Source organism: Neoarius graeffei, chromosome 4 (assembly GCF_027579695.1).
Source record: "Neoarius graeffei isolate fNeoGra1 chromosome 4, fNeoGra1.pri, whole genome shotgun sequence".
Classification (NCBI taxonomy): domain Eukaryota; kingdom Metazoa; phylum Chordata; class Actinopteri; order Siluriformes; family Ariidae; genus Neoarius; species Neoarius graeffei.
This window is the reverse complement of record NC_083572.1, coordinates 82322112-82466290: the sequence shown is the minus strand read 5'-3', so window position 1 is coordinate 82466290 and position 144179 is coordinate 82322112. Positions and strand designations below refer to the sequence as shown.

Genomic DNA, 144179 nt, shown 5'->3' with positions numbered 1-144179 from the left:
TATGTCTGGAATATGTCGATATAACCTTGAGGAAAACTCCAGTCATGTGCAATGAGTGCACAGGCAGAGTGCGTGTAGGTAGACAGGATTTATTTTTTATTTTTTTTATTGTCCGAGCATTTGATTTATTCACCGCTGTTAGGATGTAAACAGAATTTCAAGAAATATAACAAAAAGATACTTCTTAAAAAATGACCTACTCTAGTTTAAGTATTTAAAAAGGATGATCAGGAGAAGTACTTTGTGAATATGAATCCTTGGATGAGCACAGGACAGTATTTCTGATTATAGCAACAGTTCTTCGGGGCAAATCTACAGTATCCAGGTCCGTTTATCCACTGAAGCAAATGTAAGACTTGGGCAGTCCAGTACAACCACTGAATGTGTAACTGTTCATTCACAATCACACGTACATCTCCCACTCTGAAAAATCTTTGTATATTTATACAGATGTCAGAAGTTGTGGCTGTGGTGTGCACCGGACCCACCTGAGTACGCTGACACACGGACAATACACGCAGTACATTCTGACACACGTTGTCCACGTCACTGTTTCCAAAGCAGCAGGTGATGCCCAGGATCTTCACACTGGATGAGGCGAGAGCCAACATTATAGCCTGGGCATCGTCTATGCCGCAGTCAGTGTCGATAATCATCAGCTTCTGACTCATCTTGATTACCTGGAGACCACATCATTCACTTATGAGCATCATGAGATTCAGTGATGATCACTGACTTTGATTCCCATCTTAAAAAACAACCACAAAACAAATACTGAGTCACGTTTGGAAATACACAGATATACCTGTCAAATTCCTGACACATTGAGCTGGAAGGCAGAAGAACTGCTCTGTTGAGCTACAGATGCAAATGTCAGTTAATGATTCATTTATAATATACACTAATTATTAACTTGGGTTTTCTTCATGACAGTCTGCTTTCTTCCTTCACTGCTTGAAAGGTATTCACACATTCAGGACATTCTGTGTGCAGCTGGATACTAGGTGCTTAAAAATAAAACTTGACCATAGCATTGGTGGGCTAAATTGTCATGTCTTTGCAAGGGGGCAACGTTTCCCCAGTCAGTTCCGTCTTTCTCTTGCATAGCAGTGTTGCCAACTTGGAGACTTGTTAGACCCCTTTAATTGAAAAGTCAACAAACCTAGTGACTTTTTCAGCATGTCTTAACCTTGATACAGCTCTCCAGCTCACATCTTCTTTAGTGTTCTGCCTTGATGGCAGGTTCGAGTTTCTAGGGAAGAATTACAGTAGTGGTTTACTGTTGCCTTCTACTGGATTATTAGAGAGGTTTTCTCTTCTCAACAATTCACACATCTGGGTAATTTAGAGTAGCCAGGTAACCTAACTGCATGTCTTTGGACAATGGGGGAAACTGGAGCACCCAGAGGAAACCAGAGCACCCAGAGGAAACCCACACAGACACTGGGAGAACCTGCAAACTCTACACAGAAAGGCCCTTGTCAGCCACTAGGTTTGAACCCAGAACCTTCTTGCTGTGAGGCAACAATGCTAACCACTACCCCATCATACCACCCAAGCTCACATCACAGCAGCTGTTATGTGCGTTTAGAAAGCAGGTTTGCTGGTTCGGTGTGTAACGCCTGACTTTGGTCGCAAGTGTGACAATCACTGATAACCAAAGTCCCCTTATAACCAATCACTGATCACCACTGTTTGTCCCACCCTCTCACCACTTTGTTTTTGGAGATATTACGTTTTACAAGAACCAAATGAGGCAGCACGGTGGTGTAGTGGTTAGCACTGTCGCCTCACAGCAAGAAGGTCCTGGGTTCGAGCCTAGAGGCTGGCGAGGGCCTTTCTGTGTGGAGTTTGCATGTTCTCCCCATGTCTGTGTGGGTTTCCTCTGGGTGCTCCGGTTTCCCCCACAGTCCAAAGACGTGCAGGTTAGGTTAATTAGACGTGCAGCCTATCCCAGCTGACTATGGGTGAAAGGCGGGGTACACCCTGGACAAGTCACCAGGTCATCGCAGGGCTGACACACAGAGACAAACAACCATTCACACTCACACCTACGGTCAATTTAGAGCCTCCAATTAACCTCTTTGGTCTGTGGGGGAAACCGAAGCACCCGGAGGAAACCCACACAGACCAAATGCAAACTCCACACAGAAAGGCCCTCGCCGGCCACTGGGCTCAAACCCAGGACCTTCTTGCTGTGAGGCGACAGTGCTAACCACTACACCACCGTGCCACCCCATGTTATCGCTATCTATGCTGTAAAATTAATGCTATTATACTGAGAAATGCGAAAATAAATGTTGACAAAAAATTGCTACTATATTTGTTGTTGTGAACGAGCGAGTCACCAAAGGTCTGTAACCGGGGTCCAGATCGTAGGATTCTGGACCGCTCGCGAGCCAATCAGAGTGAACAATTTCATGGAAACCGGACCGCGAAAAAAACAACGTACTTTATTTTCTGAGTGTGTATAAGAAATAAATTACATTATTTTTTTCGCCGTGCGGTTTCCATCAAATCCTGCGTTCTGATTGGCTGGCGAGTGGGTCTGTATCCTACGATACGGACACCAGTTACAGACCTCTGGTGACTCGCTCGTTCACAACAACAAACATAGTAGAATTTGTCAACATTTATCTTTTTTTTCTAAGATTTATTTATAAGTATCAAAAATCTTATAAATTTTTGCCAGCATTTCTCAGGAGACTAGCATTAATTTTACAGCATGGATAGCGATAACGACAGTCTTCACAGCAAAAGCGAGTTTTACTACCCTGAGGAAGAAGAAGAAATCAAATAAAACATTTCAGGAGAAAGCTAAAAACCTCTAACTGTTGCTAACGCCGAGCAACAACATGGCTGAATCCTGAATGACTCCTATTTGTATAAATAGAGGACTACATAGGCGGCAAAATGTAGTTTTTTTTTCCTGCCATGGAAGTGCACTTGTATACTGAGGAGGAAGCAATTTGCATTATAGCTGTGAATGAGGATTCAAAATGGCGGCTCGGCTCAGTTGTCCCTTTTGGGCGCTCTCGTTTTCTGTTAGAATTTGGTAAAGAAAAAAATAAATATATTATTTACCAGCTGAAGGTCGGTCCGTATGGTGAAATACCATGACCTCGGCCTTGAATACTGACCTCGGCCCAGAGGGCCTCGCTCAGTACTTTCAAGACCTCGGTCACGGTATTTCATGATACGGACCGACCTTAAGCTGGTAAATAACATACTAGTGCATCTCAAAAAATTAGAATTTTGTGAAAAAGTTCAATATTTTCCATCAGTTATTTAAGAAAGTGAAAACGTTATATATTATAGACTCATTAAACAAACTAAAAGGTTTCAAGCATTTTTCTATTTTAATCAGTATGACATACAGTGGGCGGCACGGTGGTGTAGTGGTTAGCGCTGTCGCCTCACAGCAAGAAGGTCCTGGGTTCGAGCCCCGGGGCCGGCGAGGGCCTTTCTGTGTGGAGTTTGCATGTTCTCCCCGTGTCCGCGTGGGTTTCCTCCGGGTGCTCCGGTTTCACCCACAGTCCAAAGACATGCAGGTTAGGTTAACTGGTGACTCTAAATTGACCGTAGGTGTGAATGTGAGTGTGAATGGTTGTCTGTGTCTATGTGTCAGCCCTGTGATGACCTGGCGACTTGTCCAGGGTGTACCCCGCCTCTCGCCCATAGTCAGCTGGGATAGGCTCCAGCTTGCCTGCGACCCTGTAGAAGGATAAAGCGGCTAGAGATAATGAGATGAGATGACATACAGTACAAAAACAAAAAAAATCTCAAAATATTAGAATATTTCATTTCGAGTTTGAGTAAAACAGCATGAACACAGTGTATCTCTCGGTCTAGTTCAGTACACACAACCACAATCATGGGGAAGACTGCTGACTTGACTGTTGTCCAGAAGATGATCACTGATGCCCTCCACAAGGAGGGTAAGCCACAAAAGGTCATTGCTGAAAAGGGTGGCTGGAAAAGGTGCACAAGCAACAGGGATGGCCGCAGTCTTGAGAGGATTGTTAAGAAAAGTCGATTCAAGAACTTGGGAGGGCTTCACAAGGAGTGGACTGAGGCTGGTGTCAGTGTATCAAGACCCATCACGAACAGACATCTTCAAGAAAGGGGATACAACTTTCGCATTCCTAATATCAAGCTACTCCTGAGCCAGAGACAATGTCAGAAGTATCTTATCTGGGCTAAGGAGAGAAAGAAATGGACTGTTGCTCAGTGGTCCAAAGTCCTCTTTTCAGATCAAAGTAAATTTTGCATTTAACTTGGAAATCATGGTTCTAGAGTCTGGAGGAAGAGTGGAGAGGCACAGAATCCAAGGTGTTTGAAGCCCAGTGTGAAGTTTCCACAGTCTGTGATGATTTGGGGTGCCATGTCATCTGCTGGTGTTGGTCCACTGTATTTTATCGAGTCCAAAGTCAACACCGCCATCTACCAGGAGATTTTAGAGCACTTCATGCTTCCATCTGCTGACAAGCTTTTTGGAGATGATGATTTCCTTTTCCAGCAGGACTTAGCACCTGCCCACAGTGCCAAAACTATTACCAAATGGTTTGCTGACCATGATATTACTGTGTTTGATTGGCCAGCCAACTTGCCTGACCTGAACCCCATAGAGAATCTATGGGGTATTGTCAAGAGGAAGATGAGAAACACCCGACCCAAAAATACAGATACGCTGAAGGCCACTATCAAAGCAACCTGGGCTTCAATAACGCCTCAGCAGTGCCACAGACTGATCACCTCCATGCCACACCGCATTGATACAATAATTCACGGTAAAGGAGCCCCAACCAAGTATTGAGTGTATAAATGAATATACTTTTCAGAAGTTGGACATTTCTGTATTGTAAATCCTTTTTTTGATTGATCTTAGGGAATATTCTAATAATTTGAGATACTGGATTTCTGATTTTCATGAGCTATAAGCCATAATCATCAAAATTAAAACAAAAAAGGCTTTAAATATTTCACTTTACATGTAATGAATATAGAATATATGAAAGTTTACCTTTTTGAATTAAATTATGAAAAAAAGGAACTTTTTCATGGTATTCTAATTTTTTGAGATGCACTAGTATAGATCTTATTTTCTATTCAGATAAACCTCTATTCTATTATATTCAAAATGAACATCTTACTACTTCTTGCACCCTTATTTGCAATTTGATAAGCCATTGATAAGAATGAATAGTACGCAAATGAGTCTCCTAATGACGTCACACGGCGACTTTTTGAGCTTGCTTTAGCTAGTTTCCCCCTGAAAAGAGTTGGCAACAATGTTGTAGAGAAATGCTCAGGTGGAAATCAGCTCCTTATGCTGATCTGCTGCTGGTTTAACAGGTGAGCAGCTGATCAATGTCCTTTTGGACAGTAAACCTGAAGGTAATGCCAGTGAAGCTGTTCTGAACGGAGTTAGAATAACGAAGGAATCAACGAGTTTGAGGACAATGATTAAAGCGCGTTATATACAATTCACAACAGGGCAATTGAGTTTTAAGATTTATTAAACAAACAGACCTAAATGAGCAGATTAGAGCGGTGATTTTGGTGCAGCAGATCTCAGTCAACAGCTCCACGAGCGACCTTTAGCAAAGCAACCCGAGCAAAACTACTCGATAAAGGAATTCATGAATAATTAATAAGCGCGCGCATGACTGTGACCTATCCCTGAGCGCCTGTGACAGTTTAACCGGTCGCGTCCCAAATCGCACACTAGGTCCTATAGTCCACTTCTTCTTCTTCTTCTTAGGGTTTTATGGCGGTTGGCAACCAGCTTTGTTGGTGCATTACCGCCACCTCTGGACTGGAGTGTGGAACAAGAATATCTACCACCCACAATTCTTAACAAAAAAAGAAAAGAAAAAAAAATGTATAAAAGGAAGAGAAATCACTCAGATTTCCAGCTACATTTTGTTAATTAGGCCTGTGTTTTTTAAAAACCTACATAGGTGGTTGAAACACACCTCTCCTGTGCTTAACTGCAGCATGTTCTGGACATTAAACACCACTTTTTCCCTCTGTAGGTGCCTTATAAGCACCTCCCTGTCAGCACTGTATTTTGGACAGTATACAAGAACATGTTCTATGGTCTCCTGGCTGTCACTGCACTCACAGGTTCCATCATCATGTTTCTTAATCCTGTATAGTGTGCTGTTAAGTGCTGTGTGTCCAAAACGCATTCTGGAGAACACATCCTCCACCTTTTTCTCCCTGCTTGTGCTCCTGGCTCTTCCCACTTGGTTTTGAATGGCATAGTACTGCCTTCCAGTGTCCCCAGCATTCCACATGCTCTGCCACTTACTTCTTGTCCTGGCCTTGACAATACTTTTAACCTCAGCCTTACTATATAACACTTCAATGTCAGTTTCTTCCTTTTTTAAGGCCTCCTTGGCAAGTGTGTCAGCCAACTCATTTCCTTTGACACCTATGTGTGCTGGTACCCATAGAAATGTGATTTCAACCCCAGCCTTCCTCAAGTTATTTCCCATATGTACAATTTCAAAAATGATGTCTTGCCTTGACTCAGACTGTACATTTTTTAAGCTCGTGAGTGCTGAGCTTGAGTCAGACGCAATCACAACCCAATGTGGCCTGTTATCCTCCACCCACTGTAGCGCCAACCATATTGCCATCAATTCAGCTGTATACACTGCCAAGCTGTTACTGATTCTTTTTGCCACATCCACTTTTTCCCTTGGGATGGCATAGGCCACCCCCACCTTTTCATCCTTCTTTGATGCATCAGTGTAGATTTGTAGTGACTCTGTGTATGTTTCCCTCATGTACCACATAACTATGCTGCTATCTATTTCATCCTCTTGTCTCTTCTCAAGCAACCATAGGTCTACCTTAAGGTCATCATACATCCATGGTGGTACTGCAGGGAGCACCACTATGGGGGATACGCAAACTGTGCTGAGCTCCATCTCGTCCACCTTTTGCCCAATGGTCCATCCAAAGCTCTTAGCCTCTCTCTCCCTTTCTTGGCTATGCATCAACACTGATTGTGCCATGTGTGTTTCACTATGCCCCCTCAAATTTGCCCAGTACACCAGTGCTAGTTGGTCTCTCCTCAGATGGAGGGGCATCTCCCCCATCTCAACTTGTAGCGCGGCTACTGGTGTTGTCTTTTTCACCCCACAGCAAATCCTAAGGGCTTGGTTGTGGACGACATCTAATCGCCTAAGCGATGTCTTCGCAGCTGACTCATACGCCATGCAGCCATAATCAAACACTGATCTTATCAGTCCTGTGTAAATGCTGCTTAGCGCTGCTCTGGATGCTCCCCAGTCCACTCCACACAGGCACCTCATTACATTGAGCACCCTTTTGCATTTGTCCACCATCTTGTCAATGTGAATATTCCACGTAAGTTGCCGGTCATACCACAGCCCCAGGTATTTGAAGGCTTCAACCTTTTCCACATCTTTGCCAGCCAGCCTCAACTTAAATTCCCCACTTGTCCTCTTTTTTGTAAATAATATGGATTTTGTTTTGTCCTCTGAAATCCTAAAGCCCCATTTGATTGCCCACTCCTGCACTATATCAAGTGCCTGTTGCATTTTCTTAGTTATATACTGTATATTCCTTTCTCTTTTCCAGATTGCCCCATCATCAGCAAACAACACAACACCTGCTAGGTTTTTTATGTCCTTGAACATGCTATTAATCATGATAGAAAACAATAACGGGCTAATTATGCTACCCTGCGGTGTTCCATTTTCCACAGGGTAACACTCACTCAGGTTTCCATTTATCCTCACAGCTATGGACCTTTCTGAGAGAAATGATTTCACCCATTGAAACATTTGCCCCTTGATCCCCATCTGGTTTAACTGTATCAGCAACCCCTCCTTCCAAAGCATGTCATAAGCCTTCTCTATGTCCAAAAACACTGCAGCTACAGACTCCTTCTTGATCTGTGCCTTCCTTATTTCATCTTCCAGACATAACACTGGGTCCATTGTCCCTCTTCCTTTTCTGAACCCACTTTGGTAGCTTTCTAGCCTTCCCTTGGTCTCCACCCAGTAGCTGAGTCTAACGTTTACCATTCTCTCCATGGTTTTACCCATATGTGACGTCAGAGCTATGGGCCTATAGCTTGTAGGCTGCTTGGGATCTTTTCCTGGTTTTTTAATTGGAATGATCACAGCCTTCTTCCACTCGGTTGGGATCTTCCCTGCTTCCCACACTTTATTGAACAACTTTAGAAGTACCCCTTGTCCTTTTTCTGATAAGTTTTTGAGCATGCTGTAGCAGATTTGGTCTTTGCCTGGTGCCGTTTTCCCTAGTTTCCTCAAGGCACTATTAAGCTCAGGTCTTGAGAAAGCTCTGTTTAGCACTTCCTCCTCTTCACCTGCCTGTGTGTCAAACTCATTGTCTGAGAGTTTCTTCTCTACTTCTTTTCTCTTCTTGTCTTAGGTTGTCTGTGCTGTGCACTTTCACCAACGTCTTTGCCATAACTTCTGCCTTCTCCTTACTGTCATTTATGGTCCTCTCACCATCAGTCAACACTGGGTACTCATACGCCCTTCCATTTCCTTTCATCTTTTTGATCATACCCCATACTCTCTCTACTGGGGTAGTCCTTCCAATAGAATTGCAAAATTTCCTCCAGTTTTCCTTACTACAGCTAGCTGCCGCTTGTAGTCAATAAGGTTCTGATAGTTATGCGTTCTCTTAAGGAGTCTAAACGCTCTGTTTCTGTCTTTTATGGCTTCTCTACACTCCTCATTCCACCATGGTACAATTCTCATGGGAGCCTTAGGTTTTGATTTTGGTATTGCAACCCCAGCAGCACAGACTATGCTGCAGCTGACCTCTGTACTAAAACTCTCCACATTTAGATTTACATCAACCCTTAGTAGTAGCTCCTCGCTACTCTGTCTAAACTTATCCCAATCCGCCTTTTCTAAAATCCATCTCTCCTCTCTTACCTCCTGTTCTTTCCCTACTCCCACCCCCACCTGGGTTGTGATTGGGTAATGGTCACTTCCCACTGTCTCATCTCTCCTTGCTTCCCACTCACACCTGTCTGCTATATCCGTAGTTACAAAGGTGAGATCAATGGCTGATTCCGTCCCTCTTGCTACATCCACCCTTGTGCCTAATCCATCATTCAAACAAACCAACTCCTTTTCCTCAATAAATTCTTCTATCACCCTTCCGTTCCCATCCTCTCCGTCCCCCCATAGCGTACTGTGAGCATTAAAATCGCCACACCACACTCTGTCTTCCCACTAAGATCCTTCCACATCTCTTCTAACTGTTCCATCTGCAATGCCCTGCATGGGTTGTAAAAGTTGATAATATTCATCTTTCCCTCTCTTAACCATATTTCCACTGTTACATATTCTAGCTCTTCACCTCTCCTTACTTCTCTGTACTGAATCCCCTTTTCTATAAAGGTAACAACCCCCCCACCTTTGCCTACTTCCCTGTCCATCCTTACAGCATTGTACCCTTTAATTACAAAATCCAAGCTTGGTAATAGCCATGATTCTTGAATGCAGATTACATTGGGCTTACTATCTAGGTTTTCAATGTATCCCTTAAATTCCTGCCCATTTGCTAGTAAGCTCCTGGCGTTCCACTGCAGAATTATTAACACCATTATGTATCGGCACTCCATTCTTGAGACTGAGATCGCTCAATATCTTTTAAACCTTGAATTACTGCTTCCCAGCGCAGCCCTACTATCCCCAAATATTTCTCAGCTGCTTCAACAATTATTTGGATTTTCTTGGTACGACTATCAGTCTGTGCTGAGCAATTGATCACATCCGCCATGAAAAATACAAAGTCACTTTTACTCACAATTAGAGTCTCATCTCATCTCATTATCTCTAGCCGCTTTATCCTGTTCTACAGGGTCGCAGGCAAGCTGGAGCCTATCCCAGCTGACTATGGGTGAAAGGCGGGGTACACCCTGGACAAGTCGCCAGGTCATCACAGGGCTGACACATATGCCGCTTTTCCACTACAAACGCGGCTGAGCCGTGCCGTGCTGAGTTGGGCTGAGTCGAGCTGAGTGGGGCTGTTGGAGCTGCATTTCGACTACAACCGCGCTGAACCGTGCTGGCTGGAAGTGGGTGGACACATTGGGTGGAGTTAGCGAAAGTGGGTGGACGTCAGGTGATGTCGTTAAGCAGCGCAAACAGTGACATCAGTGAGCTTTTAAGCGGTAGTCTCACGACCCGAATAGTAAACAATAAACATGGAGGACATGGAGTCGTTAGTGTTGCTGGTCTTGGTGCTGTGGCTTGTTGTCACCGACAACGCGAACAGATACTGGCAAGAGCGTATAGATGAGGCAAGGCGCATAAGGCTTCAGAAATTCTCGTAATTCTTCTTCTTCCGGGTTTGCGGTGTTTACAGATCCCAGCGTGCTCGCGGGGCGTGTGTGGGCATGTGAGGACACTCCTCCTCACCAATCAGTGCACAGGGGAGTGTCTGCTCACGCCCCCAGCCTCACTCGGCTCGCTTTGGCTCGCTTCAGCCCCACTCCAAAACGGTGCGAGTTTTAGGGGCTAAGCAGGGCTGAAGCGAGCTGAGTCGTGCTGGTTTTTGGTAGTCGAAACGCGAGCCGTGTCGGGCTGAAGTGAGCTGAAGCGAGCTGAAAAAGGGTAGTGGAAAAGGGCCATTAGACACAGACAACCATTCACACTCACATTCACACCTACGGTCAATTTAGAGTCACCAGTTAACCTAACCTGCATGTCTTTGGACTGTGGGGGAAACCGGAGCACCCGGAGGAAACCCACGCGGACACGGGGAGAACATGCAAACTCCGCACAGAAAGGCCCTCGCCGGCCACAGGGCTCGAACCCAGGACCTTCTTGCTGTGAGGCGACAGCGCTAACCACTACACCACCGTGCCGCCCCCACAATTAGAGTATTTTCCTTAATTTTCTCACACTTCTTACAATCATTCTCTTTCGTTTTTCTTTCATTTCGATATACTTGTTCTGGTGGCACTGCCCTCACTCCCCTTGGAGGTGGTACTTTCTTCGCTGCCTGCGCATATGACATGCCTTCTGTCACTCTAATCCGCTGTACCTCTTGCATTCTCTTGCTTACCTCACATCCTCGATACGCTGAACTGTGCTCGCCTCCGCAGTTACTACATTTAAGTTTGGCGTCTTTATCACATTGGCCATACTCATGCTCCCCACTGCATTTGCTGCACCTCAGCTTCCCTTTACAAACCGCTGCAACTTAATTAAAACATCTGAGCGGTGGGGGGATATACCTACATCCTCACATCATAGCACATATATCCAATAAACACCTTCTCCGGTAGCTTGATTTCATCAAACGTCAACAGAATTGAAAGACTATCTGTCAACACACCATCCCTTTTAGTCTTCAACCGCTTCGCCTCTTTCACCTTAACATTACGTATGCCTTCTATCACATCGGCTATGGATTACGTCAGCGGTATACCTGATACGACCCCTCTGATAAGTCTTTTGTCAAACACCATTGCACACTTCACCTTCTTACCATTTAGCTTACTGACTGCTTTCTTCTGCTGTTCTTCATCCTTACACACAACAATCAAACCCCCACTCGCTGTCTTTTTAGCACTCCTTACCTCTCCAAACTCCTTATGCAATGCCTTAGTGAGATGGGTCGGACTCCACTCCTCAAAAGTCGCTCCTTCCTGCTCCAACCTGACCAACACTTTATATTCCAGCCTTCTTTCGATATCATCACCAGAAGTCAGCTCATCAGTATCAGATCTGTTATCCTTTTCACGTTTGTACCTGTTGCTAGCATTTGCTGTCCGTCTTTCCAATCTCCCGCGTTCCCTGTCAACAAACTCACTTCCTGGCCCGTCACTTCCCTCTCCCCATTCCTGTCCAGTCACAGTCCAGTTGTTGCCAACCGCCCCCACGACACTTCCTCCACTCGTCTCAGCCATTCCCTCTACCTCCTATAGTCCACTAGGTGAATAAAGCCTTAAAATGTAATTCTCTCACTGTCCTGTAAAATCGTATCTATTGCAAATGTATTTGCATTTACATCGGAATCTTTTCCCACAAACACTAGCTTTGATCGATCCTTAATTAATCCTTGACTATTTTTATTTCAAAAGTAATCCAACACAACATCTGAGTATAAAAATAGCTAAATATAAACATTAAAAATATATATACCAACATAGCTCATCATTATTTATTTTTCATATTAAAAAAAAAAAGCAGCGGCGTGATATTTTTATTACCTACTCAGTTCTGTACAAGTATCCGGATATGATCTGCGCAACTGGAGCGCAGCCTTCACCCGAAAAAGATTCCCGACTCGGTTTTGCTTCTTCACCTGTTAAAGGGAACCGCAGAAAAAAGGGGAGGGGGAGCGTTTTATCATCACCTTTCTCAGGCTTTTAGTAAACACGTGCCTCGTAATAATGACGAATTTCTGGTTTTAGTACCATTATACAAGCTTTACATCAAATTTCAAGTTAGAATTGCTCGTCTCCGGCATCGCAAATTTGTCATATATATTTGAACACCCCTCTTTTATTTTCCGTTTGGAATCAACCAGTAACTGAGCCCCTTTAACAGAAGGCCAGTGTATTATTAAGGAATCGCGTTGTTATTATTTTTAAATCGTTTGTTGATGCGGTATTTATTACGTGAAGGTATGTGTGCATATCCTGTTTTTATTGAGGACTGGATGAGTGTATGTGTTGTATTTGTGGGCATTTTGACAGTATCCTGGCCGAACATCAGCAGGTCGCCCCTGATAGGGTGGTTATTATTTAACCGTTGTGTTGTGATGATACATTTCAGCTTAAAATAATAATAACAGCAATAATAATAATAATAAATAAAAAGCTTAATGTCAGTCTGAAATGAATGAATGAATCTTTATTCAGGGTTTGTACAAAACTATCTGATGGGAGTAGGTTTTATTGTTGTGGTTGTTTATTATAAGGATGCCGTGAGAGAACACGAAAAGGGATGCGATTTTGTAGACGCAGGCGTTTTCTCTACTGGTGTTTATATCGTAGTCTGTGATTTTATTATAATAAATATTCATTGTATTATTCCGATTATTATAGTGGCACTGTGAGGCCTGACTGTTTGACTGTGAGTGGCTCAAATACAACACACAACAGCATGCAAGTCTATAATCATACTGTAGTAATAATAATAATAATAATAATAATTTCCATACCTTCATCTTTTTGTTTGAGATGGTTTGAGGAGTTCTTCACTCAACTGGCAGTACGTCTTCTTGATCACGTGACTGTTTATTACAGTATATCCACTGCTGGCAATTAAATACAGTCCTGTGCAAAAGTCTTAGGCACCCTAATATTTTTTTCCTTCATACAAACTTTATGGGTTGTTTTACAATCAGGGTACGCAAGCTAAAAATCACATTTAACACTTATTATCTTCAATATCAAAAGGCTTGACTAAATAAACTTGGTTGTTTATTGTAGCCCTGTGATAGCTCTATTTACCATGCAAAAAAAATTTGGTGATAACGTTATTTTTGGTGAATGTATGGCAATATATGTCATATTTAGCAAAATTACTCGTGTCATTTAGAAAAAGTGCTTTTTTGACCACAGGTAGCTCCAAAAGGGATGCACTTAAATCATTCTTTATACCATAAAACACATATTTGGTTCCATATCATTGGAAACATAGTTAAGTTTTAATGTTGGATGCCAGTAAGTTTTCAGACTATTTTGATCAAATTAGTATGCAATTGTGTCAAAAAAGTCCTCTCCGAGACAGCTAATTTTTCAATATAAAATAACATATCTAAAGTGATTATTTTCATCCTAAAATGTGGTCAAGATATCGGGACATAAATATTAGAGACAACTAACACAAAGCTTACAGCCTTATATTTAAAAGCACTATGGAAGTAGTGGATTCTGAATTGTCAAAAAAAAAAAAAAGTCCTCTCCGAGAATCACTTCATTTGTTTTTCCCAGCCCTGCTTAAAGCTACACTTAATCTTCTTTATCTTATAGCAGATTACACAAAACTACCATACACACGCGTCAAAAAATTACCTGAAATCTGTTCTTTAACTTGTCCTTCACTTAAAAACTGGTACAAGAACCAGTTTGAATCAATTTGAATTTTGGACCCCTGTGACACAAACTTTGTACCCTGATTGTAAAACAACCCTTATAGCTTTCTATTTTATGACTTCGACATTATCGAGTCAGTACAAAAACATATTTTAGATTGAACTTTATTGATCCCTTTGGGAGGGTTCCCTCAGGGAAATTAAAATTCCAGTAGCATCATTATAAGATAAACAGAGAATAGAATAGAAAAAAAGAGAGAACTTCTAGATAAATTAAGTCTTTAGAAAACTTCTAGATAAAGTAAGTATTTACATGTATATAACTATATTAAAAAGATATGAAAAAAGTCCAGCAGGAGAGGTATTGCACAGTGTCCAGTATTGCTTTTTTGTCAGGCTAGGCTATTAGAGTCCAAACGTTCATTTTCCAGCACAAAAGTAAATGTTACAGAACCCCTCCCCCCCAAAAAAAGCAGCATATTACATAAGAGACCACCTTCTTCTTCTGGCTGCTCCCGATTAGGGGTCGCCACAGCGGATCTTTCGTCTCCATTGCTCCCTGTCTTCCGCATCCTTCTCTACCACGCCTGCAACTTTCATGTCCTCTCTCACCACATCCATGTATCTCCTCTTTGGCCTTCCTCGTTTTCGTTTGCCTGGCAGCTCCATCCTCAACATTCTCCTTCCAACATGCTCTGCATCTCTTCTCAGGATGTGCCCGTACCATCTCAGTCTCATCTCTCTTAGCTTAATTCCCAAGCTCTCCACATGTGCTGTCCCTCTGATGTGCTCGTTCCTTATCCTGTCCAACCTTCTCACTCCCATCGCAAACCTTAACATCCTCAACTCTGCCACCTCCAACTTTGCCTCCTGTCTCTTCGTTAAGGGTACAGTCTCCAATCCATACATCATTATTACATAAGAGACCACTTTTCAGATTAAAAAAGAAAACAGAAGAAGAACGGCTTTATTTATCACATGTACGCTTAACACGGTGAAATTCCTCTCTGCGTTTAACCCATCTGAAGCAGTGAACACATACCCAGAGCAGTGTGCAGCCATGCTACAGCACCCGGGGTTAGGTGCCTCGCTCAAGGCCTTCAGTCCATGGCCACTCAATGTAAACCTGACCGCATGTCTTTGGACTGTGGGGGGAAACTGGAGCAACCGGAGGAAACCCACGCAGACACGGGGAGAACATGTAAACTCCACACAAAGGCCCCCGTTGGCCACTGAGCTCGAACCCAGAACCTTCTTGCTGTGAGGCGACGGTGCTAACTACGGCACCATAATGAAGGCTGCTGGGTTTTGCTGCAGAATTAAGAAGCAAGTGTGACAAAGTGTCCAGAAGAACTGTGGCTGGTTTTGCAAGATGCTCAGTAAAACCTACAGCTCATTTCCTTATAAAACTACACTCCTTGTACCTGAGACTTTTTTTTTTTTTTAAACAAAGGGTTGTCTCACACCAAATATTGACTTTGTCTCATTTATTATGGCTTACTGCTGTTTTATAATTTTTTTTTTTCAATATTGAAACATTTAATTTTATTATTTTTAAGCCATTTTTGGTCGACAGCATTTCTTTATATGTGCCTAAGACTTTTGCACAGCACTGTACATACATACATACATACATACAGTGGACATTATCAAGTCTCATCTCATTATCTCTAGCCGCTTTATCCTTCTACAGGGTCGCAGGCAAGCTGGAGCCTATCCCAGCTGACTATGGGCGAAAGGCGGGGTACACCCTGGATAAGTCGCCAGGTCATCACAGGGCTGACACATAGACACAGACAACCATTCACACTCACACTCACACCTACGGTCAATTTAGAGTCACCAGTTAACCTAACCTGCATGTCTTTGGACTGTGGGGGAAACCGGAGCACCCGGAGGAAACCCACGCGGACATGGGGAGAACATGCAAACTCCGCACAGAAAGGCCCTCGCCGGCCCCGGGGCTCGAACCCAGGACCTTCTTGCTGTGAGGTGACAGCGCTAACCACTACACCACCGTGCCGCCCCGACATTATCAAGTGTTAAGAAAAAAATATATGGTTTGCTATTCAGGTTGTCAGATCTAGATTTTTCTCAAATATATTTAGCTCTAGGGTTTTTTTCCCCAATAAAATAGTCATACATATTTTTCAGTTCATTTACACTTATTTCATTCTTCAGTCAAAACTTTTATCCGGGTCAGGGTTGCCAATCTCAGGAACACGAAGCATGAGGAAAAATACCCTGGATGGGACACCAGTTCATTGCAGGGCTTCATACACACACACACACACACACACTTACTTGCCTACCTTCTTGCAAAAGGCAATCAATCTACCAACATGTTTTTAGGAGGAAAACCGAGAACCTGGAAGAAGCCAATATGAACACGAGCATTACACGCACAGAAAATCCACAGAGACCATAATCTGAGCAAACGGGCATCCCTGGATAATCTATAGTAATTCTAGAGTATTCAACTTGAACCTATTTCTTGAAGGCTAACTATGTGGACACCTGACCATCACACCCATATGTGGTTCTTCCCCATGTGGTTGTTTCCACAAAGTTTGAAGCACACAATTGTATTGTATGCTGTAGCATTACAGTTTCCCTTCACTGGAACTAAGAGGCCCAAACATGTTCCAGCACAAGAGTGCCACTGTACACATGCATAAGTAATCTCAAATTGCAGTCAGTCAAGATTTTGTTCCGACCACATTTCTTCTGCAAAGTTGACGGTTCACCACAATCCTTCCAGGTTTAAAATAATGCGTTGGACAGTTCTTAACTCAATTCCAGTAATTAGCTATCAATTAATAGTTAATACATGTTAATGTTAATTTTTGCATGTCACTGCATTGGCTTTGATTTCTTGGTTAATTCTGCTCAACCAAGTTGTTGTCCTTATTCACGTTCACTTGTCTCTTTTAAAATAGGGCCAAGCAGTCACGTCAGACCAAAACGGACCAACAGGCAATCTTCTTGTCATCCAAGTGTTCAATGCCTAACACTGCAGAAAGTGAAGGCGGTAACGTATCTGGTGCCAAGGATCCGGCGCCTCCATCAAGGTTGCCGGGCCAAGACAATGAGCACGGCTTCTTGAACCCTTTCAGCCGTGATTCGCTACGCACCAGACGGGCCTCCAGTGCCGAGCTGCAGCTCCCATGGACATGCCCGGTCACACATTCCCGGGAGAAATTCTACACAGTGTGTTCTGATTATGCACTGCTCAATCAAGCCCGGCCAGTCCTCACCCCGAGAGATGTTCCCCAGTCCTGCCATGACGGCAGTACACTACTGAGTCAATCAAACACCATCACTTTCTCCCAGGGTCAGGCTGGAGGAATCCATACACCTTCACGTGATGCCGGTGATCTAGAAGAGACACTGTCCAGCAATTCCAAGCCCATTTTAGCCTGGGAGATTGACACCACCGACTTTGATGCCGTTTTAACCCGAAAAACCAGGACAGGTAAAATTTATTAATAACTGCTTTGTACATGCTGTTTCTTAAAAATGACAATTGAATACTGGTTTAGATCAGCTACCTTCTGCATGTGTGAATCTATTTGAAACTGTACACTTGCCGCAAATTAATTGTCCTACAGGCCATCTGTTAATGTTGCTTATGTAAGCTTGAGTCATGTTTCAGTGATGTAAATTGTGGGCCATCCATCTCCATGCTTCCAGTGTACAGAGACTGTATTAAATCTAATGTAATCAACCAAACTACCCAAATTGAAAGAAGACAAGTAAATCAACAGAGACCCCACAGAGCAGGATAATCAGCATTAGTCTGGGATTAGCATTTTTGACCATTGTGGTAATTTGCATCAATTACCCAATTATCTCTCCTGTGCTAATGATTGCCATTTCTCACCTGCCTATTCCATCTGTGAAGAAACCACAATTCAAATGTAGGTTTTAAAACCACTGTCTAAGGCAAACTATATCGTTTTTGACTGATCCCATGTTCTCACCCCATGTTTTCCTGCTTTCTTCCAGAAGTCTGTCTTGTTTAAATAAAATGTGACAAGACAATGAACATTCCTAGTTTCTTTTGTTGAGGAGAACATGAATTGTTTTACTGCTGAGTTTCAGACCATATAGCAAATTCTGAGATTACTTATACTATCAGAAACTGGTACAGTAGGATTCCATTTCTGTCCCCTAAGGTACAGTCGACACTAATGTACCCCTTAGGGCTCGTTATTGGACCTCAAGGTAACTATGTGTACCTTTTTAGGGCCAAAAGGGTACATATATGTTCCCGCGCAGTATTTAAAGGGTACAAATAAGTACCTTAGATCAGTGGTTCTTAACTGGTCTGGCCTTGGGACCCACAATTCCCTATGGTCATTAGGTCGCGACCCACTTTTTTTTACATTCAAGTTTACCACCTCTCTGACCATATCAATAGCTGCAGGTAAGATGAGGTTCTCTGCTATGTATGTTGTGGGGCTTTTTGGTCTTTGCTATGCGGTGGGCAACGTAGTACAACGCACGGAGTGCCTGTACCTGTGTGGAGCATGCTGAAGTTAGACGCATTTGCGAAGTCCTTAATTTCTGGCGTTGCCTCTCAAAATACTCACCTGGGCTATCTTTGACAGTCAGGTGTTTTGTCTCCAAGTGACATCTCAGTTTCGAGGGTTTCATGCTCTCGTGCCAGCAATTCACTGCACACCACACATTGGGGTTTCTGGATGCCTTTGTCCTCAACATAGCTAAATCCATATTTCAAACACTCGGGGTCGTATTTTCGTTTTGCCATGACAGCTCGCTAACGTTTTGCCGCTCAAATGATTGATACATGTCACAAAATATTCTGTTTCCATGGCAACAACAGGCATGGGCCTGACATCAAAATAAAGGTTTTGGGTCAACTAATAGTCCTAGGTAGCCTATCTCTATGGCTCTGGGGTCAACGTTAAGTGGTTGCATGAAAAGAATAGGTTTTTTTTTTTTTGACACCATCCCTCCGCGACCCACCCAGGACATCTGCGGGACCCACCAGTTAAGAAATACTGCCTTAGAGGGTCCTGCCCCAGTGACAGGCCATTGTACCCCTAAAGGTACAACAACGTACTTTTATCTTCTGAGAGTGTAGTTCCCCAAAATTTTAAATACCTTATCTCTGGGTTTTTTTTTTTTTTTTAAATTTAAGTATCTTTCGCTATGATTAAATCTTACAAGCCAGACAAACTCCTCTGCAATTTATGGAATCTGTAGCTTTAAAAAAACCCCAAACATTTCTCTTCACTCTACAGCATACAGAGGGGTCGTATTTTTGTTTTGCCATGACAGCTCGCTAACGTTTTACCGCTCAAATGATTGATACATGTCACAAAATGCTAATTTGAACATACATACCACCCACGTAACATTTCTCACTTATTTACAGGTAATATAAAGAAATTTGCCTTGAAGAAAATGAAGTCATCTGACCGATCAAGCAGAAACGTGCTGGATCTTCCACCACAGGCATCTCTGGAAGAAATCAAGCAAAGAAAAGTCCTGGACTTGCGCAGATGGTACAAGTGCAGCCCTTCCTCTTTTACCCACTAGTCTTATAAAATAACAAACAACAAAACACTTTGTTTTTGTTCCTCTTTTCACCTGTGTAGGTACTGCATCAGCCGCCCTCAGTATAAAACATCATGTGGTATTTCTTCACTCATCTCTTGCTGGAACTTTCTGTACAGTACCCTCGGAGCTGGAAGGTACATAACTGATTCAAGCATGAATGGACTAACACGCTGTAGAGTTCATTCTAGATGTATCGTTTTAATTCAGTAAGTTCTTTTTCAGTTGCCTCTCATTGTGGGGGGAAGCATTAATGGCAGGCTGTCATCAGACAGAAAAATTAGAATTGGCCAAAATAGGTTTGTTTGTTTTTTGTATCATACTTTCTTAACTCAACCTGAAGAAACCTTAAATATATTTCAAGAAAAGAAGGCAGAATTTGGGTCAGAATTGATTTGGCACAAACAGCGTGAATCTGTGGACACAACCTACCTTGTATCAACAGTCCAGGTTAGTGGGGGCGGTGTAATGGTGTGGGGAATGGTGGGTTTTTTTTTTTCTTCCCCCTTCTTGGCACACTTTAGGCCTGTTTAATACCAATCAAAAATGAATGTGCTTGAATGTCACGGCCTATATGAGTATTGTTGCTGATGTGCATCCCTTCATGACCACAATTTTCCCATCTTTTAATGGCTACTTCCAGCATGATAATGCACCATGTCACAAAGCAAAAGTCTTCTTAGACTGGTTTCATGAACGTAACGATGAGTTCAGTGTTCTTCAGTGGCCTTCCGAGTCACCGGATCTGTATCCAACCGAACACCTTTGGGATGTGGTAGAACAGGCAATTCATAGCATGAAAGTGCACCTGAAAAATGTGTGTGACAGAATTGCGTGATGCAGTCATGTCAACATGGACCAGAAAATCTCAAAGGAATCCATGCCACAAAGAATTGAGGCTGTTTTGAGAGCAAAGGAAAGCCCTACCAAGGATTAGTGGTGTTCCTAATAATATGCTCAGTGAGTGTGTGTTAACCAGGGTTACTGATTTAGCAGTCATTGTAGTATTTGAAATGGTAAATACCAAATCACTGGTCTATCTGTATCCTTGACTTGCAAGTGACGTCAAAGCAAAATAGAAACCCAGATGTCGGCCATGTTGGTGGAGATACAAATACAGGGTCAAGCGACATTCCATACAAAACAGTCATGCGTGCCTGACTCACTCTGTTTTGCCACTGTTTTAAGCGTTCTTTTAGCTATGCCATATCTTTGTGCTGCATATGGTTGTGGTCACAACAGTACACATGACCGTGGCACGTTCCGATTTTTTATAATTCCATCCGTGATTCGGAAAGAGGAAACTCTGAGGCTTAGTACGGAGAGGATACGAGGAGATCAGGACTCTGTCCAATAGTTAAGACAGTGCATATGAAAAAGGCTTTGGATGGAATATCAATTATTTTATATTTCAAGAATTCCTGTGTTTGCGAATGAAAGCCCCGTGAGAGCGCTGCTCCGCGCCTAAAGATTTAACATGATCCAGCCAACTTTAAAAATTAATAACTCAGCCAACGGAGCTCGCAGTGAAGCCAAATTTGACAGGCACCTCCCTCTAAGCCTCCCCCTTGGAAAGAGCACAGTCTTGGGTCAGTAGAACTGCACCTCAGCCCGGGATTCGCGAACAAAGCCCCAGTGAGAGCGCTGCTCGGTGCCTAAACATTTAACGTGATCCGTACTACGGCAGTCATTTGCTTTACAAAAACGTGTTTTGCTTCGGTCAAATTCCATTGAGAATTCCTCCTTTTTTCGAACAAACAAATACCTGAAATATAAAATGATGGGGCGGCACGGTGGTGTAGTGGTTAGTGCTGTCGCCTCACAGCAAGAAGGTCCGGGTTCGAGCCCCGGGGCCGGCGAGGGCCTTTCTGTGCGGAGTTTGCATGTTCTCCCCGTGTCCATGTGGGTTTCCTCCGGGTGCTCCGGTTTCCCCCACAGTCCAAAGACATGCAGGTTAGGTTAACTGGTGACTCTAAATTGACTGTAGGTGTGAATGTGAGTGTGAATGGTTGTCTGTGTCTATGTGTCAGCCCTGTGATGACCTGGTGACTTGTCCAGAGTGTACCCCGCCTTTCGCCCGTAGTCAGCTGGGATAGGCTCCAGCTTGCCTGCAACCCTGTAGAACAGGATAAAGCGGCTAGAGATAATGAGATGAGATAAAATGATGGTGCATATGAAAAAGGCTTTGGACGAAGTGGTCATGGGATGAAATTACCTGTATTTGTATTCAATAGAAGCGTCTTATCTTCAGAAAAGCCTGACCTTTTTTTAAATAATACAGGTCAAAACCACACGTCTTCACTTGATCGTTCAAATCGTGGTAATACTGAGAAAATTCAGCATTGTTTACAGACACGCTTTCAGCAGCTGCCGTCCTAGTTGCTTTGTATATCCACTGTCATGGCGGACGCTCATGACATAGCACGTTTTGATCACATGGTTGCAAGTAATCTACAGCGCTCCAAATACAGAGGGTATGGCCTAAATGTAGCCTTGTGTTGTGTGTGTTTTTTTTTTAAAGGAACCCTGTAGAAATATGTTTGCCCTATTGTTGGGAGATTGTGGGTTCAAATTACAGCCTTCCATGGGCAGGAGCTAAGGGATCAAAAATATTGTCCTTGGGAATGGGAGGAACGGTATATACTCTCTCCTGTCTGTCACAGCTACACTAGTCAATCAGGGCTGTTTGTGAGCTTGTGTATGTGCGAGTGGGCAAGCAGAGTCTGTTATCACTGCCACGATGCAAGAGTTTGAAACTATGCAGTTGGCTAGCTTCTTGTGTTTCAAAGGACACGTTAGGCCTCACCACCCCAGTTGTTAGCAGTCACAGGACCAAATTGAGAAGATGGGAAACATGCTTTGAGTTCATAATTGGTCTCAACTAGATGCATGCCCACAATGTTTTCTAAGGAATATTATTGGTTCTCTTTCTGTTTAAATTGGGCTACAAAGTAGTTGCCCAGTTTAAAAATCACTGAAATCCTGACCAGGCAGTTGCTATGTAAATGCACTGCCCATTTACACTGTGTTAATAAAAACACATTCATGTTAATAAAAGTGGCCTTTCTTTATCCTGCAAGCTTCATTTCTGACCCACCTGCACCCAAATGAAAGGAGAAAGCTATCATTTTTTGTGACTTTTTTTTTTTTTTGCATCTCTAGTTTCAACCTGATGCCCTGTAAACCTTTCAAGCACATTTTATTTAAGGGAAAAGAAATGTACTTCCTTCTTTTAATCTGTTCCATCTGAATAATTTGTATTTGGTTCACACCCTAATGAATGACAACTCCTAATTTTTTTTGTGTCAGCCTTCCACCCATTTCCCAGGAGGAGGCCTTACATATTCTTGGTTTCCAGCCTCCATTTGAAGAGATCAAGTTTGGACCATTTACTGGGAACGCCACTTTAATGAGGTACGAGTTGTTCTGCTTACCCCATTGGAAAGTTTCATGTCTTTTTGAGGTATCTGATAGTTATATTTTTACCGCCTCTGTTCTTGTTTTGGTACAGATGGTTCAGACAGATCAATGACCATTTCCGTGTTCGAGGATGCTCTTATATTCTATATAAACCCCATGGGAAGCACAAGACTGCAGGAGAGACGGGTGAGTTAAATATTAATTACTTTAAAAATGATTCACATATCATGAACTTTTAAAACCGTGTTTGACGTCATTTAGGGGAAAGAAGTCCTAAGATGACATAAAAAGCATTGATCTAGAAACACACTGTAATTTAAAAAAAAAAAAGTAAAACACTGTATAAAGACATCAGAATTGGAGATATTCAGATCAGAAGTATTCTGAAATCCATGTGCTTTTGTATATTTGTCACCCTTTCCCATCAACTCAAGATGTTGGGGTTTTTTTAAACCACTTTTTCTCCCATATTAACAGAGGGCATAGTCCCAGTTTCATGGTCTATGACTTTCTCAGGCTAATTTGTAGACCTTGGGTATTGCTAGGAAAAAGAGGGTCACATAATTTGTGTCATCATTATATTATGAAGTACGAAACCAGAACGTCAAGGACGGAGTAGCTCATCTGGCCTGCCATCAAAACAACCATGACGACCAAAACATCAAACAGAAGTGGAATGTGACAATGTGAGAGAGGACCAACCTCCATGACAAATTGTTTACAACAGGAACATCAACAAAGGACTAAATTTTGTTCCCCAAGGAACAAAATCAGAACTGAATTTGCGTCCTAAAAAAAAAAAAAAAAAAAAAAAAAAAAAAGAGGCGATACAATTCTTATCAGAAGAAAATTTAAGTTGACCTAATTACTAATTTGTTCGCAAAAAAAAATTGACAATGCAATGACCAAGTTTTGTACAGAAGGACTAATTCTTTCAAATAAAACAATCAGAACTGAAATCCATTGAGAACTGAAGGAGACACGATTTAACTGAAAACAAAAGTTGTAAACAGATTGTTGATTTTCCTCTTGTAAACAACCAAGTTTTGTTCCTCAAGGGAAGATCTACCCAAAACATTGATCAGAACTGAAATCAGATGAGAAATGAGATACAATTCTAGCAAGAGGCCTGGAAAATTCGTTAATTTGGCCTAATTACTAACTTGTTAGCAAAAAAAATGACCAAACAATGACCAAGTTGTGTGTGTGTGTAGTGATGTTCTTTCAAACAAAACAATTGGAATGGAAATCTGTGGAGAACTGACGGAGGAGATATGATTTAACTTGATTGTGGATGATGGACGGACACGACGGCAACAGCTCATTGGCCTTATGGCCAGATGAGCTCATCACTGTAATTTGTGTTTTGTCATCAAATTGTTTTCGTGGCTTATCGTCATGGATTCAGTCAAAACATTTTGATAGACCTAATTCAATATTTTTATATTAAGACATTTCATGTCTTAAATAGTTGAGCGGTTCTTGACATATGGATTACTACAGTTGTGGAATAGAGCTATTTACTGTATTACTTTGATCTCAAACACATTAAGAAGGCAAGAAATTGCACTAATTAAGTTGACGACATCTGTTAATTGAAAAGCATTCCAGGTGACAACCTCATGAAGCTGGTTAAGATAATGACAGTGTGCAAAGTGTCATCAAGGCAGATTCTACTTTGAAGAATCTAAAATATCAAACATTTTATTTAACTTTTTTTTTAACACCATGTTCCATATATGTTCTACAACCCTGATTCCAAAAAAGTTGGGACAAAGTACAAATTGTAAATAAAAACGGAATGCAATAATTTACAAATCTCAAACTGATATTGTAGTCACAATAGAACATAGACAACATATCAAATGTCGAAAGTGAGACATTTTGAAATTTCATGCCAAATATTGGCTCATTTGAAATTTCATGACAGCAACACATCTCAAAAAAGTTGGGACAGGGGCAATAAGAGGCTGGAAAAGTTAAAGGTACAAAAAAGGAACGGCTGGAGGACCAAATTGCAACTCATTAGGTCAATTAGCAATAGGTCATTAACATGACTGGGTATAAAGAGAGCATCTTGGAGTGGCAGCGGCTCTCAGAAGTAAAGATGGGAAGAGGATCGCCAATCCCCCTAATTCTGTGCCGACAAATAGTGGAGCAATATCAGAAAGGAGTTCGACAGTGTAAAATTGCAAATAGTTTGAACAGATTATCATCTACAGTGCATAATATCATCAAAAGATTCAGAGAATCTGGAAGAATCTCTGTGCGTAAGGGTCAAGGCCGGAAAACCATACTGGGTGCCCGTGATGTTCAGGCCCTTAGACGGCACTGCATCACATACAGGCATGCTTCTGTATCGGAAAATCACAAAATGGGCTCAGGAATATTTCCAGAGAACATTATCTGTGAACACAATTCACCGTGCCATCCGCCGTTGCCAGCTAAAACTCTATAGTTCAAAGAAGCTGTATCTAAACATGATCCAGAAGCGCAGACGTCTTCTCTGGGCCAAGGCTCATTTAAAATGGACTGTGGCAAAGTGGAAAACTGTTCTGTGGTCAGACAAATCAAAATTTGAAGTTCTTTATGGAAATCAGGGACGCCATGTCATTCAGACTCAAGAGGAGAAGGACGACCCAAGTTGTTATCGGTGCTCAGTTCAGAAGCCTGCATCTCTGATGGTCTGGGGTTGCATTAGTGCGTGTGGGATGGGCAGCTTACACATCTGGAAAGACACCATCAATGCTGAAAGGTATATCCAGGTTCTAGAGCAACATGTGCTCCCATCCAGACGACGTCTCTTTCAGGGAAGACCTTGCATTTTCCAACATGACAATGCCAAACCACGTACTGCATCAATTACAGCATCATGGCTGAGTAGAAGAAGGGTCCGGGTACTGAACTGGCCAGCCTGCAGTCCAGATCTTTCACCCATAGAAAACATTTGGCGCATCATAAAACGGAAGATACGACAAAAAAGACCTAAGACAGTTGAGCAACTAGAATCCTACATTAGACAAGAATGGGTTAACATTCCTATCCCTAAACTTGAGTAACTTGTCTTCTCAGTCCCCAGACGTTTACAGACAGTTGTAAAGAGAAAAGGGGATGTCTCACAGTGGTAAACATGGCCTTGTCCCAACTTTGAGATGTGGTGTCGTCATGAAATTTTAAAATCACCTAATTTCTTTTTAAATGATACATTTTCTCAGTTTAACATTTGATATGTCATATATGTTCTATTCTGAATAAAATATGGAATTTTGAAACTTCCACATCATTGCATTCCGTTTTTATTTACAATTTGTACTTTGTCCCAACTTTTTTGGAATCGGGGTTGTATGTTATTTCATAGTTTGTCTTCAATATTGTTTTACAATGTTGAAAGTGGTCAAAAATACAGAACAGATGACTGAGTAGGTGACCAAACTTTTGACTGGTACTGTATTACTGAATAGTTCTAAAAATGACAGTTTTGCACATGGAACATTTCATTAATATGTTCAATTTGTGACTATCCCTCCCTTAACTAGCTGAAGGTGCTTTGCTTAAGCTGACCCAGGGATTGAGAGATGAATCTATGGCCTATATTTATCACTGTCAGAACCACTACTTCTGTCCTGTAGGCTTCGAAGCTACACCTTTAAAAGCAGCTAAAGCTTACAGGTACACTGCATAACTAATTGCTTTCTTCCTTTATTTGTTCATTCTTGGTTGCACTTAAAATTCTCCCAGCAGGGTCCTTTTATGATAAACACTGAAACTGTACGCACCTTCTAATCAATTAGAATAGCATTCCATGTTTACGGAGTTGGATTTTTTAATTTTTTTTAAACCACAGAGGACCACTTGCTCTGAATGAAATGGAGCATTGGATTCTTATTGGGGAACCAAGCAGGAAACATCCTGCCATCCACTGTAAAAAGTAAGATTTTTCCTATTATTATTCAACTACATCTGATGATTAGTGGGCAATACTGTGATGTAGTCGGATCTAAGTGTGGGTTACTCTGTCTCAGTATGTTCTCCCCGCATCTGTATGGGTTTCCTCCTAAGAAACTTACAAAAAAAGAAAAATCATCCTGGTAGGTAGATTGGCTTTGTTAAACTGCTCCCAAGTGTGAATGTGTGTGTGATGGACTGGTGTCCCATCCAGGGTTCCTAGGATAGGCTTTGGATCTACTGCTACCCTGACCATGATCAAACAATTACTGAAGAGGGCTAAATTAATGAATGATTTGTATTGTAATGTTTAAAAAAAATAATTCAGGTCAGGAAATCTAGTGGTTATACAGTATTGTGCAAAAATCTTAGGCACATGTAAAGAACTGCTACAGACCAAAAAATGGCTTTAAAAAAAAAAATCCCCCACGCAGCAGTAAGCCATAATAAATGAAAGTCAATATTTGCCACGAGATGACCCTTTACTTAAAAATAAATAAAAATGGTAGTCTCCGGTACAATGAGTGCAGTTTTATAAGGAAATGAGCTGTAGGTTTTACTGAGCATCTTGCAGAACCAGCCACAATTCTTATGGACATTTTGCCACACTTGCTTCTTAAATTTTGCAGTAAAACCCAGCAGCCTTCATTATGATTTTTTTTTTTTTTAAATACGCTGAAAAGTGGTCTCTTGTGTAATATGCTGCTCAGATACAAACTTTTCTAGCACAAAGTCAAATGGTACAGGAAAAAAACACGCGTTCAGACTCAAATGTTTTTGTACTGACTTGGTAATGTAGAAGTTATAAAATAGAAATCAAAGTTTGTAGGGGGAAAAAAAAAAAAAGTGCCCAAGACTTTTGCGCAGTACTGTAGATATAGGCACACAAGATGATGTGAATTGTAGTTGAAGTCTCTAAAAGCTGCTATAGTTGATTGTCATTAGTTGTATTCTCCAAAACCTGATGCCGTTGTATACGATGTAGGTGGGCAGATATTGTGACTGACCTCAACACACAGAATCCAGAATACTTGGACATTCGCCATACAGAAAGAGGCATTCAGTTTCGCAAAACCAAAAAGGTGAGTGACTTAGGATTTCCAACATGTCTAATATTATAAAAACGCGTACATCGGATATGTTTACTTGATTATTAATGAAATAACGCTTCATTTCCTCTTGCTTTTAGGTGGGAGGCAACCTACACTGTCTCATGGCCTTCCAGAGGGTGAACTGGCAGAAAATTGGACCTTGGGCACTAAACCTGGAGAACCTGAGGCACGATAACCACCAACAGGGAGCAGATCAGAGGAGCCAGACTTCAGCAAGGGAGGCTGTAGACGATAGCGAGGGCAAACATGGGCACCTGGGCCGCTCTCACAGCACAGGGAATCAGAAATCTGAGCAAACGTGGAAACGGATCTCCAATACTGCAGAGTATAGCCACAGAGGATGCCCTGACAGCGACCTGGACGAGGACATCGCTGACTGAAAATGAAGTAATTATTTCTCCATTGGGATTTCTACATACTCGTTCAAGCCAGTTAATATTTGAGGTACATTGGAATTGGGGGGAAAAGGGGGAGAAATAACTTCTTCCTTCTGACCAATGCAGAGACTTCTCTAGAAATCGGATTGGTAAAAATGGGCAGGTCAAACAAAAACATGCAGCTGTCTATAAACCCAAATATTAAGTGAGGTAGTCTTTGTGCGTGACACATTCCATTAGTGTCATTTCAGTAAATGTGTTTCAAAAAAGGACTTGTTCATAAACACCTGAAGCACAGAACGGGTTAACTTAGTGAGTAAATCACATTAGTTTAATCATAACTTACGTTATATGTATAATGTTCACTGACATCAGTAGAAGCCATGAGAAAATAGAACGACCACACTGACACAGGACGACTGTTTGATCGGGACAGTGGTGATCTCTCTCTCTCCTCGTTTAAAGGGGGTGTAATCGCATAGGGGATAACTGTGAAATGAAACATCAGTGACACTTCTATTATTGTGTATGGTGTCTATCAGTTCTTTGTGAAAAGCTGTAAAAGAACATGGTGGCTTTCAAATTATGTGAACCGTGGTGTCCATTGTTATGTTTGCCTCAGCAGCATCTTGAGTGTATATTATGACGAGTGTCTACATTAACCTGAAGTCCCACAAACAGTGTGAATTGGAAACAAGTGGTTGGTTTTATTTCTTAATATTTATACAATTTCTTGTATTAAAAAAACAAAAAAGTAGTCCAGTGATCAGTATGATTGTGTGTTTAACTTCCTGCCTTTTTGTGTCTCGGTTAATCGACCTTTTAACTGTGCAATGTCAGCAGGACTGATACCGCAGCAGCCTCCTGTTAAAAGAGCAAAAAGCAGTTTTACTCAGATTTAGACTGGAGAATAAGTCAGGACATTTTGTTTTCCTATTTTTATATAAGATCTAAAAATAGGTTTGGCTCACCAATCCATAAAGCCCCTCGTTCTTTCCATTCAACACTTAGGTCTGTAAATGGAATCCCTTTTTCTGTTCCCCATCTGCAAATAAGATTGGTCAGAAATCATATTGTTCTAATGTTATTGTTTCTATGGTAACAATTCATGGACTTGTGTGGTAGACACTCTGCGTAATCTAATCTAAATTACACTTTTTTAATTGATCATTGATTTGGTGAAACTTTGTCTGGAGACATTTATTTAACCTTTAGAGAAAGAGCCGAGAATCAGGACTTGGTAATGGTCAGTAAGATTTCTGCTGAGGGAGAGTCTTCAGGATTGGACTTTTGCACTTTCTGGTTTCTCATCAACATGACCGGCTGCATTTTTGTCTTACTAACTTGAAGAGAAAGAGTCTGGTGAGAGAATGACTGTTTAACTGTTATAACATCAGTGATAAGAACTAACTTGGCTCATGGATGTTCCACAGCTATAAATGTCACTACAAATACATAACTATGATGATGTTTAATACATTCTAAATTTTAATCATGGGAAATCACTGGAATAAAACACGGAGATGTGATGTTTTAGGAAAACATTTTCCATGGGCTGCATCACACCACCCTGTTGTGGATTCTTTTCATATAACCGCACACTTTAAATTAAAAAAAAAAAAAAATCCCTTTCTTGGTTCAATACTCATACAGAAGCTTTAAGGTTTGATCATGGCTAAGACATTTAGAAGTTTAACACTAGTGATACACTCACCCTGTGCTGGGATCGCAGCCTTCCCCACTGTTCGGATAGACCACCCAACTCATGTTGGCTGCCTTGCATGACTCTGCTGAATCAAGAAGAGGTCCTACTAGAGTAGGATGACAACAGTTCACCCCAACAGCAACCAGCTGAGGGGATTTATTGGCCACCTGAACAGCTTTTGCAAACTTGTTGCCATCTGAAATACTCTGGGTGTCCTGAAACACAGATGTTACTGTCTTTTATATACCTTCTGTACTTGGGGCTATATTTTGATGTGTATCTGAAAATTCAAAAGTTTTTCACGAAAACCTTGCGACAGACTCAAAATGCTAGATTGGCATTGGATCAGCATTGGGTATTATCTGAGATCTGCTGTTATCAAGGTCATATCAGAAGTTTTACAAAGTAGGATCAGTGCACTATGGTTGTACATTTACTGTAAAGTATCAATTTTATTCAGGAAAGCCTCAACTACTCACTATGCTGCTGAAGATGCATTTCTAATACACATCTAAATATCTTATTAGTTAACATAAATCATATGTACTTGTTGAACATCTCATTTCAGGTCTGTGAAGGTTCTCAGTCATCCAGGTCATAGTAAACTGTAGGTGCTTTAAAAAAGTCAACTGGACTTGCTTGAAGACGTTTCACCTCTCATCCAAAGGTTTCTTCAGTTCTGTCTGACTAGTGGGGAGTTTGAGGTATTTATCCTCTAGTGGACCAAAAGCAACCCTAAGGAGAGTCATTGAGGTCAACCGGGGTTTGAGTCATCCTGTAGGTGCAGGTCACTGGGAGCCGGGTGTGAACGGTGTTAGCAGCCTAGAGTGTCATTAGGGTGATCTGTGGGTCGTTGGCGCTCTCTGTCATCATGTGAGGCTACATCCACACGACAACGGCAACGAGATGTTATTAAAAAAAATATATCGCGTCCACATGGGCAACGGATCAGTAAAATATCAGGTACATATGGCAATACAACGCTTGCTGAAAATGATGCAATACACATGCCATACCTCTAGGGGCGCTGTAAGACGGTCCCATCGGAGACACCAGGACAATAGAAGTAAGGACGCATGCGCATAAACTATTATGCGCAAGACTTCATATTAGCCACAAAGTCAGGAAAATCTGTTCGTAAAGTTGCGTTACAATGACCAAATACAATGAAAAGTATTTTTCCAGTCTCACCTGTGAAAGGTAATCCCATGTGATCTCGTTTGGACAGTAAACCTGTTGGTACAGTTAAACGCAGCACATGAATGAGGCATCTTTATTCTCCGCTTTGCCCCATCCAATATGGCGGCGAGGATGACGTATGATTCTACGCGGAAGGCGGCGTCTTTAATGGTCCGGAATAAATTGAATGCTACACGTTGATGGATTAATTTGTTCTTCTACGCCCTTTTTGAGGAATGTATTGTAGGACTTAAACCAACATCTGAAGAGGTGAGATCGCTCCTTTTTTTTCCCCTATTTTTGCTGGCGGGATTGACTCTGCCCTAAGGGCAGAGTCTCTCATTCTCTCTCACTTTGCACCATTACACAAATATTCACAGTGAAAATATTTTGTAAGCACGTTTCATGAACCAAGTTATAGGATTTGTTGACAACTCTCATCGAGTTCGTTACACTTCTACCCGGTGTGAAGCACTGACAGTCATGTGGTTGTGACGTCATCGTAAACAAATCCGTTCTACTCATCCAGACGACTTCGCAACAGCGCCGTTGCCAGATTTTTCCACTCTGGAACCCGTTCTCAAAAGATTTCATTTTGGGGCACCCAAAACGCCGGTGCCATGTGGACGCCAGGCCGAAACGATAAACAATTTTATCAGAGTCACTGAAGTCAGCTGAGTTTTGGTGTGGATGTGTATTCAGTTTTCTGGGAAGTGTCAAGGACTGCATTGTAGGTGACTGATAAGTGGTGTCTCAGACCACCTCCTCTGTTCAGTAATGGTTGTTCCAGGCTGACGAAGATGGCTTCTTTAACTCCTCTTTCAAACCACTGGTCTTCTCTGGCTAGAATGTGTACATTGCAGTTCTGAAAGGAGTGTCCTTTGTTATCGAGATGAAGATAAGACTGCAGAGTCCTGGCCTGAGGAACTGGCTCGCCTGTGTTGAGTCATGTGCGTGTGAAGTGGTTATTTCGTTTCCCCAACGTACAGGTACGTGCATTCCTCACTACATTGTCCTGTTTGTGTCTGGGTATTCTGTCCTTAGGGTGGACGAATTTCTACCTCAGTGTATGGGTCTGAAATGAACAGGAATGTTGTGTTTGTAGAAGATCCTCCTAAGTTTTTCAGATAGTCCAGAAATGTCAGGAATGACAATGTTCTTTCCAGGGTTTGTCCCACCTTTGCTGTTATAACAGTCACTCTTTTGGAAAAGCTTTAATGTATATTTTGGAGCATTATTGTGGGGATTTATGTTAATTCAGCCACAAGAGCATTACTGAGGTCAGGTACTGATGTCATGTGAGGAGGTCTGGGGGTTCAGTCAGTGTCCCATGTCATCCCAAAGGTGTTCAGTCTTGTTGAGGTTAGGGCTCTATGCAGGCCAGTAGAGTTCTTCCAAACCACATCTTCATGGACCTTGCAAAAGACATTCTAGAAAAATTGTGTGCTTCCAACTTTGTGGCAACAGTTTCGGGAACAGCCATACATGGTTATGAAGGTCATGTGTCCACATTATTTTTGGCCATATAGGCACAGAAAAGTGCCTTTGGTGGCAGGTTCAGTGGGACCTTTTGAGGCTTTTTTTACATGATGGTACACGAGTCTATGCAAGCAGCATGAATGTAGAGATACGGTGGAACTTAACACTTTTAGGTTCAAGGACCCCAAACTACATCTTGGGATAGTGAAGTACAGGACTGGGAAACATTGCTACATACAAACCATACAACTTAAATCAAGGTTCCATTAACTGTTACCTTGCAGGAAAAGGATAGCCAGGCTTTAGCATCAGGAAACTCCCGCAGCAGCTCCACCAAGGCCTCTGCTTCTTTAAGACTTGGTATGGTCTCCAGTGCAAGTAGATCAACTCCTGCAGCCACTAAACAGCGAACCTGTAGCCGATGCCAATTCTTCAGCTCCTGAGGCCAAGTATAGTAGATGTTTTACACATGGTATAATATGTTCTGCAATAATAGGGATGACAAAGTGTGTTAGGTTCCACCATACCTCTACACTCATGCTGCTTGCGTAGACTCCTGTGTACTCTGAACCATCATGTAAAAAAGCCCCGAAAGGTCCCACTGAACCTGCCACCAAAGGCACTTTTCTGTCTGTAAAAAACAAACTTTTCACTATTAATGATTTAGTAAAATATCATGAAACCTTCTTTACCCTCTTAGACTCTCAGCCTTGAACTAAGAGATTACAGGAATCATGCAGAGACACACCTGCTGTTAAACAGCTGCCCATGAAGTCTGCTACTGAATCTTTAGCTAGTCGGACCCCTGATGCCAGTAAATCCTCAGCATCCTCAGGTTTAAGGCCAAGATACTTGGTGAATCCCTCAATACTGGCCTGGTACGTGACTGTTGTGATAACATCAGATCCACACTGAAGAAATCTAGACAGACAGACAGATTTCTCAATTGTTTTGACTTATTATTGATATTAACTCATACAAGTTTAATTATAAGCTTTTGAATTACCTGTAATGTGCGTCCTTAACAGCATTTGGGTTTGTATACAAAATTCTCGCACTCCACAAAGGATCTCCCTGCAACAAGAGTCAAATCTATTATTATTACTACAACAACCCCAATTCGAAAAAGTTGGGACAGTGTAGTGCACATGACATGGGTAGCTTGTACATCTGGGAAGGCCTCATTAATGCTGAATGATATATACACATATTTCAGAGCAATAGAGGGCTACCGCGTGACGTCACCGTACCGCGAGATTTTGTTAGGGCACCATATTGGAAGACCTCAAGTACATACATGCATGCATACATACCTCACAATATAAAACAAACTACGAACGAGAGTGAAGTGACACGATGGCTAATAATTCTGGTTATGTGAGTACATTACCAGCTGCAGAAAGGGCACGGTATGTGGAGAAACTGGCTGTGATTGATGGGTTTGACCCATATAAGACTCGGGGCAAGGGAGAATGGAAACATAAGGAGGACCCGACACCAATTCTGCCATCTGTTTGCTACCCAGACATTGTAAACTATTTGTTGTTTACACCCAGTGCCTACACTGCTGATGACTTGAAGGCCTACAAAGGGCTACAGGCTTACAATTATGTTGTTAGTGGCTTGGTTCGTGATATTACAGCTGTTGTTAAGAATAGACCAGTTCACAAATACGGCAAACCGCAAGGAGTTGTGGGAAAGGTCAAAGGTTAAGGCCTCATAAACGAGCGGAAGTAGAGCATGTCAACAATGGCAGAGGCTACAGGCTCGCTGTGGGGGCACTGTTGTGTTGTCGATTGCTACAAAGGACGTCCACTGCTTGAACAGTGGATGCGAGAAGACTGTAGTGTACATTTGAGTGTATACAGAAAAAATTATGTGAATCCAAGCACACAGTTTAACGCAAAAGTTCGTTTATATCCCGACCTTGTCAGCTGTCAGATTTATGTTAATGGACCCGGTAAGCTGGTAAATAATATTTATTTTTTTTCTTTACCAAATTCTAACAGAAAACGAGAGCGCCCGAAAGGGAAAACCGAGCCGAGCCGCCTCACGGCTGTAATGCAAATTGCTTTCCTCCTCCGTATACAAGTGCGCTTCCATGGCAGGGAAAAAGAAACTACATTTTGGCGCCTATGTAGCTAGTCCCCTATTTAAACAAATAGGAGTCATTCAGGATTCAGCCATGTTTTTGCTCCGTGTTTTTACTCGACCAAAGTTATACAGTATTATGAGCTTTAAATTGCATAAATAAAACCATTTGGTGAAACTTTTGAAGAAGAGATTGTACTGGTTTAAAGTTTTTACCTAACGTTTTCATGTCGACTCCAATTAATACACTAATAGAATCGATGACTAGTTTAGGAGGCCAAAACTTTTCAATTTTTGACTGTACCAGCCTGAAAAAACTTGCGACAGTCAAATGGAAAAAAAGCAAGCTGGTCATGTTGTACTGGACTAATCTATGACCGAGTATAGTAAGTGATGCTAGTACTGATACAATAAAACAGACGACTGTAATCTGGTAGGCAGCACGATTTATATTATTTCTCCGTGTCAGATGTTGACCTGTCAAAAACTGCAGTGGGCGTGGCAGTATCACCGGGTACATACCTCGATTTTTCTTCGTCTTCCTTGGACGGTACAGGCTGGATTTTCAAAATATCTGTGACATATGCAAGCGCCCTTAACTCTTCTACCCCCATGGTAGTTGGCAATCCCCGTTCTCTCATATCCATAAGGCGTATTTACTAAGGTTTGGCTTGTTTGCCGCTATGTTTTCATCTCCGATGAGGCCTCGACCTTTGACCCTGCGCGGCAATATCTGTGAACTGGTCTATAACCTACACATAGTTATGGCCAAGGTAATCTTGTTGATATATTTTAATAATATATCTTTTCAGTTGAAAAATTAATACTTTTTGTTACTATTAAGGTATCCATAATTTAGGTTAATTTATCCAAAATTATACATATGTATTTATGATATGCCTACACAACAACTATGCTTTATTTATATAATAGGAGGGAGAGCAAGCCCCAAACCATCCTAAATTATTATTAAATTGTAGAAGTCTGGGAGGCTTGCTCCTCATACAGTTATCAACTTGGGGCCAATTTAGCATGTTTTAAATCTGAATTTCTTGCGTTTGCTTACCTCAGTGTCCACAGATCATGCACAGACTTATCCATTATATCCAGTTTTTTGCCAAGTCTCACACAGGTTTCTTTCAAGTCTACTGTTGGGCAAATAAATCATAAATAAAACAGCTCAGATTTGTTTAAGTCGTTTGCCACTCCACTTTATTCTCGTGGGTTCACATACCGCTGCCGTTATTTCCCCCTAATCGCGAGTCTGTTGGTCTTCCAATATGGCGCAGGGTCTGTTTACTTCCGGTTTCGGGTGAGATGATGCCAAACTGCTTTCCGCACAGATTAAAACTGCATGGCTCCGCAGTAAGAGAGTCTGGGGCTATGTTTACATTAGACCGTATCTGTCTCGTTTTCTTCGCGGATGCACTGTCCATTTACATTAAACCACCTGGAAAAGTCGGGAAACGGGAATCCGCCAGCGTCCACGTATTCAATCTAGATCGTATCTGGTCCGGTGCTGTGTAAACATTGAGATACGCAAATTAGTGGTGTGTCGTTCACGAACGAACCGTTCTTTTTGAACAAGTCTTCGAAGTGAACGACTAGAACTAGTTCGCGCTGCCTCTCGTTCTCGGTCGTTCGCGAATCAGCAGTCTCTGCTCGCTGGCAGCAGGGCGGTCGCTGAATCTCGGTCGTTGGCGAATCAGCAGGATCTGTTCAGTAGCAGAAGGGCGTCCAACTTGCATTTTGATCTGTGCAGAGCAGGGCCACTTTACTTCTTTAAGGGCTATCTGAGCCCTATTATCAGAGCGTTGACACATGCCAGGTCTTTAGTTTACAATTTAGAGCTCTCACTCAGCAATACATTTCAGTTCACAGCGAACGAGCTCAGCAGTTCGCGAACGAACGAACAGCCAGCAGCCAGCCTGCCTGCTGCCATACTGGGCTGGGCGCATAGCAACGGTTTCCATGACTGTGATAAACAATGAAGAACGTGGCTCTGGAGATCGCGGCATACTGTGTTCGTTTTTTTAATGTTAATGCAATTTGTAATAAAGTGGTTTGTTCTTTGTAATGACCGTTGCTGTTGAATATGAGCAAAATGGGTGTTACTTAATGGGTTTGAACAACTGCATGAAAGGAGGTCTCTTGCTCGAACAGCTGGAAAAGGTCTCGCTAGACGTGACGTCAATCGAATGTTCGTGCATAACAACCGTTTCCATGTCCATGACCAGGCCAAACAATGAATGATCATGAATGCAGCAGAGAGACATCGCAGGCTACTGTTCGCTGAATACGATGACTTGTAAAGTTGTTTATTCTCTGAAATGAGTGTTGCTGTTAAATAAGCAATTTTTTTTTTTTTTGCTTAATGGGTTTGAGAGAACAACTGCATAGCCGGCAGACCATGGCTCTACTAAAATAAATATAATAAATATAAAAACAGCTTTATTCTCATCTACATTTAATTAACTTTCAGAGCTTTGTTTATGTAGTCTTTTTCAGATAATGCTAGGATAATGTTTTTCTTCCATCTTTTTCTCAAGCACATTGTAATGTATGAAAATCTATTGTGGATGGCACCTCTGCCGCCTCTCGTTCACTCAAGATGAACTAAACTTCGGACGACAGCCATTGTTGTGCCGCTTTGGTGTGACGTCATCAAAATGAACGAGTGAACGAACGAATTTCTTTGCTGAACTGACCGACATGAACGAACTGGCGGAAATGAATCGCCATGTCCCGCCAATAACGCGGATACGCTGTGCTGAGCTCTAGCTGGCGTCTCATTGGACAACGTCACTGTGACATCCACCTTCCTGATTCGCTGGCGTTGGTCATGTGACGCGACTACTGAAAAACGGTGCGGACTTCCGCCTTGTATCACCTTTCATTAAAGAGTATAAAAGTATGAAAATACTGCAAATACTGCCCATTGTGTAGTTATGATTGTCTTTAGGCTTGCCATCCTTCCACTTGCAAGTGGTAAGTGATGTGCGCTGGGGTCACACACACAGCGGCTCAGTCCCGAATCGTGGCTTGTGCACTTCACTCGCGCGCTGTGTGAGCTGCGCAGGGCCGGAGTGCGCACCCTCCAGAGGGCACTCGCTGTTCAGGGCGGAGTGATTTGGAGCGCAGGATGCCTGCGGAGTCGAGCGTATCCGTGTATTGGTATTGCTGTGTGCACGGCTAACGGTTTTAGTGTAAACGCGAATCGTTTTAAGAACATTAATCTGATGATCCGCTGATTCGACGTAATGTAAACGTAGCCTGGGTGCTAAACTGGCTTGCCTGTAGTCCAGACCTATCTCCCATTTAAAACATTTGGCGCATTATGAAGCGCAAAATACTATAAAAGGAAACCCTGAACTGTTGAGCAACTGAAATTGAATATCAGGCAAGAATGGGACAACATTTCTCTTTCAAAACTACAGCAATTGTTCTCAGTTCCCAAACGTTTAGAACGTTATTAAAAGTAACACAGTGGTAAACATGCCCCTGTCCCAACTTTTCTGAGATGTGTTGCTGACATCAAATTCAAAATGAACATTTAAATATATATCAGTTTCAACATTTGATATGCTGTCTTTGTAATGAAATATAAGGTTTCTATAGTTTGCAAATTCACGTTGTTTTTGTTTACAGTATCACAAAAACATTTGCTGGGCCTGTTAGACTCTGCATTATTCTCTGTCTGTATTTGAATCTACCTGGATGTGAAATCCTCTTTCCTCCAGTTCTGTTGATATTCCACCGTCCAGAATAACCGGTGTGCAAGCCATGCTGGCTGCTGTAGGGTCACTCTGCTTCTTCTTTCAGGTTTTATGGTGGTTAGTAAACCAACTTAAATGGTCACTCCAACTACTCCAGTGCCACGGCGTCAAACTACTCAGTATGGAACAGAGACAACGCCTTAATGTGACTAGTTCGCTTATCAAAGACCATAATTATGTTTGAATCTAATGTAGAAAAACTAGTTCTTCTGGATTCTGTTAAATCTGCTTAAAATTCGTGCAGTTCACACGACGACAATAACGATGCAATCCAGTGAATTATTGAACCATTGGTCAATAAATCATCTTCTTCTATGGCGTTTTATGGCAGCTGGCATCCAATTTGTTGCACTGCTGCCACCTTCAGTGTCATTCCATTATTGCATTAGATTCTCTTGAGTCCAGTGTCCTTCAGATATTTAAAAAGCCAACACTTTCCCTTCCCAGTTGACTCCATTTCTAAAATTGATCCTACTGACACTTCTTTCACGCCCACTTTCCTGAGTTCTGTAAGAAGTTCTTGTCTTTCTCTACTGTATTTATTACAGGCAATAAGAACATGTTGTACTGTCTCTGGCTGTTGACAATCTAGGCACAGTCCATCCTAATGTTTTCCTAGAAGGAAGAGAGTATTATTGAGGTAAGTATGGCCAATTCTCAACCTAGAAATAGTGACTTCATCCTTCCTTTTCCACCCTCTTCTTTTACAGGTTACTGAATCAGTCACTCTATTAGTTAACGAGAATAAATGTCTCCCGTTAGTCTCTTGTTCCCAGCACTGCTGCCATATTAGGTTAACTTGTTTCCAGACAATACACTTGCCCTCTACTTTGGATAGACTAATATTGATTGTCTATGTTTTCTTTTTTCACTGCTTTTTTTTTTTGCTAGCCTATCCACTTTCTCATTTGTTGGAATACCGATATGTGCGGGAACCCACATCGATGACAACTCGGTCCCTTTTCTCGTCACATCCCTATGCCAAAAGAATGTCATAAATGAGGTCTTGTCGACTTCTGGATGAATCTGTCCCAATACTACTAACAGCTGACCCAGAGTCACTGCACACCAGTACTTTTTGATTATTTATCTGAGCTGCCCAGTGCATTGCCATTAGAATAGCATACAATTCTACTACGAACACATTCAAAAAATCTGATGTTCTCTTGTATGATTTAACGTTCCACCCTTGGACAATAAAAGCTGCACCAGTGGCATCTGTTTCTGGGTCCTTTGACCCATCAGTAAAGATTAAAATGTGGTCTTGATATCTCTCTGCTACCTGGATGTGAAATGCACTAATTAAGTCTCCATATTTACTCTCTGCTTTTAATTCAAGTAGCTCCAAATCAACTTTGGGTACCTCCAGCTGCCACAAAGGAACAGTGGGCCACAATTGAGGTTTTTCACCCACGTGACCAAGTCATGTGAGGCTGCCATTTTGGACGTCACGGCTCGAATCAGTTTGAATGCGAGGAAGGCGACAAATGAAAAACATAAAAGAAAAAGGAGCGAGATGCAGAAAACACCTTCACTATCCAGCGACGTAGGGCATTTACAGAGCGAGCAGAGGGAGAGGTATTTGCAAAAATTGAGGTTAGCAGGCTTAGAGAACGATGTTTACCTGCTTCCACCAGGATTGTTCACTGACAGCTAAGGTTTGTTCACATTTTCATTTACTTTCGGTCCTCAGGATAAACAAAATGTTATTAAATGTCATTGAAATAACTTCTTAGTCTGTTGAGACATGGCCCATTATAAGTTTTTCCTTTACTGTATTTACTAGTTTACTGAGCTAGCGCGCTCTGGGGCAGGCTGGTGCTAGCTAGTGCGCTCCAGGGCAGGCTGGCGCTAGCCTGCCCCGGAGCGCGCTAGCTAGCACCAGCCTGCCCCGGAGCGCGCTAGCTCAGTAAACTAGTAAATACAGTAAAGGAAAAACTTGAGACTGAAAGGTTTTAACAGTCATCCAAATGACTGAACATAAACGTTGCTACAGTAACATACTAGGTACTATGTTGACATTAGCTAGCTTGACGTTCAAAATGGCGGACACCGGGGCGTCACGTGACCCTGTGACGTCAGGTGAAAAACCTCTATACAACAGGACAGAACACTTTGTCATGTATTGACAGTTCCTTCGCTACAGTGTCACTTGACCATCCATAGCTTGATAATTTTGCCACCTCTCTCTCCCAGCTTGGCTGACTCATTGCTTTAACTGGATGATTGTCTGTTTGACCCTTCATATTCACCCAGTAATTAGCCTACAGTTGCTTCCGGCAAAGACTAAGTGGCATTTCTCCTATTTTGACTTGGAGAGCACATACAGGCGCTGACCGCGCAGCTTCTGTGCATATCCTAAGAGCTTTAGCTTGAATTACATCTAGCCAGAACAGAACTGATTTGGAGGCAGATCCATATGCCAGGCTACCATATTCCATTCTTGACCTTATCAGATATACATAAATTTGTTTTAAAGAGGCCATACTTGCTCCCCATTCGGTTCCAGCAAGGCATCTCATTAAGTTCATAACCTTTTTGCACCGGTCAGCCATTTTCCCTATATGGTGTCTCCATGTAAGTCTAGGATCATTTTATCTAGGCTTTTGATTTGATTGATTTAAATTTAATTTTATTTATTTGTATATTTATATTTACTTTCATTTATTCTTATATATATATAATACATTTCTATTTAATTATATTTAATTGTATTTAATTTTTGTCTCCTTTTCTTTACCCTGAGTGCTTGATTGTGGGGTGGGGGTGTTCATAAATGTTTGTATGTTTATAAATGTTTGTTTCTTATATGCAAAACTCAATAAATATATTGTTAAAAAAAACAGTAAAAGTAATATTTTTCCCCCCTTTTCCATAAACTTTATCATCTGCAAACAATGATTTTCCAATCCCTGGCTGGATTTCTGAAAAAATGTCATTAATCATGATGTTAAATAGTATAGGACTTATCACACTCCCTTGAGGGGTACCATTTTCCACCATACATTTCCTTGAAATTTCTGATCCTATTTTAACCTGAATACTTCTCCCATTTAGGAAGTCCATTGCCCAGTTAAACATACTTCCTCTTACTCCCATCATATGCATTTCAATTAAAAGGCCATCTACCCACAACGTCATATGCTTTCTCAACATCTAAGAATACTGCCACTACAGTCTCTTTGTTTATCTGAGCTTTCCTTATCTCATTTTCTAAGCACAATATTGAATCAGTAGTGCTTCTCCCTTTCCTAAACCCACTCTGGTAGTTGGCCATCAGTCCTCCTTCCTCAACATAATGCATCAGTCTTCCATTAATCAGTCTCTCCATTAATTTGCCAACATGGGACGTTAAGGCAATTGGCCTGTAGTTTACTGGGTTACTGGCATCTTTCCCTGGTTTCTTAATAGGGATAATAACTGCCTCCTTCCACCCTGAAGGAATTTTGCCCTCCTCCCATACTTTGTTATATAAATTTAAAAGCCTCTGAAGCCCCTCATCACTTAAGTGCCTTAGCATGGTGTAGCAAACTTCATCCTTCCCTGGCGCTGACTTCTTACATTTAGACAATGGCGCTTTTAGCTCAGCTAAGGTGAATGGAGTATTATATTTATCTTGGACTTTTTTCCTTTCTTAGGATAACTTCCGCATAGATCTCCCTTGTTTCTGCCCTGCCCTTCTTCTCCTCTTCTGATAGATTATAGGAGCTATGTACTTTACTCAGTGTTTCCACCATCATTTCTGCTTCCTCTGTATTTGATACTGCCACCTGCCCTCCATCAGAAAGGATAGGATAGCACCAGTCTCTTCTATTGCCTTCCATTCTCCTGATCATCCCCCATACTTGCTCAGTGTAAGTTGTATTCCCAATAGAACTACAGTGCTCCCTCCAGTATCAGAGCCTAATCTAGGAATTTGAAAATAGGGGACAGATCCCTCACTAGTTGTAGAAACAGGGGACAGAAAATAGTAGCATGGGTAAAAATATCCCTCATTTGTTTGTTAGTGGGGACAGAAAAATAAGTAATACATTGGTAGATATTTTCAAGAGTACATCTATAAACAGAACAGTTTTATTAATAAAACTAAATACATGTAACAAACATTCATATCAGATGTTAATCTATATAATATCATAATTATGGCACTATACATATCCTTTAATACAGTGATATGAAAACCATATCAGCAAACACTTATCCACAGTTTATAGTATTGCACAAACATTATGATCAGATCTGAACTTTAAAAATGTAGAGATTTTAGATCAAAAACTATATGAAGAATTATATACTGTAAAACCTTACAAATATGACTAGTTTTCTGTTATATGACTAGGTTACTGTTTTACTATAAATCATGTGACTAGCCTATTTTTACCAATTTGACCACCAGTAGTATAATATTGCATATCAAATATGACTAGGTTAATATTGCATCATTTGATATAGTTAAGTCTAAAATCCATGTAGTCTTGCCACTATTAATTAATAAGATGAAAAATCTGACTTTCTGAATAAAATAAAATCATATTTGTTTTGTTCAGACCACCTTTCATGAAAGTGAAAAACAAACAATCTACCCATGTTTAAACTAGATTTTGACATAAATGACTGGAGATAATCTCAAAATTCAGACTTCCTAAAAAGTATATAATCTCTATCATTTACAATCTTACAGTACCTACAATTGCACAAGAACAGATTAAATATATTTCATAATATTTTTAAATAAAACTTACATAATACCAAACGTTATCTAAGTAATTGTATATTGGCATTAGGAAAATATCAAATTCAAACTACAAAAACCATTATATCAATCAGAATCAAATGACTTAGTATGTCTTCACACTGTCATATAATTACTCTAAGATCATATTTGTACACAAACTTATTGTTATGTTTGGATGAGACAGAACGGTATGCGCCATATGCTTTTGGGTAGTTTTAAAACACTTCACATGATTGGTTGAGACACTGTCTTCCGGTTCAGTGACCAATGATATAATAGTTCACAAAACTGTTTTACCCGCTAAATAAACCATTCGGAATACTTCGGTCCTTTCCGATATTTTGCGATTGGTGTGTAAACAACGCTATATTTACCGTAGTGCTTGCTAGCTGGTGCTGACAAATTGATACAAGATTCAGTAAAACGCGACTACACGCTCTCTACTTATAAATGCGCGACAAAATGAATAGATACGCGATATCACTCTCGTGCCCAAAAAGTGGATGTGCGACAGACAGATAAAAAACGCGTATTACGCACCCTAGATTAGGCTCTGAGTATGTTCTTTTCGACTGCCTTACAGTTCTTCTCAGTACTGCCTGAAGTTTTTTTATATTCAATTAGATGTTGAAAATTATGAGTTCTTTTCAGTACTCTAAAGGCTCCATTTCTGTTCTTTATAGCTTCAGTGCATGTCTCATTCCACCATGGTACAGCTTTCCTCATACTTTTACCTGTACTTTTAGGAATAGTAGTCATTGCAGCCAAATATATACTCTGCCGTACTTCACTTTCATAGTTCTCAACATCATCTTCCTCTTGTACCGAATTGAGATAGGAGTCGCTCATTTCCATAAATCTTTTCCAATCAGCTTTTTGGAAAACCCATCTACCGTTACCGTTTCCTGATTGCCTTAAGATCTCAATGTTCAGTTTAGTCATAATTGGATAGTGGTCACTTCCTATGATTCCTTTTCCATGTACTTCCCACTCACATTTTGGAACCAATCTGCTGGACATTAGAGTAAGATCTAGCACTGATTCTTTGCCACTTCTTATATCTATTCTCGTCTTTCTACCATTATTTAAACACACTAAATTTCTGTCATTTAACATCTCCTCTATTACTAGACCATTATTGTCCGTTTTATCTCCTCCCCATAATGTGCTATGGGCATTGAAGTCCCCACACCAAATAACATTGTCATTATCCTGGCCTTCAATCTTCTCTTTGTATTCTAATTGTTTGCATGGATTATAAAAGTTTATTATTACTATTTTCTGCTCACACCTCCACTACAGCATATTCCTGTTCCTTCCCTATTCCCATTATTTTGTAGGGTACTCCCCTCTTAATAAAAGTCGCACATCCTCCTCCATTTCCTTGCTCTCTGTCTCGCCTAACACTAATGTAGTCATATAAAACAAAATCCAACCTAGGCTTCAGCCAGGTTTCTTGAATACAGATGACATCTGGCTTCTCATTTCTGCTATCAATGAATTCCTTAAAATCCTGTCCATTTGCTAGCAAACTTCTAGCGTTCCATTGTAAGAGTAGCAGAACCAATAGGATCATCCCAAACTATTTCCTTCCTGACTTGGCTGTACACTGAGTCCATCTTGTACTTCTTCCCATTTTAAACCCACCATACCCAAGTGCTGTATTGCTGCTTTTGTGATAATTTGAATTCTCTCTGTTTTTGATTTAACTTCAGTTGTTGTATTTATCACCCCTGCAATAAAGATAACTAAATCTCTTTTTTCCTCCCATGTCTTTTTCTCCTTTTCTTTAGGCATTTCCTGCCTCTGTTTCCATGCAGTTACTGAAGCAATTTCCCTTCTAACATTTTCTCCATTAGCTTTCTTTAATGTATCTACCCTTTTAAGGGCTTCTGCATCTCCTTTATTTTAATATTGTTGATTTTAGCTCCTCTCTTCATAACTTCACAGCAGCACTGTGTCCCCCTCCACAATTATAGCATTTTGGGTTCATGCCCTCTCCCCCACTTGGCACACCTTTTTGCCTCCTTATACACTTTTGCCACATGACCAAATTTCTGGCAGTTGAAGCACCGCATTGGCTTCAGCGTGAATTCCCTAACCCTGTATCTCATGAATCCAAAATATAGTTCACTATGGAGGTCTTTTGTGTTGAATTCTATTAAGACTGATTCAGTCTCTATCTTCTCAAAGCCCCTAGTTAATCGTCTTGCATCTTTAACCACCCCACACCTAGACTTACGATTTTTAATCAGATCCTTCATATCGACAGTTATGGGGATCCCATAAATTACCCCTTTACATCCATGTTCTCCCAGCTTCACTACCCTAGCAACTACCAGACCCTCCAGGACGTTGCGATTTGCAATCTCAACGCAAATTCAACCAATCCCCGCGAATTCAGGGCGGTGTTGCAATTATATCCAATCACTGCAACTTTCCCACAAATTTGACCAATCGTTGGCGTCGTCTTGAGGTGCGAGTCAGTGTTTATGTAGGCTTAAATTCTGTTACTGAAAGTGTTATGTTTACAGTGAAGGACTGTGTGCACTTAACTTTTTTTTACTTAATACAAGAAATTAATGGATGCCAACATTTTTGCCAAAATGGTATTTTATTTTTCCATTGTTTAGGCAGCTTCAGCATCATACTGTGAGATTCTGTTCAAATTGTTTTTTTTTCTTCTATGAAGCCTGAGCCATTTATTTTCTTAGTTTATAATTATTGTTTAATTTAGTCTTCAGGAGAGACTGCCTGCACACAGTACTAGTATTAATAGGTTTTTTTTCTTACATGAAAGCTGAGGCATTTATATTATATTTTAAGGTAACTTCATGTTGTGCTGTGAGGTTCTATGCACTTTAACTTTTGAACCAACAGGTGCATTTGGATAAGTAAAGCCTATTTTTCTGCATTTTTGTAGTCCTGGTAATCTTTTATATTGGTAAAGTTGTTTACAGGACCATCTCTCAGTGTCTTGTTTTTTTAATCAGTTTTTCAGTAATAACAATATAACATACTCCATTTTAATCACAAAAAGAGAAAATCGCAACAATTTCTCGCAACTTTCACTTCCTCCCGCAATGTAATCGCAACAAAAATCTAAACAACACCGCAACTTTCATCGCAATTTTTTTGGAAACCCCCCCCAACATTATGGAATCAATTTTGTGCCAAAATGTTCACACAATACTTTTGAAATATCAAACAAAAATCGACAAATCAAAATACAAAAAGTCAATTTTTTTAGACTGGCAAACAAATTATTCGTGTAATCGTGCAAAATATCAGTCTATTACTCTTCAGAAACCTTTTGTTTTTGTTCCGCGTCTCTCAGTTTTGTTTGACGTAATTTATTTTGGTTGCGATTCCGGCTTTCTCGTTTGCGCTCCCTGACTTTTTGCTTGCAGTTTTGGCACAAACTTCACGTGTGGGTGGGCTGTCCAGTCCAGGAATGCATTCCCATTGGCTAACTTGTGTTTGACTGACAGCTACGCTCAGCGATTCTCCCGGAAGCTGTTGCGGCCATTTCCTACTCGGATTCTGGCGGACTGTTTGACGAGTGACCGATCCATTGACGGTAAACAAGGATCGAGTGGACTTCAGTGTCGACTATGATATTGAATTAATTCAACAAAGTGTAAGTACGGGACAAATGTGTTGTATGTGTTGCAGTAGTGCACATTATGCAGGTGTTTCGTGGCAAGTCAAATGTTACAGACTTCGCTCCACTACCCAATATAATAGCCGTCTTGCTAACGTTAAACACGCCTGCATAATGTGCACTACTGCAACACAACACATTTGTCCCGCACTTACACTTTGTTTAATTAATTCAATATCATAGTCGCCACTGAAGTCCACTCGATCCTTGTTTACCGTCAATGGATCGGTCACTCGTCAAAACAGTCCGCCAGAATCCGAGTAGGAAATGGCCGCAACAGCTTCCGGGGGAATCGCTGAGCGTAGCTGTCAGTCAAACACAAGTTAGCCAATGGGAACGCATTCCTGGACTGGACAGCCCACCCACACGTGAAGTTTGTGCCAAAACTGCAAGCAAAAAGTCAGGGAGCGCAAACGAGAAAGCTGGAATCGCAACCAAAATAAATTACGTCAAACAAAACTGAGAGACGCGGAATAAAAATAAAAGGTTTCTGAAGAGTAATAGACTGATATTTTGCACGATTACACGAATAATTTGTTTGCCAGTCTAAAAGGATTTGACTTTTTTTTGTATTTTGATTTGCTGTTTTTGTTTGATATTTCAAAAGTATTGTATGAACATTTTGGCACAAATTTGATTCCATACATCAGACATTTTAGCCCGCAACAATCACAAAAAAGGCCCGTGAAATCCTGGGGGGCTGAACTACAGCCTTCCCGACAGACTGCAACCCTTGAGCTTTCCCGCACTGCTCCTCTGAACTGCATCCGATTAACAAATTTCCGTCATTTAACACTCGAGCGAACTTTACTTCCCCAACTTGATTTGTAATTATTTTTGTAAGTTTTAATGGGTCCAAGTGTTTCACTCCTCGTTTCCCAACATTAAACCGCCCTTCACACTCTGATCCTTCATTCCTTGTCCTCTTTGCTCCCTTACCTGCCCTCCCTGACATCCAACTACTACTGTCATCCTCCTCTCCCAAATCATTCATCTGTATTTCATCCCCTGCCATTGCTAAGAGAAAAGAACAGCACACCGACTATTCCCTCTCTACCCCCACTTAACTTATTACACAAAAGGTCTCCTAGGCTTTACTTGCGTTGTAAACATTAAAATGCTGATATGCTGCTGAAAGTTCCTTCCGTAGGTTCCAGTCACTAATGCCCTTCCAGCCGGGTGATATCACCTCCAAAAAACCACTAGTACAAAGTGCACAGGCAACCGCTTTAGAAGCGTCCCCCCCCGGTCAATAAATCACTTCCGGGTCAAGTCTAAAATAGAAAAGAAAAGTCAACAGGGCTCTGGGGTTTTTTTTTTTTTGCAAGATATTTTTGGTCGTATGGAAAACATTTACAATGAACCTTTCCTTCATTTTTAAATTTGAAATTATTATTACACACGCTTAATTTTAATTCAAGAACCATCCGTCAATCGTTCTGTGTTACTATGGAAACAGTGATCCACAAATACGCTAACAAGACGAGCAAGCGAGCTCATTCTTGGCTAAAGGAAACAAACCAAAGACTGGGAAGCTAGAGATGGTAAAGTATAAACATTTGACTCACTGTACGACATTGTAAAGTTAAAGAGGTTTTGTAATATAACATAGCGTGAGCTAATTTATTGCAAAACGCGTTTTTAGATAAGGGGCTTAACGTTAGCAAGTGAACAGCGTTGTATTTTGTTTCCCAATCGCATTGCAAAAATCCCGCCCTACTACGCTAGGATTGGCTGCTGCGTCACAACACGGACACTTCAGCCATACATCTACGAGTTTACACGTAATTATGGGAACTATTATCCAATCCAAGCGTAGGGGTGGGATAAGTCAGAATTGCGGCGGGAAAGTGTTCAGCTTCCTGTTAAATCGTAAGGTTCAATAATAATTCAACAAGCAAAGCAAGTAATATGTAATCGAAGCCAGTGACGTGTGAATGGAAGAATATTTAATTAGCGCGAATAATTATTACGGTCCTAGTTTATGCAAGAAAGAAGAATCCATCTATCTGCTAATGTCTTCTTCGGTAGCACTAAGCGTGTTGTTTGTTTGTCGCCAGCAGGTGGTGCTATTACACCCCAGTTAACTGGTATTTACAGTGTGAGTAGAGATAAGATGGACAAGTTTTAAATGTACAGCCACCCTAATTTACTAATGATACAGTATAAAAATGAAACTAAAATGAGCAACGTTTTGTTAATTGTGACGTCTGGAAAATGAGGCTGGAATTTGACAAACAAAACTCGGACCATTTTTGACACCTCTGCTTGAAGTGTCACCTAAAAAAACCCATAACATTTTCAACATAACTATACACTATATGGCTAGAAGTTTGTGAATACCTGACCTTCACACCAATATCTGCTTTCTGAACATCCCAATAACCTCCACTCTTTTTGGAAGACTTTTACACTAGATTTTGGGGCATGGCTGTGGGGATTTGTCCATTCAGCCACAAGCATGAGTGAGGCATTACCCGCTTTCTGCCAAGGAGAACTAGGTGCTAGTGCCAGTTTGGAGTTGGTTCTACTTGTGAACCTTCTAAGAACTGGTTTGCTTTTCCACAGGCTAGAGAGCCACCATAGAGCCACATCATTACGTCATTGTATATGTTTGTAGATGTCTCTATGGCTTTAACAGCAACACAAGTGCCAAGCACAACAAAAACGGCGATGGTGGACTGCATCATTCTTTACGTGTTGCTCCTAGCTTTGTGAGCTCACATTGGCATCCGAACACGACTGGTCCAGCACAGTTGTGCTGCTTGTGATTGCTCTGGATGATGATTATATTTGAGAAGAAATGTTGGTCCTGATAATCATGCCCCCAACCCCTGTCGTAGGTGATTCTTGATTTTAGACCAGCAAAGTGTTGGTGCCACACTAGAATCAGTTTTCTTGGCTGGGAGCCGATTCTTTGACTCGTGAAGAACTTCACACTGAACTGGCCTTTGAACTACCATGGTGGAAAAGGGGTGGGAGTGGAGTTGAGTGAGAAGGCCTGGCGTACAGTCAGTGTTCCAGTTCATCCCAAAGGTGCTCAGTGGGGTTGAGACAGGGCACTGTGCAGACCATTTGAGTTCTTCCACTCCACCCTTGGCCAGCCATGTGTTCATGGACCTTGCTTTGTGCACAGGGGCATTGACCATTCTAAACAATTGTGTGCCTCCAATTTTATATAACTGCTATTGATTTCATATTTGATTTATTGCATGTTAAATGCAAACTGAACCAATTTATATAGTCATCCAGTGTGTTGGATTTCATTGGAAATGAAACGGACTCTTCCAATGCCTAAACCACATCACTGAGATACATGTTTAAAGATGCACGTATAACCTTCATCTCATCTCATTATCTCTAGCCGCTTTATCCTTCTACAGGGTCGCAGGCAAGCTGGAGCCTATCCCAGCTGACTATGGGCGAAAGGCGGGGTACACCCTGGACAAGTCGCCAGGTCATCACAGGGCTGACACATAGACACAGACAACCATTCACACTCACACCTACAGTCAATTTAGAGTCACCAGTTAACCTAACCTGCATGTCTTTGGACTGTGGGGGAAACCGGAGGACCCGGAGGAAACCCACGCGGACACGGGGAGAACATGCAAACTCCGCACAGAAAGGCCCTTGCCGGCCCCGGGGCTCGAACCCAGGACCTTCTTGCTGTGAGGCGACAGCGCTAACCACTACACCACCGTGCCGCCCACGTATAACCTTATACAAGAAAAAAACCTGTAGTTAAAGAGATTTTCCCAGGCGTTCACACAGTTATGTATTATTAAATAAAGAATTAATACCTGTATCATGATGAAACCTGAAGAAAATGTGAACAATTCCTGAGAAGGAATACAGCGCTCTGCTGTGTCTTACCACTAGATGGCGCACTTAACCTTCACATCAGTCCCCTCAATGTTACTTATAATGAATGAGAAAACGTTAGCAACTTTACCAAGCTCTAATCATCTACAGTTATCATATAACTGATGTATAGGTGTTTGTGAATATCCAGTATCATTAATTTAAATTGATCCGACGATGTTTATTATTTGATTTTGACATGGGTAAATTTGTAGCTGTTATCAACATCTGCTCGTTGTTACACATTTAAAGACAGCACTTGTGACTCGGTCCTCTTTAAATTCTTCCATTTTGTTTCTACAATTTTCCACATTTCCACAATGTCTGTACATTGATCTGTGCGAGCTGTGTAAAATGTTTGCTGCGATAGCACAGGGTGGACTGTGGGTGTCTGAGAAACTGCAGGTTTCCAGAAACCGTTCAGAAAGGAAAGGCCCACTTTTACTTGTATGTCCAGTGAATATAAGAGGCAGCAGATTAGCCTGGCTTTTTCCAGTGTGCTCTGGCTGGACCCAAACAAGGAAATTCACCAAGGTTTAGTGATCTCAGTGGAAGAAAAGTTTCTACCAGACTGTCGTTGTACTGTCTCGATAAAAGAACCCAGGCTTCTTACACTCAGTCATAGTGCTGAATTTATTGAGGAAACATTCATACCGTATACTTTTTTATGAGACAGGCCATTGTCCTTGGGTAAACCTGAACCGGGGAAGGAGTAAAGAAATGCGATCGGTCTCTTGTAGACCCCTGTTAACCTCTGCCATGAGAGGAATGAGAATGCAGAGCATCTACTGACAAGTATCGCAGTATGGTTTATAACGGTGTTGCTCATGAGGAGGAAATACTGTATATCATCCCTGCTTTCATCAAGCAGACTGGCTGTGTAAACAGTAGTTCAGGAGCATTCCTGCTGATTCATGTCACTTTTGGCTAAAACACGAGCCGTGTTTCATTTGTTTTGACATCACAGTTGCTTCATGCATTGAAACTTTTCTCTTATATTGTCATAGCTTTGTGAATCATACTCTGAGGATCAGTCATCTGAACATGACACATTTGTCAGTGTCGATAAACACTTTGTACTATATTGTGGTTTTTCTTTATCCAGGTTTCATGTAAGGTGTACCCTTCACAAATATTGTACACATCAGAAAGCTCTCTCCATTCACTGAGCCTATTCATTCACCTGTTTCCTGAAAATGGTTGGCATTTGTACGACTATAAATGTGGAATGTCGTGAGTCATTAGCACTTCAACTGTGTGACTGCGAGTGGTCAGGAAGGTAGTGAGTAATGCTCGGGTCTGCTGCACAGTTCAAGTCGAATCAGCATGTGCTTTTTTTCAGAAGGAAGGTAACTGAAGGTAGCTAAATAGTAGCTACACTTCTCTAATAGCTTTTTTTTCACAATGTGCTGCGCAGGAAGTTGTTTCACTGGGGTGGTTAATTTTTTGATAACCTTTCAGTGAAGAACTGTGCATCATTCTTAGAATGATGATAATTAAGGGGACAAAATATTTTGGACAAAATACTAAAAACCTGCCTCATGTTTCACAGCTTGCAGTCACCTAATGCGACACGTCATAACCAGTCGGGGACTTGATTGTACAGAGAAACGGTACACTTACATCCAGACGTTTCTGATAGGGCATCAAGACTCCCTTTTGTGAAGTGCAGGCTGTTTATGCCAATATTATCTCTTACACAGCTTAGTGAGGGGTAAAAATAAGCCTTCGTTGGGGGAAGGGCCCTCACTACACTATACCCTCAATATCTCAACTGCTCAGTTGTGTAAAAGTGTTTCCCCTCAGTCAAACACGTGCTGCTTTCATACATGTCAACCTATACGGAATGTCCGTATTTTATACGGATTTGATTCAATAAACGTAGTATACGGGCGTACAAATAAAGTTATACGGATTCTTTAAAAAAACTTCAATATTTATTTAGAGCTATAATCAATTCCCATGATGATAAGAGTGGATAACATTTACAAACGTACTGTACACCACAGAAAGCACAAACAGCCAGTAAAGAGTCTTATGAAATCGCGTGTTATCTTGTGGTAGCGAGACTTCGTTCCACTTTTGATCATGCGCACACCGCATTGCGAGAATCCTGCCAACTGGAAAGTAACATTTTGTTTGAAACACGTATTTCCACCTGAGCGACTTTCAATAGCGACTGAAAAGATTCTAAATGGGCACTCCGGCAAGATCAACACAGACACTTGCTGTGACATGCAGCCTCGTGAGGTATTGGTGCAGACTGCTAAAAAAAGCTGTCATGGAGTACAATTCAGAACATTAGAGTGACACTTTGTGTTTTTGTCGAACATTGGAGCTTTGTATTCATTCTGAAGGTTTATTGTTATTAATATTGAATAAAAAGTAACTTGGATATATCATTGTTAATTATCATTCAAATTTTAGATAAATTATTTTAATTTGCATCTTATACGGATTTTATAAGGGAAATACGGATTTTGGAGGTTGGTTATACAGGTTTGATTGACCAAAGGTTGACATGTATGTGCTTTAGCATTTGAAGGCAAGAAAATGTCCAACAAAATTTCTTCCAAAAATCACTTCATTCCGGTAATCTAAAACTTAATATATTAAGTACCGTTCTGAGTTAGGCTTCTTAGGTTCTGTATAAACTGCGGTGAGAAAAGAAGATAGCTTAGCTATGAATGAAACACTTTTTTTTTTTTTTTTATACCACTGAGACCCAACAAATCTGAGTGACTGTTAAACATCTGAACCACACCTTAATAATGCACATTAGTAATCATATTACGCACAGTTTAATCCGTCTATTAAAGGATGGTAGAAAGGGGGTAACGTCTCCCCACCCAATCTGTCCCTCTGAGTTACATGTTGATCCTGGGATTGAGATGCTGGCCTCTTCTGCCCCTCGGACCTGCTTGATCCATCCTGGTGCCCTGTGTCTGGTCGGAGTTTTATCGCAACGCTCCTGTGAAGGACGGCCCCATGAGGACAGTTGAGAGTTATACCTGTTAAAACTGTTAATATTATAGTCAGGCTGTCTGTTGTTGCCCAAATGAGGATGGGTTCCCTTTTGAGTCTGGTTCCTCTCGAGGTTTCTTCCTCATGTCGTCTGAGGGAGTTTTTCCTTGCCACCGTCGCCACAGGCTTGCTCATTGGGGATAGATTAGGGATAAAATTAGCTCATGTTTTAAGTCGTTCAAATTCTGTAAAGCTGCTTTGCGACAATGTTTATTGTTAAAAGCGCTATACAAATAAACTTGATTTGATTTGAACGTCTGTCTGACAGACAGTTGTCTGCCTCACTTGTATTGGGTTAGTCTTAGTTTATTTAACGTAATTGCTGGACTAGTTAAGCTGTTTCTAAACTGAAAACGTTGCTGAAAAGACTTCCAGGAACATGGTATTCTGAGGCTGCATGATTTTCCTGCACAGACTTCATAATGATCTGAAAGGTTACAAAATATGTCATTTATTAACATGAATATTGTCTGTTATTATTGGGGAATAAATCATGTTACAAAAAAAAAAAGAGCTGCTCCAGGCTGTGCTTTATAGCTTTTTATGCTTCTACCATTATCAATGTGACCTTTGTTATTCCGTGGTTAACACTGTACCTTGAAAAGAGTTTCTCATCAGTATTCCACTCCAGCTCTGTCTGGATCACATTCTGCTAAACATGTCTGACATGTAGCCTTCCATCCAGCAGAGGGCAGCCTGCAAGCGAAGAGCTGCACACTCCCTGTCTCCTCCATATTTCTGTTCAAGGACATTCTGTGCTTTAGTGTGAAGGTGAAAACTGCAACACCAGACTGAAAAGCAGAAAGTCCAGCCACCAGCGTTAAAAGCAAAATAGAGCTTTCACACTCTAGAATACTTACACTCCTCTGCATTCTGTAACAATTTTTGTAATGTTTTGGGGTGTTGGTTTAGTTTTTTATTAATAACCATTATTTAACTGTTAGTTTGACCTCGGGCCTGTTTCACATAGCGACATTATCACATCTCCTTCAAGTCCTGACTCTACAGCTGTGCGTTTGTGAAAAGGTAGCACCAGCTGTGTAATAACTGTAGGGTGGAAGCAGAGGCTCACACTCAAAACAGTGACCTCTGCATCCCATGTTGTGACAGATCCCAGCTGCCTGCTTATGCTGAGGGTTAGACCTCAAGTGTTCCAACTTGTTGTCCTTGCGCATGAGTTATCATTCCTGACATGTCTCTGCTGGGCCAGAGCTGATCACAGAGCTCACGCTGTGTCTGCTGTTCCCTTCGCAGGAGGAGCGCTTTGCCTTTCTGGCTGAGTGGTACGACCCCAGTGCTGCTCTCCTACGCCGCTATCAGCTCCTGTATTACCCTGAAGATGGGTCTGTGGAGATGGTAAGCATCCCGCCCACACTCTTTCCCCCCCGATGGAAATTTTATTCCCAGATGCACCCATTTCTAGTTGTAACACTACACCAATGTGTTTCACATGATCATTTTCCTTTTCCAACACTGCTTAATCTTGTAGTAAAACCGTAAATGCTTTTGTGGGGTAAACCAAACAAAAAATTCCTACCAGATTTATGAAAGTTTCAGTAACATGCATTTTCTTTTGCACTCACATGCACATTTCTGAGGGGTTTTAAAGCACAGATGATTTCATTTCAAAACTTAAAAAAGTCAAAGCTCACGGAGAACTGAAAATGACAAAATCATGACTTTGCAGTGTGAATGATAAATCTTCCAGTAATACAGCTCAGCCATTGCAGTGCATCAACTCCCACTGATGCACACTTCCTCCTTTCATAAGGTGCCCTTTCCTTGTCCTAAGTGAATAGCTAGACATATTTGTCTTCTTTTTATATATTTGTTTTGGTTTGCTTTCTGTCAAGTCATTAATATGAAATATATATTCACAAAATTTTCACTAAAGAATTGTGTGCAATTGAAATAAATAAGTGATTTAAACTTCACGAAGTATTTCATATATAAAATTGCAGTAACATCAGGCTCCTGGGTAATGCAACAGAAGAGCATTACCCAGGAGTATTCGCCATAAAGTCAGGAGATTGGGAATTTGAATCCCATCAATGCCACAGCCATTCTTGGTGAAGTCCAAGAGAGCAAACTTGGCCATGCTCTCAAGGTGGGAGGGATAGCGTACACTCTCCTATTATTCACAGTGACATTAGCCAATCGTGGGTATCTGGGAGCTTATGTATGTGGAAGAGGGCAGATAATCTGTTGGGTTACAGTGGTGCTTGAAAGTTTGTGAACCCTTTAGAATTTTCTATATTTCTGCATAAATATGACCTAAAACATCAGGTTTTCACACAAGTCCTAAAAGTAGATAAAGAGAACCCAGTTAAACAAATGAGACAAAAATATTATACTTGGTCATTTATTTATTGAGGAAAATGATCCAAGATTACATATCTGCGTCCTGACATCTTTTCTGAAACTTACGGTATCTTTTTTTGAAACTTTATCTTTTAATTAACATTAAAGCATTTTCTGCAGCTGTCGGTTGCTTTTCATGTTACTTACAGCCTACAACTAGTTACATGAAAGTTTCACGTGTAAAGTCAGCCAGAGGGAAGAGTCTCTGTTTCTCTGGTAACAATCAGTGACTCCAGTGTAGTGTACATAAATATGAGATTCTTCACCCAAGAGAAAGTCCTGCCTGCAATAAATTATGACGAATGTTGAGTTGCTTTGACTTTGTCAGTCAGTTTGATTTTAATCTGTAAGTTCTGACTGAGGTCTTATTGCCATATACCAGACCTGTGTGAGATTTCAGTACAGCAAAACTGAATATTAGATTAGGTGTTATTTTTGCAAATGAAAAATAGGAAAAGATTGAATTTGTGCACCTTTAGAATTTTACATGAGTTGATCCAGGCTTTTGGGCTGATTTAAGATTCCACATTAGACAATGTCCTCTATAGATTGTTGTCCACATACGTGTTCTTTTTCTCAATTTAGTTTGATGTAAAGAACCAGAGGACCTTTCTGAGAAGAATCAAATATGAGGACCTCCATCCAGAGGATCTCTTCTTGGGGAACCGTGTTGTTATCTTCTCTCGACAACTCAACCTCATTGACTATGGTGACCAATACACTGCCAACAAACTGGGCAGCAAGAAAGAGAGGTACTGTACTTCTTTAATTATTATAACACCAACCTTACCTTCCAACCTGATGAACAAGTTTGTGTTAAAAAAAAATTATGAAGAATTATATGTCTGAGTCTGTAAAAGTTTTAGTGCCTATTGTACAATTGCCTGAAATAACAATGCATTAGAAGCATAAAGATAACAGCCATTAGTAACAGACACCACCAAGCTGTGGTCTGGCACAGACTGAAGGTAAATACTTCTGAGGTCTCTCGCTGTCTAATTCGGCTAAAATGCATTCCAAACACCTTTTGAGCATTCTATTTGTTTAGTCGTAGTTAGGTTTCTGTTTACTTTGAAAGGAAATACTTTTTTAAAAAGAGAGAGAGAGAGAGAGAGAGAAATTCTTCCAAGCAGAGGCTTTCTTGCTGTGCTGTGTAATGAACAGTTTCCATATTTTATAGATAACGTGTAAATGAATCCCAAGTCTCTTTGTACGACTTTGAAATCAGACTCTGGAACCAGCCGGTCGAGTGTCCTATCCAGTTAAACTCAAGTTGTTTCTATCAACCTTAATGAATCAGGCTTTCAAACTTTGCAAATGGTTCCTGCTCTCAAATTGTAATTGCAATTAGTGGTAAACTAGTGACTCTGAAATGGCCTAATGGTTAGAGAAGCAGCTTTGGGACCAAAAGGTTGCTGGTTCGATTCCCTGGCCCAGCAGGAATGGAAGTGAATGAAGTGCCCTTGAGCAAGGCACCTAAACCCCCAACTGCTCCCAGGGCTGCTCTGGATATGTTGTATGTCACTCTGGATAAGAGCATCTGCTAAATGCCAGTAATGTAAATCAGAGGGCATGAAGTGATGAGTGATTTAAGAAGGTGTACTCTGCAGACTCATTAGACACAAATCAGTGGCAAAGACAAGGTAGAACATGTACCACACTTTTCTCCCTGAAGAAGAATAATATGTTGACAGGTGGTCACACTGGGTAACTCAGCTGTTATGTAGTTCTTGCTGCTGTTTTTTTTTTTTTCCTCATGGCTTGGCTGTTTGGTTCCTAGTATTCTAGCACCTGAGCAACAGTGATCAAAAACGTTAGAAACCATTGTATTCTCAGCTTAGGGGATTATTATGAACCAGCACTTTCAAGTAAAGTCATGCACGGATCAGCATTTCTAATTTTTGTTCTTCTGACCTATATAAAAGTGAAGACCTGTACTGCTCTCTAACTGTTTTTTCCCCTTGCAATAGTTAGCTTATAAAGCATGATGAATATTTGCATACCTTAAACCCTTTCTCACAAATGTGATATTTAAAAAAATTTTTTTTTCCTCTTCCATAGGACATTGGCTATGATTAAACCAGATGCAGTGACCAAAGTAGGCAGCATTATTCAGATGGTTTATGATGCCGGTCTTATTGTCACCAAGGCCAAAATGACGAAGCTGTCTGGGTGAGCCGACAAACACCATTAAAAATTATCTCTTCCAATTAATTAACAGCGCTTGAGGGATTAGTGGCCACATTAAGAGCTGTTGTTTCTTTCTCATGCAGGGAAATGTGCACTACTGGTAGGGATTGCACAAATACTAATTCACCAGTGTTGTCCGTTAGTCATCTGTTCAGTAGTTAAAGCAAAATCTATTGAAGGGCATTGTGATATTTAGTCTGTTTTATTTGTTCAACAAAGAACGCATCAAACCGCACTTCACTTAATGGCCATACAGAGGCTACAAATTAAATTTACAGCTTCAATGATTTTTATGCTTTTTCACTGTTGCCAAATGAAAATTAAAAAATCATTTCAATAAATGCAATTTAGCCGTGGTGGATCTCCAGGAAAGGTGGCTGTGATGCTGGTCATTGTAATAAGGTTGCAAAACAAACACTACCTTCCAGTCAGCTGCAGGGAAAAACAGGTGAAACTGTACAAAGCCATCTCCTCTGTTCTGGTCTGAAATAAATATCAAGTCAGATCAGTTGTGATGCCTGTACAGTGGTGCTTGAAAGTTTGTGAACCCTTTAGAATTTTCTATATTTCTGCATAAATATGACCTAAAACATCATCTGATTTTCACACAAGTCCTAAAAGTAGATAAAGAGAACCCAGTTACACAAATGAGACAAAAATATTATACTTGGTCATTTATTTATTGAGGAAGATGAAATTCGAGTCAGGTGTTTTCAATCAATGGGATGACAATCAGGTGTGAGTGGGCACCCTGTTTTATTTAAAGAACAGGGATCTATCAAAGTCTGATCTTCACAACACTTGTTTGTGGAAGTGTATCATGGCACAAACAAAGGAGATTTCTGAGGACCTCAGAAAAAGCATTGTTGATGCTCATCAGACTGGAAAAGGTTACAAAACCATCTCTAAAGAGTTTGGACTCCACCAATCCACAGTCAGGCAGATTGTGTACAAATAGGAAATTCAAGACCATTGTTACCCTCCCCAGGAGTGGTCGACCAACAAAGATCACTCCAAGAGCAAGGTGTGTAATAGTTGATGAGGTCACAAAGGACCCCAGGGTAACTTCTAAGCAATTGAAGGCCTCTCTCACATTGGCTAATATTCATGAGTCCACCATCAGGAGAACACTGAACAACAATGGTGTGCATGGCAGGGTTGCAAGGAGAAAGCCACAGCTCTCCAAAAAGAACATTGCTGCTTGTCTGCAGTTTGCTAAAGATCACATGGACAAGCCAGAAGGCTATTGGAAAAAATGTTTTGTGGACGGATGAGACCAAAATAGAACTTTTTGGTTTAAATGAGAAGCGTTATGTTTGGAGAAAGTATTCTAGCATAAGAACCTTATTCCATCTGCGAAACATGGTGGTGGTAGTATCATGGTTTGGGCCTGTTTTGCTGCATCTGGGCCAGGACGGCTTGCCATCATTGACGGAACAATGAATTCTGAATTATACCAGCGAATTCTAAAGGAAAAATGTCAGGACATCTGTCCATGAACTGAATCTCAAAAGAAGGTAGGTCATGCAGCAAGACAACAATCCTAAGCACACAAGTCATTCTACCAAAGAATGGTTAAAGAAGAATAAAGTTAATGTTTTGGAATGGCCAAGTCAAAGTCCTGACCTTAATCCAATTGAAATGTTGTGGAAGGACCTGAAGTGAGCAGTTCATGTGAGGAAACCCACCAACATCCCAGAGTTGAAGCTGTTCTGTACGGAGGAATGGGCTAAAATTCCTCCAAGCCTGTGTGCAGGACTGATCAACAGTTACCAGAAACATTTAGTTGCAGTTATTGCTGCACAAGGGGGTCACACCAGATACTGACAGCAAAGGTTCACATACTTTTGCCACTCACAGATATGTAATCTTGGATCATTTTCCTCAATAAATAAATGGCCAAGTATAATATTTTTGTCTCATTTGTTTAACTGGTTTTTTTTTTATCTACTTTTAGGACTTGTGTGAAAATCTGATGATGTTTTAGGTCATATTTATGCAGAAATATAGAAAATTCTAAAGGGTTCACAAACTTTCAAGCACCACTGTATATAGTTTCCTTGTCCTTTGAAGCTGTCATGTTATAATGAAAGAATGACTATAACAGTTCATGTATTTGTGAAAGCTGTCACATCAATTATCTCATCTCATCTCATTATCTCTAGCCGCTTTATCCTGTCCTACAGGGTCGCAGGCAAGCTGGAGCCTATCCCAGCTGACTACGGGCGAAAGGCGGGGTACACCCTGGACAAGTCGCCAGGTCATCACAGGGCTGACACATAGACACAGACAACCATTCACACTCACATTCACACCTACGGTCAATTTAGAGTCACCAGTTAACCTAACCTGCATGTCTTTGGACTGTGGGGGAAACCGGAGCACCCGGAGGAAACCCACGCGGACACGGGGAGAACATGCGAACTCCGCACAGAAAGGCCCTCGCCGGCCACGGGGCTCGAACCCGGACCTTCTTGCTGTGAGGCGACAGCGCTAACCACTACAACACCGTGCCATCTAATAATGGTCTGGGCATGTAGGTTGTATTCATCAAGTGTGTTAGAATCAGAAAATTTTGTTTAAACTGAAAATTAATATTAGTTGCGAATAAAAATAAATTCTCATTTTATTCGTGTTCAGAAGCAGAAAACATAACATGCATGTGATTGCATAGAAATGGTTTTGACAGGCAGAGGTCAGTACAGTTGAAATGTGAACGTTGTTATTTTTAGAAGGAGTGATTTCATATTTAAGTTATTCCACGAAGTTGAGTTTTACATGAGCTGATTGCACCTCGTTGGCTATAAGCCATGTACAATGATATTGAGTGGAATAACTGTTTTATTCTGTTCACATTCACTGGATTTTGAGAAACAGAGCGTTTTTTTTTTTATTTTTTGCAAATTTGATAAATAAAAACTATACGAAACGTCCGACAATCATTTTCGCTTGGAATGGAAACAAACCAACGAAATGACAGTAGCAATTTGTGAAAAATGCTATAATAAGAATTCTTGAAAAATAAAAACAAGATATGTTCTTACCATCAAATATTGTTATTCCATATTTTGTTGCTTTTTTTTTTTTGTATTTTATGGGGTTTTGTTTTCGAGTAGAGTTTTTTATTTCATCCTCGGTTGGTTCAGCAACACGCGCCGCCATTTTGTTTTTCTCTACTCACGATATTCAAGCTGATATCCTAGTAGTAGAGTAGCCAATCAGAGCATGTGATTGCTCATATCCAGTGAATGTGGATAGAATATTTAGTGATATGACTAATCTGTTAGGTGGCTATAGCTGTAGTTCAGAAACCTAGATGTGCTCCTAATTGAACTACTTAAAAATAAAGTTCACTAAAAAAATTTCGATATCCTATTTATTTGTTTGTTTGTTCGTTATTGCCTCATTTTGTAGCTTTCTTTCTCTCCGTTTTTACCTTTGACTGTGGTGTAAACACACCCTGTCAAGTGCTGAGACATTTGCTGTGGTCTGATGAGTGTGACATGTTTTTCATTGCTCTTCTTTTTTTTTAAACTCTGCATGTTCAATCTCTTCCTGTTGAAATGTATTCATTCGTTTAAACACCCATAACTGCTGTTGCACAACTAAAGGAATGGGTCTGATTGCAGTTATACTGATAACTGCTGACGTTAATTTGCTGAACTACAGATGCACTGGAAGACAGATATTTAATAGGCACTGGAGAGTAAGATTTTATGCAACTGACTGTGCTCAGATGTGTAGGTGTTTAGTAGTGCTACATAACCTTCATGAGATGTGGTGTGTCTATTAATATGAAACCTTTTTCTTTCATAATTATTATTATTATTCTAGTTATTATTATTTATTTATTTATTTATTTATTTATTTTTTAATTTTTTTTTTAAAGACTGACCCTTTAAGTAGTAAAACATAGTGACTGAACCTGGAAAGTGCTGAGTGTTTTTTTTTTTTTTTTCTGTCTTCCTGGAAGGCTATGTGGAATTATGAGTGACTGTTGTTTTTGGGAGATCAGGGCTTTTAACCTTTTATCAGCTTTTTAACTTGCACTTTAGTGGTTCAAAAGAATAAGAGTATAAGAATAAGGTATTGTAGCGTACATCTTTATGTACTGTCTTGTTTAAATGAGGAGAACTTGTAGTCATGTCACCTGCTTGATTTAGAAAATAATGAGAATTTTAAAATTGCTTGACCAATGAAGAGGAACAAATTGTTCTCAATGCAGGCCTTGGTCTTGGTATAGAAGTAAGCTGGGCTCATTGGATCACTTATTAACTGTGTGTACTTTTATGGCTTTCTTACAGGAAGCAGGCAGCGGACTTTTACATGGAACATCAGTCAAAGTCTTTTTTCAAGTAAGTCTCTCCCGAGTGAATGATTCACTCCGGTGAGTTTGCTGGAGCTTTTCAAAGGTATTTTAAAGGCCGGTTTTCTTGCATCACCGTTCTTTTGACTTTGCGTGTTGTCTCTGGGACGTTCCTCCCACCTTCCAATGTCTTTAGATGACATGGCAGGTGTTTTTTTTTTTTTTTTCAAGAAAGTGACGTAAAATCATTGTGGTGACCTCTGAACTGGCAACTTTGGAATCCGTTGAATCATTGGAGGACACTGCAAAGACATTTATAGTGCCATTGTAGACCGTGCCTTCAAATTAATCAATAGTCAGATAAATCAAGTATTTTTTTTTTTTTGTATATGAATGGCATAACATGTCTATAGTGAGGTAGATTGTTGTACCTTTGGGACTTTGATGTAGAATGTAAAAGTGGCAAATAGTCTGACAAGTATAAAGCAAGAAAAAGTGCCTAACAGCAAGGCAGTATGTTTAACTCTACAGCAACATGATTCTCTGTGCTGTGAGATTTTAATTTAAACATGCACACACTGACTGACTTTTTTTTTTTGTTGTTTTAAACAGTAACCTGGTGCAGTTTGTGAGCTCTGGGCCTATAATTGTCATGGAGCTGATGGGAGATGAGGCTGTGTCTGTATGGAGGAGGGTTCTGGGTCCTACTGACTCTGGTGTGGCACGCAAAGACACTCCAGCCAGCCTCCATGCCCAGTTTGGAACGGATGGCACCAAAAATGCAGGGCATGGGTCAGACTCATTGGCATCTGCGGCACGGGTATTTAAACAGAAACACTCCTCTTAGACACAAAGGCTCTTATTCATCACAGTTGCATAGAAACGAGTGCAGATTTGAAAGCGCACTGTTCCCACTTCCTAAACCCTTATTTACATGTAATATACATTCAGTAACTGCAGTTGTCCAGCCTATGCATACACTAAATGGGCAAAAGTTTGTGGACACCTGACCATCACACGTGGTTTCTCCCCAAACTGTTGCCTGAAAGATGGAAGCAGACAGTTGTCTCGAATGTCTTTTGTATGCTGTAGCATTTTCAATGAAACCCAGCAAGCGATTAAAAGCAACCAGTATAAATTGGTTCAGTTTGCAGCCATTGCATTTAACATGCAATAAATTTAAATGTGAAATCGATAGCAGTTATATAAAGTTCGAAGCACAATTATTTAGAATGTCTTTATATGCCATAGCATTATGCTTTCCAGATATGTTCCAGCATGACAAAGCCCTTGTACAGAAAGCAAGGCCCATGTAGACATGATTTGCCAAGGTTGAAGTGGAAGAACTTGTTTGGTTTGACGCCTCAACACCTCAACCCTACTGAACCTCTTTGGGATGAATTGGAATACTGACAGCACCCCAAGCCTCCCCACCTGACCTCACTAATGCTCTTTTGCCTGAATGGGAAATCCTTATAGCCACACTCCAAAATCTCATGGAAAGCCTTCCCAAAAGAGTGGAGGTTATAATCACAGCTAAAGGGGACTAAACCTGGAATGGGATGTTCAAAAAGCATGTGCAAGCCTTCCTTTTTATTTCTCTAGCTATTTGTTTCTAGATTTTTCTTCATTTTAGAACTTTAATAGGTTTTACTTACCTGAAGTCAGATTTAATTAAAGTTCTATTTATAAATATAGCCAAGTTCCCATCCTAAACCCCCAGCTAGTGCAGAGTACCCTGAGGTGCTGGAGGGACACCATGTAGTGCCAAACCTCACAAAAGGTCCCACATGGTTCTAATTGAGGCACTGCTGGAAGGGAAAGGCTTCTTGAAACAAATCCTTATTTCAAATAAATGGAACCCTGAAGGAAATTGATGAAAGACTGACAACGTGACTACCAAAATTAATAAAAGCACATAAAGTTAGGTTTTAGTTTTGAATGAAAATAATTATCCGATGACCTCAAACGTTGCTCAGTGAGATCTAGCCCAGGCATGTAGTTAGTTCCCCTCCCCAAAATGCTGTGCTGAAGGATCTGGGAGAGGCATGATGTATGTTTGTGCAGTATTGTAAAAAAATACTTATTCACAATACAAATCATGTGTTGATGCTAACTGCCTTAGGTGTGTTGTTGTTTTTTTTGAGGGGGGGGACAGCATTCTGCAAGTTCAGTTTAAGTATCAGTGTGTGTGTGTGTGTGTGTGTGTGTGTGGTTTTTTTTTTTTTTTTGGTTATGCTACTCAGTTTACTATACTTGCCATATTTGTGAAGAACATTGCTTTTGAGGATTAAACTGCATCAAATTTAGATTACTGAAGAGTTATACTCAAATTTGCACACATACTCCTACAGATACGCAATAGCTGAAATCATAAAACTGTTGGTGGAATTTGTGTATGTTTGCTGCATATGACCAGATTTGAAATTGCATTTGATTACATGTGCAACAGTTCATGAACTGTTTATTCATTCTGTTATAGTTCATGAACACATTATACTGTAGTTGAATGATATTCTAGCATTTAATTCTCCCTCTCTAGGAGCTGGAGTTCTTTTTTCCTTCAACAACAAGTCACGGCCCTACCAACACAGCCAAATATCAAGACTCTACCTGTTGCATCATCAAACCACATGCTGTTTCAGATGGTAAAGCACCACATGAGTACATGTTGCAGGTTAAATCCGGTCTTAGGTTAAACCTGCGTTCAACCTAGGTCGAATTGGTGAACGACATTTTACCTAGGTAAAATGTGTATTCAACCTAGGTTCAACTGTCTCTGAAAAGGGATTTTTTTTTTATGCGCTGTCATAAAAAAAAAAAAAATGGGGGTGTTTTTTGGGTTTGAAATAATTTAAAAAAAAAAAGAAGAAAATGGAAATTGTCGTCTTCTCTCACACATGCTCTCTCCTCTTTCTACCCACTAACCTCCCCTCTCTGGTCCTCATCACTTGGACTCCCTTCCCTTGATGTCGTACCTTCTCAACTACCGGTACCTCTCTACAAACCACAATGAAATAAAGAATTTTTATTGTACTCACCCGGATTTGAGCTCGCACCCTCCAGAGCCTTGGTCCACAGTGTTTACCACTACACTACACAGTTTAACATTGCAAATTCTCCCATACCCTAACAAAAAACTAACTCAAACCCTAAAATAAAGCTAACCCTAACAAAAAGCTAACCCAAACCTCAACAGAAAGCTAACCCTAAAATAAAACTAACCCAAACCCTAAAATAAAACTAACCCTAACAAAAACCTAACTCTAACAAAAAGCTAACCCAAACCCTAACAAAAAGCTAACCGTCTCAAAACGTACAAAAATTATAAATTTAACCTAGATTGAATGCTGTCTATATATTTAACCTAGGTAAAATATGGTTCACCAATTCAACCTGAGAACGGACTTCACCTGCAACATACACACACGCACAGTAGCCTCAGGCTTAACAGACAGCACATGTCAGTTGATTTGTATGATTCACATGCATGTTAAATATGGGGCATTTATAGCTTTTTCTATTGTGTTTACTGTCTCAGCTGAATATAGACTGATATACTTTAAGTACAACAAAACCTTTATATTGGTTTTGCATGGTTGGGAACCATTATTGTTGTGTTTAAATTAGCACTGTTATACAATATGTTTATGTTAAAGATGCTTGTTTGTGTTGTTGAGAGCATGTCTGTTTTCTTTGGTAGTCCTCACCCAGTTCTTAATGGCCTTTAGATACTCATCTCATTATCTGTAGCCGCTTTATCCTGTTCTACAGGGTCGCAGGCAAGCTGGAGCCTATCCCAGCTGACTACGGGCGAAAGGCGGGGTACACCCTGGACAAGTCGCCAGGTCATCACAGGGCTGACACATAGACACAGACAACCATTCACACTCATATTCACACCTACGGTCAATTTAGAGCCACCAGTTAACCTAACCTGCATGTCTTTGGACTGTGGGGGAAACCGGAGCACCCGGAGGAAACCCACGCGGACACGGGGAGAACATGCAAACTCTGCACAGAAAGGCCCTCGCCGGCCACAGGGCTCGAACCCAGGACCTTCTTGCTGTGAGGCGACAGCGCTAACCACCACGCCGCCCCCCCTTTTAGATACTGACTGGTTTAAAAATATATATATATGGTCTTGCTACTTTAGCGAATTTACCTAGTGAAGCATGAACAGCTGAATGGTCTTAAGCACACTGGAATCTGAATTAGAGTAAATGTCAGTGTAAAAATGTCATGTGCCTGATCTGTAGAATTGATAGAGTCTGAAATGTTTTGTCAATAAACGTGGAAAAAAATAAAATGCTTGCTTTCACAGAAAGGGGCAATTTGTCTGACATGGCAGACGACCAACCACAAACATTTTCCTGTAGCTCATTGGGAAACTTTTGGGATTATTTCTGTTATTTAATTGTGACCAGAAAAGCATGCAAAAGATATCAGATGCACCGTGGCCTGTGGGTGGAGCATCTGAGCCTGATGCTAGTGTTCATGTGATGTTACATGTCTGTCTGTACAAGTGCGCACGTGAAGACAAATCTGCAACAGAGTGAAAAGGACATTTTATCACATGCATGACACTGCAGTTGTCTGTGAAATCCACATGCTTTCCAACCAGGGCTTTATGAGAACCCTATTTATTTATATAAGTCCAAAAGTTTGTAGATATACTTTAACCCAAACACTATGAAACACCATGGACAACATAACATCTCTATAAAAAATAAATAAGAAGTGACGCAACAACTGATCTACTGCCCTGCTGGTTGGCTGCAGTATAATGTGTAGAACCGCCCATCCCCATGTGTTTCAGTGATGGAATAGCCTGTTTTCCATGTCACCTTTCTCGTCTAAACTGTTTTTCCATCGACAGTGTCTAATTCAAACATTAGTTTTATTCTAATTAGTTTTCCCTATGCTGATATCTCCACATTAATTTTTAGTTTCCCCCAGAAATTAGTTTTTAAAAAGTTATTCTCCTATATCATAACGCGGATACACTTGAGAGTGAAGTGACTGGCAACCTTGGCAATGCACTGGACCTCGGTATAGGGAGTAGGGGGCAGGTCTACCCAATGAGTAGATGTACTTGACTTTAATCTCGTTTCTACTACACAGACTCTGGATCCAGATAGTAGCAGAAAGTCTCCACTGAGCAAACTCTGGCTCCAAACCTGACAACATGGCGGAGGAATTTTGGCTTCACTTCTGTAGAAAAGAATGGCATGTAGCCACACCAGCCATATTTTTGCAGTCCTTGCTTTTAGACATACAGTGATACTACAGGCCATGCATTTTGTCAGTAACTATTTGAGTTGAATAAGCAAATGAGAGTTTCTGTTAAAATGCATAGGAATTAACTCTTAACGTGCTAAATGTGCTAACCTATATGAGTGTACTTGTTTTGTGTATGGACATGTATATTCAGCAAGCATCTCATCTCATTATCTGTAGCCGCTTTATCCTGTTCTACAGGGTCGCAGGCAAGCTGGAGCCTATCCCAGCTGACTACGGGCGAAAGGCGGGGTACACCCTGGACAAGTCGCCAGGTCATCACAGGGCTGACACATAGACACAGACAACCATTCACACTCACATTCACACCTACGGTCAATTTAGAGTCACCAGTTAACCTAACCTGCATGTCTTTGGACTGTGGGGGAAACCGGAGCACCCGGAGGAAACCCACGCGGACACGGGGAGAACATGCAAACTCCGCACAGAAAGACCCTCGCCGGCCACGGGGCTCGAACCCAGACCTTCTTGCTGTGAGGCGACAGCGCTAACCACTACACCACCGTGCCGCCCCTTCAGCAAGCATGTCACGTAATTTAATTTCTACTTTTAAAATATCTTGAAAATATTTACTTTTTAAGTTACTCCTGCTAGCCTTCAATGTTAAACCTCTTTCTTTATGGTGAATATCTCTCCCAAAAGCCAGTATATACTTTTAGCCCTCCTTCTTTCTGAATTTTCTTTTTCTAAATCCCTCTCCTGATCCCTGTTCATAGAGCATGCCACCAAGGCAGTGACCTGTGAAATCTCCAGTTCTCTGGATGAAGCTGAGGGAAGGCATTTTACATAACCAGCATGTCCGGAGTTGATCTTTTACATTGTAGTGACTAAATTGTCCTTGGTGGGAATATTCTGGAAAGCTCAACAGCCATAAAATGGGTCTTTAGTTCAGCTAAAAAAAAACATTCTGACATGTCTTCAAATAGGAACTGATTAACAGTTACTTTGGTCACGTGTGAATTACTAGTTAGTCGTGTATTGAAATTCTGGCTGTGTTTGTTTTCCCTGCATGTTTACAGCTTTGTCCTGCTACATTTTTCAGGCCCCTACACTCTACAGAACTGTAAAGGTCAGATAATTAATTCCTTCACAATGGTCAGCCAGTGGCCTCAGATTAGCCCATATACAGTTGGGTCCATATATATTTGGACACTGACACACGTTTTTTTACCTGTTTACTGAAACGTATTCAAGTTATAGTTATATAATGGACATGAACATAAAGTCCAGACTTTCAGCTTTCATTTGAGGGTATCCACATTAAAATTGGATGAAGGGTTTAGGAGTTTCAGCTCCTTAACATGTGCCACACTGTTTGTAAAGGGACCAAAAGTAATTGGACAATTGACTCAAAGGCTATTTCATGGGCAGGTGTGGGCAATTCCTTCGTTATGTTATTCTCAATTAAGCAGATAAAAGGCCTGGAGTTGATTTGAGGTGTGGTGCTTGCATTTGGAAGATTTTGCTGTGAAGAAAACATGCGGTCAGAGGAGCTCTCCATGCAGGTGAAACAAGCCATCCTTAAGCTGCGAAAACAGAAAAAAACCCATCCAAGAAATTGCTACAATATTAGGAGTGGCAAAATCTACAGTTTGGTACATCCTGAGAAAGAAAGAAAGAAAGAAAGCACTGGTGAACTCCTCAATGAAAAAAGACCTGGATGCCCACAGAAGACAACAGTGGTGGATGATCGCGGAATAATTTCCATGGTGAAGAGAAACCCCTTCACAACAGCCAACCAAGTGAACAACATTCTCCAGGAGGTAGGCGTATCAATATCCAAATCTACCATAAAGAGAAGACTGTATGAAAGTAAATACAGAGGGTTCACTGCACGGTGCAAGCAACTCATAAGCCTCAAGAATAAAAAGGCTAGATTGGACTTTGCTAAAAAACATCTAAAAAAGCTAGCACAGTTCTGGAAGAACATTCTTTGGACAGATGAAACCAAGATCAACCTCTACCAGAATGATGGAAAGAAAAAAGTATGGTGAAGGCGTGATACAGCTCATGATCCAAAGCATATCACGTCATCTGTAAAACACGGCAGAGGCAGTGTGATGGCTTGGGCATGCATGGCTGCCAGTGGCACTGGGTCACTAGTGTTTATTGATGATGTGACACAGGACAGAAGCAGCCGGATGAATTCTGAGGTATTCAGAGACGTACTGTGTGCTCAAATCCAGCCAAATGCAGCCAAACTGATTGGTCGGCGTTTCATAATACAGATGGACAATGACCCAAAACATAAAGCCAAAGCAACCCAGGAGTTTATTAAAGCAAAGAAGTGGAATATTCTTGAATGGCCAAGTCAGTCACCTGATCTCAACCCAGTTGAGCATGCATTTCACTTGTTGAAGACTCAACTAAAGACAGAAAGGCCCACAAACAGACAGCAACTGAAAACCGCTGCAGTAAAGGCCTGGCAGAGCATTAAAAAGGAGGAAACACAGCATCTGGTGATGTCCATGAGTTCAAGACTTCAGGCAGTCATTGCCAACAAAGGGTTTTCAACCAAGTATTAGAAATGAACATTTTATTTACAATTATTTAATTTGTCCAATTACTTTTGAGCCCCTGAAATGAAGGGATTGTTTAAAAAATGCTTTAGTTCCTCACATTTTTATGCAATCATTTTGTTCAACCCACTGAATTAAAGCTGAAAGTCTGAACTTCAACTGCATCTGAATTGTTTTGTTCAAAATTCATTGTGGTTATGTACAGAACCAAAATTAGAAAAATGTTGTCGCTGTCCAAATATTTATGGACCTAACTGTAGTTCACATGTAAAAGTGAGACCCAAATTCAACTAATCGGTGTTCGTTATGGTTGAATTAAGCTCTTTAACAATACTACACACGCGATGGGAAGGGAAAGCGTGATTTTGCTGTTTGTTCTCCTGTATTGAAAAAGCTGTTGGGCAACAATAGCAAAGAGATTGCTATAATTAACAATTATTCGCCAAAGGCGAGGTGATTAATAACAAGATGAAATCAAAGTTATTATTCACCGATATTCACTGAGCCTGACGCAGATGAGTGTTTGTTTTATTATAAAGAAACCAGTGTGTTTTTAAAAATTAATTCAGTCTTCAAAAGCAGCAAGCAAATGTAATGTGTGCAGACTTGTCACTTATCTACACCAAGTCACATAAAATGCTTGGCTTTGAAATGGATAAAATAAATCACAATTCCACCCTACCTTTGAATAGTTTTAGACCAAACTTCCTAGTATCTTTAGTGCTTTTAGGGACAGGATTTTCTTTCATAATTTCTAATTCTTCCTAACTTACGGTGACAAAGCGCTTGGCCGCCATTTTGCTGAGCCGCTGGAAGTGATTATTGAGAAATAGTCCGCATCTCTTGACCAATCAGCGCACACGATTTCCTATAATCACCTCCATATTTATGTTAAGAGATACTGTCAGAACATTGACTGAATTAAAAATAAATTAATGAATGGGGGGAATGTTTGGCATTTAATCTCCTTGACAGATGCATGCATGTCAGATGTGTGGCAATCGAAGAAACCCTTTCACATGATCAAATTTTGACATTTTCTACTATATAAAGTTCTGAAAACTACAGGTATTCCTGCACTGAAATATGTTTCTATTTTGCATATACATATCTCATCCTGAAATAAATTTCTGCCATTTTAAATGCTGAAAAGGGAGAGAGATTGAAAAGGGAGAAATTGCATTTAAAGAGTTCATTCCAGTTCCACTGAAAGAAGCTGAGCCAACCGTGACATTTTTATTAATTTACTTATGGAAAACATTGCAGCCAATTTTTAATTATAAACTTGTGACTGGATAGGAGTTATCACTTGGATTAGGAGCATCATCCGCATCTGTCTCCGTCTCATCATTTGAGATAAGATACTTGTGGTATTTAAACACAAACCTCATCATCTTCTCTTTATTTGACTAACTACTGCCTATTTTACATTAGTGGGGAAATAATTGCTAATTAATTCAGTTAATATTTGTTGCTTACATTTATTTAGTATTTTTTTTCTTTACTAATGGCTTTTAAACATTTTAAAACTTTTGTTTGCTGTTATCAGTAGGACTCTTCTCTGTTTGGATAATGTGACAGTGAAGAAGCATTGTGGACATTCAGTGAGAATCTAATTTCAAATGGAATTAATAAGGCTTAATTTCTGTTTTGCTATCTAAAATATATATATATAGTGTGTGTGTGAGACCAATGGGGGGCCTTTCTGTGTGGAGTTTCCATGTTCTCCTCTTGTCTGTGTGGGTTTCCTCTGGGTGCTCCGGTTTCCTCCACAGTCCAAAGACATGCAGGTTAGGCTAACTGGTAGGTGTGAATGTGAGTGTGAATGGTTGTTTGTCTCTGCGTCAGCCCTGCAATGATCTGGTGACTTGTCCAGGGTGTACCCCGCCTCTTGCCCATAGTCAGTCAGCTGGGATAGGCTCCAGCTTGCCCGCGACCCTGCACAAGATAAGCGGCTACAGATAATGGCTGTGTGTGTGTGTGTGTGTACATACACACACATTTTATATATATATATATATATATATATATATATATATATATATATATACATACATACACATATATATATATATGTGTGTGTGTGTGTGTGTGTATATATGTGTGTGTGTGTTGTTGTTGTTGTTGTTGTTTTTTGTAAAATATATTTGTTTTCATAAAGTAGAGATGTCAAAGTATATTATTGGCAGAGAAAAGCTTTATTGAGAGAGCTTGTAATGTTAAGGAAGAAATTTTCACCTGCTCACAATGTGTGCTGTTTTCCTATGAGGCACCTGGTTGACAGATAAATTGAGACCCCACAGTGAGCATACACATTACAAACAGCCCAAACCCCCCCCCACACACACACACACTCTCTAACAGTAACATGTAAAAGACCTCCTGTGAGTGTGTCCTGCCTGAAGGCCTCAAGCTGAGATGCTGACAGCTTGTGATTCAGGACCGACACAAGCCTGTATTATTTTCTGATTAAGAGGTCTGGAGCCCAGCAGATCTATGAAAGTAGAGTCAATACTGCTGATAATACTGCTGGTGGCAGTTCATTTTTCTGTTGTTGCTTTGGTTTTGTTTTGTGTTGTGCTCACACACAATATGATCACTCAACTGTTCTTCATTAACCGTTCATATACAGTCTGGCCATGAGGTTCACCATTGTTAATACCTTTCATTCTGTCAACACAAGCTCATATGAATGGTTGGTTATGAATTGAATGCATTTGCACAGCCTGCCTTAGAGGGAATATAAAAGAAAAAACATGAAAGAGAAAGCATGGACATATAGAATTTTAAGCTCATGTTATAGAAGTGCATGCAAAGTAACTATCAGGCTATAATAAATGGCTAATCATTTACTCGGCTTTATTGCCAAAGGCCTCATTCTGAGCAATATTTTACACTTTCAGCAGGACACAGCCTAGAAAATATTTCAACAAACGCATGAATATTTAAACCATTTTTATGGATTGTTACTGCAGTCATCAATACTGGATAACTAGTGGCCTTGCAAGTAATATAGCATTGTGAGTTAATCCCTCCCCAAGTGCTATGCCATATGGGACAATGTGTATATATAGTTCTTGTCTCATGTAACCACTAGAAGGACAACCTTGGCGTTAATTTGTGGAAATAAACTCAACGTCGTATACAACTAATAATAAAGCTCGTATAGAGAGTTTTAGAAAACAGATTAAACTTTAATTCCCAGATGTATGTGTAATGGAAATTAGCTGGGTCAAAGGTTCATTAAACCAATGCTCGTACTTTCCTTATCATAGATCATGTGGAAGATATTATCCATGATCAACTGTGGCTGAATAAAATGCACTCTACCAATGAAAGAGCTTGCTCATGCCTGGAATCAAGAAACTCGTTGCTAAGCAGCCCCAACCCAATTGCCTAGCAACAGGCGTGCTTGCGTCTAGGCATGGCTGATGGGGCTGCGGCTTGATGATGATGCTGTGGGAGAACATATAGGTGCCATGGAAGTACTATTTGCATGCTCTCAGACTCTCCACAGGTGGTGCTGCAGCTGTACTGAATTACAAAGAAATCTTGTATGTAACATGTTAAAAAAAATTCTTGTCCTGCAAAAAGTAATCCAGATGCAGATAGTTCTGAATGTGGCCACGGAGTCATGATCATTTTCACAGACTGTTCTATTCAGCAGATGTGTGTGTAATCCATCATTCAAGTTATCGGTCACCACCAGGACTGTACTTGCTGTTCCTTAATGTACAATGCAGCAGTAATGAATACATGCTATCATAGCAAAGTGTCAGTTCTGGGAACTGGAAAGCAGTTTCATGATGGATACTAATATCACACCAACACTTATGTTGTAGGTTCTCGGGCGCATATTAGGCTGGTTCAGTGCTAGAAGTGCTTTTATTAAAAGTCCTTCTTTGTCCTGGTTTAGGTGTGGTTCATCTTTGGAAATTCAGCCTTTTGTGTTCTGTGGAGAGTTTGCTTCTGCACTGTAATTCAATGCACTGTGGTTTGACTAAACACAGTGATCTGAGAGGTTTTTACTAGTATAATCACTGTATGCTCTTTCCAGAGTAGACTGTGCTGAGGGAAATCTAGAATTGCAATATTGTGCTAGTAGTGATCATATTTTCCCTATGATTTTACGATCTTGTAAACTCTAACGTTTGGTTTAGCAGTCACAGATCACTCTGAACGTTAAACAGAAGGATGAAGGTCTCCTGAAGGAGTTACAGCTTATTTATAAAGATACTTGGCATACTTTTTTTTGTTCCAAGGTTACCAAGGAAGTGCAAGTGGCTATGTCAAAATCACAGTCATGATGACTTATAAGAGAAACCAGGCTCTGTTAGTGCATTTCTTTTTTCGAGTTGCTGTTTTATATTTGCTGTGGTGCTGGCTCTTAACGTGTACACCTACTCTTCAATAACACCATGCTCAGCCACCTCATTGTCTGACACACTGATGCTGCATATTCATTAAATCACTAAGGAGCGTTTACACAGAATTTGTCAGTGTAGTTGTGTATGCGATCTTGGTAAAGCAGAGAAATATAGCCTAGGTTAGAGAGCTTGTCTTTGTCATGTCTGAGGCAGGGGAATCCAGCTGAATGTGACAGCATGACTCTATGCATGAGGCTTAATGTGATGACACTGGAGTCTCATTGGGCTTTTTCTCATGTCGCGATTGATGACTCATATGTTACTCACAGGTATTCAAAAAGAGCATGAAAACGAATGGCTCAGTGTGATGCACAATGTGGTGCATAGTGCAAAAGACAAGATAAAGAGAACTGTGGCCTTATCAGCAGTGCTGCAGGAAAAAAAAAAAAGAGGTTTACCATTGTGACCATATCTCATGTTTCTCATGCTCATGCATGCATGTTTTCACATCTAATGCACATACATGTTTTCACTAGGGGTCATTTAACTTTTTTGTGCATTTGCATATTTTATGTTCTATGTGTTTTTAATTTTGTTCGCAAAATGTTGAGATTTAACATGTGTTGCATCCACAGCTCTGACCGGAAAGATCCTCAGCTCAATCACAGAAGCTGGATTTGAGATCACTGCATTACAAATGGTCAGTGCACTGAAAGTCTAAAAATAAATTTTAAAGCTGTACTGCCTTTCAGATTTTTCAAGTTTGGGTCATAAAAAGGATTTTCCCTGACACCCAATTATTTTTGTTTAGTGAACCAAAAGCTACTGAATTCGAATCACGGGCTTCCAATTTTATTATTATTATTATTTTTTTAGTAGAACAATTAATGAATTTAGAGCCACATGGCCCTAAATTCTCCGCTATTTTTTCCTGCTTCACCATGACCCAATTCATGGTGGGCTTTCCCCGTTTGCGCAAGGCATTGTGGAATACAAATTTGAAACAGGTGAGGGAACTGGAGAATGTGAGTGTGCGAATGAAACGTGAAAGACCGACTGCAGTAACGGAACGCGAGAAGAAAAGATGTTATGTTGCGAAGGAAAGGAAACGTAGGACCAAACTAATAAATATCGGCGGTCATTGAGCACCTCGGTGTGATCAGCTGTTTGTTTAGCGACAAAATGATGTAACTGTCAGTGCATGGTCAAGTTAAACCTGTAGATGGAAGTAATGCAACTCTGGATGCCAGCTGCCGTAAAACCCAAAAGAAGAAGGTAAACCTGCATATGCGCACACGGACTTCCTCTGTCTGCTTGACTGCGCGAAGCAAGCGATTTCATGCACATTATTTGCTCGGGAATCCCCTCAAATTAAATAACTTCCCAGCCACAGAATGGCCTTATATTTTTTTATATATTACAGAAATAAACATGTATCACAATGACCAAATTTCAGAAGGAACTAAATTTGACCGATTTTTATGAAATCGAAAGGCCGTCTAGCTTTAATATGATGCCTTTACATCTGTTCTGTAGGTGTTTGTGTTTTTAATAATCGAATAATGAGTTTTCAAGGGTGTAAATGGTTTCTTGTAGTGGCCATCTACTTACCACTGACAAATTAAATATTGCAAAATATCCTAAGAATAATTAAACTTTAAATCTGATCATGTTAGCTATGCAAACTAATCACCCCTATTTCCAGAGAACATGAAATCACATGATCGAAGAGAGACCCTTTTTTTGTTTTTTGCCCCCCTTTATTTTCTGACCTGGCTGCCATAGCCATGAAGTCTGCCCTGCCTGGTTACGTTGTTCCTGTGTTGTCTCTCTTTACAGCTAATCTTGGTACAGAATAAATGCCTGATCTAGAACTGTTCAGTAGATGGTTTGATGCTATGAGGATCATTAATATGCATGTAGTTGGGAGTGTTCCCTATAAAATGTATATTGTATTTCATAGTACCATAGTGTTTTATATTAATAGTGGTCTGAGGTGGTTATGTAATCAGGCCGTCTAATTCTCCTTATGAGCTTGAGGCCAAGATCTTAGCTTTGATAGTGAGCTATAATTTCAAGCACGACTTTCTTTTTTATTTTTGTCCAGGCAGAGTAGTTATCACTGAATTAATATTTTCTGAAGAAGAATGAGTGTTTTGAAAGAATCAGTTATTACATAGTCCAGTTCCTGATGAATAATCACTACCACATCACTGTTTATATTCCATTTGGTTTAATTTAAATTTTTGATAATTGCATATTAATATCTTGCATTCTCAGTTTCAGATGTGTATTTAGATTTTTCTTAACCTTTTCACAGTTCAACATGGATCGATTAAATGCAGAGGAGTTTCTTGAAGTTTATAAAGGCGTAGTCACAGAGTACACAGTAAGTAGAGCAGATCTCATGCCACACTTTCAGTAAAGGGACACAGTGTATTTCTCTGTAGCAGCAGGAAGGAAAAAAACAATGGTTATAGGAAAAATACTCTGTCATTTGCATCATACCACCAAGCTTTTGAGTAGAGTTATTGTTGCCACCCTGAAGTTTATTACCTTCCAATATCGGCACATCCCAAAGTGGTTTATTCCACTTGTACCACAACAAATTGTCAGCAGTTACAATTTTTAATTTATTAATGAGTGGAGCATTATATTTTTAATAATTTACAGTCACTTTTAATGTTGTAGAACATCTGTAGTCTGAGACATGTGACTTCCTGTTATCACTTATGTTATAGCAGCTATATATACTCATTCCCTTACTAGCCTCCCTTTTTTTTCTCTTTATTTTAATAAGACAAATAAAAACTTAGCTTGCCATGTTACTGAGAAACCAGAAAGTACAAAACCATCAATCCCGAAGACGTTTCTATCGAGCCTTCTCAGACTTCTACTGACCATTACAACGTGCCAGTACTGGAGATTCCTTCTATAAATGTCTTCTTAAAAAAGCTTTACCATATCAGTGATATGGGGGGGCAAATTAACAATTTAGTACAGCCTTAAAAAGAAAAAATACACTGGTGAGCTCCACAACACCAAAAGGCCTGGAAGACAACTAAAGTGGATGATCACAGAATTCTTTCCTTGGTAAAGGTAAACACCTTCACAATATCTAGCCATGCTGAGAACACTTTTGAGCAGGTAGGCATATCATTGTCAAGTTTACAATCAAGAGCGACCTTCATGAATGTAAATACAGAGGGTTTACCTCAAGATGCAAATCACTGGTAACACTCAAACAGAAAAGCCAAATTAGACTTTGCGAGAAAACATCTGAAAATGCCTGCCCGGTTCTGGAACAAGATTCCAGAATGATGGAAAGAGAAGAATGTGGAGAAGGAAAGGAAGGGCTTATGATCCAAAGCATACCACGTCATCTGTCAAATATGGTGGAGGAAGTGTTACGGCATGGGCATGTATAGCTGCCAATGGAACTGGGTCACTGGTAGAAGTAGCAGGACAAATTCTGACATGTATTGACCTATACTTCCTGCTCAGATTCAGTCAAATGCTGCAAAACTGATAGGATGGCACTTCATAATACAGATGGATAATGATCCAAAACAGACAGCAAAAGCAACCCAAAAGCTCCTTAAGGCAAAGAAATGGAATATTCTTAAATGGCCGAGTCAGTCAACCCAATTGAACACGCTTTTCACTTACTGAAGACAAAACTGAAGACTGAAAGACCTGCAAACAAGCCGCAACTGAAGGCAGTTGCAGTAAAGGCCTGGCAAAGCATCTCAAGGGAGGTAACTCAGCATTTATTGATGTCAGTGGGTTCCAGACTTCAGGCGATCACTGACTGCAAAGGATTTGCATCCAACTATTAAAAATAATCCTTATAGTTATAATTGTTAGTTTGTTCAATTACGTTTGTGCCTGTGAAAATGGGGGATTTATGTAAAAAAAAAAAAGGCTGTAATTCCTAAATGGTTTAGTCAGTATTTCTAAGCCCCTTGAATTAAATGTGAAAGTCTGCACTTCAATGACATCTTCATTTTAAATCCATTGTGGTGATGTACAGAGGCAAAATTATAAAAACTGATCCTGTACAAATACTTATGCACCTGACAGTAGTTGTTAATATACACTGTCTGACCAAAAAAAAATCCAAGTCACCATGTGGATTTAAATAAGCAAATACTCAAGTGCCTTTGATTGGATAATTACTGCAGTGAGTTTCAGTTGGCAACAATCCTTTTAACCCTAACTGATGCAGTGAGTAGCTTCTCATTTCTTAAACAACCATGTCGGAAGATGTACTGTGGTCATGGAAAAGATGTTACTGTATTTCAGAAGAGTCAAATAATTGGCCTTCATCAAGCAAAGAAAACAACAAAGAGCTTGCTGAAATTACTGAGATTGGGTTAAGAACTGTTCAACACATCATTAAAACCTGGAAGGATAGTGGTGGACCATCAACTTCAGAGGAAAAAATGTGGTTAGAAAAAAATTTGACTGACTGACTGGAGATCACGTAAACACTTGAAGTGAAATTGTAAAAAATCAACAGTAGAACTCATGGCTATGTTTAATGGCATTGCATTTCCACAAGCATAATGCGTCAAGAACTCGCAGGATCAGGACTAAACGACTAAACAGCTGTGTGGCCATAAGAAGACCACTTGCTAGTGAGGCTAATCAGAAGAAAAGGCTTCAATTTGCTAGGGAGCATAAATATTGGACTCTGGAGCAATGAAAAAAGGTCATGTGATCTAAGTCCAGATTTACTCCATTCCAGAGTGATGGGTGCGTCATGGTAAGGAGGGAAGTGTATGAAGTGATGCACCCATCATGCGTAGTAGCCACTGTACAAGCTACTGGAGGCAGTGTTATGATCTAGGGTTGCTTCAGGTGGTCAAGTCGAGGCTCAGCAACATTAAGTGGTAATAAAATGAAGTCAGCTGACAACCTGAATATACTGAATGATTCCATGGATTTTTTTTTTCTTCCCTGATGGCACTGACACAAAATTGGGACTCAAATTGTGAAAGAATAGTTCAGGGAACATGAGGAATCATTTTCACACATGAATTGGCCACCACAGGGTCCTGACATTAACCCCATTGAAAGTCCTTGGGATGTGCTGGAGAAGACTGACGTTTAATTCTCCCATCATCAACACAAGAGCTTGGTGAAAAATTAATGCAGCTCTGGATGGAAGTAAACGTTGTGACATTGCACAAGGCTGTTAACTATACCACAGAGAACGCACGTCATAATCAAAACAAAAGGCAATCCAGTTAAATGAGTGTGCACGACTTTGTTCTTAGCCAGGTAGTGTAGAAATAAGAACACATTAGAACAAGTGCGTTAATATATCTTCTGATTTGAATTGCATCCAGAACTACTGTCAGAGCTGCTGTTGTACAAAATAAATCAACACCTTCTAATTGAATCAGAACTGAGAATTCAGCAGCCCTGTGATATAACGGTGTTTAACAGAATAGTGTTTTTACTGTTGTTGCACAGAACATTATCGTTCTAGTTGTTAATCAGTTTAATACTAGTGTCTAGAGTTTCTGACAGAGTACCTGCTAGGTCAGTTAAGTAGGTCAGCAGTATGGTCTGTATTTTTCTGACTCATGTGAGAGGTACAGGCTTCCCACTGGTTTACACTTATTTGACTAGCTCTCTGTATGGCTTTAAGGAGTTTGCATAAATGTATATGCAGATGGTCTTGTGTGTACATTATGCTTTCATTATTCTTATGCACATGGGCTGTCATAACCAGTCTTGGGGAACTTATGCAGAACATAAAGTAGCTATACAGAATATCTTTGTTTTTTTTTTCCTCCTATAAGAAAACACAAAAGATGCTGTAATGCATTTATGTTCATCCATGTAATGAAGATCTTTTTCCTCCAAAACCTGGTGCAGAACTTTTTGGTTTAAATGAGAAGCGTTATGTTTGGAGAAAGGAAAACACTGCATTCCAGCATAAGAACCTTATTCCATCTGTGAAACATGGTGGTGGTAGTATCATGGTTTGGGCCTGTTTTGCTGCATCTGGGCCAGGACGGCTTGCCATCATTGATGGAGCAATGAATTCTGAATTATACCAGTGAATTCTAAAGGAAAATGTCAGGACATCTGTCCATGAACTGAATCTCAAGAAAAGGTGGGTCATGCAGCAAGACAACGACCCTAAGCACACAAGTCGTTCTACCAAAGAATGGTTAAAGAAGAATAAAGTTAATGTTTTGGAATGGCCAAGTCAAAGTCCTGACCTTAATCCAGTCGAAATGTTATGGAAGGACCTGAAGCGAGCAGCTCATGTGAGGAAACCCACCAACATCCCAGAGTTGAAGCTGTTCTGTATGGAGGAATGGGCTAAAATTCCTCCAAGCCTGTGTGCAGGACTGATCACCGGAAATGTTTAGTTGCAGTTATTGCTGCACAAGGGGGTCACACCAGATACTGACAGCAAAAGTTCACATACTTTTGCCACTCACAGATATGTAATCTTGGATCATTTTCCTCAATAAATAAATGACCAATTATAATATTTTTGTCTCATTTATTTAATTGGGTTCTCTTTATTACCTCTGCCAAGGAGGTTATGTTTTCGGTAGCGTTGGTTTGTTTGTTTGTTGGTTTGTCTGTTAGCAACATTACGGAAAAAGTTGTGAACGGATTGCTCTGAAATTTTTTCCAGAGGTGTGACTGGGCACAAGTAACAATCCATTAAATTTCGGTGGTGATCCGGATCACCGTCTGGATCCCACAATTTTTTAAAGGATTCTTGGCGGAGGTCTGCGCTCTTCGAGTGCTTTTCTAGTCTACTTTTAGGACTTGTGTGAAAATCTGATGATGTTTTAGGTCATATTTATGCAGAAATATAGAAAATTCAAAAGGGTTCACAAACTTTCAAGCACTATTGTATATTTAGAATGTGACAACATTTAAGTTTATTCATTTGGCAGATGCTTTAGATGGTTAACAATTGGGCTGAGCAATTGATGTTTACGGAAGCACTGCGATTTGACATTTTCAAGTCCTATCCTGAACTTGCAACTAACTAATAAACTGTGCTTGTCTAAAATACAGATATTTGACAACAAATTAGACTCACCATGCACTTTTAATAAGAACACCTGTATACCCGCTCATTCATGCAAGTCTTGGACCAATCAGCAATATAATTACATAAAATCATGCACGTACAGGTCCAAACAGAAAGCTGAGGCCACAGTAGACACAGGCTGACTGTATTGGAGCGATATTTTTCCTATCTTCAACTGTCCAGTTTCGCTGACCCTGTTCCCACTGTTGGCTCAGATTCCTGTTCATGGCTGACAGGAATGGAACCCAGGGTGGTTTTCTCTTGTTGTTGTAGCTCATCTGCCTCAAGGTTAGGCATATTGTGCATTCTGAGATGCTTTTCTTCTTACAGTTGTAAAGAGAGATTGACATACATGTCAACCTTTTGGTCAATCAAACCTGTATAACCAACCTCCAAAATCCGTATTTCCCTTATAAAATCCGTATAAGATGCAAATTAAAATAATTTACCTAAAATTTGAATGATAATTAACGATGATATATCCAAATTACTTTTTATTCAGTATTAATAACAATAAACCTTCAGAATGAATACAAAGCTCCAATGTTCGACGAAAACACAGTGTCACTCCTAATGTTCTGAATTGTACCCCATGACAACTTTTTTTTTTTTTAGCAGTCTGCACCAATACCTCACGAGGCTGCATGTCACAGCAAGTGTCTGTGTTGATCTTGCCGGAGTGCCCATTCAGAATCTTTTCAGTCGCTATTGAAAGTCGCTCAGGTGGAAATACGTGTTTCAAACAAAATGTTACTTCCCGGTTGGCGGGATTCTCGCAGTGCGGTGTGCGCATGATCAAAAGTGGAACGAAGTCTCGCTACCACAAGATAACGCGCGATTTCATAAGACTCTTTACTGGCTGTTTGTGCTTTCTGTGGTGTACAGTACATTTGTAAATGTTATGCGCTCTTTTATCATCGTGGGAATTGATTATAGCTCTAAATAAATATTGAATTTTTTTAAAGAATCCGTATAACTTTATTTGTACGCCCGTATACTACGTTTATTGAATCAAATCCGTATAAAATACGGACATTCCGTATAGGTTGACATGTATGGATTGAGTTACTTGCTGTCAGTTCAAACAATCTTGACCATTCTGTCTCATCAACAAGGCATTTCTGCTGGCAGAACTTCCACTCACTGCAAGTTTATTTATGTTTTTCACACCATTCTGTGTCAACTGTAGACTGTCGTGTGTGTGTGTGTGTGTGTGTGTGTGTGTGTGTGTGTGTGTGTGTGTGTGTGTGTGAGAAATCCCAGGAGATCCCTTCGAGCACCAATAACCATGCCACAATTAGAGTTGCAGAGATCACATTTTTCCCTATTCTGATGTTTGTTGTGACAGTTAACTGATGTTTTTGGCCTGTCTTGACATGATTTTGCACTGCTGCAACATGATTGGCTATAATTTTGGTACCGGTGTTATGAAGAAAGCCAGGGTGGTAGTGTGGGTTTTTAAAAAAAAATTACAGCACCAAAATTAAACATGCAAACAATTGAGTGTTAGTCAGTGAATGCATTTGTGTAATTGTTGCTGCTGCTGTGATGAGGCAAATTTAGAAGCTACAGTGGTATGCAAAAGTTTGGGCACCCCTGGTCAAAATGCTGTTCCTGTGAACAGTTAAGCAAGTTGAAGATGAAATGATCTCCAAAAGGCATAAAGTTAAAGATGACTCATTCCCTTTATATTTTAAACAAAAAAAAAAAATTTTTAATTTTAATCTTTTACATTTTCAAAATTACAAAAAAGAAAAAGGGCCCAAAGCAAAAGTTTGGGCACCCTGTATGGTTAGTACCTAGTAACACCTCCTTTGGCAAGTATTACAGCTTGTAAACACTTTTTGTAGCCAGCTAATAATCTTTCAGTTCTTACCTGGGGGATTTTCACACATTCGTCCTTGCAAAAGGCTTCCAGTTCTACAAGTTTCTTGGGCTGTCTTGCATGCACTGCTCTTTTGAGATCTATCCACAGATTTTCAATGATGTTTAGGTCAGGGGACTGTGAGGGCCAGGGCAAAACCTTCAGCTTGTGCCTCTTGAGGTATTCCATTGTAGATTTTGAGGTGTGATGTTTGTTTGCTTCCAGAATTTGCTGGTATGTATTTGAATCCATGCTTTCCTCAACCAATGAAATGTGCCGTGCCACTGGCTGCAACACAACCCCAAAGCATGATTGATCCACACCCATGCTTCAGAGTTGGAGAGGTGTTCTGTTCCTAGAATTTGCCACCCTTTTTTCTCCTATCATACCTTTGCACATTGTGGCCAAAAAGTTCTATTTTGATTTCATCAGTCCACAGGACTTGTTTCCAAAATGCATCAGGCTTATTTAGATGTTCATTTGCAAACTTCAGACACTGAATTTTGTGGCTAGGACGCAGGAAAGGTTTTCTTCTGATGACTCTCCCATGAAGGTCATATTTGTTCAGGTGTCGCTGCATAGTAGAACAGTGCACCACCACTCCAGGGTCTGCTAAATCTTTCTGAAGGTCTTTTGCAGTCAAACAGGTTTTTATTTGCCTTTCTAGCAATCCAACGAGCAGTTCTATCAGAGTTTTCTTCATCTTCCAAACCTCAGCTTGATCTCCACTGTTTCTGTTAACTGCCATTTCTTAATAACATTACAATCTGAGGAAACAGCTACCTGAAAACACTTTGCTACATTCTTGTAGCCTTCTCCTGCTTTGTGAGCATCAATTATTTTATTATTCAGAATGCGGGGATTCGCCTGTAGTCAGCTGGGATAGGCTCCAGCTTGCCTGCGACCCTGTAGAACAGGATAAAGCGGCTAGAGATGATATGAGAATGCGGGGAGTTGCTTAGAGGAGCCCATGGCTGTTGATTTTAGGGACAAGTTTGAGGAGTCGGAGAATTTATACAGCTTTGAAATCTGCATCATCTGATCTTTCCTAATGAAGAATTTGAACAAGCCACAGCTCAATAAGCTAATTAAGGTCTGGAACCTTGGTAAAAGTTACCTGAGAACTCAAATGTGGGTGCCCAAACTTTCGCATGGTGTTCCTTTTCTTTTTTTCACTCTCCAATTGTACAAAACAAAAATAATACACAAATCTTGTAGAAAACACTGAAAAGAAATGTATCGTCTTTACCTTTATGCCTTTTGGTGATCAGTTCATCTTCTGCTCACTTAACTATTCACAGTAATAGACATTTTCAGTAAGGGTGCCCAAACTTTTGCATGCCACTGTATGTCCAGCCAGCTGGCTGTTTTTTTTTTTTTGTTTTTTTTTTCTCCAGATGCTAAAATTGTTGTCTCAGTATATTATTCTGAACGAAATATTAATTAAATTGATTAAAGGAATTTGTTTGGCTTACAAAAAAATCGCAATGACGTACGAGGGGAAAAAAATATCCTGTTTAAAAGCATCCACAGAATGAAGTTGAAGTATACAGACAAAGGACCATTGTTTTGTAGCTGGTGATAAAATACTTACTATAGAATGTGATGTTTATCATCTTAATGCAATTTAAAGCCACTTATTGTAGAGGCACTATAGTGGGACCATTCATTTTGTTTTGGCTGGAACCTTTATTAGATGTGAATGTGTTTTATTAGGAGCTCAGTGGTCTCATGAGGTATTGCAAAAACTGTCCCGCATTTTACTAATGATCCTCCTCATACTACGTCTCAGTTCCTACCTTCCTCATACAGTTACAGGCATACTTTCACCCAAGAAGATTAACATCAAATGAAAACTGACCCTGCTGCAAAAGACTGGCATTGGGACAATAGCAATGATTGTTGCCTCTGATTTTGTTTATGTATTTCTTTAAAGGCAGAATAGAACCCTGAGCCACTTCATAGTCTTTCAGGGGCTATCCAATATCAGGAACATAATAGACTCTTTCACTGGTAAATGTGGTTGGTAGAGCAACCAACATCTTGTTAACTCTTGACTGCTTGTGGTGCAGAGTATGGTGGCTGAGCTGTGTTCTGGACCGTGCATGGCCCTTGAGATTCACAGTACAGATGCACCCAGAAAGTTCAGAGAATTCTGTGGTCCAGCCGACCCGGTAAGTGAAAGAATTATTCTGCTTTACTTTTTGTACAATTAGCTTTGCCACATCAAAGCAGGGAAATTTTTTTTTTTAAAGAACAGCCCACCTACGACCACCAGTCCCATAGTGCAGTGCTGAATGCTAACTCTTGTCAGAGCTGTGTGATGTTAATAGCTGCTTTGTTCAGACCAGCGAAATTCAGAGTTGAAACAGGACCATGAAGGAAAGTTTTAATTTAATCAAATATGAAATAACCTTTCTTTTTATAGGGGTTTTATGCTGAACTCTTTTACCTGAACTACACCCAGGTGCTTTAAATAGCATGAGCTGCAACTGTAAGATGCACCTTACATTTCAAAGTCAGTCATCCTAAGTAAAAGGCTCCTTTGTATTGTGTGTCGTCTTGGTGAAACGTACACTGCTCAGGGTTTCTGATTCATTGTCAGTCAGCCAATTCAGGTGTGTAGCGAAAGAGCATTTCGGCACACAGGTCCTTGTTGACCTTTGTTCCACCTGTGTTGAATTTGTTGCCAAGGTGCAGGTTGCATACATTTGTAATGCTGCCAGTGCTTTTGGATTAACAATGCATGTGCTTCCTTGAACCAGCTTCTCATGGATGGTGCAAGAGGCTTGATAATTCAGTGGACTTTGACATGATCACTGATCTGTTTCCTCTTTTCTCATAATATGCTACCTGGTCATGGATCTTGTTTAAAAAAAAAAAGAAACAAACAAACAAAGACTTCCTGTGAAACTCTGAATGTTTGTTAATATTTAGTAGACACACTTGGCATATTTTTTTTTTTTTTGCATGCCATCTAGTCATTTTACAACCCCGATTCCAAAAAAAGTTGGGACAAAGTACAAATTGTAAATAAAAACGGAATGCAATAATTTACAAATCTCAAAAACTGATATTGTACTCACAATAGAACATAAACAACATATCAAATGTCGAAAGTGAGACATTTTGAAATTTCATGCCAAATATTGGCTCATTTGAAATTACATCACAGCAACACATCTCAAAAAAGTTGGGACAGGGGCAATAAGAGGCTGGAAAAGTTAAAGGTACAAAAAAGGAACAGCTGGAGGACCAAACTGCAACTCATTAGGTCAATTAGCAATAGGTCATTAACATGACTGGGTATAAAAAGAGCATCTTGGAGTGGCAGCGACTCTCAGAAGTAAAGATGGGAAGAGGATCACCAATCCCCCTAATTCTGCACCGACAAATAGTGGAGCAATATCAGAAAGGAGTTCGACAGTGTAAAATTGCAAAGAGTTTGAATATATCATCATCTACAGTGCATAATATCATCAAAAGATTCAGAGAATCTGGAAGAATCTCTGTGCGTAAGGGTCAAGGCTGGAAAACCATACTGGGTGCCCGTGATCTTCGGGCCCTTAGACGGCACTGCATCACATACAGGCATGCTTCTGTATTGGAAATCACAAAATGGGCTCAGGAATATTTCCAGAGAACATTATCTGTGAACACAATTCACCGTGCCATCCGCCGTTGCCAGCTAAAACTCTATAGTTCAAAGAAGAAGCCGTATCTAAACATGATCCAGAAGCGCAGACGTCTTCTCTGGGCCAAGGCTCATTTAAAATGGACTGTGGCAAAGTGGAAAACTGTTCTGTGGTCAGATGAATCAAAATTTGAAGTTCTTTATGGAAATCAGGGACGCTGTGTCATTCAGACTAAAGAGGAGAAGGACGACCCGAGTTGTTATCGGCGCTCAGTTCAGAAGCCTGCATCTCTGATGGTATGGGGTTGCATTAGTGCGTGTGGCATGGGCAGCTTACACATCTGGAAAGACACCATTGATGCTGAAAGGTATATCCAGGTTCTAGAGCAACATATGCTCCCATCCAGACGACATGTCTTTCAGGGAAGACCTTGCATTTTCCAACATGACAATGCCAAACCACATACTGCATCAATTACAGCATCATGGCTGCGTAGAAGAAGGGTCCGGGTACTGAACTGGCCAGCCTGCAGTCCAGATCTTTCACCCATAGAAAACATTTGGCACATCATAAAATGGAAGATACAACAAAAAAGACCTAAGACAGCTGAGCAACTAGAATCCTACATTAGACAAGAATGGGTTAACATTCCTATCCCTAAACTTGAGCAACTTGTCTCCTCAGTCCCCAGACGTTTACAGACTGTTGTAAAGAGAAAAGGGGATGTCTCACAGTGGTAAACATGGCCTTGTCCCAACTTTTTTGAGATGTGTTGTTGTCATGAAATTTGAAGTCACCTAATTTTTCTCTTTAAATGATACGTTTTCTCAGTTTAAACATTTGATATGTCATCTACGTTCTATTCTGAATAAAATATGGAATTTTGAAACTTCCACATCATTGCATTCCGTTTTTAGTTACAATTTGTACTTTGTCCCAACTTTTTTGGAATCGGGGTTGTAGACCACAGGAAACTTGTGTAATTATTGTTTAATTTAACACTTGTTTGTACACCATTGACTAAGAATGGTGTGAAAGTTATAATCACAGTCAGAATTTAGATGCCATTTGCTATTGTTGTCTGGACTGCTTCCGTTTTTTTAATGGCCTGTTTGACGACACTATGGGAAGTAATGTTTCATCTCCTTTATGAATAAAGCAGCACATAATGTTGATTTATAAGAGAATGTCCCAGATGAATATTAGTCATGATTGGGAAAAAATTTATTTATTTTTTCTTTCTTTACTTTTACCCTGCTATACAGATGTGAATGTCTTGTCAGTCGTTCAGGCCTCTGTCATTATCAGATCACTGATTCAAGCAACATTAGCTAAAATGCAGTTCCACATTTTTCAGGCTGAAAAAAAAAATGAATAGGACTCTTAGTACCTGTTCACTTTGGCAGTTGCACTCCTAAGAATCTTTAAACAAAATGTGTGCTTATTGTGCAACTAAAGTATAGCTGACCTTTTTTTTTTTTTTTTAAAAAGACAAACAAAACCCAAAAAAATGAACTCCTTTATATTGAGAGATATTATCCATACAAGACATGTTCAATTATTCATTTGTTCAAATTTGTACCTGTATACTGTGTACAGATTTTATTTTAAAAGAAAAACAACGTCCCTGGGCACTGTCATCTTGCTCTCTCCGAGGCTCAAATATCACACTCGGAGTACAAATTACACGAGAGAATCCGAGCTTGGGATGTAACTTTTATGCCATATGACTTGCCGAGGCTGAGATCTAGTGGATACATCGCTTCTAAATTGTTGTAAACAACCCTAAAGATGCCTGAGTATCAAGTGTTCGGTTGTAAATATAAGTTTGATCATCGAAGCAGTGAATGCACACACAAGTGAGCAGAGGCTGTTTTGCTGCCTGTATACAAGAGATAGTACCAGGATAAATAATGGGAAGAAATCAAGCAAGTGGTGGAGGCGGTGTGATGCACTGGGCAGCGTTCTGCTGGGAAACCTTGGATCCTGGTATTCATGTGCATGTTACTTTGACACATATCACCTACCTAAACATTGCTGCAGACCATATACACCCTTTCATGGCATCGGTATTCCCTAATAGCAGTGAGCTCTTTCAGCAGGATAATGCACCCTGCCACACTGCAAAAATTGTTCAGGTATGGATTCAGGAGCATGAGTTCCTGACAAGAGTTTAGTGTGTTGACTTGGCCTCCAAATTCCCCAGATCTCAATCCGATTGAACATCTGTGGGATGTGCTGGACAAACAAGTCCAATCCATGGACCTTGCAATGTCCAGGACTTAAAGGATTTGCTGCTAATGTCTTGGTGTCAGATATCACAACACACCTTCAGAGGTCTTTTGGAGTCCATGGCTTGACAGCTGTTTTAGCAGCGGACGGGGGACCTACACAATATTAGTCAGGTGGTTTTAGTGTTATGGCTGATCAGTGTATATTATGGAGCTGTAAACCGTGATTGACCAGGCATTCTGACTCGGCCAACATTTCTCTGCTATATTTTCCCATTCGTTTCACTTTGTAAAGTTGATTAGCCCCACTGTGGTAACTTTACTGTATACTAACCACAATATCAGCAGTTTCTTTTGTTTTCTAGTTCAAGAAAGAGCATATCTCATCTCATTATCTCTAGCCGCTTTATCCTTCTACAGGGTTGCAGGCAAGCTGGAGCCTATCCCAGCTGACTACGGGCGAAAGGCGGGGTACACCCTGGACAAGTCGCCAGGTCATCACAGGGCTGACACATACACAGACAACCATTCACACTCACATTCTCACCTACGGTCAATTTAGAGCCACCAGTTAACCTAGCCTGCATGTCTTTGGACTGTGGGGGGAAACCGGAGCACCCGGAGGAAACCCACACGGACACGGGGAGAACATGCAAACTCCACACAGAAAGGCCCTCGCCGGCCACGGGGCTCAAACCCGGACCTTCTTGCTGTGAGGCGATAGCGCTAACCACTACACCACCGTGCCGCCCCAGAAAGAGCATATTTTATAGAAAATGAACAAACTAAATTAATAAGCAGGAACTGAGAAATGACGTAGCTACCCACTTTTTTTGGCCAGTGTATTTGTGGAATCTAGGGTTATCGGTTAAGTGTTATTCTGTGACGGTTTAAAAATATTCTAGCAGTTGTAAAACCATAAATGAATACCTCCACTACTCCTGAACTGTTGTAGGTCATTTAACATTTAATATTGTAGTGTGTTGTATATTAACAACAACATTCCATTTTACTCCCTAGTAATCAGAAAATGAGCCTTTACTGTTTTGCACAGTAAGCGTCCTTTAAATCCTATCTCTTTCAGAGCACAGCAACACTCTGGTGTCCTGCTGTAACCATGGAGACAGATACTGTATACATGTTCCTAGTTTCAGAATAAATCTCCTTCAGAAACAAAGGCATAAGTCACTATGCTTATATATAAATATACACCATACACGCATGCACTATTTTAAGAAACACTATTAATGGTATTATTTTGTTTCTTTTTTAACGTCTACAAGGTTCTACTTAATTATGGCTCTTGGAAAAGAAGTGTTCTTCCCACCCACAATTGAACCGTCTCTCGCACAGCAGAGAGAGAGAAAAGTCTGTTTAGAGATCAGCAGTGCTCATCCTGATGTATACCTCTTCACCTTCCTCCTTCTGTCCCATTGTCGCTCTCCCTCTCTTGCCTTTACTCTCTTTGTTCCTGGCTCTCTCCACCTCTGTGGTTGGTGAACAGCAGCAGTGGCTGTGTGTTAATGGCATGTTTGGCTGCTATGGTTGTTCTAGAATAAATATTGTAGGGCTGTTGCCATATATAATGTGATCGCATAAGCCGTAATACTCCATTATTAAGGACTTTGCTATTAAAGACCTGGGTGCGTGTGGTCATCTGCCACCTATTTACTTTTAATGTCGATTGGTTCATTATTTAGAGCAGTGCACAAAAACACACAGGAACAGTTTCTTCCGAAAAGCTGAGCTTATGAAAAGTTTTGGTCTAATTCACCTGTGCTTCAACGTGTGCTGAAAAATTCAGCTCTGTTTATGGTCACTCGCATTCACACGACGCTGTAATTTGCATAAATCAGTGGTGCATCCAGGTAGCCATGGAAATAGGCAAAGTCGCAATTCACACTGTGATGAGAGCGGTATTTAGACATTGTCAACATTATTAAATAAAACAAATACATCAAGAAATGGATGTCATTTATATTAGATACTGTCCCAGAACTACCAACACAGAAAAATCCTAATTGAAGCTAATGTCATCAGAGTGTTTGTTTGTTTGTTTGTTTGTTTGTTTGTTTAAACCACTTGAGACACACAGCCAAGGTGGGCATAAAAATGATGCTCTGTGTTAGAATTAAAAAATAAAGCAGTTCCAAATACATAAACACCACAGCAGCAGACCACATACCATTATACTGATTTCAATATGCAGATTGTAAAGGACATCCAGGTAACACAAATCACACTGCACCTAAATATGAGGAGGCCTGTGCTCATGGCACTAGAAACGAGCAGAAAGTTAAAACCGTGTAATTACTGTAGACAATAAACAAGGATGTAGAACAGTCAACAATACAAGCACATCAATTTCACACCTGTCAAAGCATGATGAACAACTCCAGCACCCTACACAACCAGTTTGTGATGCAACCGGTCTCACTGTATACTGTACACCCACCCAAGTCTAATGCACAACTAGTAAAATATTAGAGATGTCCAGTTCTAAACAAATGATTTGCAGTAAAGGCCACTAAGCTACGTGTATCCCAGACCTTCTTTAGGTAAGGGATAGTAGTGTCTGAGAAGGCAATGGCAATTTGTGTGGAAGGATAATAGAGAAACGCCTCAGTGACACTATCACTGGGTGCCAGCATAGCAAAAGACAGTCTCCAGAATAAATTTGTCAATGGCTGTCCATTTGTAATACTCAAACATTTAGGGACTAATCCCTTAAGCGATTCAAATGGGAGCATGGAAAGTTCTGATTTCTCATTTCGGTGTATAGATTTCCATTCACCTGAGTTGTGGTTGTAAATATTATACAGGTAATACCAGCCAGCTGTCACCCCAACAACTAAATCCACAAATGGAAGACATTCACGTTCAGTCCGCACAGTAGTTTGTCTGATTTGCCTCTCCACTCCTTCATCTCAGTTACGCAAGTGGTGGCTTCCTCGATTCGGCTGGGAGATACTAACTATCATATAAGTAAGGTAATGGGAGGAAAAGGGAAAAGGAGATGTATACAATGCACATCTGGCAGCATACAGCCACAGACCAATAATGAAGTTGAACTTTGCCTTAGAAACTTGACAGTTATTCCAAGCCAGCTGCCTCTCGTATTGTTCAAAAATGCACTTGTGCAGCTTCTCCACCATAGGATCTGGTCCTTGCTCCATGAAAGTTAACTATTTTCATTTAATTATTGTCAGATTGCACAAGATTAACATTCTCCATTCTTGTTTAATTGTTTTTTAAAATGTTTTTCTCCATTGGAATTTAATTGTGGGTGGCATGGTGGTGTAACCAACTAGTGTCTTAAATGTTAAAACATTTCTGACTAAGCATAAGCAGTAATTGTTATATTAACCTACCACAGTATTTTATGATGAGCTTCTATTTTAAAACATGCTTACAACTATTGGAGAGAAATGTTTATATGTTACTGTAGCATGTCTTTTTAAAGGCGAACCCAATGAGCAAGCTGCTGCAGTCGGTTTAGTCAACTTTACTAACATCATAATACTCAAAAGTTTTGAAATCAAAGATAAACTACTGAGTGGAGAATGAGGTTATGTAGGCAGCAGATTAAATGGAATGTAAGTGGGAGAAGCCAGTGAGATATTTGAAATATATCTTCTGCACTGCATGAGAAAGATTATAAGTTAATAAAAAAGGGATAACAATTCATCACAGTACCTGATTATAAAGGCACATATTTTTCCCTTTTTGTTTCAGCAGCAAGTTTTCAAATCTGTTCTAGCTTATTTAACCGCAGTAAACTGTCCCTTTATTGTCAACAGCTTTTTGGTATTAGGTTATGGTTGAATCTATGGTTTTGATTTTTAAGTTCTAATATAGGCAGTTTGATTAAAGCCAAATGTATCATGCAGGATAAACTTATTTAGGCACTCATTTCATTTTAGTCATTTTTAGTATGGTTCAATTCCTTAGACTGTTGCAACAGATAACCAGGTTTTGGACTGAAATATCTTGATGCCCTTGTGAATTTCAAGAAGTATCAATCTTCACCAGGGACCCTTTGCCAGACATGCTGATGGTATGTGGAGCCAAAAAAAAAAAAGGGGGGGGGGGGTATTTTTAGCTGACCACAATATACAATTCCAGCTATAGTTCCAATAATACTTGGTGAATTTCAGCGCTGTATGTTTTGGGTTGCTCTCAGGATGGGATTTTTTGGTATAACTCTTTCAAATAGCTTGTAGTTATGGAGATGATGGTTAGTTAAATTTGAAAACCCAAGAATCAAACTAAACTGTCCAATTGTGAAAATTGTGGTCATTGGGAACCTCTTTGCTTCCCTCATCAGCAAAAATGACGTGCTACTGTTATCAATCATGTGTCCTTTTTCTATTCTTGGCAAATTTTCAGTGGCTTCAAATATTTGTTTTTAGAAAATTATGGCCCTGATTATATTTAATGGTATTTCTGGAGTTCCTGGAGCCTGAGATCAAATTTAAACAAGAACACTGTATTGTTTTATGCAGTGCCTATTCTGTGTAGTTCAGCATGTACTTCGTATATCCAGTTTTGATATGTGAGCATACGAGTGTCTGCTCAGTGGTGTTTTGTTGTTGACAAAACCATACACATGTGCCCAAGGATTGTTTGTAATGAAATGTTTGAGAAAACAGACTGTTATTCAGGAAACTGTATGTTAATCTAATGTTTACACCAAAAGATTTTAGGTCATGGAAAGAAATATAGTTTCATGTAGAATTTGGTGTATAACTGTTTTTCTGAATGATGCCATGTAAACTCTAACCAGGCTTGTAGTACTCAAGTCCAGGGCGCCGACTCGAGTTGGACGCATGCCCTAATTTTAAAGACTCGTGACTCGACTTGGACTTGAGCACTGATGACTCGGACTCGTGCATTAACTGCATTCGCACTCGTAAATTGGAGACGAGGATTCTGATTTTTTCTTTATTTTTTGTAACATGCCATAATAATTTGGCATAAGATACTTATGTCTACATTAATTTTTGTACTAATTTCGTGCAAGAGTGTCACACCTGCGTACCTTGGCGTGTGCATCAGAGAGACTCTCGAGCACGCTCCGCACAGCACGCGTGCCGTAAACAACTCACACCTGCACAGGATTAAGGCGCAATCAGCATGCCTACATGAAGACTGTGAAAGCAGACTTGCTTTGCGAAGTATTGAGTTGCTTTGCTAACACATTACCGAGCCTAATTTCCTTGTTTGATTTCCTGTTTCTTGTCTTTGATTCTGCCTAGTCTACGATACCCTGTTTGTGCCTCGATCGACCTACTGCCTGTTTCACTGTTTTATGATTTTGCCTGCCATTCTGGATTGTTTACCATCTTCACTTGTATTAATCTGTCTCCCAACCATCTCTGACAGAATACTTTGCACTCCCTGACAAAGAGAATGCACATTCACCTGTTCATATGTCATGTTCAGGAACAAACTAATGTTAATGGCGCTAAAACAGCCACCGTCAGACGGTGCAGTTGGAGTGTTGGACTCTGATTCGACTTGGATCGATAGTGGACTCGACTCTAAATTTTCTTTAATGACTTGGACTTGACTCGGACTTGAACACTGGGGACTCGAGACTGGACTTGGACTCGAGGTTTAGTGACTCGACTACCACACTGACTCTGATAGAGCCAGCAAGAAAAAAGTAGTTTTCAAAAGTTTTGGTACAGGTGCAATGGTCATGTTGGCCTATTATATCAATCTCATTCTGTATGCGAGTTGGAAAATAGTGTTTCCAAGGATATACTTCCCTGTGACCCATGACTGTAACTTTTTATTAGCTGCAAGAACAAATGTTTAAAGCTTCCTAATCGACCTTTGAAACACAAAAGAGGTCTCTTGTTGCCATGAGCAGAGCTCCTCGACGTCCATTTCTGTGCAGACTGACACTCCACCTGCTGTGATCTTATTTCTGTCAATTGAAATGCATGAACAAGAATGTTTATTCACAACCTTCTGTGTTAGAGTGAGAATAAAGCAAATGCTATGAGCTTGAATAAGTGAATGCGTAGATCAGGCTCTTTCAGCTGTAGTTAGTCTCGTATGTTGCAAGAGATCATGAATATTGTACCTTGTTGACAGATTGTATTAGCTGGCAAACTTCACCTGGTCACTTCTCAGTTACCGGACAGGACTTCAGTTACAGGTGTGAAAATACAGTAACAGATAGTCTACAACACATCCACCTGTAGTATTTAACCTGTGAGACTGAACTGTATTTTAAGGCTTTTGGTTAATAATCCAGTTTTAATCTAACAAGTCTGATCTCTCTAGTTAGAAGTGTGTAGACATTCTGGCCATGAATGTCTCATCTCATTATCTCTAGCCACTTTTATCCTGTTCTACAGGGTCGCAGGCAAGCTGGAGCCTATCCCAGCTGACTACGGGCGAGAGGCGGGGTACACCCTGGACAAGTCGCCAGGTCATCACAGGGCTGACACATAGACACAGACAACCATTCACACTCACATTCACACCTACGGTCAATTTAGAGTCACCAGTTAACCTAACCTGCATGTCTTTGGACTGTGGGGGGAAACCGGAGCACCCGGAGGAAACCCACGCGGACACGGGGAGAACATGCAAACTCCACACAGAAAGGCCCTTGCTGGCCACGGGGCTCGAACCCGGACCTTCTTGCTGTGAGGCAACAGCGCTAACCACTACACCACCGTGCCGCCCGGCCATGAATGTGTTTATTTCAATTAAGCTCAATAAATGCTGACCATCCATTTACGTGCTGGTCTTTTTGCAGCATTAATGTCATAGTCAATATGGACAATATAGACATTACACAGTATAATGATATGCAAGCTACAATAACTTTATTAGTTATAATGATTATTGTGGGGCGGCACGGTGGTGTACTGGTTAGTGCTGTCGCCTCACAGCAAGAGGGTCCTGGGTTCGAGCCCCGGGGCCGGCGAGGGCCTTTCTGTGTGGAGTTTGCATGTTCTCCCCGTGTCCGCGTGGGTTTCCTCCGGGTGCTCCGGTTTCCCCCACAGTCCAAAGACATGCAGGTTAGGTTAACTGGTGACTCTAAATTGACCGTAGGTGTGAATGTGAGTGTGAGTGGTTGTCTGTGTCTATGTGTCAGCCCTGTGATGACCTGGCGACTTGTCCAGGGTGTACCCCGCCTTTCGCCCGTAGTCAGCTGGGATAGGCTCCAGCTTGCCTGCGACCCTGTAGAAGGATAAAGTGGCTAGAGATAATGAGATGAGATGATTATTGTAGATTGCATGTTATTTCATTGTGTAATGTCTGTATTGTACATATACATTTTTCTTGTATTACATATACATAACTTGCATATATTCACATCCCCCCCCCAAAAAAAAAAATCACGAGAGACACCAACTGAATCTGATTCTGATAGTTAATACCCACCAACACATCAGTTTATTATAACCAATAAATACTGTAAATAGAATAATCACCTTCTTACTACAGTGCTGTTGTGTTCTTGAATTTGATTTGTCAGAAGGTGTTGATTAATTAAGCATTATCACACGAGAGGGAGTGCTGTTTTACTGAATATCAGCGCACTTGTGATTTGATTGGCGGCTGAGTGCCGTAGCTCATCACAACCGTGCTGATATTCAGTACAACGGCCCAACCTTGAGTGTGATGTTACTTTCATATAACAGTTCTATAAACAAGAAATTAATATTGAGTAACTGACATTTTGGACAGTGTGGCCGTTCTGTTTATTTTTGCTCTGCTAGCAGAAATAGATCTTGAAGTCACACTGAGTTTATAGCTAGCGCGTATTGATTTATATTATGGTACATAGACACGTGTTTTACTGGGAAATATGCCACTCGTATTTTTCATACAAGCTACATCCGGGACATCAAGAATGACATCCGTGACACATTTTTCAATATGTTTACTTGTGAGGAAATCGATGAATTGTTTCGATAAATTTGGGTACTTTTTGTTTGTGGACGTGTCTATATAATAAAAAGAAAATCACATGTTGGCTTGAACATATGAAGTTTATCTTCTCATATTGAAAAACTCACATTTTTCATATGAAATACATCGTGGATCTGAGTGACATATTTCCCGATATTTCACTCCATTGACGTCACTCCCAGTGTTCTCCCGCTGACTGAACACGCGTTGTAAAAATGGTGAACAGGTGTTCTGATAAACTGTCCTACACGATGCGTCCTACAAAGCCCCACTGCGCATGCGCAGAGCACAAAACGTCATTTCTTGGCATTTGAACAGATTTTTGTCCTACACCAGCTGTGCTATAAACGGTGCAGATTAATGGCGTGCATTCAATCTTTACTACTTAATCTAACATAATGCTGATTTCTAACCATTGCGTGAGTCTTGCAATACATCTGAAATATCTCCCCTTCACGATCTTCCACCAAAGCACTTCAACTTCTGACCTATCTGATCAGCTGTTGTAGTTGCTCTACACCCTACTTGTCCTTCACAGCCTCACTGCGCACGCGCACAACACAATAAGTTTTGTAAGATTTGGTGCAAATCCGTAAACCTGTTCAAAACAAATAGTTGGCCATCTTGAAGTGTTCCAATAAAATGAAATCATTCAAAATTAGTTGTGGAAGTTTGTTTTCTGTGTGCTGTTGCGTTGCCAGACAAGGAGAACGGCTGGATGAATAGGAGAAAGGTAAAACTCAGTTATTTAACTCGAGTGGAGGTGGAGAAAATGAGTTTAATTCCAGAAATGGTGGACTGACACTTTAAGTGGAATGTTATGCTTCTCTGGGTTGGATGTGTTAAATGAAAGTAAGCTTTAAAAAAGTTATTGACTGACTGAAAACTGTATTGATGCTCCAATATGTTATGCCGTTTTATGTCTTGCAATAAAAATAACATAACATGTAATTACATTACATTGTGTGGTTGGTAGAAGAGAGCAACTGGACTTGCTTGAAAAGTCTTGAAGACGTTTCGCCTCTCGTCCGAAAGGCATCCTCAGTTCTGTCTGTCTAATAGGGAGTATCAAGTATTTATCCTCTCATGGATCATAATAGAATCCGAATCAGAATGCTGATGGCTGCATTGTAGGTGGCTGATAGATGTCATAGACACCCACCTCTGTTCAAGACTTCACGTCTTCAAGACTTTTCAAGCAAGTCCAGTTGCTCTCTTCTACCAACCACAGATTACTATGTACCTGGATGACTGAGTATCTTCACAGATACATTACATTGTGTAAGTGAGACATTAATTGTTCAAGTTGCTGATACTTACAAACTATAAGTAAGGTGTAGATTCTGCAAGTAAACCTTACAATCAGGAATTAGGTACCCATTACACAGCTGAAAGTAGGAGAAACCCATTTAACACCAGTAAACACAACTTTGCTCCAAGTAACCTTTACTAGCTGGTATGAAGTAAACATTACTAGTTGGTTTTAAGCAACCTCAACATTCAAGTTCCAAGTAAGGATAACAAATATTTTCAGTGGAGATTACTTTTAAATGTAAAGTAAAGATAACTTGAAAGAGAACAAGTTATATTACTTCATTTATTTGAGGCAACGAGTTTCCACCTTTTTTTCAAGTAAGCTTAACTTATTCTTTTTTACAGTGAGTGTAGTATATTCTGGTGGGGTCATTTGAATTGTCAAAACTTCCTACATTCATATGTTAATGTAAAGGCATATTCTGATGGTCATTGAGTTGTCAGAAAGTCCTGCATTCATATATAAAAGTAAAAGAATATTCTGACGAGGTCGTTTGAACTGTCAGAACGTCCTACACTCCTATTTTAATGTAGAAGCATATGTCAGAACACCCTACATTCATATATTGTAAAAACATATTCCGATGGTCATTTGAATAGTCAGAACGTCCTACTTACTGTAGAAGCATATTCTGATGTGGTCATATGAGTTGTCAGAACGTCCTGCGGCGTCATTTGAATTGTAAGAACGTCCTACACTCATATTTTAATGTAGAAGCATATTCTGAAGGGGTCTTTTGAATTGTCAGAACATCCTACATTCATTTATTAATGTAGAAGCATATTCTGATGGGGTCATATGAGTTGTGAGAACGTCCTGCGGCGTCCTTTGAATTATAATAACGTCCTACACTCATTTTAATAGAGCAAATGGTACTTGTGAATAGTGACAAACTATTAATTCTACATATTCTGACAGGGTCAATTGAAGAGTCAGAGCGTCCTAGATTCATATGAATGTAAAAGCATATTCTGACGGAGTCATTTGAATTGTCAGAACGTCCTACTGTACATTTCATATGAATTCTGACAGGGGTGGTGGACGTTGTATCAATGTAGAAGCATGTTCTTTGCAAAGGGAAAAACCGCGAACTATGACTAAAAGTTAAAGTTGAATCACACTGTAGGATTTCCTGCAATGTAGGACTGCTTGACAGACATGTCTGACATCCCCTCCTACCGTAGGACGCTTTGCGGATGTAGGACTGTTTATCAGAACACCGGATAATATCCTTAATATACATTCCCATTAAAGGTGCTTCCTGTAAACTTTTTCCTTTGGCCACTTCTTCCTTTTCATCTTCATCTGACAAGCTTTCATATTTTAAGTCAAAAATTTTAAGTATCATTTGCCAGATTGTCTGATGTCGTCGCTAACACTACTGTAGTAACCTTTTCAAACTAGGAAGTGGAATTTTACGTGCAGGACACTGACAAGCAGAGTGATGGGCATAGTTAGATGTTACAGTGCTGTTATACGCAATACCATCACTCTCAACCAATCAAATTAGTGGACAGGAAATATAGTGCTGTATAATTTTTCTGTAACAGCAGTTCTGACAGTGTTTCCCGCTGCAAGGAAAATCACAGGTTTATATAAACACGCTTTGTAGCAGTCAGTAAGTTTTCCACCATAGGGGAATCTTCAGGGCAGAGGAGCTTGCTTTTGTTGATTCCTCGGTAAGGTGAAAAGCTACATTTGTTGTCTTATTCATTTCAAAGGAGAGAGGAAAAAAAAGGTGGTTGAGGGAATGACCGTTTATAACTGCTGTAAGTGCGAATAGAAGTTAACTTGATTTGCATATGTACCCATAAACTGATAAAAAGTATAAAGTGGTGTTCATTCATTAATAATTATAATCCTTGGCAAATTGTGGTACAAGAAGAATAAAGCACTTCAGGTGCTGTTACAGAAAACTGTGGGTTGGTAGCATTACACTACCTCATAACGAATTATTTTCCTATAACCGCACACCCCATCCTGTTTTATTCCTTACATATAAAACTATGCACAGTTTATAAACAAGGATGGTTTTTAATTAAATAACTTTAGAACAGCACTGACCTGAGTGAATGGAGTAAGTGAAATACATGCTGGCCTAGACCTAAAGCAAGACATTCTATACTATTTACCATTGTAGCAGGTTTTAATTGTGTTAATATGAACTATGATAATTAAATAATATTGGCTGGCATTGAGTGGTGTATCAGATATATTTGTCAGTAAGAGCGCTGAAACCAGCAGCGCTAATCAAACTACAAATATGGCCACTCAGAACTACAATGACCAAGATTCACAGCGCCCCCGTCACTGGAGTATTGAACTCAGCTGTTGCCCATTCACTCATCACCACCATGCTACTTAAACCTCTCCCTCACACAGTATCAACGCGAAGTATTGTTCTGCTTTCCCAGTCCATACTGAGCCTTTGTTATTCTCTGCCTGTTTTTCTGTTCCTTGACTCTCGCTATCCTTTCACCGTTTTCACTTCCTATTTTGTCTACGTTACTCTGATTGCTGATCGACTGACCCTCGCCTGCCTTCTGACTACGACTTTGCTTCACGATTTGGCTCAGTTCACCTTTCTCGCCACTTCTTCCTGCAATTACATCCATAAGTGCCTGCTTCCTGACAATATTCCATTCAGCTAGCATCTCTAAACGCAAAAACAGCGTCTCTCAGTGTCTAATTAACGACGTACTAAGAGACATGTTTGGATTCTACATCATAGCTTACATCAGCGGCATTCTGGTATATTCCCCCGATGAAAAGAGCCATAGAGAACACGTCAGAACCATTCTCCAACGCTTATTGGAGAATCACCTCTATGTCAAGGCTGAGAAGTGCGAATTCCACCAGAACCAAATCACCTTCTTAGGCTACATCATAAGTTCAGAAAGAGTAAGCAGTAAAATTCCTCCAAGGTTTCTGCAGTCACGTCTTGGCCCGTGCCCACCTCCGTTAAGGAACTTCAACGATTCCTGGGGTTTGCAAACTTCTATCTTCATTTCATTCGAGGTTTCAGCACAATTGCCGCTCCCCTAAGGGCCTTGCTTAAGAAAGGACCCAAGCAACTGCAATGGAATCCCTCTGCTGAAGAAGCCTTCAATCGACTGAAGGGAATGTTCACCTCAGCCCCGGTTCTGCAACATCCTGACCCAACTCAGCCTTTCATCATAGAGGTCGATGCATCTGATACGGGTCAGAAGGGTCTTATCCCAACGTTCTGGTGAAAAGCACAGACTGCACCTGGTGGCTTTCTTCTCCAAGAAGCTCGCATTGGCTGAAAGGAACTACAATGTTGGTAACCGTGAACTCTTAGCCATCAAACTTGCTCTGGAGGAATGGAGATACTAGCTGGAGGGAGCCACTTATCCCTTCACAATACTCTCAGACCACAAAAACTTAGAATACCTCAAGAAAGCCAAGCGTCTCAATCCATGGCAGGCCAAATGGGCTCTCTTCTTTACCCGTTTTAATTTCACAATCTGGGCGGCACGGTGGTGTAGTGGTTAGCGCTGTCGCCTCACAGCAAGAAGGTCCTGGGTTCGAGCCCCGGGGCCGGCGAGGGCCTTTCTGTGTGGAGTTTGCATGTTCTCCCCGTGTCCGCGTGGGTTTCCTCCGGGTGCTCCGGTTTCCCCCACAGTCCAAAGACATGCAGGTTAGGTTAACTGGTGACCCTAAATTGACCGTAGGTGTGAATGTGAGTGTGAATGGTTGTCTGTGTCTATGTGTCAGCCCTGTGATGACCTGGCGACTTGTCCAGGGTGTACCCCGCCTTTCGCCCGTAGTCAGCTGGGATAGGCTCCAGCTTGCCTGCGACCCTGTAGAAGGATAAAGCGGCTAGAGATAATGAGATGAGAGATGAATTTCACAATCTCGTTCCGCCCTGGATCAAAGAACACTAAGGTGGATGCTTTGTCACATACTTTTGTGTCTTCACAGCAAGATTCTAATACCCATGCAATTCTTCCATCCAACTGCTTCGTGCAGTCCATCACTTGGGACCTAGATTAACAGATAAGGAACTCTCAGCCCAGAACACTTCCCGTGAGTCTTCCTCCTGGCCTACTCTACATCCCAAAACAGTTCCGAGGGCGACTTATTACTTGGGCCCACACATCTCCCACCACAGGACATCCAGGGAGCCAACAAACTCACCAAATGCTAAGCAGCAAGTACTGGTGGGAGAACATGCTCACAGATATCAATCAGTTCATTGCGTTTTGCTCTGAGTGTGCCCAGGCAAAAGTGCCTCATACCCCGCCAGCAGGTAAACTTTGTCCTCTCCCAGTACCACAGAGACCCTGGTCACATATAGCCCTTGATTTAATCACAGATCTACCACCTTCCATGGGAAACACGACCATCATAGTCATTGTGGACAGATTCTCTAAAGCCCTTAAAATCTTCCCGTTACCAGGCATCCTGACTGCACGATCAGCCACCCTTGTTCCCCTGGGACGACACCCCAACACAAGTCCAAGCCGTAGGAGACTGGTTTTCATGCAGCCAAGCCATCTGGGAAGAAGTACATCAATGCCAAGTACAAGAAGTATGCTGATAAACACAGGGGCAGCAACCCAGATTTCACTCCTGGTGACAGGGTGTGGGTCGCCACAAAAAACCTCAGACCACTCAACATTTGCTGAAAACTGCAAGCCCGATACATGAGCCCGTTCAAGGTTCTCAGGAGAATTAGTGAGGGTTCCTACAGGTTAGAGCTCCCCCCTCATAGTCGGATATCCCCAACATTTCATGTTTCCTGTCTCAAGCCTGCCGTTCCAGGCCCACTTGCCGAGAACCCTCTTGTCCTGGAACCCCAACCACTGAGCCTAGAGGAGGAACCCATCTACCAGATAGACTACTCGATTCCTGACACAGAAGAGGCCAAATCGAATATGTGGTAGATTGGGAAGGCTATGGGCCGGAAGAACGAAGTTGGGTAGGTGCCAAAGATGTCCTGGATCCCCTGATGAAACAGGAATTCCACGCACAAAATCCTGACAAACCCGCACCTAGGGGCAGAGAGCGCCCCAAGAAGAATATAGCTCCTCGGGGGGGGTTCTGTCAGTAAGAGCTCTGAAACCAGCAGCACTAATCAAACTACAAAGTGGCCACTCAGAACTACAACAACCAAGATTCACAGTGCCCCCTGTCACTGGAGTATTGAACTCCGCTGTTGCCCATTCACTCATCACTACCACCACTACTTAAACCTCTCCCTCACACAGTATCAGTGCGAAGTATTGTTCTACTTTCCCAGTCCATACCGAGCCTTTGTTATTCTCTGCCTGTTTTGCTGTTCCTTGACTTTCTCCATCCTTTCACTGTTTTCGCTTCCTGTTTTGTCTACGTTACTCTGATTGCTGATCGACCGACCCTCGCCTGCTTTCTGACTACGACTTTGCTTCACAATTTGGCTCAGTTCACCTTTCTCGCCACTTTTTCCTGCAATTACATCCATAAGTGCCTGCTTCCTGACAATATTCCATTCAGCTAGCATGATATTGAACGAGTTGAAGACGAGAAAGAAAAACAGCCTATTTATTATTATTACACACACACACACACACACACACACACACACACACACACACTCTCCTTCCGGGTGTTCAACGCGTCTTTCTCTTTCAAAATTCTCTCCAAATCTTCCATATTTAACGAAGCAAACTTGGTGGCCATGTTTGTTTATAAATTGTCAGTCATTCTCTAGCGCGGAAGTTTTCCGTCTCCGATGTGTAATGTCATGTTGTCTTGATAACCACGCAATATCGTAAATCATATTCAACGCTCATTCTCCATTGGGTAGAGTGATTGTAATACATATAGGATAAGCGATATGCTAACAATATTGCATGCCATCAAGCCAAATGAATGGAACCCACTAGAAGAGAATACATGTTTTTATTCCATCGAAAAAGTGTCCTGTATGTAGAATAAAAGTTGATTATTGTGATTTCTTATCACAGTGGATGGAAGTTCAGTTGTTCATCCACAATGTAGTTTAATCAAATGATGCATTGATGACTTGTAACCTGAAGTAATACTTCGTGCTCTGCTATTGGATTTAATATCCCATACTCATTTTGGCCATCAAGGTAGAGCACGGGGGAACCTCCAGTTACCATAGCAGTAGTCTCTGAGGAGACTGATTTAACAAGGCTTAATTAAGGCCCTGGTAAATCAACACAGCGACTGAGCTATGTGATGGGTGAACTTTACCAGCAGCAGCCTTCTCCTGCATTTTTGCCTGTTTCCTAATGTGGAGTTAGTGTGGTTTGTTTCTAAATACAGACCTCTATTATGTGCTAAATCTGTTCTCGGGTAAAAGCAGCCTGCTGTTTTCCTTGTGTTGTTTGTGGTGATTTCTGTGCACCATTTTGAATTCAACATGTTCCGCTTACTCACTGGTTGTAATGTTGTCATTCATGTTGAAAATGTCTAGATTCACAAAGATTGCGTTTCTATATTTGAGATGGGGCATGAGCCTACCTGGCATTTAAGGTGTAAATATGTTTACTGCTACACAAGTCTAACTTTTGTTTTTTATAAATGGCCAAAGGTCCTGAGTGAAGTTTTTACTAAGCTATACCAAAGCCTGCTTGCTTTACAGACTATAAACAAGCCCAGCTCTAACATGTTATCTTATCTGCAAGGGAGATTGGTATTTTTGCTAATAGTCATGAAGTGACACTCAGAACATGGAGGGAGTGTGAATCCAGACAGTGATCTCAGCAGGTTATAAAGTAATGTGACATCACCTAAGCAGCCATTTATTTTACAGAAGTGCAACACACAGGCAGCTTTGTCTGTCAGAGAGAGCAGACTATAATGGCCTTTTTCAGCAAAACTCAGAGAACAACATATATCTCCATGGAGTCATAGGGATGTGGTTTAGAACTCTATAGTTATGGAAGACTGTTAGAAGAAAGAAGAAGAAACCTTTATCTGTCACATGCACACTTCAAGCACAGTGAAATTCATCCTCTGCATTTAACCCATCTGAAGCAGTGAACACATGTGCGCACACACACCCAAAGCAGTGGGTAGCCACACTAGAGCGCCCGGGGAGCAGTTAGGGGTTAGGTACCTTGCTCAAGGGCGCTTCAGCCCAAAGCCTCCCCATGTTAACCTAACTGCATGTCTTTGGACTGTGGGGGAAACCGGAGCACCCGGAGAGTGCACGGGGAGAACATGCAAACTCCACACAGAAAGGCCCTCGCCGGCCGCTGGGTTCGAACCCGGAACCTTCTTGCTGTGAGGCGACCGTGCTAACCACTACACCAGCGTGCTGCCCACGACTGTTGAATACAAAACCGCATTACTGTGGGGTTTTTTTCTTTTCTTTTTTTTTTTTAAAACCTCTTGTGATGGTTGTCAACCACATGCAGACTCTATGGAAGTGAAGTAGCACAAGCTGGGTGGCACGGTGGTGTAGTGGTTGGCACTGTTGCCTCACAGCAAGAAGGTTCTGGGTTTGAGTCCAGTGGCCAACGGGGGCTTTTCTGTGTGGAGTTTGCATGTTCTCCCCCTGTCTGCGTGGGTTTCCTCAGAGTGCTCTGGTTTCCCCTACAGTCCAAAGACATGCAGGTTAGGTTAACATGGGGCAGCCGTGGCCTGAGGTTGGGCTGAAGTGCCCTTGAGTAAGGCATCTAACCCACAACTGCTCCCCGGGTGCTGTAGTATAGCTGCCCACTGCTCTGGGTATGTGTGTGGGTGTGTTTTTTATTGCTCACTTGTGTGTGGATGTGTGTATTCACTGCTTCAGATGGGTTAAATGCAGAAGTTAAATTTGACTGTGTCCTTAAAGGAGATACGCAGAACCTTTTATTTTTAAATACATTCCTGAGTGGATAGCATCTCCATCCTTGACTCTTGTATGCTGCATAAATGGGAATTAAAAAAATATATATTTTTGAGAGTTAAAATCGACTGTAAAGTTGGCATTCAAGCTGCCCCGCTGAGCCAGCCAGCCCTGAGTGCGTGACATCACAGCGGTAACCGGTTTTAAGGCCGAGGTCTTTGACCGCTATAAACCAAAGCCAGACTCGGCAGGCGAGAGTGGTTGCAATGGCCTCTTCGTTCAGATTTATTGGAGATTCTTCAGATTCCTCATATATACTAAGTAACTTTAAAAACGCACAATGGAATTCAACACGATATCACTTTAGATCCATGCATATATTTGAAATTTATGATATTGTATGTAATGCACACACATCTTGAAACATCGATAAAGGACATTTATTGTCAAACTCAAGAATTAATTCACAATAAAAAAATTCAAAGTGACAGTTGGTCCATGTTCGGACCGTCATGCTGGAGTTTCTGGGTCTGTGTCGTCCAGGGGTCTCAGCAGCAGTGACTGAGGGTGTCAGGAATCTGTCACGGAGGTGAGCTAGCCTGATGTGCTGATCCTGAACTGGCGTCGTGACTCGAGGCTGACCAGGGCGTGGACGATCCCTGGTGCTCCCTGTCTGTCTGTAACGCTGACTCAAACGGGAAATGGTCGAATGATCAACACCGAAGTGCCGGGCGACCTCTGTCTGTGTACTTCCGGCACGCAACATCCCGACGGCCTGTTCACGTTGATTTTGGCTTGGGCGTGGCATCTTCAATAATGACAATTTTCACATCATTTCCCCCGGGTATTTATAGGCAAGATTGTGTGTGTACAGTGTATGCAAAATTTGTTTGAAAATTAAAGCCTGTCCATGTCATTGACTACCCGAGTCATATTGTACGTTATTGAGTACAACTCCCTTAAATTCTGTTTTGAGCACAGATTTGGAACTTATTCGGGCAGAACGAAGTTATTTTTCCATTGTGATATATTTCTTTTCTTCTTGAGATAAACTCAGCACGAATTCAGCAAGTTTTATCAATGTGCGTTTTTAAAGTTACTTAGTGTAGTAATACATCTGATTGTGATTGATAGTCCTGAAATTGGAGTGTGTACATGATACTGCTACACACGTAGAACCGTAACAGTTTGAACCATCAGAAAGTGAATCCGATAATAACACGTCGGCCACGGAGGCCCCCACCTTACAAAATAAAGCCAAAGAACAAAGCTATCTAGAGAATTGGATGGAATTGAACTGACAGTCTCATGTGACTCTCATTAAAACAGGATAGGTGTTATAACTTATGCAACATACATGTACATGCATGCATTTTCACTGATAAAACGTAAAAGGCTAATTAAATAATCAGATGAACTGAGACCATCACATTCTGAAGCAAATTAAATAATCTTATACCTGTAACTTAAGTGCACAATACAAGTTACATGTATTAATCTAAATGTAGGTAAACAACGAGTGGTGGTGGTTTTGTGATGTAACCAAATGAGAGTCGCATCTTGCCCATCTGTGTTCTCGCTTTTTTTTTTTGTAATTCAACTTTTTATTGTTCAACCAGCAGAAAAAGAAAATAAAAGTTTGCACATCACAATGCCCTAATATCATGAATCGCACAGTAGACCATTCGACACCATTGACAGAAAATGTGTTTCACACAATAATACATGGAAATACAACAGCCACCAGAAAGTCCCGCATTTCAAAAGGCTTTCATATGTACCCAAAAATCATCCCACATCATTTGCATTACACTTTGATGTGTTCTCGCTTCTTGAAGGCCAAGCTTGTGGCCATTTGTTTTGAAACAATCTGACTTTCACATACAAAATTATTCATATAGGTATATGAATAATTCATTCATTCGCTTCTTCCACGTAAGGGTGAGATATTGCTCTGAGGCAAGCATATCCAGCAGGAAAAAAAAAAAAAAAGCATATCCAACAGAGAAATCTGACGACTGGTCCACTCATTCTCCATTTTCTCCATACTGAGTACTCTGCCATTACTGCTCGACTCACACTCCGGGAGAACTGAACTTACTTTCCTTTTCTTGTAGTTTTCTTTTCCTTTAATTGTTGGTACTGCACCCTCTTTCAATACGGGCTTATAGCCATCGCTCCTCAACAGATCAGAGGTTTCGTACGAGTCATCGGTAAAATGTGCCCGTGAGTTTCTCGTAAAACACGTCCAAATCTTTGCAGTTTGAGCATTCTTGGGCCATGAATGCATCATAAATCTACCTTCTGTCATGTTGCTGCACCCGCCAGCAACATATCTACATGGCATGGTGATAAATTAGCTCAAAATGGAGGATTGAAGTTGCAGTCAGCTCGGTGTTTTAGTATAGCGGAAATAGCGATGAGACCGATAGACTTCCTGCTGTGATCTCACAGATGTGAAGGTCATTCACTCAGACTGCTACCTATATGAATAATTTTAATCGTAAAAATTACTATATTAGATTTATTGTTAACGCTTAACTATTCCTATGCCATTCTTGAGGTCTCAAGGCATTTATAAACAAAAAGTGAGGCCATGGTTCTGCGTATCTCCTTTAAGTCTGTGCTTGAGTGTATGTGTGACAAATAAAGGCTGCTTGGCTTCTTCATCTTCTTCTTGGCTTGGCTGAAGTATTCATATTTTGTGAAAATTACCTCATTAATTTCAGAACCCTGAAAACCAACCTCAGTAGGGTGTCTAAACGCAGTGCAGTCATCGGTTTTGTTGTTTTCTTTTTATGGTTCCACCAGCAGGTGTAAACAGCTCATGTACTTAGAGTAAATACACTGTATAGCAGCTAATGGACATGATTATTGATGCTTCCTGGAATGCTTTTATATAACGCACAACATGTAGGCCATAACCAGCTGTCCAAACTATTGTAATGACACTTTATGGCAGTTTACATTAATGTATCCACATGATGTCAGTTCCAGACATTATGGCACACTTTCAGGGAATGGGCAAAACTGATAGAGAAAACATGATTATTATAAGTAATTATACAGTCATTATTTCAGTTTTACTGACCTTTTTTATGTTCAGTGTGCAAATTGCCATTGCCATCGTCTACTTAAAAGAAGACGGCCTTTCAATTTCATAAAATCAGTGAAATTTAGTTCCCTCTGAAATTTGTTCATTGTGATTTGTGTATTTATTTTTGTAATACCTCACAATATATCAGGGCATTCTGTGGCTGGGAAGTTATTTAATTTGAGGGGATTCCCGAGCAAATAATGTGCATGAAATCGCTCGCTTCGTGCAGTCAAGCAGACGGAAGTCCATGTGCGTATGCACAGGTTTACTTTGACTGTGCACTGACCGTTACATCATTCTGTTGTTAAATGAACAGCTGATCACACCAAGGTGCTCGCTGACCGCTAATATTTATTAGTTTGGTCCCGCGTTTCCTTTCCTTCGCAACATAACATCTTTTCTTCTCACTTTCCGTTACTGTCGTCGGTCTTTCGCATTTCGTTCGCACACTCGCGTCCTCCATTTCCCTCTCCTGTTTCAAATTTGTATCCCACAATGCCTTGTGCGAACAGGGAAAGCCCACCACGTGATGCATTACGTAGTATCTTGTTTTGCGTTATGGCGAAGCAGGAAAAAATGGTGGAGAATTTAGGGCCACATGGCCCGACATTCATTAAATGTTCTATTTAAAAAATAATAATAATAACTAGCGGCCTTGACGGGCCCTCGTACATGTGGTTCCGCAACCCAGGACATTCCGCCACCCAACAAAACAGTCACGTTATATATTCATCAAATGTTCAAAGGTGATGTGCATGTTGCAAATGCCATGACTGCTTGATGGATGAGAGATAGACAGACAAAGACTGTGTGTGTGTGTGTGTGTGTGTGTGTGTGTGTGTGTGTGTGTGTGTGTTTCTGTGGTGTGAAAATGTACATTTATATATGTACAAAACTATACATGTGTCTCCTCCTTATCTCTATCTCACGCTGTAATCTGCCACAATGATGGCAGGTCACTAATATATAGATTTAGGCATTGCTTAAAAGCAGACCTCCCATCTGTTTCTGGGTTGTAGAATTTTCTTAGATCATAGCCAGTCTCTTTTGTTTTATTTCTTTACTGGCTAGCACTGGTCACTAGGCGGTGTGTATGACTGGTAATTACTAACACTGGCCACTAGGCGGTGTGTATGACTGGTAATTACTAACACTGGCCACTAGGCGGTGTGTATGACTGGTGGTACATGTACACGGACAAACCACAAAAAATCGACTCAATGGGTTTACCATTTTTTCTTCGGTATGGTGCTCCGCTGGAACTCCGCTATTATTGTGTGTGTGTGTGTGTGTGTGTGTGTGTGTGTGTGTGTGTGTGTGTGTGTGTGTGTTTGTCAGAGGGAAAGAGAGTGTGTGTGAAAGAGTGTGCTCATAGATGTTGCGTGTGCATGTGAGTGCATACTTGTGAGAGAGTGTATGTGTGTATGCATATGACTGTGTGTGTATGAGTGTGCACAGAATTGTATATGTTATATCATCAGACTCAAGATATCCAATATTTTGTAAAGTTTCAGATCAATCCAGCAATGAATTGAACATTTCCTGCTTGGCCAGGTGGTGGTGCTATAACAGGCAGGCCCATTGGGCGTCAGGTTATCATAATAATCATAATATCTATTGAAGTAAGAAGTGTCCGACCATACAGTCGATGCGCTGTGGCTTTCTGACACGTTTCCTGTTTATGTGGCAAGATATTAAAATCATAAGGCCATTTCAACATATTACAAGATATCAAAAATCCCTTCGCAATTTAATATCAGCGACATCTTGGCATCACGTATAACAAATTTCACTTGAATCTCATGAACCGTCTAGGAGGAGCATGTTAAAATTCATCATGTGTCAAAACACACATTCAAAACCCTATTCTTTCCTTGGCCAGTTGGTGGCGCTATACCAGACAGGCCCATAACGGCTAAAGAGTATCCGAATCAGAATCATATTAATATCAAGTTCAACATTCAGCAATATCTTGGCATATTATATGTTACAGTATTTCAACATATTACAACACATCAAAAATCCCTTAGCAATTCAACTTCAGCAATATCTTGGCATCATGTCTGCCAAGTTTGACATGAATTTGATGAACCGTCTAGGAGGAGTACGTTAAAAATGACCATGTGTAATTTCACTCCAAATGGCCTTATGACATCATCATTCCAAAGTTCTACCCATTCATTTCAATGGGAAAAGGAAAAGGGACGCTATGAAGTCCCTGGGCCATGCCCGGGGCCAAAAGTCTGTGGCTGAGTAGCGATGACAATGACAGACTGATGTGTATACCAAATTTCATGAGTTTTCGTGCATGGGAAATGCCTCAAATAAGGCCAAACACGGCAGAAGAAGAAGAATCCTTCGAAAAACAATAGGGTCTTCGCACCGTTCGGTGCTCGGGCCCTAATAAAATTGGAAGTCTGTGATTTCGAATTCAGTAGCTTTCGGTCTACTCAACAAAAATAATCAGGTGTCAGGGAAAATTCTTTTTATGGCCTAAACTTGAAAAATCTGAAAGGCAGTACAGCTTTAATATTGCATCATCATTATTGTGACATCCTTCTGTCATCCATGAACCTAGAAAAATCCAAAAAGCTACACAAAAACACCATGAAGCACATCAGGCCCATAATATATTTTTAAAAGTCTGGAATGGTTATAAATAGGCCTGGAAGAAGGTACATGAACAAACTGTTCATTCATTCATTATCTCTAGCCGCTTTATCCTTCTACAGGGTCGCAGGCAAGCTGGAGCCTATCCCAGCTGACTACGGGCGAAAGGCGGGGTACACCCTGGACAAGTCGCCAGGTCATCACAGGGCTGACACATAGACACAGACAACCATTCACACTCACATTCACACCTACAGTCAATTTAGAGTCACCAGTTAACCTAACCTGCATGTCTTTGGACTGTGGGGGAAACCGGAGCACCCGGAGGAAACCCACGCAGACAACATGCAAACTCCACACAGAAAGGCCCTCGCCGGCCCCGGGGCTCGAACCCAGGACCTTCTTACTGTGAGGCGACAGCGCTAACCACTACACCACCGTGCCGCCTGAACAAACTGTTATTAGTGATTATCAGCTAAGCTACAAATTAATCATCACCTCCTCCTGGTTATGTTCCACTTCACCCAACCCTTTAGTCCAGAGCCTGTATTGGTGCACATATAAAGGAAATGCATGTTTTATGTTCTCTTGTCATTTCAGGATGAAGTGCTGTTTGTGTAGCTCGTTGACTGCCTGATAAAAATAGATCCCCCACTTCTCCGTAGCCTAAGGTCTTTTAATTGTTTTTGTACCGTGATTTAAAGTAGCACAGCCGTGGTTCATCTGAAAATAAAAAGCAGCAGACAGCACAATATTGAACCATCTCAGAAGACCTAATTATGCACGTTACCTTGTGGTTTATTTTCCTCTGGGTTTGGTGTGTAGTGGGTTTTTTTTTTTTTTGGCTTTTAATGAGACCAATATCAGTGGCAGTGTGGGAACCGTTGATGATAAAGCTTATTTGTCCCTGAGCCGTGCAGCCGTATGACGTCATGTGAACTCTGTATTGATGTTTTCAGTGTGTGGGATGAAATGGGGAGGCAGCGTGTTTGTATTATTGAACACACAAGTCATTGCATTTAACCTTCTAACATCAACACACACGTACAGAAGAAATGTATTAGTTTTGTAGTAATTTTATATTACGCTGAAATTGATTTATTTTCCAGTAAAAGCATGCCCTGGAGTGTTTTATTCCTCTTATACCACAGCGATTTTTACATTTTGTTTAAAATGTGCTAAAGGATGATGTACTATTAATTTGTTTATAGTTACACTTGCGGTCAGAAGTTTACATACACAGACATGAACATCATGGCGATATTGGGTTTTCAGTGATTTCTTTGAACTGTTCTTTTTCTGCAGCCGAATGATTGTATAATATACAGCTTTAATAGAAAAAAAAAACAGCAAGAATTTGGTGTACAAGTTTTCATTTATTTTGGGTTTTCTCAAATCAACCCAGGGTCAAAATTATGCATACAGGATCAAAAATATACATATAGACATACCGCTGACCAATACATACAGCATGCCTAATGTTTGGCTATGATAAGATATTAAAGATGTACACTCAATGGCCACTTTATTAGGAACACCCATCCACCTGCTGTTTTATACAGTTCTCTAATCCGCCAATCCCTTGACAGCAGTACAGTGCATAAAATCATGCAGATACAAATCAAGAGCTTCAGTTAATGTTCAAGCATCAGAATGGGAAAAATTGTGATCTCTATGACTTTCACTGTGGCATGGGTGTTGGTGCCAGATGGACTGGTTTGAGTATTTCAGAAACTGCTGATCTCCTGGGGTTTACACAGAATGGTGCGAAAAACATTTGAGTGAGCGATAGTTCTGTGGGTGAAACGCCTCATTGATGAGAGGTCGGAGGAAAACTGCCAGATTGGGTCGAGCTGCCAGGAAGGATATAGTAACTCATAGCAACTCTTTACTACCGTGGTGAGCAGAAAAGCATCTCAGCATGCAACAGCAAAAGACCATATTGGATTCCACTCCTGCCAGCCAAGAACAGGAATCTTAGACTCCAGAACAAGTTCCTATTAAAGTGGCCAGTAAGTGTATGTTGTGCAATCTTTCTGCCATAGAAGAACAGTTTTAAGAAATCACTGGCAGCCTAATATTGCCATGACGTTCATGTCCGTGTATGTGAACTTCTGACTGCAGTGGTACATTTAAAGTTGCGTAATGTCCATGAGATGTGTCAATAGCTATCATCACTTAAGTTACAGCTGCTATAAACTGATGTTTCCCCTCACTGAGTTCTCTATTTTCCTGGCTTTTGAAGTTAATAAGAAAAGAAAGTAAAGCAGTTGTCCTGTTCCAGAGAAACCACAAAGCACAGGGTCTTCGGTCCTAAAGATATTCCCATTCTGGAAACTTGGCACCTCTTTACAATAGAGACTTGGTAATGTTTACATAAATGTCTTCTTACAGAAAATTTGACCATATTGACAATTGTACACATTTTTAATCTGTTTATGTGAAGTGGCCACCATACAGGTCCTTGTGTTATTATACATGCATTAGATGTACGTATTTATTATTATCTCTGATCTCTAGCCGCTTTATCCTGTTCTACAGGGTCGCAGGCAAGCTGGAGCCTATCCCAGCTGACTATGGGCGAAAGGCGGGGTACACCCTGGACAAGTCGCCAGGTCATCACAGGGCTGACACATAGACACAGACAACCATTCACACTCACATTCACAGCTACGGTCAATTTAGAGTCACCAGTTAACCTAACCTGCATGTCTTTGGACTGTGGGGGAAACCGGAGCACCCGGAGGAAACCCACACGGACACGGGGAGAACATGCAAACTCCGCACAGAAAGGCCCTCGCCGGCCACGGGGCTCGAACCCGGACCTTCTTGCTGTGAGGCTACAGCGCTAACCACTACACCATCGTGCCGCCTTTATTATTATTATTATTATTATTATTATTAACAACAGCAACAACAACTTGTAATTTGGCTTGCAGCTGGAGCTACTCTCACGCCGGCCAATCAGATTCAAGAATTCAACAGTGCTATGGTACTTTAACAAAAAAAACTTAGTTGTGAGCAGGATTATAATGTGATTTATTTCTGTAGTGGTGTTCCAGACTGTACCTTGTGAAACATTTTGTACAAATTCCCATCTTAGATTAAACTAGCTGGACAGGAAGGACATTATTACACTGGTATGGCTATGAAATATTTGCCTGATGCACTGAGCAAAGGAATGTAATGAAGGGACTAGTAGGCTTCACGCCATAACATACTAATGCCCAGACTGTAATGGTAAATTATGTGTCTAAGAACATATTTTCCTTAAACAGTAATTTACAGTAATAACTTTTTTTCACTGCATGTGTGGTCGCTATTACCGCTAAAACCTTCCTAACCTTATAATAATATGTTGGTTTTGAGGGTGGGATTATGAGCCCTACAAGCTCCTGAGAAATTTCAGCATCACTCCAGTGTGAAGATTGACAGAAGAAGAAGTGGAAGAAGAATGGGGCTTTTGGGCTTTTATTTATCACGTATAAATTACAGCACAGTGAAACCCATCTGAAGCAGTGAACACGCGCACACACTTAGAGGGGTCAGCAGCTGCACTGCAGCGCCCAGGGAAAAGGTGTCCATATCACAAGTGGGATGGTTTGGGAAAATGTGTCGCTGTAGTACGTTTGCTTTGAGGCTGATTACCATTTGGACGAGGCCTCTTCTGTGAGCGTCACTAGGGGAGGTAGATCAAGTTTCCTTACAGCAGAGATTAGAGCAGGACAGTAGAGCCCATGCCCTGTGGACTCGAGTGTTTCATTTCATCATATTCCGTTTTGGCTGCAGCTCGTCAGCCAGCTGATCTCTCAATGCATAACACATGTGAGCAAGAATTAAAGTCAAGACCTGGTATTAAGTCGAGCATTCTACAGAAAGGGCACTGGGATGGCACCTCTGTGTATAGCAGCATGAAAAGTGAGGACACAAACTACTGCCTTCCAATGAGGCCCAGAGGAGTGTTACCTTTATAATAATTAAAGCCCTGCCTGATTTGCTCTAAAAATATTCTCGTTCACATTCTGCGTATGCAGATGTGACCTAAATAACATCCCATTTTGTATTACTCTACTTTTTTTTTCCTTTTTAGTGACTTTCTAACATGGTTTAAACCATATTCAGTGACTAATCTTAAAACTCCTTATTCAGCAAGCACTATTTATACCGTACCTCAGTGCTGTTGAATTCTCCATTCTGATTGGTCAGGTGTTGATTTAAAAAAAAAAAAATTTTGAACAGCAGCTCTGACAGTAGTGCCGGGGGCAAGGCAAATCACAGGGTTATATTAACGTGCTTTCTTTAATGCCTTGCCATTTCTATAGTAAGAGCTCATTCACTGGGACTTGTATGGTGGATGCTCACGTAATTAAAATCTAATAATGAACAGAATTTTTAAAAATGTGGTGGTGTTAAACAAAGAATAATATTCTCATTGATATGGTGAGACTTGCTGTAAGGAGATGTTTATTTAACATTTATGGAAGGAGTCTCCAGTGTCAGTGCTTTGTGACAGTCATCGCTAAAGCTGTTCCTATCTGTTTTCTGTCACAGGAAAGTATTCAGGATGGAATGGTTTCTCGGTAAAATGACAAGTTGCTTTTTTTTTTTTGTCTTATTAACTTCAGAAGAAAGTGAGAGAATGACTGTTTATAGCTGCTATAAAGTAAGTGATAACAGAACCTGCCTTGCGGATATTCCACAACATTAAATGCAGATAAAAAATAATTTAACAAATTTCCATTTTTAATATATCCATCCATCCATTATCTGTAGCCACTTATCCTGTTCTACAGGGTCGCAGGCAAGCTGGAGCCTATCCCAGCTGACTATGGGCGAGAGGCGGGGTACACCCAGAGACACAGACAACCATTCACACTCACATTCACACCTACGGTCAATTTGGAGCCACCAATTAGCCTAACCTGCATGTCTTTGGACTGTGGGGGAAACCGGAGCACCCGGTAGAAACCCACGCAGACAAGGGGAGAACATGCAAACTCCACACGGAAGGGCCCTCGCCGGCCGCTGGGCTCGAACCCAGGACCTTCTTGCTGTGAGGCGACCATGCTAACCACTACACCACCGAGCCGCCCCATTTTTAATACATCTCATCTCATTATCTCTAGCCGCTTTATCCTTCTACAGGGTCGCAGGCAAGCTGGAGCCTATCCCAGCTGACTATGGGCGAGAGGCGGGGTACACCCAGAGACACAGACAACCATTCACATTCACACCTACGGTCAATTTGGAGCCACCAATTAGCCTAACCTGCATGTCTTTGGACTGTGGGGGAAACCGGAGCACCCGGTAGAAACCCACGCAGACAAGGGGAGAACATGCAAACTCCACACGGAAAGGCCCTCGCCGGCCGCTGGGCTCAAACCCAGGACCTTCTTGCTGTGAGGCGACCGTGCTAACCACTACACCACCGAGCCGCCCCATTTTTAATACATTTAATCTTTAATTAATAGATGGATGGATGGAATCGCCAGCAAATTGTTGTGCTACAAGAGGAATAAGACACTTTTGGGACATGCTTTTATTTGACAAATAAACACCTGCAGGGTAGTAACAGTAACTTTGCTTTGTGTCTTCCTTGCCTATTTTCCTACAATATCACAGTCATGTTTTGTTCCTCATGTTATTCAGATGCGCCAGTAAGAAGAAAAGTACGTACTTGGTGCTAGGAAAGTAATTCTAGGTTTTCAGTGAGTCCTGAGGGGAAAAGCACCTGTTTGTTCTTAGGGATGCACTATGGACTAATATTGACGTGGAACAGTGAGTTATGGGATCAGATGTTGTGCTGTGAACGTGTGACAGTTTTCTTTTTTTTAATGCAAATGTCTTAATTACTTCAATCATAATGTTACTAACTGAAAGAAAAGGCCAAATGGCTCACGCTCACAGAGAGACCTTGTAAATAGCTCAGTATGAGGTATTGAGTGATACTGAGAGTACTAATACTGGTATTAAAAATGGGAGAGAAAAAAACAGCCAGGATCTATGCATTCCTGGTCTGTGATGACTTATTTCCTCTCATTTGTTGCATTAAAACATGCCCTGAAATGCTGAACATTCTGTTCTGTGCCAGTCTTTGTTTTCTGACCAGTGCTAGGATTAAAAAAAACTAGCACTTATCTGGAACTGGTTTGATGATTGGGAGTCTTACTTTTATCTCCTTTTCTCATTCATTATTTCATATTTTTACTGCACTAATACTTGAAACCATGAGTTTGTCACACCATGGGCGATTGCTCGAAGACAACGAGGGAGGCTCAGCTTCCTCTAAAAATGACGAACATCGTGTAGGATGAATTGCGCTAGGCTTATGTTATAGCCGACCTTATAACATTACTATTTCAGATCCAGAATCATAGAAATATGTGCTCAACCCAACTGTAGTGCGAAATCATTCCGTTATAACTTTCCCCAGTTCGCCTAATGTGCGCGTGAGTTTTTCCCCCTCGTGACAGCGCGATGCAGCCCAGCCTCAGTGCACTTCAATGGCATTTGGGAGCTCTGCGCTTTCAATATCAAAATGCAAGACGATTATTGGACAAATACTGTGAAAACGCCCGCCCACGGAGTCTCGCGGACTCCCAGCCTCAGTGGACTTCAATGGCATTTGGGAGCTATGCGCTTTTCAATCTCAAAATGCAAGACGGTTATTGGACAAATACTGCGAAAATGCCCACTTGCGGACTCCGAGCCTCACAGTGGGAGGGACATGGCAGTTTCCACGAGGAGACTGGTGATTGGTGAAAGCGGCCGGATATTTTCTTTGATTGACAGCTCGTTTCAAATATAGACAGGCAGCGGTGAATTTCAGTTCAGTCCCATGCGGATTCACAAGTGCTGTGGTGTATTGTAAGAGATCAGCTTACATTTCGATTTCATTCATTACATACGGTTTCTACCAGCTTTTTTAGTTTGTATATATTTTCATTGTAAATAAAGTGTAAATATAGTGTTGTCAAGTTTGCTATCTTAGTTCCAGAAATTTCGTTTATTTGAGTGACTGAACTTGAACTTGAGGGGTTCTAGTCAGCTAGCAAGAAAGCTACGTACGGATGCCAAGCATTGCTGATTTAATTTTGGCGAAGCCATTTGCCAGTCTTCCTTTCGAGGAAAAAATTAAAATTAAAAAGCAGGGTAGACCAACGCCTCAAATTGACTTGGTGAAAAAGGTAGGGAATAATACTCGTCAGGCTTTCGTCTAAACGGGGGAACAGGGGCGCTGCGCCCTCTTACTCTCGGCGTGCGCCCCCTTACCGACTCCGTGAAAACATCCCAGCAACACTACGTGACAATGTGTCTGATCATCAAATACGTTATAATTGCTCCAAAAATATTCCAATCATAGTAGATACACCGCCAGACGGTGCAAAAACAATCCGAATTGGCGTTTTCCAGACTGAGGCGCCATGTTGTTTAGTTGTTTACTTGTCGCGGCTGCTCTCGCGAGATTTGACATGGGTTACATACAAGGTCGGCTGACTTGTAGAGCGAGATTTCTCGAGACTGAATGACCTTTCACCCACCGGTGCGGGAGCTTTTGACAGAAGTAGTTCGCGAGTTGTTTTTGTTGACACTTGGGCATTTAAAGATGTCATCCCGCGGCACGAAGCGGAAGAAAGCCAAAGACTGTCCGGGGCAGAAGAAGATTACTTCTTTCTTTTTCAATGTTGACAGACAATTTGTTACAATTTCCCTCTCAGATAGCCTCAGAATGTCCCATTGGAGCATTTTTCAAAGGCTTTGCACGGCGGGGGGGGGACACAACCGGCACCATCTCCCCCCCCCGCTTCGCTCCCTCGCCATGGTGAGCGCCCTCATACTAAATTTTTCTAGAAAAAAACCCTGCTCGTTCCTTTCAGCTCTCCTGGTACGAGAAAGTGAATTGGCTAACAGCAAATGACCCACATCAACAACAGTAAATAGGCTACTTTAGTAATATGTCATGGATGGACCAAAAATATAGAATCTATTTAAAATGTTTATGCTGAGTATATTATATTGGAATATATATTTTTCTGGATATGAATTAAACACAGCTACAATTTGGAAAACATTTTTAAACAAAAACACAGCCGAGAACATTTCACACTACAGACCTGGATTAAAAGTGAAGGGTTATCAAAATTGTCAATAAAACATTTCTCAGTCAAAATAAGTAAAATATAGGGAAAGTGTCATTGAATGAAATGTGTGGCACCCAGCTCTATGTTTGGCTCCCCAAGGTCAGTGCTTGTGCCTATTCCAGAACACTCTGCTGTTACTGCTGAGGTTCCTGACAAAGAGCTGCTTTCAATAATGATCAATTTTTAAACAACATGCCACAATTTTAAAATATAAAATGTTAAAATATACACCACCCCCCCCCCCCCCCCAACACCACCATCATGTATATTGGACAGTAGGCTAATGGGCCAAAAGAACCTGTTATTTCACAGTTTGTGACCCTGCCAACAATCAGCCAGATCAGAGGCAAGAGTATGGGCAAAATTGATGTGTTTTTTCTTTTTTCTTTTAAAATCTGGAAATATCGTAACCGACCAGCCTCCCCTGTTTGAAAGACTACCAGCCGCCACTGTGTCACACATATTGTGCAACTTATTAGGAAACCTGAATAGTGTTGTTCTTGTCATCTCCATGTGATTGTGATTGAGCAAAGAGGTATGAGCAGACATGGAGGAAGTTACTATTACTGTTGTTTTACAGACAAACGTGAGCAACCTGATGCTTTAGACATAAAGGAAAGTAATCTGACTCCTCAGCACTGTAGTGTAGGAATAATCAGCTTGCATGCATCTTCGCCTGAAATGCTGTTCAGGCTTATTGTTGTTTAAAGGAAACTGATGGATACAGTCCCGCTGTTGGTTTATTCCATTGTTTTAACTGCACGGTATCAATAAGCTGCCATGTCTTTCATATATCATCATCCTATGTGTTCCATTACAGGAAATTGCTCGTCATTTGCGGCCCACGACTTTACGAGCTCTTTACGGCAAGAACAAAGTGCAGAACGCTGTCCACTGTACCGATCTTCCAGAGGACGGGTTACTGGAAGTAAGTTATCTGTGATCTCATTCACTTTTGTTTGTCATGAACTGGGGCAGTGTGAACTGGACCTGATGACGAACGTTTACTCGCCTTCACAAATAATTCCACATCTCACATCACGTGAGACAGAGGCACAGGTCTCATGATGGTCCACTGTAGGCTGAATCAAACCCACAGCATGCATAATGTCTCTGGGAAAGAGGAGCCGGATAGGGCAGGATTAAGTAGAGGAAGGGCTTTGTGCTTTTCAGGCAGTAACTTTGGCCCATTCAGCATCATTGTTTCACACAAGCTCCAGATCTGTGCAGCCGATTTAACAAACAGCTCCTTGTTAATCATTTGCCTGCTGGGCAGCTCGGCCACCACATTCTTAGAGAAGCCACACATGCACGCACACACATCTATAGCAAGAACATTCTCTCACTGTGAATCAGTCTTGTAGACAGACATGCACACACAAACACGCTAACATATTATGGGCCTTCACAAGCATGTTTTGGGAAAGTCAGTTGTTGTGAAAGAAACCAAGCTGCTTGTCTGCTGTGCTGAGATGATAAAGTGCTGTGAAATAATTGCAGGCGAAGCTGATCGTGCAAAACAGTAAACTGCATCATTTATTTCCATAAATGTTCTTTTGTTGTGTATACTTATGTGATATTTCTCTCTTCCTGCAGGTCCAATATTTTTTCAAGATCCTAGATGGCTGACTGTAGATAAATTACACAAATAATTTGTGTACTGTTTCCCTTTTTTTTTAATAAAAAAAAAAAAAAGACAACAGTCTGGTTGGTTGTACATTTATTTGTTTAGGCCTTACCTGTATTAAATAAAATGACAAGAGCAGATGCAACTCCTGACAGATGTTCTTATGTTCAACATTGACTTTTAAGCACTTTAAACATTTGACGAAACATCATATTACATGGGGTACTGCATTGTATCTGATTAGTTTCTAACTCCGACCAGTGACTTTGGTATCTGGATTCATACAATACACTTTTTCCTGCAGAAAAAAAAAAAATTGTACAACTGCATAAATATAAAATTCTTCCACCATGTAAATGGCTAAAACATTCATTAGAAAGTTACACCACACTGTGATGTCTCCAGCAAAAAAAAAAAGAAAAGGAAAAAAAAACAAACAAAAAAAATTTAAATTAAAGCACTGAGTTGCCACGGTGACCATAGGGAGTAAGAGTCCTCCATTCTAGAATGGAGTTGATCCTCCAAACTAGATACACACATACAGTTCTACACTTAAAGAAAAAGAAAGTAAAAGGCTTATACAGAAATGTCATTAACCCCAAACTCCCACACTGCAAGATGATCAAATAAGAGAAATGATGTAAAAGTACTTTACCCACAATCAACAAAATAAGTCAAAACGAGAAGGAAAGAAAGATTCCATGGAGTGCAGTCATTTACTCACATACGGACCTGGGGATATCAGCGCGTACCATGCCACTATTTTCATTTTTTTATTGTACAAATACAAACACACGCAGCCATGTACAAGCACACACGCACGCACACACACACACCTTGGACCACTAAACTGACCCACATAAGACAACAGAAACATGGCTTGGAAAGGACCACTGTATGCGACTACTGCACTGCACACTCCAAAAATATAGAGCGAGACCACACTAGGCAGAAATACTCGGGGACAGAAACACTGCTCGCTACATCAGTAGTGGAATCATAATTTACAGTAATGAATGAACATGTCCCATGGCTCAAGGAATATTCTCATTTACAGTAGAATAAATATTTTGCTATTGCTACTCTTCCTGTAATTTTTACAGTCTAACCCTAGACATATGCAGAGAAAGCTAGTGTAAAGCATACAGATTAAGTGTAGGTCCCGTATGTTATGAAAGTTTGTTCAAGACTAGTCGTGGTTGGTTGGTTTGTTTTTTTTTTGTTTTTTTGTTTGTTTTTTTTTAAATTGAACTCTTACTTCATCTGTCTAAATTATTATGTTTTGAAATGGGCAGAGTATATTAGCACTATTTTCATAGCTGTGGTCATGATTTGATCATGAATTTGAGGTCAAAACGTCCCTGATAACGGTCTTTTTCGTTGTAATCAATATTAGCTCCGTATACTTTGCACTCAACACGCAGCTCCTCATCACGGGTAACGTTGGTGAACTGGATGCCCACAAGAGGCTGGAGGTAATTAGGGTGTAGCAGCTTGCCATAGTAAGGATAGTACTGCAGTGGGAATCCTTGGGCCAAGCCAAAGTACTTTATCTCTCCGATTTTGTTAGCATCTTCTGGTTTCTGTATATCAGAGAGAAAAATAAGTTCAACCCCCAAACACAAATGTATAAGTTAAAATAGCAGAACAGAGTAGGTCAGGTGGAATGGTGTTTCCATCCCGTGTGTGTGTATTTATAATTGGGTAAATTATAAATAGACACATAATTGGGTTGTATTCTACAAATTCTGTAGAGTAAAATGCATGCTAAATGGCTGTACCTTGGTGCTGCAGTAGATAGGAATAAAATTTACTGGAACCACACCACCAGCAGCCGCAGGGAGCGATGTATTGTCTTTGCAAACCTAAAGAATGAAAGAAGTCATTTGTAAGCTACAAGTAATGCCAAATACTCCACCTAACACATGCAGGTATTATTAGATATTTTTTTCTGAATTTAAACCAACGTGTAAAAATGACTTGTACTTTTCTAACCATTCTTCATTTTCATGAATTAGAACTCACCCTGGGTCTGAAATTGACAATCCTGTTGAGTTTGACAAGAAGGCAGGGCCTGCCCTCCTTAAAACCAAAGCTACTGTCCGCCTGGCCTGAGCAATCTCCCAGCCAGTCCAGCTTGAAGCGGCAGGCCTTTCTTACGCTCTCCTCACTCTCCAAGTCCCCACGGTTCTTGTATGCGGCAGGAACATCTAAACATGCAACGAAACAAGACATGAATACCAAAGTATCAAATTTTCCTAAATGAGTAGGAAGCATCAGCATGCTCATAGTTCACTGTATGGATAATAATAACAGGTTTCCATGTGTCCTCTTCATTCATATGTGTACCCCACAAAAATATTTAACTCCTCAAAATTTGATGCAAATGTGAAAAAAAAATTGTGCTACACTTTTCGCACAATGATTCCGCATATTGCCGTTAATTCCATCTTGCCTTTGCGAGAGAGATCAGACCTTTTACCAGTTCAGTTACCAATCCATTGATTTTCTGACTGTGCACTATGCAAAGCATCGACACCTACACAATTCCACAGACCTAGTACAACCTCTGTTATAGTATTCTGCTATGTAATAATGTGTTTCTTTACACAAGTTAGTTGTTACATGGATGTACAGTGTGTTCTTTGCAATGTTGGCCCCAAATAGCTGTGAAAACTCTGCATACCACCACAGTCTTCATAGTTATTTTCATCCGTCTGTTGCATTTCTGCATATGGCTCCAGCAGTTTTTTCATGTCTGTTGTGTATTTAATATAAGTCTCGACGCTGCCCACAGTAAAGGAGATCTCAGACTTTTCAGAGCGTGGGGTGTGTGATAAGCCTGAGGAGAGAAGAGGACACAGAATGGACTTTTTGAACCAACACACCTACATTCATAAAACAAGACCGTGTTATAAAGTCAAAAGAAAACATTTCTGTGTTTTGAATCACATGTAGACACATCTGCTCTATTGCACAGTTAAAGCCAAATCCATTCATTGTCATGGTTAGCTATTCAGATGAAACTCTTGTTCTCAGCCTGGCAGTAATTTTCCACCCAGCTTGAGCGCAATGCCAAATTGGGGCGTGGTTATGAGCAGTCTGCAAGGGGGGAATCAGTGGGAGGAACCCTTGTATTGCTTGCAAGGTCATGGCTCCTGTTAAATGTCTTTGCATATATGTGCATTTCTTGTTTCAATAGTGCAATTCTGATGTACTTTTTAGGCCAAAAGTAATTCAAAGGAAAAAAAAAAAAATCAAGGGATGTATTTATTTTACTCCATGTGGATTTATACAGACTCAGTCCCACAGTGGCTGAGCCAGCCCCCCCGCTTCACCTCACGTGTTTCGTTCACACAATGGAAACTTTTAGCCCCTGAGAGGAGGGTGGGACTTCAAACCAGTGAGCGTGTCTACAACCTCCTTCCCTTATCGTGGCTTCCAATCGTAGCGCGCTCTGCTGGGCTCCACTCGGCACCTACTCATGTTCCTTCTTTCACTGAACCTATCTGCACAGAGACTGCTGCTCTTCAGGGGGAAATGGCACCAGCACACTGTCTATCACTGAATACAGCTAAATATATGCCAAGGCGACAGCACATACTGTGCAAACATTCACTGGCCCAAAACTGTGGAGGCTGGCTGGGCAAAAGCCTGGCAATAAAACAATAAGAACTCTAGCAATGCCTGAACGTCCTCCAAATTAGCAGGACAACTTCGAATATTGTACAGCTATGCTGTTATTTTCTTTTACTACCAAATTTCTGTTTCTGCCTTCATATTTTAACTTCTGCTTAGATACGTAGGCTCTTCAAACTTGATGCACCCTGAACCGGTTAACATATTTTAGGATACACCTATCAAAAACAGTTTAAAGCTGAACCACCATCAGCCCCTCTATAAGAAGAGCAATTCTGACATGTGATGGTAGTCATCAAGCTGTGAAAGAAAGCAGTAGCATTACTCTTGTAGCTGACACGCAAAGCCCCGTCAAACTGACTAGAGAGTGGGACAAAAGACAAAATGGCTGAAAAGCTCCCTTTCTCCTTTCGGAACAGGAAGGCTACAGCGAGGAGAAACAATACAAGGTTTCACTGCAAGTCTGAAAATGCATAAAAACTTACTGTTTAAAGACTACTGTTACTTCTGACCTGCATCATCAGCGCTACTTAACATACTCAGTTTCATCATAGCAGTGTCCTTGTTCTTGTAGCAGGTACCTGTTGAGATTTACTGATCTGCAAATTAAGTTTATTAACTAAAGGGCTACTAAAAAGACACCAAAGTACCTTCTGACATTTAGTCCTAAGATAAATTTAGTAATTGCTGACAGAAGCTAATTAAAATGCTAACATTCTTATAATACTGTTACAAAATTCAGCACATTCAGTTTATATATTTTGCATTCGGCCTCAAATAACAAACTAATGTTGTTGTGTGGCACAAACACTACAATTTGTTCACGGTAGTGCCAAATTGTGTTCTGGTTAATTACCTGGGGGTGCAACTCTGTCCTGGTATGTGGGCTTGTAGTTGTTAAGGGTCAAGAGCATCGCCTGGATGGTGCCAATGAAAATTCCAGCCAAGCAGCCATAGAAGATTACATAAAAGATGAAGATTTTAACTGCAGAAAAAGAAAAAACAAATTAGTTGATGGGGGACGTTCACAGTGAACACTGTAAAACTTAGTAGCTTTTCTCTTTAATACCATGACAGATGAGTGAGAGGAAGTAAAATTATAGAAGAATGGCTAATTTAGCATCTCCATATCCCATGAAGTCTAGATGTGGATTAGATAGCTTCCCCCACACAATTCAGTTAGAATTGACAGAGCTAAACTAAAACTGGTACGTTCTGATTGATTGAAATAATTGTGTAAAAAAAATAATAATTTCAATACGTAAATCGCTTTCTAGACAAAATATTTAGTATAATAGTTTTTTAAAACCAAACACTGAAACCATACAAAAGAGAACCCTCTTTTAGAGTAAGGTCAATTTTCTATTGATGTCATGCTTCACGGCAGATTTAAAACATGTTTATTTATCATTGGTGGTTCAGTGGTAGAATTTTAATAGTTACATAACAAAAATGGATTTCCTACAAAATGCAAAATCAGCTATGGCATGTGACTCTCATGACAATGAACTTCCTGGTTTTTCCAAGTGGGGAGGTTTATTTCTCACAACGGCTGTATAAAGTTGGCAAAAAAAAAAAAAAAACCTGCAACACTAGTCTAAACAGTTCAGAAATCTCTCAATCTGTTGTGAAAGCCAGTGACGGAGAATAACAGTGCTCACACACCAGAGCTCGGTCACATTTCCCTCCCTATGATAAGAACTACATAAAGTGAGGGTCCTAGTTACAGGATCTAAAAAGGCCCTGCTTGCAGCCCACCCCTGTCGACAGTGCAGACGGGTTCAGCTGCTCATCAAACGCCGGCTTTATGATGGTTGACCTTTCTGCTTCTCTGACCCGTTGTAATAAACAGTGTACAGATCTGCAGGAAACACCTTTACAGATGCATTGTTTCAAAGACAATACGATAAAATGTCAATAAGTGGCTCTATGTGACTCTTTATACCAGTAAGTCTAAGAAATAAGAAGGCTTCAGGGATGGGCTGATATCCTGGAACTGAGATGTGTCTTGTTCATCACATGAAGTTGATTTGAAATTGTCTAAATCGGACCATACAAGCCAAAGATATATATATATAAGCTTATCCATGAGGGAATCAAAGTGTGGATGAGAAATGTAAAGGTTTTAGTCAGTTTGTCCAGCTGATAGAGATGTTAGTTAGTTAGTTAGTTAGTTAGTTAGTTGTCTGTGTGTCTATCTGTCCCACTTCCTCAACTTCCTCCTCCGTTTCACAACACAGCAACGAGCAAAGTTGAGAAAACTTGTGTCGCATTTTCCCGACGTTTTTTATCTTTTATATAATACACACATCTGAGCAGCCGGAGGTTGAAGATCTGGACTGTCGGTTCATTACATCTTGTAAGCTTTAAAACACGTATCACAAGTCAGTGAGGTTTAAACTATGATCAGAAGAGACTGTAGTTATAACCCTGTACAGTTAAGGCGGTTAGCATTAGCTCAGAGATTAGCAACAGCAGCAAATCAGTCGATATGACTTTTCCCTAACAGAACTGATAGTGGGTAATGTCAATAACAAACTACTCTGGGCTTATCTCAGTATCTTAATTCTTCAATACACTTCCAAAAAATATCCAGACGAGACGTTAAGGCGAGGTGTTGAAATCCACACTGCTAGTTAGTGTCACGCTTTGACTCCTACATGATGTGAGAAGCCACCCGGTAACGAGTCACACACCACACGCCACCATTTTAACAGCACCGAGTTCACAGTGTTAAAATAAACACAGCACAACAGCACGTCACGTTTCTTCTAAACACCACCTGTTGAAGGTAAACAACAGTAAAGAAGTCGTGTAATGGATATTCAACTGGTTTCCTTGTCCATTTAATCTGTAATTATAACTGAACTGTAGGCCCTGAATGGAGAGATAAAGAGATAGATAGAGAGAGACATGTGTCATACTGTTTCACGCCACTACACACACTTTATGAAATTACATTTCATTAAATTAATGCTCAGGGGTGATAAACCCTCACACACACACAAAATAAACCTGAAACCCGACCCTAATGATAGTAAGAATAAAGGATGCAGGCTGCTAACTGAAACAGGGAAAATAAACAACCAGGTTTATGGTGATATGATGAGTTTATTTTTTCCTGTGTCGACTGAATGAGTGGTGAACAGCAGACAGGAGCACTAGGCCTAAAATCACCTTGATTCACCTTGGGGGGAATTGAACCTCTGTGCAGAAAGGTTATAAGTCTATACGCCTTCCCGGTTAAACACTATGACCGTAACATCACTGTAATTACACAGGAGGGACACAAAAAACAAACAGCTCTGACAGGAAACACAAAACCTGTTACTGTCCTTAAAATATGAGATTATTCAATTATTTAGCTGGACGCCATCCGGACCGGGAAAGAGACGACTGGGAGAGGAAAGGAGAAGGGCTTCTATCTATCTATCTATCTATCTATCTATCTATCTATCTATCTATCTATCTATCTATCTATCCTGATTATACTGCTAATTAATGTCCTTCATTAATCAATCGACCTTTACTTTTTAAACTCAGAAAGACATCAAATAAACAAATACACTTGGTATATGAAAAACAACGCTTTAGCCCTTTAGCTAGCTATTCATTTACTAGCATACACAGCTAATTACATACATGGCTAGTTTATTAGGGGGTTTCTCTAATAATTCAGTAATGAATATATTTAATTGATAGATCTAAGTTTGTTTTGAATTATTCAACAGTCATTTTTTAAACTATGTGTATGTGTATATGATTATGAAAATATAAATAAAACACTGTATAGTGTACGTTAGACTCGTGTGTGTGTTGTGCCATGGAAGCATGAGGGCGGTATGTTCATTCTCATTCTCTCAGTCATTCTGTGTGTGTGTGTGTGTGTGTGTGTGTGTGTGTGCGTTTTCCACTGAAAATGAAAGTCACGACGCAGCGTGTTGAGGACAGTCACACCGAACAGGTGCTCTGACCTGTTGTCTGTCTGTAAGCCTTTACTTCATTTTTTTTCCCATCCTAGTCTATAGTTCAACTGAAAACTGAGCATTGAGCCTAAAACACACACTTTACAGCCCGGGAGAAGAGAAGCGCTGAGCTTAGCGAGCCGCCACAGAGACTCAGAAGACAAAATGTCGAGCACTTACACCAACTGCCGCCGGTCCGTCCTAAAAACTCCTTCTTTTCAGAATTCCACAGAAACGTCTTCCATCCGCCATCACCGTCCGTATTCGCGGGCATTTTCTTTTCCTTTTTAGTTCCCTTTTGTGGTTTTATTTGTTTTTGTTTTTATATTTTCTTTATTTGGTGTCTTTCCTTCCGGTACCTGACCGCCAGAGGTGTATTCCTTTCAGCTAATTTTTTCAGAAAGAACAGAGTCCTACCCGGCACACAGCTTTGGATCCGCCCCATATATTCTTTACACTGCGTGGCCACACCCACACACCGTTCTCATAAGTCACCTTCAAACTGGGAGGCCTGAAACCAACCAATCACAATCCGGCTTGTGTTTACGTAACAAAAATCGTGAACGAGGGTCCAGGCGGGAGCGTGGATTCGAGTGCGCGCGCGTAGCTAGTTTCAACGGCTTCCGCTAAACATGACATAGCTGTGAACCTGTGTATAATATATCAGTCATACATGTAAGAAACAGCACACTCACGTTTAACAATCATTTTCTTTCCTTAGATTATAAGTAACCATGCACCAGAGTGCATCAGGGCTTATATTTATTTTGACACTCATCAATATTGGATTGGATGAATGGTTTCTGGTGACCAAGCCACTGTTCCTATGGTTACCAACATTTCAATACTTAATTCATTTATTATTCAGGACTGGGGTATTTTTATTTTTATTGCACATTCTGGCACACACTGTACAGCTTGGCTATTGTTTTCACCCATTCTCTTCTTCTCACACATTCATGTCATGACTTCATCTTCATCCTGTGACCTGTTTTTGCACATTCCAAGACAGCTTGGACTTCAAAACAACCCATGCACATACTACTCAAATGCATCCACTTTTCAAATTTGTATATTTTAGATTCTGCTTATTTTTTTATTACATTTATATAACTACTTTTGTCTAATTAATTCTTCTATCTTAACTGTTCAAGCACCAATCACCAAATTGAATTCTTGTATGTGAGAATTCAGATTTCTGATTCTGGCACTGATTCTGATTTGCCCAGATGACACCGTGAAGCAAAGTGTCATTTCAAAATAGTATTACGTCACCCATACTATGTCATCCTACTGTATATACTGTATATTTTTTATTTTAAAAAGTATTGTATATAACGTTGCCATGTAATGTGCGCTGGAGTTAAATGTGGTGCTCTTGATCCACTCCTGCTACCGTAAATCTGTCTCAGTGTCTGCTCCACTCAAGGTCAGGTGTGGGAGGTATCTATCACACACCTGGAAGGAGCCACTCACAGTACGCTAGCATAAACTACACACACACACACACACATTTAAACATGGAGGCGCACACACATTGGAGTAGGTATAAAGGGCATAAAGGTCATAGTGATATGGACGTTTTCAGATCTATCCCCATGCTGCATTACCACAGTAGTTAGTTACTACATAGTTAAATTACTTTGTGTATAACACTTTTTTAAGAAAGAAAAGAAAGAAATGGTGTGGCAATCAGTGAGCATAGAAGTGTTCAACTATTCAATAAGAAGGAGAAGGTTAAATCTGATTTTTGTATGTTATAAATTAATCAGCTATTCAAACTCACCTGTTCTTGCGAAGGAAGAGTGATAGCATAGGACTGATGGGAGCTGAAAGAAAGTTTTTCCACAATCTGAAAAATAAAAATATAGTATATGTTATAACGATCACGCTTTATAACACTTTAATCTTGAGTATTTTAGCGTGGCTTATTAATTTATTCTTTTTTCTCTAAATGCAACATTTTATCAAGTATTATTGTGATTATTATTATGTTGCTTACAGTACATTACAGTTTATATTTGACAGCATTTTAATGGCATTTCAATATTCTGATTATACTGAAGACTGAAGATGTGGCTGTTGGCTTTAGGAGACTCTCACAAACGTCTTTGCAAACGACAGGTAAAACGTCACTGGGAAGCATGTATGGGTTATGTTTTCATGTAAACACTGAAGTGTGGAAAAAGGTGAAAAAGGTCAAACGAGTGTTTATTTTGTTAAAACTATATGTAATGTTCAGACAGGTAACAAATTAAAGGAACAACTGGTGTCTCTGTCATGCTATTATTCTATGATGAAGCATTTTTATTCTGATGCTCTCTTCTAGATTGACAATGTTCCCATCCACAGGGCATGAGAGCTCATACTTAACCCAGTTGATCTTAATCCAGATGAACACCTATGGAAGATTTTGGAGCAATGTTAGACAGTATTCTCCACTGCCATCATCAAAACATCAAGGATATCTTTTGGAGAAATTGTGTTCATCGCTCCAGTACAGTTTCAGACTACTGGAAGGATGTAGAGAGTACAGCGCTAAGATGTGCTGAAGCTCTTCTGATGATTCCTGGTGATTTACCACTTTACAAAGATATTTTATGTTGTTTTTCCCTTTAATTTCTGACCTATATAAAAATATGTATGTTTAAGTATTCATATATGTACATATAACTGCATATATATATCCATCCATCCATCCATCCATCCATCCATCCATCCATCCATTATCTGTAGCCGCTTATCCTGTCAGGGTTCCAGACAAGCTGGAGCCTATCCCAGCTAACTATGGGTAAGAGGCGGGGTGCACCCTGGACAAGTCGCCAGGTTATCACAGGGCTGGCACACAGAGACAAACAACCATTCACATTCACACCTACGGTCAATTTAGAGCCACCAATTAATCTAAGCTGTATGCCTTTGGACTGTGAGGGAAACCGGAGCACAAGACAGCACAATGTCAAACTTCCACACTAGTGAGTGACAGGGACAATTTGTAAACAAACATGGCCATCAGGTTTGCTTTGTTAAAAACGGAAGATTTTGAGAGAATTTTGGTAGCTCCGTTGTGTGTAGTTGTCGATGTTGATTTTAAAAGTAACTAAGTAAATTACACAGGGAAAATAATAATAATAATAATAATAATAATAATAATAATAATATTTGGCTTGACTGCGCTAGCTTTGGCCTGTGCTAACACTACACCGGCTGGAAGGTAACTGCACTGCCACGCTAACAGCACCAAGTCGCGGGTAAGCTAGCGTTGGCCTTTGAGAATGCTGATATGAAGAGAGTGTGTATGTATTATAATAATAATAATAATATTGGCTGGCTTTTTTCGTGGTCTATCAGATATATTCCATTCAGCTAGCATGATATTGAACGAGTCGAAGACGAGTCAATATTATTTAAATATGTCATCTCATCTCATTATCTCTAGCCGCTTTATCCTTCTACAGGGTCGCAGGCAAGCTGGAGCCTATCCCAGCTGACTACGGGCGAAAGGCGGGGTACACCCTGGACAAGTCGCCAGGTCATCACAGGGCTGACACATAGACACAGACAACCATTCACACTCACATTCACACCTACGGTCAATTTAGAGTCACCAGTTAACCTAACCTGCATGTCTTTGGACTGTGGGGGAAACCGGAGCACCCGGAGGAAACCCACGCGGACACGGGGAGAACATGCAAACTCCACACAGAAGGGCCCTCGCCGGCCCCGGGGCTCGAACCCAGGACCTTCTTGCTGTGAGGCGACAGCGCTAACCACTACACCACCGTGCCGCCCTATTTAAATATGTAACGATCCAATATTATTTAAATATGTCACTCAGATCTGTGATGTAGTTCATATGAAAAATGCAGGTTTTTCATTATTATTAGAAAATAAACTTCATATCTTCAAGCCAACGTGTGATGTTCTTTTTATTATATAGACACATTCACAAACAAGGGGCAGCACGGTGGTGTAGTGGTTAGCGCTGTTGCCTCACAGCAAGAAGGTCCGGGTTCAAGCCCATGGCCGGCGAGGGCCTTTCTGTGCGGAGTTTGCATGTTCTCCCCGTGTCCCTGTGGGTTTCCTCCAGGTGCTCCGGTTTCCCCCACAGTCCAAAGACATGCAGGTTAGGTTAACTGGTGACTCTAAATTGACCGTAGGTGTGAATGTGAGTGTGAATGGTTGTCTGTGTCTATGTGTCAGCCCTGTGATGACCTGGCGACTTGTCCAGGGTGTACCCCGCCTTTCGCCCGTAGTCAGCTGGGATAGGCTCCAGCTTGCCTGCGACCCTGTAGAAGGATAAAGTGGCTTGAGATAATGAGATGAGATAATTCATCGATTTCCTCACGAGTGACATAGAAAGATTTATGTCACTGTTTTGGATCTCGATGTCCCGGATGTAGCACATATAAAAAACAGGAATGGTGTATTTCCCAATAAGACACTAAATAGTGATATATTATTAAATCATATTAGTGTTCCTATTCTGTTTTAGCCACAAATTGATGTTTTTTGTGAAATGCTGAAGTGCTACTAATTAATTTAAATTTAGCATTCTCATGAGTGTTTTATATATCCAAGTAGGATGATTAGTGTTTAGTACCAGTCAACAAGCCCGTGAGCCTCTTTCTGATCAAAGCCCAGCATATATCAGAGATCTGGGGCCACTTACGTGGTCTGGTCAAAGATAAGAAGGCACAGGCTTTGTATTTACATAGACCATGAGGTTGGCAAGTCCTTTTGGAGGTGCTGCCTGCCTTTTATAGGTTGAGCATTGTGTGCTCGGACTTTAAGACCTCAGTTCATGAACAACACCATACATACACAGATGGCATGTTCCTGGTCAGGGTAATATAGACAAGCAAGCAAATCATAGACCTGGCATCATCTTCAAAATATTGTTCATAGAGAGAGTCAGCATAGAGCAGAGAGATTGTCAGGCCTCTCATCACTTCAGCTATTTTTAGTGCTTTGTTCTTGCAGTAATTGTTGTCTCATGTATTGGCCTCTCCTGTTCACTTTTATTATTTGGCACAGAAGAGTGCACGGTTATGAAAGAACTATTTTTATAAGTGTGCTTCCTCTACTCACTATAAAACAACATTCCTTGAAAAAGAGTTAAATCACTATGCATATGTAAATAATGTCATATTCATGGTATACTCTTTTGACATTATACAAGCTTTCACAAATTTTAAAAAGGATCTGTGAGAGTATTTGGTAAAAGGAAGAACAGTGAGTCTTACCACCTTCCTAAAAAAAAAGTGAAGTTCATATTTTGTGTCAACAGTCTGCTCATCATTCTCTCTCACCAAAACTGTTTCCGTCTCATTTAAAGAGCCAATCAACAGTTACACGGCAAATAATTGTACCTGTTTCGTTGTAAGAAGTCCATTTATATGTTTTTAACCTTTTTCACATAAGTGTAATGTACAGAGAATAACCTCCAGTGTCATACACTTACCGACTGTTTTTACTTTTCATTAGTTTATGAAGATGCTTGAAAAGTGATTCTAATATAAACTGAGGTACATTATGAAGACTCCACAGGGGTGTAGTTATATTAAAATAAACTCTGCCATGTAATTCCTGACTCTATTACAACATTAGATCATCTGAAGATTCCCACCATCCGTACGCAATGGAATCTGGAACTGCATGTTGAGATGGCTCCAACTTGAATGCTGGCCAATGTTAACAGCCACAGTTAAAATCTCTTGGCTTTAGCACTTGCTACGTTGTAGCTCAGAGCTCATCTTTCAATAGTGTTTACACTTTCAAGCATCACTTTGTTCTTAAAAACACACAGATACAAATCCTCAGAGATGAAAATGACTGCGAGAGATAATTTCTAAAACTGAATAATGTCATCCGTAGAAGGCCAGAGTTGTAATAAGCACATTCTTGGCAGGAACTTTATTTACATAAAGTTTAGATCCACTTTGTAATTCACGTCAATGAACCCTTCAGCAAATCTGTTACTCTTCTGTAGTGTAGACTTTTAGTGTCGCTGATCAAGAGAATCAAACCACTCTTACATTTATTTCATTAATGCCATCATGATATTTAACAGTTATTCCACGAAATCGAGTCGTACATGAGCTGATAGCCAATGAGGCGCGTAGCGTCAAGTCGGCTATTAGTCTTGTACAACGAGATTAAGTGGAATAACTATTTTATTCTATCCACAGTCACTGGATTTTGACAAACAGAGCATTTTTATTTTTTGCAAATTCAATAAATAAAAATTTTATACAAAACGTCAGACAAAATAATTTCCACTTAGAATGTAAACAAACCGGCGAAATGACAGGAGCAGTTTGTGAAAAATACTATAATAATAATAATAATAATAATAATAATAATAATAATTATTATTATTATTATTATTATTTATTTTTTTTAATTCATGAAAAATAAAAAAAATATTCTTCCCATCAAATACTTTTATTCCATATTTTGTTGCTTTTTTTGTATTTTGGGGGGTTTTGTTTTCGAGTAGAGTTTTTATTTCATCCTCAATTGGTTCAGCAACATGCTCCACCATTTTTTTTTCTCTACAACAGTATATGCGCTGATATCTTAGTAGTAGAGTAGCCAATCAGAGCGCATGATTGCTCATATCCAGTGAATGTGGATAGAATAAATCCTGATATCCAACAGGAGACAACTGTTTCAATTCAATTCAGTTTTATTTGTACAGCACTTTTAACAATGGACATTGTCACAAAGCAGCTTTACAGAAATATATAAACTCCAGATATAAATTTGACATATATGCATTTATAACATTTATCCCGGGCGGCACGGTGGTGTAGTGGTTAGCGCTGTCGCCTCACAGCAAGAAGGTCTGGATTCGAGCCCCGTGGCCGACAAGGGCCTTTCTGTGCGGAGTTTGCATGTTCTCCCCGTGTCCGTGTGGGTTTCCTCCGGGTGCTCCGGTTTCCCCCACAGTCCAAAGGCATGCAGGTTAGGTTAACTGGTGACTCTAAATTGACCGTAGGTGTGAATGTGAGTGTGAATGGTTGTCTGTGTCTGTGTGTCAGCCCTGTGATGACCTGGCGACTTGTCCAGGGTGTACCCCGCCTTTCGCCCGTAGTCAGCTGGGATAGGCTCCAGCTTGCCTGCGACCCTGTAGAACAGGATAAAGTGGCTAGAGATAATGAGATGAGATGAACATTTATCCCTAATGGGCAAGCCTGAGGTGATGCTGGCATGGAAAAACTCCCTGACATGACATGAGGAAGAAACCTTGAGAGGAACCAGACTCAGAAGGGACTCCATCCTCATCTGGGTGACATCTGATAGTGTGATTATGAATAACTCTCTTCTAAAACTGGGTGCTATATAGTCAAAAACTACAACCGTGTAACCAGGAAAATCATTATAATTTTAAAATGAAGTGTTTTGTTGAAGTTATCAACTGTTCATTGATGGAAACTTGAGTGCAAAACTGTTCATGGCAAATACAGTCCTAAAGCTATCATGGTACTCATAGTCCTATGCCATTGTAGCAAAACTGTTTGCATCAATTGCAAAGCCATCTTCACGGTTTCTAAGTGCATTTGTATGTTGTCTGTATGGAGCCATCCTCAGCAGGAGCAAGGTGATGAGAACTCCATCCAGAAGCAAGGTATCAGGATGGATCAGGCAGGTCCAGAAGAGGTCTCTGGTATCTCAGGAGTACTATGTGTAACTCGACAGAAAAGGGGGGGAGGTAGAGCGTGAGATGAAAAAAGAAACACAGATTTTTAGGGAACTCATTGCATGTATTGGTTCAGAATAGTGTACATTATGTGCTAAGTGCAAGCAGGGACTCCGGTAAGACTAACTATGATGGCATAACTAAAAGGGAGACTGTTTGGTTTTAAAATCCAAGGTTGATGAGAAGGAGAAGGAGCTCCCAAGCACAACCAGACTGAGCCCTAGCCATTTAACCAACTGTTTACATCCCAACCAGCCTCAGATTGTATGACTTTGATGTTGCCTGAGCTATTGCTGTATTGCTAATAAGGCATCTGGCTTCCAGATCCTGGCAGCAGGTTTCTGGGCTGCAGCGGTGTACTGTTAGAGACAGCGCAGGCCGTGGTTTAACCAGAGAGTAGACCAGAAGACAAAAGTTTTCTTTAGATTATAAATTCTACAGTATTAAATCAATACATACAGTGATAACTACATTTTATTGAAATATAGGTTATTGAATTAAATATGAAAATTTTTTTACCTTCATGATAAAGGAGTATGTTTGTTTGAGTTGAATGATGTGACACGAAACATTTATCCCTAATGGGCAAGCCTGAGGTGATGCTGGCATGGAAAACCTCCCTGACATGACATGAGGAATGACGTTGAATGACGTGGCATTTATTTAATAGAGTTGGGCCGTATCCTCTGAAGTATTTAATTGGATCCAGGGACTTTGTGCTTGAGCTAAATGAAGTCGTAGAATGGTCACTCAGTCAGGATAACAGTAACTCTGTGGACTGTAAGAGATATCAGCATTTTAGTACACCTCAATAAATGTAAATAAAATCTAAATAAATCACAATTTATGTATCTTTATGTTTGTATGAAACGTGCACACACCCATTCTTTTTTCCCTTTGCTGTTTGAAGATGTAGTATTTGACACGTCTGTCCATCTCTCTTGCGCCTCATGTTTCTCTGTGCTCTGGATGGAGTCGTGGATCTGCACGGCACCTGGCTGCGGCTACAGCACTTGATACGCAATTAGAGAAGCGGCAGAGGGAAACACCAGGCTATCTGGCCCAGTGCAGGCACTCCTGATGAGCACCATACCCTCGAGGGAAGTGAAAGCCAGACATGCAGTCCCAGCATCCAGCACACACAATCAATCCTTATACAATACACATAACGTCACACAATTTTCCATACAATGTCGTCCAGCCACATTGTGCAGCATGAACCTGTACTGTATGTTTTAATACATTGTACAGAATTTATGTACAATATGTACAGTATGTAGTACTCTCCTGAATGACACCTGAACTGTGTACTGGTTTGTGATGTTCACTGCATGTTGCATGTGCGAGTCTGCTAATGATGCTAATAAGATTTGGTTTGATGATAATGAGATTTACCATAAAGCTGTGCCAAGGGTCATAGTTTACATGACTTCTTCAATGCATTAGACATTAGATCTTAATGATATGGCTCTGGAATGGTTTTTTTTTTTTTACATTACAATGAAGGCACTTGAAAGATCTAATCTGGAGTTTCAGTCTCTTCAATGTGAATTTGCATCAGGCATTAGAAAACAAGTGCGCGTGGAGATTAAATAAGAAGCAGGGTCTTCCACTTTGACAAATAATCCCATGCTCAGTTTCTCAGGCCGCTTAGTGCAACACCAGGGAACCCAAAATCAATACTGTGTTTTGAGAAGAGTAAGCCATGCGATTGGTTATGACCCAAAAGATGACCCACACCCCTCTATTTTTTAGGCTCTGTGATTGGTGTAGAGAGCAGGCTTTGCCTCTGCATTTGTATAAGTGTGTGTCGTGTGTCGGTTGAGTCACTCAGCCATGTGAACTCGTTCATGTGTGGGAGGTCACTCAAGGTCAGTTGGACTGAGAATGTCATGAGGTCATAGCAATCAATAAAAAATAATAATAAAAAGAAGTAAATCTGTGCATCTGAAAGCTTCGTTCATTATAGCGTCTAAAAAAAGGAAGGAAAAGCATAGCATTCCTTTAAGCATGAGGTTAACTGATATGGCTATTAACACCTTGTGACATTTGAAGATGAGCATTTGCTATTATTTAACATTTTAAATTCAGTACTCCGTAAATATTTCACAATTACAAATATCCTCAGTATACTGTATTTATGCATTTTTTTTTAAATCTGCTGTGTTATGTGATGACTGGCAGACATTTATTATAGGGCAGGAAATACTATTTTGCTATTTATAGAGTGAAACACACTAATGGTTCACTGTATGAGGCTACATCTAAAAGGTTGGAGATCTGATTAGCTCTCACTTTTCACATAATAGAAGAAAGTGCACAAGAGAATGAGATAAAGGGGGATGTATTAATGTCATACCAAACGCTTGGTATGACTATTTTCACTCCGTCTTCTCACATAATCCTTTTTCTCTTCCTATTATCTACCAGTCAGCAAGGTTTCTGTGGTGCACCACTGCCTCCAGTCTTCAAGAAAAAAAAAAAGTTGATGTCTTGCAATAGTGAATCAGATGTCTACAAAGTTGTCTGGTTATTATTATTATTATTATTATTATTATTATTATTATTATTACCAGCTTGCCCGCGACCCTGTAGAACAGGATAAAGCGGCTGGAGATAATGAGATTTTATATATATATATATATATATATATATATATATATATATATATATATATATATATATTTTTTTTTTTTGTCTAGCCTTTTGGCTTATCACTTTAAGGTTCATTTAAATGTATTTATGCATTAAATGCCAATTGTGCACAGGTCAGACAGAGCCTTTTCTCTTTACATGAGCATTTCAATCTTTAAAAGTGCTTACACTGTAAAAGATTAAATGTAGCATTTGGCTTTTAGCAGTATGCACTTATGTCTGCCATGTAGTGTTCAAATGAGAGTCTTTAGCTTTAAATAGTAATTCATGAATGCCAGTGGTGCAACTAGGAATTAACTTTGCATATGTTAAATAAAGTCATTGTGTGTTCTGTAGAATTAAATAAAAAGCATGGCACGCTAATGCATAGTACTGAATAGCCATAGGCAGGGTAGGTAATTTTATTTTAGAAGCTTTTTTTTTTGTTAGATTTCTTGAAATTCTCTTTATATCCTGATAGCAATTAATGAATCAAATGCTCTGAAAATAAAAAGAAAAAAAATCTGTTATTTGTGGCAGTTGCAGGACTGTAAAAAGCCTGTCCAATCATTTCATTCCATCTGAATGAAATGATAAGATGCCTGTCTATCTGCCTACCTCTGCCTACCTGTGCCTACCTGTACTCTGCCTGTGCGCTCATTGTACATAACCAGAGTCTTCCACAAGGCTAGACAGACAGATTGCAGTCGTGTAAGCTAGTTGACAGCTGTGGGTACTACCAATAGCCATGTTTGTTGTTTACATCCATTATGATAATCTCATCTCATCTCATTATCTCTAGCCGCTTTATCCTGTTCTACAGGGTCGCAGGCAAGCTGGAGCCTATCCCAGCTGACTACGGGCAAAAGGCGGGGTACACCCTGGACAAGTCGCCAGGTCATCACACGGCCCATTATGATAATGTTAGGTGTTTTCTTACATGTGAATGAGACATGAGGTAGTTAGACAGGACAACGGCACGTTACGCTCTTCCCCCAACACTGTCTCTCCTGTGGACTCATCCTCCAGCAGTAGTCAGGCAGTGCGCGTTCATGTGTTTTAGAGAAGTAGCTTTGAAGGGAGTGTTGAATGGAGGAGGTGGGATGTTTCAGTTGGATACTTTCAAAATCTAGCATACTCTTGCTGGTTTCTCCAAAATTACCTACCCTGCCTTTAATTTTGTTTCTCACCATGATTTGCATTCTATTTTTATTTACGTTTTACAAAGTATCCCAACTTTTTTGGAATTGGGGTATCTATCTATCTATCTATCTATCTATCTATCTATCTATCTATCTATCTATCTATCTATCTATCTATCTATCTATCTGTGTAAGGCTCCTATCTAGCTAACTAGCTAACAAATAGAGTTGAGAATGGTGCATTTGGACCAGGGGGATGAGGATAGAACTGAGAAAAAGTGTGCCATGCTGCTTTTCCTCCACCAGGGGAAACACTGCTATCTTTTCTTCCTACATGTGTACTACTTATGCGAACATCAGGCAATGAATGTTATCAACATATGCTCAACATATTGTATTCTTATTCTTTGAATGGTATGTAGAATGTTGCTGGGTGTGATACATTTTCATATTATGCACACACACACACACACACACACACACACACACACACACACACACACACACACACACACACACACACACACACACACACACAGAGAGAGAGAGAGAGAGAGAGAGAACCATGGACATGTGTGATAATCCCATTCTGTTCAAATATTGATATCATGAATAAAATCAGCATGAAAAAGAAGATAATTATATATTCATCATCCAAATACTGACATTTGTGCATGTGTGTGTGGCAGGACTACATTTTCTGTACTGTTATATTTACAGTTGGAAACTCTGGGAAGTTTCTGTTTTATAGCTTTAGTTGAATGGGAGTTTTAACATAAAAGAAGCAACTAAGAGGAAGCTACGATTTAGCCTGTGGCTTCAGAATAAAAAGTTACTGAGTGTCTGAGTGTCATCTGTTCACTGGCTTGGAGCTTGTTTGCTCTTCCGTATGCTATGCAGATCAGAACATTGTTGCTAAAATATGTGAGCACTTATGACTACTTGGGATTCAGTTGGTCTATTTATTTTGAAAATAAATCGATTTCACAGTGATAATATATTATTCCTATTCAACCCTATACCTATCCACACACACATACTTAATACACATTCACACATATGGGCAATTTAGAAGAGTCAATCCACCTATGTGTGGGAGTTGTGAGGAAAGAAAAGCCACTGTGTTGCCTTGGATCAGATTTAATCTGAAGAGATTATATTGGCAGAATCAGACCATTTCATATATTGGATAAATCACTCGACTCCTCATCCCCACTCCCACTTTCATTGCCATCAATAACTGTAACAATTTCCAAATGCTTTACCTTACTGTGTATGTTTGTTTATATCATTGAGGTTGTGTGTCACCAAAGGATATTGCTGTGTCTGAATTCTGGTAGCAGCAAAAAAAAAAAAGGAAAGGGGGGGGGGGGGGGGGGGGGCTTTTAAGATGACTAGTTAGAGTAGATGAGTCTACCAGAAACAGGTGACTACACATATCTTGCTGCTGCTGATGTCTCATCTCATCTCATTATCTCTAGCCGCTTTATCCTTCTACAGGGTCGCAGGCAAGCTGGAGCCTATCCCAGCTGACTACGGGCGAAAGGCGGGGTACACCCTGGACAAGTCGCCAGGTCATCACAGGGCTGACACATAGACACAGACAACCATTCACACTCACATTCACACCTACGGTCAATTTAGAGTCACCAGTTAGCCTAACCTGCATGTCTTTGGACTGTGGGGGAAACCGGAGCACCCGGAGGAAACCCACGCGGACACGGGGAGAACATGCAAACTCCGCACAGAAAGGCCCTCGCCGGCCCCGGGGCTCGAACCCAGGACCTTCTTGCTGTGAGGCGACAGCGCTAACCACTACACCACCGTGCCGCCCTGCTGCTGATGTATTGAAAAAAATTTAAATAGACACAATATTTGAGCAGTGATCTGTCCCAAGAACAATAATCCAGTAAATCACATTACAATGCAGTAGCAGTTATTTCTGATGATAAGCATTTGGCTCATATGTCTGTTCTAAAAATGCAATTTGGATATCCTGCCAGGCACTTATTCCATTCTTTTGGAGCACAGATTTAGATTTTATGTAATTCAATTAGGAATTAATATTGGCATAAGCCATGTTAATATCGATGTGCCCACAGCTATCAATGCTAATAAGATTTTGGCATACTGCTATCTCCCTACTCTCACTAAAAGGATGGGCACTGGGTAATTGCGAGACTGAAACCAGGAACCTTTAGTCTGGTTCAGTCTGGATGGTCTTGCTTAAATTTGATGCTAAAATGCAGTAACAAAGAAAAGGTGTGTAGAGTCCTGAAGGGAACACTGACATAACAAGCTGCTAATGGCCCATTGATTTTGTACACAGTTCCTTACTCTCATGCTCATTAGCATCAACTAAGAAAATTCCATTTGCAAAGCACAGCCCTGTTTGCTATTTAAGAAAGCATAAAGAAATGGTGCTCACCCAACTCAACTGTAGTGAAAGATAGAACTAACTTTTCTTTTTATTGTCGCTTTATTACACTCATAAAATAAAAGTGCAAAGACGAGTCGGGGTAAATGTCCTGTTTATGTGGAAAAAAACCCTGCACCATTCTTCACTTGTCCTTGTCCTTTAGTCCATCTTAAGTATTATTTTATTATTATTATCACCTCAAACAAAGCTCTGTAGGCTAAGGAAGCTTAAATGATTAAGCAGAACTTACTTATA

At 40.6% G+C, this 144179-nt stretch overlaps 5 protein-coding genes across 7 annotated transcripts in view; 2 read left to right on the top strand and 3 right to left on the bottom strand.

Annotated features, from left to right (window-relative positions):
- si:ch211-201h21.5 (uncharacterized protein LOC555526 homolog) overlaps positions 1-11982 on the bottom strand; it is a 26498-nt gene extending 14516 nt beyond the window's left edge. The window contains exons 1-2 of one of the 2 annotated variants that reach the window (XM_060919848.1): positions 11612-11982; positions 489-680 (exon numbers count right to left, since the gene is read on the bottom strand). In XM_060919848.1, the coding sequence (XP_060775831.1) occupies positions 489-680; positions 11612-11941 (522 nt within the window). In that variant the 5' untranslated portion in view covers positions 11942-11982. The remainder of the gene's footprint in view (positions 1-488; positions 681-11611) is intronic. The other variant, XM_060919847.1, reaches the window with a different exon arrangement.
- A 396-nt stretch (positions 11983-12378) lies between these two features.
- Positions 12379-29295, top strand: LOC132885310 (basic immunoglobulin-like variable motif-containing protein). The gene is made up of 10 exons (XM_060919841.1): positions 12379-12661; positions 17016-17551; positions 19481-19610; positions 19704-19799; positions 22972-23076; positions 23174-23268; positions 26619-26751; positions 26927-27010; positions 28013-28109; positions 28217-29295. Exons 2-10 carry the CDS (start codon positions 17080-17082, stop codon positions 28517-28519), a joined length of 1515 nt encoding a protein of 504 aa, XP_060775824.1. The 5' UTR covers positions 12379-12661; positions 17016-17079; the 3' UTR covers positions 28520-29295.
- zgc:172121 (uncharacterized protein LOC337599 homolog) lies at positions 29200-39060 on the bottom strand. The gene is made up of 8 exons (XM_060919842.1): positions 38684-39060; positions 33886-33953; positions 33628-33800; positions 33407-33510; positions 33157-33318; positions 30231-30436; positions 29488-29561; positions 29200-29380 (listed from the first exon to the last, which is right to left on the bottom strand). Exons 1-8 carry the CDS (start codon positions 38753-38755, stop codon positions 29283-29285), a joined length of 957 nt encoding a protein of 318 aa, XP_060775825.1. The 5' UTR covers positions 38756-39060; the 3' UTR covers positions 29200-29282.
- Positions 39061-48440: 9380 nt separating this feature from the next.
- On the top strand, positions 48441-122493 carry nme7 (NME/NM23 family member 7). Of its 2 annotated transcripts, XM_060919838.1 has the most exons (12): positions 48442-48689; positions 55288-55389; positions 56980-57146; positions 58456-58566; positions 62889-62939; positions 63503-63710; positions 65433-65538; positions 75713-75777; positions 77398-77466; positions 86089-86190; positions 121614-121721; positions 122390-122493. In XM_060919838.1, exons 1-12 carry the CDS (start codon positions 48687-48689, stop codon positions 122420-122422), a joined length of 1125 nt encoding a protein of 374 aa, XP_060775821.1. In that variant the 5' UTR covers positions 48442-48686; the 3' UTR covers positions 122423-122493. The 2 variants fall into 2 exon arrangements, with proteins under 2 accessions (XP_060775822.1, XP_060775821.1); XM_060919839.1 differs by lacking the exon at positions 86089-86190 and having other exon boundaries at positions 48441-48689.
- Positions 122494-122496: 3 nt separating this feature from the next.
- atp1b1a (ATPase Na+/K+ transporting subunit beta 1a) lies at positions 122497-130460 on the bottom strand. The gene is made up of 6 exons (XM_060919840.1): positions 130205-130460; positions 126916-127044; positions 125107-125262; positions 124446-124630; positions 124202-124285; positions 122497-124003 (listed from the first exon to the last, which is right to left on the bottom strand). The coding sequence occupies exons 1-6, from the start codon at positions 130296-130298 to the stop codon at positions 123746-123748; spliced, it is 906 nt and encodes a 301-aa protein (XP_060775823.1). The 5' UTR covers positions 130299-130460; the 3' UTR covers positions 122497-123745.
- Positions 130461-144179: the final 13719 nt, after the last annotated feature.

Coding starts and splice junctions, on each gene's coding strand:
- LOC132885310 (XM_060919841.1), top strand. CDS start 17,080: ATGCCTAACACTGCAGAAAGTGAAGGCGGTAACGTATCTGGTGCCAAG. Junction 17,552..19,480: donor AACCCGAAAAACCAGGACAG/GTAAAATTTATT, acceptor ACTTATTTACAG/GTAATATAAAGAAATTTGCC. Junction 23,077..23,173: donor GGGAACGCCACTTTAATGAG/GTACGAGTTGTT, acceptor GTTTTGGTACAG/ATGGTTCAGACAGATCAATG.
- zgc:172121 (XM_060919842.1), bottom strand. CDS start 38,755: ATGGCTTGCACACCGGTTATTCTGGACGGTGGAATATCAACAGAACTG. Junction 33,801..33,885: donor GTTAAGGACGCACATTACAG/GTAATTCAAAAG, acceptor CTGTCTGTCTAG/ATTTCTTCAGTGTGGATCTG. Junction 29,381..29,487: donor ACGAGGGGCTTTATGGATTG/GTGAGCCAAACC, acceptor CTCTTTTAACAG/GAGGCTGCTGCGGTATCAGT.
- nme7 (XM_060919838.1), top strand. Junction 57,147..58,455: donor CTGGGCAGCAAGAAAGAGAG/GTACTGTACTTC, acceptor CCTCTTCCATAG/GACATTGGCTATGATTAAAC. Junction 65,539..75,712: donor ACCACATGCTGTTTCAGATG/GTAAAGCACCAC, acceptor TTGCATCCACAG/CTCTGACCGGAAAGATCCTC.
- atp1b1a (XM_060919840.1), bottom strand. CDS start 130,298: ATGCCCGCGAATACGGACGGTGATGGCGGATGGAAGACGTTTCTGTGG. Junction 127,045..130,204: donor ACGGACCGGCGGCAGTTGGT/GTAAGTGCTCGA, acceptor CTTTTTCTGCAG/TTAAAATCTTCATCTTTTAT. Junction 124,631..125,106: donor TAACTATGAAGACTGTGGTG/GTATGCAGAGTT, acceptor TTGCATGTTTAG/ATGTTCCTGCCGCATACAAG.